Genomic DNA, 144,179 nt, shown 5'->3' with positions numbered 1-144,179 from the left:
TCAAAGGCTAAAGGCTAAACGGAATTGATTCCAAATTTTAAGAGACTGCTTTACAATTGGGTTGACCCACCTTTTGCCTCGGGACACTGGGAGAGGCGAGCACAACCCAGAAGAAAGTGCAGCAGGTTTACACGATTCAGACTCCATCTAGACTCAGAGTGGTCTAGGGGCAGTAGGATCAGTCTGCAGCCAGTACAGAAGGGCTCTGAAATTTGCAGCCCAATAGTATGTCTGAAAATTTGGTAGAGCTAAACCCTCCAATGTCTTAGGCTTCTGTAAATGTTTTCTACCAATCCGTGGTACCTTGCCATCCCAAATAAAATACATGAATGTTTTTTTTTCAGGGCTCTGAAAAAAAAAAAAAAAAAACATTCGCTCAGGTCCCGAAGTCGCTGAGAACGACCTTTGTTTTGGTTGGTTGTATAAGAAATAATTTGGCCATGTAGGTATGCTTTGAGAGACTCCCATATGGTAGAGCAGGACATACCTGGTGTTGAATTAGTTTCTAGGAATAAGGTGATTTCAGAAGAAATGAAATTGACAAACTCCTTATCTGAGAGTAAAATGGGGTTAAGACGCCATTGATAACACATAAGAGGTCGCTGGGGAAACTCTAGTTCAAGCATTAATGGTGAATGTTCAGAAATAACAATACTCTCGTAAGTACACCGCCGAAGGTTAGGCAGAAGTTTTTTGTCCAAAAATAAGTAATCAATCCGGGAGTATGTTTGATGAACATGAGAATAAAAAGGAAATAAACGGATGTAGGAAACGCCAGACCTCAAACATAGCATATTTCTGAAGAAAATATTGAATAAGTAGGGCACATTTAGATGGGCCTGTAGTTCTTCGTGAGGACTTGAAATGAAACTTGTGTCATCCCAAAACAAGAGGGGTAGAAAACAGTTTACCGGTTACTATAACGTATCGTCCCATTGGATCAGCAATAACCTCAGAAGCTACAAAGGGAGTAGATGTGTCAAACAAAATGGCAGCACCTCTTGATTTACTATCAAAGTTAGAGTGGAACACTTGACCAACCCAGTCCCTACGCATCCTAAAATGCTCACCAGTCCTCAAGTGAGTCTCTTGTAGAAATGCAACATTTGTATACAAACCCTTTAAGTGTGTCAACACCCTCTTACGCTTCACAGGGTTGTTAACCCCTTTGATGTTCCACGAAATGTACTTCATTGCATTATTTCGCCCACCCTGGTCATTCCCGTTATAAAACCCTGTCATTAGAGCATAGAGTGGAAAAGCAATGAGTGCGCAAAAACCCCAGAATAACTTGTCTCAGAGTAAACTCCAACTCCCCAAGACTAGTGTGTTATAACTAAACATAATTGTACCACAGGTGGGCTACTTACTATCCACAGTTCGCAAGCAACAGTTGCTGATCTATGAGCAAGTTCAAGACTTATTGATGCGACGTTGAATGTGAGCCATAGCCTCATCTGGAGACTCAAATGTGTAGTCTTTACCATCATGAGATAGCCATAACCGGGCCGGGAATCTCAGTCTATACTTCCCACCTGGATGGTCCCGTAGTAATCGTTTGGCCTGTCCGAAAGCTGAGCTCTGCCTGGAAACCGTGGGGGAGTAGTCCTGTTAGATGGAGAAGCTCTGTCCTTGAAAGCTCAGAGTGGTATTGCGGGCTCGTCGGAGAATCTCTATCTTCTCATGGAAAAAGTGCACTCGAAGAATTATGTCACGGGGCCTCTCACCATCCCGGGGATTTGGGCGCAGCGACCTGTGGGCACGATCAATCAGGGGCTTCTCATCTAAGGCAAGAACATCCTTCAGCAGCCCAGAAATGAAATCCGTGGCGCGAGGCATTTCCGCTGACTCTGGGACCGATACAAGTCTCAGGTTATTGCAGCAAGAGAATCCCTCTAAACTCACACAACTCTCCTGCACCTTTTTCAAATCCGCATCCAGGCGTTTCACGTCAGCCTCCAGGGATGTAGTTAAATCAGAGACATTGGTAGCGGAGGTCTCCAGTGCTGCAATCGTTGTAGTGTGCGATGCTGTTGTTGTTTTGAGTGATGTGATTGCTGGCACCGTCTCGTTCCGCAGGATGGTTAGATCTGCATTTAAAGTATCAGAAACCTCCTGTATTCAGGCCTCAATCGTAGCAACTACCTCCGTTTTCATTTCAACTATCTCAGAGCGTAGTAGTTTGATGGCCTCGAGAATGTTCATTTCAGCACCGCCAGGCCAAGCAGCACCCCCGGGTAAAGTGTGTGTCCCCGGGCCTTCAGACTCAGGAGAGGGCGGTGATGAGAGAAGGTCTTGTAAGCCGGGTTTTCTCAAAGTCATGCTTTTAGCCTTATGTTTCGTCGACATGCTGACATTCGAAAGCAAAGTAGTCTGGGTTTTTACGGAAAGGGATCACCAAACTAATATTTGAAAATAAATACGGTTCTGCTGCAAAATTCACATAAACTTTAAGAATACCTCTAGGGCACTGCATCTCAGCGCTAGCTGCGCCACCAGAGTCTCTGGGTTCGTGCCCAGGCTCTGTCGCAGCCGGCCGCGACCGGGAGGTCCGTGGGGCGACGCACAATTGGTCTAGCGTCGTCCGGGTTAGGGAGGGTTTGGCCGATAGGGATATCCTTGTTTCATCGCGCTCCAGCGACTCCTGTGGCGGGCCGGGCGCAGTGCACGCTAACCGGCCAGGTGCACGGTGTTTCCTCCGACACATTGGTGCGGCTGGCTTCCGGGTTGGAGGCGCGCTGTGTTAAGAAGCAGTGCGGCTTGGTTGGGTTGTGCTTCGGAGGACGCATGGCTTTCGACCTTCGTCTCTCCCGAGCCCGTACGGGAGTTGTAGCGATGAGACAAGATAGTAATTACTAGCGATTGGATACCACGAAAATTGGGGAGAAAAGGGGGTAAAAAAATATAAAATAATTTTTTTTAAACTTTGAGAATACCGCGTGAGGTAAACGGAAAACACGTCAGTCGCACATGGCGTCCCTCCAATCCCCCCGTTCTGTTCCTTTTGAACTCTGATCTGGATTACTGACTTCTGCCTGCCCTTGACCTGTCATTTTGCATGCCCCCTGTTCTAGTAATAAACTTTTATTACTTCGACACTGTCTGCATCTGGGTCTTCCCTAAAAAGTGATAGTATGAACTGGCCTTGACCGACCCAGCAGACTTGGACCAGCTCCACAATGCCATCTCCTCCCAAGGAGCCACCATTGGAAGGCACGAGGACTTGCTTCGTGGTCTGATGGAAGGGTTCCAGACCTTGGCCGAACGCCATGACCGAGCGTTGAACATATTGCTGGAGCAATTCCGTGGGTTGTCTGTTAGGCAACCTACCACGACTATAAACTCCGAGCCCCTCAGTAACGCGGATGTTAGCAGCGCCACCACCCCGGTTTCCCGGGAACCCTGCTTACCTCACCCGGAATGCTTCGATGGAGAGTCGGACACCTGTCGGGCGTTTCTCGCTCAGTGTTCCCTCATCATCGAGCTGCAGCCCTCCTCCTTCCCTTCGGACTGCTCTAAGATAGCGTACCTCATCATGCCAATGTCCGGGAGGGCTCTCGCCAGGGCTAACGCAGTATGGGAATAACAGTGTGCTTAAGTCTGGAGGAGTTTGTGGCAGAGGTAAAAAACATTTTCAATGCTCCATTGTCTGGGAGAGAGGCTGCCCGGAAGTTACTCCAGCTTCGGCAAGACTCCAGCAGTGTGGCAGACTATGCGGTGGATTTCCCGCACGATGGCCGTTGAGAGTGCCTGGAACCCGGAAGCGTGGTTTGACATGTTCCTGCACTGAGTTTCGGGGGGAAGTAAAGGACGAGCTTGCAGTCCGGGAACTACCGACAAATCTCAACTCGCTCATCGCCTTGACCATTCGGATCGATGGGCGACTACGGGAATGAAGGAAGGAGAGGAGATTTGATTTCACTCGCCCGCCCAAGGATTCCACCTCACCTCCGCGGCATCCCGATGGCTCCGTTGCTGAGAGAACCCGAGGCTACCCGAGTTCCCCCGAGAGTCTCCGAAGTCTGCCGATTCACCTCTATCTGAGCCAATGTAACTAGGCAGAGCTAGGCTGTCTCCAGTCGAACGGCTATACAGGCTTCACTCTAAGCGTTGCCTGTATTGCGGGACTACTGGTCATTTCATCTCCACCTGTCCACTAAAAGACCAGGCTCACCGGTAGGAGCAAGTACTCTGGTGGGCCATCCGGAGAACTTTTCCTCTCCCCTTATTCGCACCTCTTTTCATGCCATTTTGCTGTGAGGGAACCAATCGAAATCATTCTGGGTACTCATTGACTCTGGGGCCGATGAGAGCTTTATTGACGCTACCCTGGCGTCCGAGCTGGGCATCCCCATTCAGCCCCTCTCCATTCCCATGGATTCGAAGACCAAGGCTATGGAGACCTACATTGAGGAACTACATCTGCTTCCCCCGCCGGCGGAGGACAAAACCCTACGCCCGTGCATCGTCTACCGGGGCCTCACTCATCTCCTCGGCCTTCGAGCCGCTCCAGGGGGCCACCGTGTTCTCCAAGCTGAACCTAAGGAACGACTACCACCTGGTGCGGATACGGGAAGGGGACAAGTGGAAACTGCCTTCAACACGGCCAGTTGTCACTACGAGGATCTGGTCATGCCATTTGGCCTTACAAACGCACCAGCAGTGTTCCAGGCTCTGGTTAATGATGTTCTCTGCGAAATGTTGAACCGGTTCGTCTTCATCTACCTCAAAGACCAATAATAAGTGTCCCACGTCCGACAGTTTCTCCAACGCCTCCTGGAGAACCAGCTTTTTGTGAAAGCAGAGAAGTGCGAATTCCATCGCTCCACCATCTCCTTCGTGGGTTAAATCATCGCTGCAGGGAGTGTACAGATGGATTCCGGGAAGGTGAAAGCGGTGGTGGATTTGCCGCAGCCTACATCCAGGGTGCAGCTGTAACGTTTCCTGGGATTCTGAAACTTTTATCGCCGCTTTATCCGGGGTTATAGCACCCTGGCTCCCCCCCTGTCTGCACTCAACCTCTCCCAAGGTTCTGTTCACGTGGTCTCCAGCTGCTGACCCGGCATTCCGGGATCTCAAACACCGTTTCACCACAGCTCCCATCTTGGTTCATCCTGACCTGTCCCGCCAGTTCGTGGTGGACGCCGACGCTTCGGATGTCAGAGTGGAGGCTGTCCTGTCCTAGCGTTCTACCCTGGAACTCAAGTTACATCCCTGCGCATTCTTCTTCCATTTCCTCAACATCACGGAGAATAACTACAATGTAGGGAATCGTGAGCCTCTCGCGGTGAAGATGGCGTTGGAGGAGTGAAGGCACAGGCTGGAGGGGGCGGAACATCCATTTATTGTGTGGACCGACCACAAGAACCTGGAATATCTCTACACCGCCAAGCTTCTCAATTCCAGGCAAGCTAGGTGGGTCCTGCTTTTCACCCCGGTTCAACTTCTCCCTCTCATACCGACCGGGATCCAAGAATGTCAAGTCGGATGCGCCGCTATAGCCCCATGGCTACTACCCCGGAACCCGAGACCATCCTTCCCACCTTGTCCCTGGCGATGGCACTCAGCTGGGGAATAGGGAAGCAGGTCAGTGAGGCACAGCATTCCCACTACCCCAGAACCCGAGACCATCCTTCCCACCTTGTCCCTGGCGATGGCACTCAGCTGGGGAATAGGGAAGCAGGTCACTGAGGCACAGCATTCCCAGCCGAACTGCCTGGTCTCCGCCAACTCCACCACCTCGAGCCAGCAACTAGTGTGGGTCGAATACGCCCGCAACACCCTTGCTCTGCCACGGGTCTCTCGACCTTTGAGTGTTCCCTGGGTTATCAGCCCCCGCTCTTCCCGGAGCAAGAGGAAGAGGCCGGCATACCTTCAGCCCAGATGCTTGTCCGCAGCTGTTGCTGTACCTGGAAGAGAGCCCGGTCGGCCCTTCTCAAGACCACCTCCAGGTATCAACGACAAGTGGACTGCCACCCGACCCCGGCTTCCCGGTATTGTCTCGGGCAGAAGGTATGGCCTTCTACCCGGGATCTGCCCCTCCGGGTGGAGTCCCGCAAACTTTTCCCACGGTTTATCGGCCCTTTCCCCATCTCAAAGGTCATTAGACCCTCTGCTGTTTGTCTTCTGTTGCCCCGTACCCTCTGTATATATTCCACTTTTCATGTGTCTAGAATCAAACCCATATCTCAAAGCCCTTTGTCTCCTGTTTTTGGACTCCGATCTGGATTCCCGACATCTGCCTGCCCTTGACCTGTCATTTTGCCTGCCCCCTGTTCTACTGGAGCTGATAAGAGGCAATCCGTAATTTTGATTAAGACATTAATGAGCAAGCTAGGAAGGACATAGTCAATATAACTATTTGTTCAGCACTTTTGAAATGTACAGCAACAGAACTCAGAACATGGGCTGTTCTTACAGTATTCTCCCTGTACAGAACCGTAGGATAATTAAAAGGGTCATATAAGCAGACAATGAAAGCTCTTACAATATTCGATTATGACATTTCTCTAAAACAGGCTATAGGCTACATGTGCACCACCAAGTCAGAACAGTAGGCAAAATTATGCGGGGAAAAGGGACCAAATTATTAGCGTAAGGCACATGGGCTACTAACAGCTTACTACACAACATACACTTAGTATTACTTTCTTAGCTACAGTATGCATATCTCCCTGGCATATTACATAATTTATGCAGCAGCACACTATACATTTTTGGACTCACCTTGTTGTGCTCTGCTCACTTGAACAGGAAGGTGGCGCAACGGTCCCTCGTGGGCAAATTTTGTCATCAAACTTTGTCATCAAAGTCTGGCATTCTTTGGATTTCTGGTTCTTTCAAGACAACTGGGAACTCGTTAAAAAAACAAGGTCGAATCATGACATGGATTGACAGCATGGTCTTGTTGAATGTTTGTCCTTTTAAGCTTGGAAAAGAGATTCTCAAAACCAGACTTGGACCGCACACCCACTTCACTGAATAGCAGGCAACTGATTGCTTTGCAATGCTTGCAGTTAGCCACTGATTCCTTCCAAACCACTCATTGTTGAATTTGCGATTTCCAACTTGTTCTGTAATGTTTCTGTCCAACGGCTGATGAGCACCGATATGTTTTATCTGCAATTTCTCTTCATAATTTCTCTTCATATGACAAGGATTGAAAAGGATTTGCCAGTAGATTGTCGAATTGATTCATGATGATGACTGCTAGCTTGCTAGCTAGGATTTTTAAAGTATGATGTTGACATGATCAGTCCAATCAAAGCTATGGTAGATATAACATGATTTGACGTAATTTTATCTGAAGCCAATGACCTTGAGCCTTCTTGGACGGGCACTTCTAATGTACCCAAGTGGCTAGAATTTTCAAGCTCTACTCGTAGATTTTGCGGTGACGCAGTGTCTCCATGAGTGACAGAACACTGAGCCAATCACAACGTAACTAGAGAACATTACCAACCCCTACGCTCCGTATTTTCCGCGGGCTGCCCCAGCACCACAGAAAGCACTGAACTAGGCTGAAACACCTGCATTTTGGAGCTGCCTTACTCAAAAAAGCGAAAAAGAGACCATGTTTGTATGCAGCTTTATTAAGTTAAGATTTCTTTTTACACTGTTTGCAAATTGGTATGTGACACATATTAATGCCAAAATAACATGCAAGATAGGCAACAAAAAACAAAACAGGTGGGGCTCATAACAGGTGGCACACTGGGTCGCAAGTGCATATCATACTAATTTTCAGTGGTGTAAAAAGTACACAATTGTAATACTTGAGTTAAAGTAAAGACACCTTAACAGAAAATGACTCAAGTAAAAGTGAAAGTTACCCAGTAAAATACTAATTGAGTAAAAGCATCTGGTTTTAAATGTACTTAAGTACAGTGGTAGAAAAAGTACTACATTGTCATACATTTACAAAGTAAATGTAAATGCTATACATCAAATTCCTTATATTAAGCAAACTAGACGGCACTATTTTCGTATTATTTTAAATTACGGACAGAAAGGGGCACACTTCAATTTACAAACACAGTAGTTGTGTTTTGTGAGTCCGCCAGATCAGAGGCAGTAGAGTGACAGAGCGTTATATTAATAGGTGCCATAATTCTGTCCTGCTTGAACATTCTAAATGTAACGAGTACTTTGTGTGTCAGGGAAAATGTAAGGAGTAAAAAGTACTGTAACGGTCGTCCTCCTCCTCTTCGGATGAAGAGGAGGAGCAGGGATTGGACCAAAGCGCAGCGTGATGGTTTGACATAACGAAGTTTATTAAAGTCAAAACGAAAACCGAAAACACTTCAACAAACTACAAAATAACAAACGAACGTAGACAGACCTGAACAATGAGAACTTACATATAACACGAAGAACGCACGAACAGGTATAGACTACAACAAAACGAACGACAACGAAACAGTCCCGTATGGTGCAACATACACAGACACGGAAGACAACCACCCACAAACAAACAGTGTGAACAGCCTACCTTTATATGGTTCTCAATCAGAGGAAAAACGTCAAACACCTGTCCCTGATTGAGAACCATATAAGGCTAATTACAAACGACCTAAACATAGAAACACATAACATAGAATGCCCACCCCAACTCACGTCCTGACCAACTAAACACATACAAAAATAACAGAAAACAGATCAGGAATGTGACAGAACCCCCCCCCCCCCCCCCCCCCCTCAAGGTGCGAACTCCGGACGCACCACCAAAAGTCTAGGGGAGGGTCTGGGTGGGCATCTGTCCACGGTGGCGGCTCAGGCTCTGGACGTGGTCCCCATCCCACCATAATAAATCCCTGCTTTTTTAGCCTCCTCCCAATGACCACCCTCCAAATTAACCCCACTGGATTAAGGGGCAGCACCGGACTAAGGGGAAATACCGGAATGAGGGACAGCACCGGAATGAGGGGCAACACCAGAATGAGGGGCAACACCAGAATGAGGGGCAACACCAGAATGAGGGGCAACACCGGATTGAGGGGCAACACCGGATTGAGGGGCAGCTCCGGACTGAAGAACGGCAGCTCCGGACTGGATGGCGGATAGTGGCTGGCTGGCTCTGGCGGATCCTGGCTGGCTGGCTCTGGCGGATCCTGGCTGGCTGGCTCTGGCGGATCCTGGCTGGCTGGCTCTGGCGGATCCTGGCTGGCTGGCTCTGGCGGATCCTGGCTGGCTGGCTCTGGCGGATCCTGGCTGGCTGGCTCTGGCGGATCCTGGCTGGCTGGCTCTGGCGGATCCTGGCTGGATGATGACTCTGGCGGATCCTGGCTGGATGATGGCTCTGGCTGGTCATGGCTGGATGACGGCTCTGGCTGGTCATGGCTGGCTGGCTCTGGCGGATCCTGGCTGGATGACGGCTCTGGCTGGTCATGGCTGGATGACGGCTCTGGCTGGTCATGGCTGGATGACGGCTCTGGCTGGTCATGGCTCGCTGACGGCTCTGGCTGATCCTGTCTGGCGGAAGGCTCTGGCTGATCCTGTCTGGCTGAAGGCTCTGGCTGATCCTGTCTGGCTGAAGGCTCTGGCTGATCCTGTCTGGCGGAAGGCTCTGGCTGATCCTGTCTGGCGGAAGGCTTTGGCTGCTCCTGTCTGGCGGACGGCTCTAGCGGCTCCTGTCTGGCGGACGGCTCTAGTGGCTCCTGTCTGGCAGACGGCTCTGAAGGCTCATGGCAGACAGGCGGCTTTGCAGGCTCAGTACAGACGGGCGGCTTTGAAGGCTCAGTACAGACGGGCAGTTCATGCGGCGCTTGGCAGACGGACAGGTCAGACGGCGTTGGGCAGACAGGCAGTTCAGGCGCTGTTGGGCAGACGGGCAGTTCAGGCGCCGTTGGGCAGACGGGCAGTTCAGGCGCCGCTGGGCAGACGGCAGACTCTGGCCGGCTGAGACACACTGTAGGCCTGGTGCGTGGTGCCGGAACTGGAGGTACCGGGCTAAAGATACGCACCTTCAGGCTAGTGCGGGGAACAACAACAGGGCACACTGGACTCTCAAAGCGTACTATAGGCCTGGTGCGTGGTACCGGCACTGATGGTACCGGGCTGAGGGCACGCACATCAGGGCGAGTACGGGGAGAAGGATCAGTGCGTACGGGGCTCTGGTGACGCACATGAGGCTTGGTGCGTGGTGCCGGAACTGGAGGCACTGGGCTGGATACACGCACCACAGGGAGAGTGCGTGGAGGAGGAACAGGGCTCTGGAGACGCACTGGAAGCCTGGTGCGTGGTGTAGGCACTGGTGGTGCTGGGCTGGAGCGGGGAGGTGGCGCCGGAAATACCGGACCGTGCAGGCGTACTGGCTCCCTTGAGCACTGAGCCTGCCCAACCTTACCTGGTTGTATGCTCCCCGTCGCCCAACCAGTGCGGGGAGGTGGAATAACCCGCACCGGGCTATGTAGGCGAACTGGGGACACCATGCGTAAGGCTGGTGCCATGTAAGCCGGCCCGAGGAGACGTACTGGTGGCCAAATATGTAGGGCCGGCTTCATGACATCCGGCTCAATACTCAATCTAGCCCTGCCAGTGCGGGGAGGTGGAATAACCCGCACCGGGCTATGCACACGCACAGGAGACACCATGCGCTCTACTGCGTAACACGGTGTCTGCCCGTACTCTCGCTCTCCACGGTAAGTACAGGGAGTGGGCGCAGGTCTCCTACCTGACTTCGCCACTCTCCCTTTTAGCCACCCCCCCCCCCCCCCCCCAAGAAGTGTTTGGGGTTTACTCACAGGCTTCCTACCGCGTCGTCGTGCTGCCTCCATTCGCCGGTATCCCTCCTCGCACTGCGCCAGAGAATCCCAGGCGGGCTCCGGCACTCGCCCTGGGTCGATCGCCCACCTGTCGATCTCCTCCCACGCAGTGTAACCCAGATCCTTCTCCTGCTTCCGAGCTAGCTCCTCGAAACGCCGCCTCTCTGCTCTCGCTGCCTCCAGCTCAGCTTTGGGGCGGCGATATTCTCCTGCCTTAGCCCAGGGTCCTTCTCCATTCAATATTTCCTCCCAAGTCCACGAGTCCTGGTTTTTAGGTCGCTGCTGCTGGTCCCTCTCACGCTGCTTGCTCCATGGTAGGTGGGTGGTTCTGTAATGGTCGTCCTCCTCCTCTTCGGATGAAGAGGAGGAGTAGGGATTGGACCAAAGCGCAGCATGATGGTTTGACATAACGAAGTTTATTAAAGTCAAAACGAAAACCGAAAACACTTCAACAAACTACAAAATAACAAACGAACGTAGACAGACCTGAACAATGAGAACTTACATATAACACGAAGAACGCACGAACAGGTATAGACTACAACAAAACGAACGACAACGAAACAGTCCCGTATGGTGCAACATACACAGACACGGAAGACAACCACCCACAAACAAACAGTGTGAACAGCCTACCTTTATATGGTTCTCAATCAGAGGAAAAACGTCAAACACCTGTCTCTGATTGATAACCATATAAGGCTAATTACAAACGACCTAAACATAGAAACACATAACATAGAATGCCCACCCCAACTCACGTCCTGACCAACTAAACACATACAAAAATAACAGAAAACAGGTCAGGAACGTGACAAGTACAGTATTTCCTTTAGGAATGTAGTGGAGTAAAAGTAAAAGTTGTCAAAAATATAAATAGTAAAGTAAAGTACAGATACCCCAAAAAACTACTTAAGTAGTACTTAAAGGTATTTTTACTTGAGTACTTTACAACCCTGCTAATTTCAGTGTCTCGGATTTACATTTACTATCTTATGTCTAGTCTACGAGACCAGACTGATTGGGTATTGAAGGGGACTGCAGAGATTATTTCCTGTGGCTCAGTTGGTAGAGCACAGTACTTGCCACGCCAGGGTTGTGGGTTTGATTTCCATGGGGGACCAGTACAAAAATGAATGCACTCCCTACTGTAAATCGCTCTGGATAAGAGTGTCTGCTAAATTATGTAAATGTAGAACAAACTGGAGGGGGATAATGATGTTGAGGAATTTGCAGAGGTTTGCCTCTATTACTCATGCAAATGCCTGTAGACACAGACAGATAATCTGTTGTAGGCAAGCTTAATCACCAGGGTGTTCAGTGAAGGAGAATTACCTGAAAGTATCTTTGTAAGAGATACAACTCCTGTACTAGTGATATATTATGTCTAAACTGCAACACAAATGTACAGTATTTCAGGTATGACAACAAATTCGCCATCAATCAATCAATCAAATGTATTTATAATGCCCTTTTTTCATCAGCCAACGTCAGAAAGTGCTATACAGAAACCCAGCCTAAAACCCCAAACAGCAAGCAATAAAGATGTAGAAGCACGGTGGCTAGGAAAAACTCCCTAGAAAGGCAGGAACCTAGGAAGAAACCTTGAGAGGAACCAGGCTCTGAGGGGTGGGCAGTCCTCTTCTGGCTGTGCCAGGTGGAGATTTTAACAGTACATGGCCAAGATGTTAAAACGTTCATAGATGACCAGCAGTGTCAAATAATAATAATCACAGTGGTTGTAGCGGGTGCAACAGGTCAGCACCTCAGGAGTAAATGTCAGTTGGCTTTTCATAGACGATTGCTCAGAGTTAGAGACAGCAGGTGCGGTAGAGAGAGAGAGAGTCGAAAAGAGCAGGTCTAGGACAAGGTAGCACGTCCGATGAACAGGTCAGCCAGCGTTCCATAGCCGCAGGCAGAACAGTTGAAACTGGAGCAGCAGCACGACCAGGTAGACTGGGGACAGCAAGGAGTCATCCGGCCAGGTAGTCTTGAGGAATGGTCCTAGGGCTCAGGTCCTCCGAAGGAAGAGAGAAAAGAGAGAGAGAGAGTTAGAGGGAATATACTTAAATTCACACAGGACACCGAATAAGACAGGAGAAATACTCCAGATAACAGACTGATCCTAGCCCTCCGACACATAAACTATTGCAGCATAAATACTGTAGGCTGATACAGGAGAGGTCGGGAGACACTGTGGCCCCATCCGACGATACCCCCGGACAGGGCCAACCAGGTAGGATATAACCTGAGCCACTTTTCCAAAGCACAGCCCCTACACAACTAGAGGGATTTCTATAGGGTTAGAGGCAGAGAATCCCAGTGAAGAGAGGGGAACCGGCCAGGCAGAGACAGCAAGGGCGGTTCGTTGCTCCAGTGCCTTTCCGTTCAGCTTCACACCCCTGGGCCAGACTACACTCAATCATAGGACCTACTGAAGAGATGAGTCTTCAATAAAGACTTAAAGGTCTAGAGCGAATCTGCGTCTCTCACATGGATAGGCAGACCATTCCATGAAAATGGAGCTCTATAGGAGAAAGCCCTGCTTCCAGCTGTTTGCTTAAAAATTCTAAGGACAGTAAGGAGGTCTGTGTCTTGTGACTGTAGCGTACGTGTAGGTATGTTCGGCAGTACCAAATCGGAATGATAGGTAGGAGCAAGCCCATGTAATGCTTTGTAGGTTGGCAGTAAAACCAGCCCTAGCCTTAACAGGAAGCCAGTATAGAGAGGCTAGCACTGGAGTAATATGATAAAAATGTTTGGTTCTAGTTAAGATTCTAGCAGCTGTGTTTAGCACTAACTGAAGTTTATTTAGTGCTTTATCCGGGTAGCCGGAAGGTAGAGAATTGCAGCAGTCTAATCTAGAAGTGACAAAAGCATGGATACATTTTTCAGCATAATGTTTGGACAGAAAGTTTCAGATTTTTGCGATGCTACGTAGATGGAAAAAGCTGTCCTTGAAACAGTCTTGGTATGTGCTCTCAAAAGAGAGATCAGGGTCCAGAGTAACGCCGAGGTCCTTCACAGTTTTATTTGAGACAACTGTACAACCACCAAGATTAATTGTCAGATCCAACAGAAGATTTCTTTGTTTCTTGTGACCTAGAACTAGCATCTCTGTTTTGTCCGAGTCTAAAAGTAAAACATTTGCCACCATCCACTTCCTTATGTCTGAAACACAGGCCTCCAGGGAGGGCAATTTTGGGGCTTCACCATGTTTCATCAAAATGTACAGCTGTGTATCATCCGCATAGCAGTGAAAGTTAACATTATGTTTCCGAATGACATCACCAAGAGGTAAAATATATAGTGAAAACAATAGTGGTCCTAAAACGGAACCTTGAGGAACAAACCATCCACAAATCATCCACAGAGACAAACTGATATCTTTCCGACAGATAAGATCTAACCAGGCCAGAACTTGTCAGTGTAGACCAATTTGGGTTTCCAATCTCTCCAAAAGAATGTGGTGATCGATGGTATCAAAAGCAGCACTAAGGTCTAGGACCACGAGGACAGATGCAGAGCCTTGGTCTGACGCCATTAAAAGGTAATTTACCACCTTCACAAGTGTAGTGCTATGATGAGGTCTAAAACAAGACTGAAGCGTTTCATATACATTGTTTGTCTTCAGGAAGGCAGTGAGCTGCTGCGCAACAGCTTCTATTTTTGAGAGAGAGGAATGGGAAATTTGATATAGGCCAATAGTTTGTTTTATATTTTCTGGGTCAAGGTTTGGCTTTTTCAAGAGAGGCTTTATTACTGCCACTTTTAGTGAGTTTGGTACACATCCGGTGGATAGGGAGGCGTTTATTATGTTCAACATAGGAGGGCCAAACACAGGAAGCAGCTCTTTCAGTAGTTTAGTTGGAATAGGGTCCAGTATGCAGCTTGAAGGTCGAGAGGCCATGACTATTTTCATCAATGTGTCAAGAGATATAGTATTAAAAACTTGAATGTCTCCCTTGATCCTAGGTCCTGGCAGTGTTGTGCAGACTCAGGACAACTGAGCTTTGGAGAAATTTGCTTTCTAATGATCATGATCTTTTTGTCAAAGAAGTTCATAAATTTATCACTGCTGAAGTGAAAGCCATCCTCTCTATATCTCTCTCTTGGGGAATTCTGTTTTTTAGTTAGCTTTACAACAGCATCAACATTTTTGGGGGGATTGTTCTTATTCTCATCAATTAAGTTGGAAAAATAGGATAATCGAGCAGCAGAGGGCTCTTCGATACTGCACAGTACTTTCTTTCTAAGCTAATCGGAAGACTTCCAGTTTGGTGTAGCGCCGTTTCCGTTCCAATGTTCTGGAAGATTGCTTCAGGGCTCAGGTATTTTCTGTATACCAGGGAGCTAATTTCTTATGCCAAATTACTTTTGTTTTTAGGGATGCAACTGCATCTAGGGTATTTCGCAAGGTTAAATTTAGTTCCGTAGTTAGGTAGTTAACCAATTTTTGTACTCTGACGTCCTCGGGTAGGTGGAGGGACTCTGGAAGCGCATCTAGGAATCTTTGTGTTGTCCGAGAATTTATAGCATAGCTTTTGATGATCCGTGGTTGGGGTCTGAGCAGATCATTTGTTGCAATTGCAAACGTAATAAAATGGTGGTCCGATAGTCCAGGATTATGAGGAAAAACATTAAGATGCACAATATTTATTCCACTGGACAAAACTAGGTCCAGAGTATGACTGTGGCAGTGAGTAGGTCCGGAGACATGTTGGACAAAACCCACTGAGTCGATGATGGCTCCGAAAACCTTTCGGATCGGGTCTGTGGACTTTTACACGTGAATATTAAAGTCACCAAAAATTGGAATATTATCTGCCATGACTATAAGGTCCGATAGGAATTCAGGGAACTCAGTGAGGAACGCTGTATACGGCCCAGGAGGCCTGTAAACAGTAGCTATAAAAAGTGATTGAGTAGGCTGCTTAGATTTCATGACTAAAAGCTCAAAATACGAAAATGCAGTATTTTTTGTATATTGAAATTTGCTATCATAAATGTTAGGAACACCTCCACCTTTGCGGGATGCGTGGGGGATATGGTCACTAGTTTAACCTGTTTGGCGTGCAAGCCCGACGTCGGTACATTTATGACAACAGCCAGCTCAAAGTGCAGGGCGCGAAATTCAAAAGATTTTTTTTTTTAATATTTAACTTTCACACATTAACAAGTCCAATACAGCATATGAAAGGTACACATCTTGTGAATCCAGCCAACACGTCCGATTTTTAAAATGTTTTACAGGGAAGACAAAATATGTAAATCTATTAGCTAACCACGTTAGCAAAAGACACCACTTTTTTTACTATAACAGTTTATTACTCCATCAGTAGCTATCACAAATTCGACCAAATAAAGATATAAATAGCCACTAACCAAGAAACAACTTCATCAGATGACAGTCTGATAACATATTTATTGTATAGCATATGTTTTGTTCGAAACATTTGCATATTTCAGGTATAAATCATAGTTTACATTTCAGCTACAATCAGAAATTGCACCGAAAGCAGCCATAATATTTACAGACACCAACGTCAAATACCTAATTACTCATCATAAAACATTTCTGAAAAATACATAGTGTACAGCAATTGAAAGACAGACATCTTGTGATTCCAGACAATATTTCCGATTTATTAAATGTTTTACAGCGAAAACAAAATGTACCGTTATATTAGCGTAGCCACAATAGCCAGAAACACTTGGGCGCCGACGACCAGTTCACATGCACAACAGATATTAGAAATAGCATCATAAAATGTTTCTTACTTTTGGTGATCTTCCGTCAGAATGTTGGACAAGGTGTCCTTTGTCCAGAACAGTTGTTGTTTGGATCTGGAACGGCAAATTTCCCTCTTCATTTAGCATGGGCACTTGCCAAGTGGCACGGATCTCTCCAACGTCAACAAAGTCAGAAAACGGAACACGGCAAAACTCCCGAAAAAAATTCAATAATCTGATTAAACTATATTGAAAAAACATACTTTACGATGATATGGTCACATGTATCAAATAAAATCAGAACCGGAGATAGTAGTCGTCCATAACGGCAGCTAAACAGAAGGCAATCCCACTGTCCAACTGGCGCTGCCAAGAGTACCGGAAATGAGGGACACGTCATACAAAGAGCTTGTATTACAATTCAGAACAAGATGAACACAAACATTTCTTCTCTCACAGCCTCTTGACAACCAGTGGAAGGTCTATGAAGTGTACGTAGACTCTTACGTTTTATGCCCATGTATAGGCAGGAAGTTGAACAGAGCATCGATTTCAGACATTCCACTTCCTGGTCAGGAAATGTGCTGCAGAATGAGTTCTGTTTCACTCAGAGAAATAATTCAAACGCTTTTAGAAACTAGAGAGTGTTTTCTATCCAATAGTAATAATAATATGCATATTGTACGAGCAAGAATTGAGTACGAGGCCGTTTGAAATGGGCATCTTTTATCTGGCTACTCAATACTGCCCCTTGCAGCCATAAGAAGTTAACCAGGAGGAGAGGCCTCATTTAAAACAATAATTCATCAGGCTTAAGCCATGTTTCAGTCAGGCCAATCACATCAAGATTATGATCAGTGATTAGTTCATTGACTACAACTGCCTTGAAAGTGATTGATCTAACTTTAAGTAGCCATATTTTGAGATGTGAGATATCACAATCTCTTTTAATAATGACAGGAATGGAGGAGGTCTTTATTCCAGTAAGATTGCTAGAGCGAACACTGCCATGTTAAGTTTTGCCCAACCTAGATTGAGGCACAGACACGGTCTCAATGGGGATAGCTGAGCTGACTGTACTGACTGCGCTATCAGTCTTTAAAGTAACTGTCCAGTGAAAATCTTGCTTTGAAAAGTTAATATTCTGTTAACTCATGCCCAAATAATGTTGTTGACTCATGCTTATTCATATTCGTGGCCAAAGCATAAATTGGAGGAGGGAAAACACTTCAAATAACCCACCTCAAAAATCTCACAGTTAAAAAAATGCTTGCTATTGACTCAGAGGATAATGTTATCCTGCTGATGAGGATGAGCCAGGTAATCACTGGTCTACTTGCATTAATATTTTTTAATGACTGTATAGACGGGTTGGTACGCTACTGTGTGGAAGTGTTGTGCGCAAATTGTGAACGCTGCGTGTAACACATCCGGTGTCAGGATAAATAAAAAGCAAGGTCTGCTAACTTTCTTTAATTATGTTTAATTACCGCAAACAATGAATGGCAAATGCAATTTTCGTATATACGGGTTCGCTGTATCACCACGCAGGGTAAAAGCAGGGAACTGGCAGGACGTACGTAAACAGCTGTTCTTATACCGTGATGACGTAGTTCCAACGCGTCTGTTGGCCTATCACAGTAGAGGCTGGGCGCGGTTTAGACTTTGCCCCGCCTTTGCTGGCCCTCGGACTTGTCCAAGTCCCTTAGTGCTTTCCTTTGTCCACATCTGGTTGCTGGGTAGATTAGATCCGTCTTGTGTCTGTCGATTCTACACTGAAACAGTTCCTAATATGGTATTGTCCAGTAATCTACCCTCCGTGGTTGGCCTAGAGAGATGCACCCCTCCCCTCTCCAGATTGACTGTGTTGGTCATTCCTTACACACATCTGTATTGTTTGTGTGTGTGTAACAAAACAATATGCTAGCAGGCTATAGTGCATAAACCCTAACAATTTATTGGGCAAAACAGACGGGTCAGGTTGAATTGCTGACAACATGTAAAATATATTTAGTCTAATGTTTATTGAAAACATAAATACATTTGCAGAAAGAGCACTTGTTGTCTCTTAAATACATTGTTACAGATGTTAGTTAGCTACTGTAGCTTGTGAATTTTTGCCATATTAGCATAGATGTGACATCAGTCAAACATGGTATTAAGAACAAGATAAAACTAGCTGAAACGAGCCACTTACAACTCCCCACATGGCAGCTTCTTGTCATTGTTGTTAGCTATCTGGGCCCGGTTTCCCAAAAGCATCTTAAGGATAAGTTCATTGTTAGAACCTTCATAAGAGTATCTTTACATTTCCGAGCCATTTCTCAAAACCGTCTTTATTAACGTAGCAATTGAAATCGCTCGTAATCGCCTGCCTCAGACCACTCGCTATATGTGTCGTTAGATTACTGTTTGCCCTCACTTCACACACAGAAAAGGTCAGCTAAACATGGAATGAAGATGTTTATCTGTCTCTCTGTGAGCGCAGAAAACGTAATAGTTGAATATACGGAGAGTATTCAGACCCCTTGACTTTTTCCACAATTTGTTACGTTATAGCCTTATTCTGAAAATTGATTAAAATTAAAAAAAAATCTGATCAATCTACACACAATACCCCATAATGACTAAGAAAAAACCTTTGCTAATTTATTAAAAACAAAAAACGGAAAATCACATTTACATAAGTATTCAGACCCTTTACTCAGTACTTTGTTGAAGCGCCTTTGGCAGAAATTACAGCCTCAAGTCTTCTTGGGGATGACGCTACAAGCTTGGCACACCTATGTTTGGGGAGTTTCTCCCATTCTTCTCTGTAGATCCTCTCATGTTCTGTCAGGTTGGTTAGGGAGCGTCGCTGCAATCTCTGTCTGTCCAGAGATGCTTGATCGGGTTCAAGTCCGGGCTCTGGCTGGGCCACTCAAGGACATTCAGAGACTTGTCCCGAAGTCACTCCTGCATTGTCTTGGCTGTGTGCTTAAGGTCGTTGCCCTGTTGGAAGGTGAACCGCCGCCCCAGTCTGAGATCCTGAGCACTCTGGAGCAGGTTTTCATCAAGGATCGCTCTGTACTTTGCTCCGTTCTTCTTTCCCTCGATCCTGACTAATATCCCTGACCCTGTCGCTGAAAAACATCCCCACAGCATGATGCTGCCACCACCATGCTTCACCGTAGGAATGGTTCCAGGTTTCCTCCAGATGTGACACTTGGCATTCAGGCAAAATAGTTACATTTTGGTTTCATCAGACCAGAGAATTTTTATTTTTTTATTTCACCTTTATTTAACCAGGTAGGCCAGTTGAGAACAAGTTCTCATTTACAACTGCGACCTGGCCAAGATAAAACAAAGCAGTGTGACAAAAACAACAACACATAAAGTTAAACATAAAGAAACATACAGTCAATAACACAATAGAAAAATATATGTGCAGTGTGTGCAAATGTAGAAGAGTAGGGAGGTAAGGCAATAAATAGACCATAGAGGCGAGATAATAACAACTTAGCATTAACACTGCAGTGATATATATGCAGATGTGTCAGTGTGTGCGCTACTGGTGTTGAAGTCAGGTGCAGGAGAGCAGATAGTTGTGATCAGGCGCACTCTTTATTAGGGCAGAAGCACAACAAACGGACGCAACTGCGTCAAACCTCCAGCCGAAATGCAAAAAGAGAAATGCGCAAAATACAGTCACTAAACTAACGTAATAATCAAACCTTAAACAAGAATACCGAGGGGGGAAATAACCAGCCTGGCGCGTCACACTGAACATGAAACAAAAACAATTCCACACAAGGACATGGGGGGAACAGAGGAATATATATATACAATGTGATTAGGGAATGTAAACCAGGTGTGTGGGGAACAGGACAAAACAAATGGAAAAAGGAAAAATGGTGTGGCGATGGCTAGAAGGCCGGTGACGTCGACCGCCGAACGCCGCCCGAACAAGGAGAGGAGCCGACTTCGGTGGAAGTCGTGACAAGATGATGAGGTACAAGTAGAGATACTGGAGTGCAAAAGAGCAAGAAGATAAATAACAATATGAGGATGAGGTAGTTGGGTGTAATATTTACAGATTGGCTGTGTACAGGTACATAAGCTGCTCTGACAACTGATGCTTAAAGTCAGAGAGGGAGATATAAGTCTCCAGCTTCAGTGATTTGCTACGGGTGGATGTTGCTGTGGTGACCAGTGAGCTGAGATAAGGCGGGGCTTTACCTAGCAAAGACTTGTAGATGACCTGGAGCCAGCGGGTTAGGCGACGAATATGTAGCGAGGGCCAACCAACGAGAGCATACAGCTCACAGTGGTGGGTATTATATGGGGCTTTGGTGATAAAACAGATGGCACTGTGATAAACTACATCCAGTTTGCTAAGTAGAGTGTTGGAGGCTATTTTGTAAATGACATCGCCGAAGTCAAGGATCGGTAGGATAGTCAGTTTAACGAGGGTATGTTTGGCAGCATGAGTGAAGAAGACGATTCTAGATTTAATTTTGGATTGGAGATGACTGGAGATGCTTAATGTGAGTCTGAAAGGAGAGTTTACAGTCTAACCAGACACCTAGGTATTTGTAGTTGTCCACATATTCTGTCAGAACTGTCCAGAGTAGTGATGCTAGTCGGACGGACGGGTGCCAGCAGCAGCAATCGGTTGAAGAGCACGCATTTATTTTTACTAGCATTTAAAAGGAGTTGGAGGCTACAGAAGGAGTGTTGTATGGTATTGAAGCTCGTTTGTTAACACGGTGTCCAAAGAAGGGCCAGATGTATACAGAATGGTGTTGTCTGCGTAGAGATGGATCAGAGAATCACCCCCAAAGAGACTGCCAGAGGTCCGGACAACAGGCCCTCCAATTTGACACATTGAACTCTATCTGAGAAGTAGTTGGTGAACCAGGCGAGGCAGTCATTTGAGAAACCAAGGCTATTGAATCTGCCGATAAGAATGCAGTGATTGACAGAGTCGAAAGCTTTGGCCAGGTCGATGAAGACGGCTGTACAGTACTGTCTTTTATCGATGGCTGTTATGATATCGTTTAGGACCTTGAGCGTGGCTGAGGTGCACCCATGACCAGCTTGGAAACCAGATTGCATAGTGGAGAAGGTACGGTGGGATTTGAAATGGTCGGTGATCTGTTTGTTAACTTGACTTTCGAAGATTTTAGAAAGGCAGGGCAGGATGGATATAGGTCTATAACAGTTTGGGACTAGAGTGTCTCACACTTTGAAGAGGAGGATGACCGCGGCAGCTTTCCAATCTTTGGGGATCTCAGACGATACGAAAGAGGTTGAACAGGCTAGTAATAGTGGTTCCAACAATTTCGGTGGATAATTTTAGAACCAGAGGGTCCAGATTGTCTAGCCCAGCTGATTTGTAGGATCCAGATTTTGCAGCTCTTTCAGAACATCAGCTGTCTGGATTTGGGTGAAGGAGAAGCAGGGGGGGGGGGGGGCTTGGGCAAGTTGCTGCAGGGGGTGCAGAGCTGTTGGCCGGGTTAGGGGTAGCCAGGTGGAAAGCATGGCCAGCCGTAGAAAAATGCTTATTGAAATTATTGATTATGGTAGATTTATCGGTAGCCTCAGTGCAGTGGGCAGGTGGGAGGAGGTGCTCTTATTCTCCATGGACTTTACAGTGTCTCAAAACGTTTTGTAATAAGTGCTTCGGAATGCAAATTTCTGTTTGAAAAATCTAGCCTTAGCTTTCCGAAATGACTGTACATATTGGTTCCTGACTTCCCTGAAAAGTTGCATATCGCGGGGGCTATTCGATGCTAATGCAGAACGCCACAGGATGTTTTTGTGCTGGTAAAGGGCAGTCAAGTCGGGTGAACCAAGGGCTATATCAGTTCTTATTTAAGATGGTGAGGAAAGAACTTTTAAAGAGCAACCAGGCAACCTCTACTGACGGGATAAGGCCGTGCTTCTATGCCTGCATTGCTTGCTGTTTGGGGTTTTAGTCTGGGTTTCTGTACAGCACTTTGAGATATCAGCTGATGTACGAAGGGCTATATAAATACATTTGATTTGATTTGCTCGCTGAAGTGTTTTAGGGAGCGTTTGACAGTGATGAGGGGTGGTCGTTTGACCGCGGACCCATTATGGACGCAGGCAATGAGGCAGTGATCGCTGAGATCCTGGTTGAAGACAGCAGAGGTGTATTTACAGGGCAAGTTGGTCAGGATGATATCTAAGAGGGTGCCCATGGTTATGGATTTAGGGTTGTACCTGGTAGGTTCCTTGAACATTTATGTGAGATTGAGGGCAATCTAGCTTAGATTGTAGGATGGCCGGGGTGTTAAGCATATCCCAGTTTAGGTCACCTAACAGTATGAACTCTGAAGATAGATGGGGGGCAATTATTTCACATATGGTGTCCAGGGCACAGCTGGGGGTTGAGGGTGGTCTATAACAAGCGGCAACAGTGAGAGACATGTTTCTGGAAAGGTGGAAATAATCTTGTTTCTTATGGTTTTAGAGTCATTTATATGTCTTTTGGCAAACTCCAAGTGGGCTGTCAAAGTCCTTTTACTGAGGAGTGGCTTCCGTCCGGCCACTCTACCATAAAATCCTGATTGGTGGAGTGCTTCAAAGATGGTTGTCCTTTTGGAAAGTTCTCCCATCTCCACAGAGGTACTCTGGAGCTCTATCAGAGTGACAATAGCGTTCTTGGTCACCTCCCTGATCAAGGCCCTTCTCCCCCGATTGCTCAGTTTGGCCAGGCAGCCAACTCTAGGAAGAGTCTTGGTGGTTCCAAACTTCTTTCATTTAAGAATAATGGAGGCCACTGTGTTTTTGGGAACATTCAATGCTGAAGACATTTTTTGGTACTCTTAAAATTCCTTCGACCTCAAGGCTTGGTTTCTGCTTTGACATGCACTGTCAACTGTGGAACCTTATATTGACAGGTGTGTGCCGGTCCAAATCATGTCCAATCAATTTAATTTACCACAGGTGGACTCCAATCAAGTTGTAGAAGCATCTCAAGGATGGTCAATGGAAACAGGATGCACCTGAGCTCAATTTCGAGTCTCATAGCAAAGGTTCTGAATACTTATGTAAATAAGGTATTTCTATTTTATTAATTTTTTAATACATTTGCAAACATTTCTAAAGACTTGTTTTCACTTTGTCGTTATGTTGTATCGTTATGTTGTATTGTAAAATTGATGAGCGAAAAGTGAATTTAATACATTTTAGAATAAGGCTTTCTGAATGTGACAATGTTATAAACAAGCGAAGCAAGGCTAATAATTTAAAAAAGAAAACCGAGATAACCAAATTATATAATAGCTAGATTATTAGGCTAAATATCAACATCGCTTTCATGTATGTGCAATCGATAGACCTACCTATTTTTAGGTCATGTTGAAAAAGCAACTTTGATTTTATTCATATTTGCTCCCAGTTTACACAAACTGAAGAAATACAGAATTTACATAATCAAACATTGCATACAAAATAGCACAAGAAAACACTTAGAATACATAACACATGGCAAACATTCACGGAACAAAAATATCAACTCGAAAACATGTTGGTCCCATGGTTCATGAGCTGAAATAAAATATCCCAGACATTTTCCATAAGCACAAAAAGCTTATTTCTCTAAAATGTTGTGCATTAGTGAGCATCTCTCCGTTGCCAAGACAATACATCCACCAGACAGGTGTGGAAAATCAAGAAGTTGATTGTGCTGGGGACAATAAAAAGGCCACGCTAAGACGTGCAGTTTTGTCACACAAAAGTTTTGAAGGAGCATGCAATTGGCATGCTGACTGTATGAATGTACACCAGAGCTGTAGCCAGAGAATTTAATGTTTAGGGAATAAACATTCCCTAAACATAATTTTAGGGAATTTGGCAGTGTGTCCAACCGGCCTCACAACCGCAGATCATGTGTATGGCGTCATGTGAGTGAGCAGTTTGCTGATGTCAACGTTGTGAACACAATGTCCCACATCCAGCTTCTTCACTTGCAGAATTGTCTGAGACCAGCCACCCGGACAGCTGATGAAACTGTGGGTTTGCACAACCAAAGAATTTGCACAAACTGTCAGAAACTGTCTCGGGGAAGCTCATCTGCATGCTCGTGCTCATCACCATGGTCTTGACCTGACTGCAGTTCGGCATTGTAACCCACTTCAGTGGAGGAATGATCACCTTCGATGACCACTGGCAAGCTGGAGAAGTGTGCTCTTCCTGGACGAATCCCGGTTTCAACTGTACTAGGCAGATGGAAGACAGCATATAGGGTGTTGTGTGGGCGAGTGGTTTGCTGATCTCAACGTTGTGAACAGAGTGCCCCATGGTGGAGGAGGGGTTATAGTATGGGCAGGTATAAGCTACGGACCGAACAACGAACACAATTGCATGTTATCGATTGTAATTTGAATATACAGAGATCCCGTGATGAGATCCTGAAGTCCATTGTCACACCATTCATCCCCTGCCATCAATTCATGTTTCAGTATGATAATGCAAGTCCCCAATGTCGCAAGGATCTGTACACAATTCCTGGAAGCGGAAAATGTCCCAGTTATTCCATGGCCTGCATACTCACCAGATATGTCACCCATTGATCCTGTTTGGAATGCTGTGGATTGACATGTACGACAGCGTGTTCCAGTTCTCGCCAATATCCGGAAACTTCGCACAGCCATTGAAGACAAGTGGGACAACATTCCACAGGCGGCAATCAACAGCCTGATCAACTATGTGGAGGAGATGTCGTGCTGCATGAGGCAAATGGTGGTCTTACCAGACAGTGACTGTTTTTCTGATCCATGCCCCTACTTTTTTTAAAGGTATCTGTGACCAACAGATGCATTTCTGTATTCCCAGTCATGTGAAATCTATAGATTAGGGCCTACTGATTTTTTTAAAATTGCCTGATCTCCTTATATGAACTGTAACTCTGTTAAATCTTTGAAATTGTTGCATGTTTCATTTATATTTTTGTTCAGTGTATAATACACATACATAATAGGCTACAGAATTGTATTTCTGTTGTTGGGAAAATTGCATTGTGTAAAAAAAGGGGGACTTTGAATAGCCATAAATCATTTAAGGCTACAGCGAGCTCTTTGCATCTTCGAGATCCGTGTCCCGTCCACGGGATGGTTGAGCTAACGTAGGCTAATGCAATTAGCATGAGATTGTAAGTAACAAGACAATTTCCCAGGACATAGACATATCTGATATTGGCAGAAAGATTAACAAGAATTTAAACTAACTGCACTGTCCAATTTGCAGTAGCTATTACAGTGAAAGAATACCATGCTATTGTTTGAGGAGAGTAAACAATTTTGAACATAAAAAGTTATTAATAAACAAATTAGGCACATTTGGGCATTCTTGAGACAAAATTTTGAACAGAAATGCAATGGTTCAGTGGATCAGTCTAAAACTTTGCACATACACCAAAATCTAGATTGCACCTGGCCTGGAATAATACATTATGTCCTTTCTCTTGCATTTCAAAGATGATGGTACAAAGAAATACAAAAAAAAGTGTTTTCCTTTGTATTATATTTGACCAGATCTATTGTGTTATATTCTCCTACATTCCTTTCACATTTCCACAAACTTCAACGTGTTTCCTTTCAAATGGTACCAAGAATATGCATAATCTTGCTTCAAGGCCTGAGCTACAGGCAGTTATATTTGAGTATGTCATTTTAGGCGGAAATTAAAAGAAAGGGGCGGATCCTTTTAAACCTATTTTCTGGAATAATTTTCAGCACGGGACAGCAGCGCCTGTAACAACACAGTTAAGTTTCGCTTTGGAACGAGTTAACTGGATGGTGTTTTGGAAAACTGGTGTGACGTATGCCTAAATTCCATCGTTATGGGGAAACCAGACCCTGGTCATCCAGAATCACAACACACGGACTTCAGCCCCATTGAAGTGTACACATCATTTTCGTGATGTTGTCAGCTAACCCATTTACACACCCACACCATTCCAAAACAACATTTGTTTTTTAACATACTTAATTACCGTTTTTTGGAACGAAAACTCCGTCACTCATATTGTTATTATAGGTCATATTTCATAGAAATCTGGAAACATTGTACAGTTACTAAAATAAAGTGTAATGTGAAACTAGAAAATGTCAAATGATTATAACATGATTAATACACATGGGATATGGTGGAACGATAAGAATACTTTTTAGGTTAACACAAGTAGAATCTTATAATTTTATTCCAACTAGTTACCTTGTGTTTATATTGCCTTTTGTCTGACAAACTTCACTGAGTTGGTGGCAAAGATCTAATCCAAACTCAAGTTAGTGGCACCACCTGCTGGCCAGGATAGAAAAAGACAGGAGAGGGTTTACTAAAGGACAGGATCACTGCTGGAGGACATACAAAATATAGCTGATGCTTTCCATATTTTTATTACATGAGCAAGAAGACTTATCAAGGCATAACCCACAACTCTTGAGCATTTACATGGCCTCAGATAATACTCCCAAGTTTAGAATATTAACCTCATTTAGTAAAACTCAAAAGGATGGACGACGCCATAATAGTTCCTGTCTATCATAGATGTGAAGTCATGAATGAGTAGTACACAAGGAGAACATTTCCATGCTATTTTCAGGCCTTGGTTAGTCTCAACAGTCTTTGTATGTCAGGCTCGATGTTGATAGTCTCAAATTTTTTGCTATAACGTTTAAAGGGCTCTCCCTCTGGCCCAACCAGGAATTTCTCAAAATTCCAAGAAATGTCTGTCCTGCTGATGGGACTCCAGATGAGGAATTTAGGATCCTGGATGAGGGTGTGTGGATCATCATCAGGATAGGGAAGTTTGTCTTTCAAATAGGCAAAGACAGGGTGAGTGTTGGTTCCATTCACGTCACACTTTTCAAAGACAGTGAAGCCAGGCTGGTAGCCATCTCCTGGACGCACATACTTCAATGAGTTCAGGATCTCCCCATTTGAACAGTTCTCCTGTAAAACATGCAACATTCTCATCTGACATGAATCATTAAACCAATCACCCGATACCTGTAAATGAACAGAATATTTTACTAGATTAGCTTGTTTTCATTGATTTCACTGAACCACATAACCAAAGGTCGCATACTGACCTGGTAGCCAAACTGATTGCAGGGGAAGCCCAGGACCACTAGCCGGTGAGGGTACTTGCTCTGGAGCAAGTTGAGCTGGCTGTAGTCCCGGGTGGTTGTCCCTCAGAGCGATGCCACATTCTCAATGAGGACCACCCGCCCTCGAAACACATTGAAGTCTACTGAATCCCCCTCCAGGGTCGTGGCCTTCAGATCATAGAAGGTCTTCGCGATGAACGTCATGGTCCTGTTCTGTAGTTACTGGCAGTAGTGAGGACCAGTGTGTCCGTGTGTAATACCACCTCAGGTCACCTGACTTCAGACATGTGCCTGCCTTACCTGGGTGTCAAATATCTCTGCAGTAAAATGATACCCACCTGACATACAATACTGTTACACACAAAGGTAGATAGGCTCATATCTCAGCTTGTAAACTTGCACAGAACAGTATGAACGGGGTCATGTTAAATTACATCTATGGTTATTCGTTGCATGGTTTGTTAAAATAGCATCATTTTAAAAACAATATTACTTGCATACTAAATACGTAATAGTTTTTTATACAAATGACATGTTATACGTCTTCATATTGGCCAAATACACCTAGCGGTTTTACAGTCAGACTCTTGTCTGTGAATCTGATCTAGTAACAATGTATTCCACAGTATCTAAACATTTACCAGAGATGTAATGTACAGTAAAATTCTTTATGCCTGTATTTGGCTCCTGAGTGGCGCAACAGTCTAATTCACTGCATCTCAGTGCAAGAGGCATCACTACAGTCCCTGGTTTGAATCCAGGCTGTATCACATCCGGCTGTGATTGGGCGTCTCGTAGTGCAGCGCACAGTTGGCCCAGCATCGTCTGGGTTTGGCCGTCATTATAAATAAGCATTTGTTCTTAACTGACTTACCTAGTTAAATAAAAGGTAACTTATATATATATATATATATAAAGAAATGTATAGTTGTCATTATAAATGACTTATTTCCTGTGAGAATATTGAGAAGGGAACCATGTATTATGATATGGGCACAATATTCAGCTTTATGGTAATTATAGGACCCATATCAGTTTGTCACCTACTAAGTCATTACCTGCCTTTCTCTGCATATGATAAAAAAAATGTATGACTGTCCTATTTGATCTTCTGTTTCTATTTAAACTCACTGGACATCAGCTTCACTCAACTCCTCTCTAGTAAATCTCACAAATAGCCAACTACAAGATGACCATAATATTTTATCTTATAGCACAGCTAGTCAAAAACATCAAACCAGTCTGCTATCAGTGGCACCCTAACAGCCCTTTATAATAATGTATGTGCATGCACCATAGTGGCATTTGCTACAGCTTTTCAACCTGTAAAATTACCTAGAATTTGTCATGACAACTTGTAAATTCACAAAACATACAAGCTACTAAAAATAGATTTGAACATTATTTCTGTTTTAGATTTGAGTTTTCGGCTTCATGCATGTTTGAGTACGGGTTAGTCTTCCACAGGTAAATGAGCCCTTCTTGCTAGCCTGGATTCAATTTCTGCATGTGAATAATTGAACAATGCCCTCTGCCCACCCTATCTCCCGTATCCTGGTCTCATCTCCTAAAGCACCAATCAAGAACTTCAGATTCTCTTTAATAGTGGGACGGACCAAAGTGAAACTATTTAGCAAATTAATTTGTAAGCATAATTCTTTTTTTTAAGTAGACAGCAACGTTTGTGATATGAAGGGTAAAATTGTGGCAAAACTTAAGAGGCATCATGCCCATGGGGACACAGGGGCACGCGCACCCTCAGATTTGTCTCGTTTAAAAAAAATACCAATACTAACGCTACTAGCCACCAAACAATTTTATGACGTTGGCTTTAGCTAGCCCATATAGGTTCCCACTCTCCCAACCTCATAACTAGCTACCAAGAAGGCATTTCAGGCTATCAAGTTAGAGTAGCTAGCTTGTCTAACAATCTTAGCTGGCAAGTAGATTTTAGAAAAGCAAGCAATTACTAAATGTATTGAAGACACATTCCTTTCAATATTTTACCAAGATTTTAGTCTCTAAAAACAAATATGCACCAGTCAGGAGAATAGACAGCTCAAGAGGTATGCTTAGATATGCAGGAAGAAATGGATATAAAATTAAGCATAGTGATGGCTCTAGATGCAGGAAAAAGCTAAATTGAGCCTTCTTCTGGTCCACCTGCCAACCATCCTCATGTACTTTGTGCCTCTCAGATTTTTGGTGTGCATGACGCCCCTGGTGGCAACAAATAATACAGGGGTAAGCTTAAGTATACCGTGTCGATCCAAACAGGCGTGGAGCTGCAACTTTCAGTGTAGCGTTGCAGACAGCAGCCCATCTGCAGGCAAATCTTCTTATTACATGTTGACTACTCAACTCAGGGTGCCATCAGTTTGTGTGTTGCAAAGCCGGGTAATAAAACATGAAAGTCAAGTAACTATAAAACACATGAAGATTTAACAGTGAGTAAAACTATAAAATGCATCAATCTGAGCAAAAGCAAGGGCAATATTCAGTAAACACCGAACATACAGTTGAAGTCGGAAGTTTACATACACTTATGTTGGAGTCATTAAAACTTGTTTTTCAACCACTCCTCAAATTTCTTGTTAACAAATAGTTTTGGCAAGTCGGTTAGGACATCTACTTTGTGCATGACACGTAATTTTTCCAACAATTGTTTACAGATAGATTATTTCACAATTCCAGTGAGTCAGAAGTTTACATACAGTAAGTTAACTGTGCCTTTAAACAGCTTGAAAAATTCCAGAAAATTATGTCATGGCTTTAGAAGCTTCTGAAATGCTAATTGGCATCATTTGAGTCAATTGGAAGTGTACCTGTGGATGTATTTCAAGGCGTACCTTCAAACTCAGTGCCTCTTTGCTTGACATCATTGGAAAATCAAAAGAAATCGGCCAAGACCTCAGAAAAAAAATTGTAGACCTCCACAAGTCTGGTTCATCCTTGGGAGCAATTTCAAAATGCCTGGAGGTACCACGTTCATCTGTACAAACAATAGTACGCAAGTATAAACAACATGGGACCACGCAGCTGTCATACCGCTCAGGAAGGAGACACGTTCTGTCTCCTAGAGATGAACGTACTTTGGTACAAAAAGTGCAAATCAATCCCAGAACAGCAGCAAAGGACCTTTTGAAGATGCTGGAGGAACCTGGTACAAAAGTATCTATATCCACAGTAAAATGAGTCCTATATCGACATAACCTGAAAGGCCGCTCAGCAAGGAAGAAGCCACTGCTCCAAAACAGCCATAAAACAGACAGACTATGGTTTGCAACTGCACATGGGGACAATGATCGTACTTTTTGGAGAAATGTCCTCTGGTCTGATGAAACAAAAATAGAACTGTTTGGCCATAATGACCATCGTTATGTTTGGAGGAAAAGTGCTTGCAAGCCGAAGAACACCATCCCAACCGTGAAGCACGGGGTGGCAGCATCATGTTGTGGGGGTGCTTTTCTGCAGGAGGGACTGGTGTACTTCACAAAATAGATGGCATCATGAGGAGGGAAATGATGTGGATATATATATTTTTTTTACCCCCTTTTTTCTCCCCAATTTCGTGGTATCCAATCGTTAGTAGTTTTGTCTCATCGCTGCAACTCCCGTTCGGTCGAGAGCCATGCGTCCTCCGAAACACAACGAAGCCGCACTGCTTCTTAACACAGCGCGCATCCAACCCGGAAGCCAGCCGCACCAATGTGTCGGAGGAAACACCGTACACCTAGCGACCTGGTCAGCGTGCACTGTGCCCAGCCCGCCACAGGAGTCGCTAGTGCACGATTAGACAAGGATATCCCTGTCGGCCAAACCCTCCCTAAGCCGGCCGCCCCATGGGCCTCCCAGTCGCGGCCGGCTTCGACAGAGCCTGGGCTCGAACCCAGAGTCTCTGGTGGCACACCAGAGTGTGCCACCATGCATTGCCTTAGACCACCGCGCCACCCGACCCCAAGCATACTTCCAAAGTTGTGGCAAAATGGCTTAAGGACAACAAAGTCAAGGTATTGGAGTGGTCATCACAAAGCCCTGACCTCAATCCTATAGAAAATTTGTGGGCAGAACTGAAAAAGCATGTGCAAGCACAGAGGCCTACAGACCTGACTCAGTTACACCAGCTCTTTCAGGAAGAAGGGGCCGAAATTCACCCAAATGCTTGTGGAAGGCAATTTAAAGGCAATGCTACCAAATACTAATTGAGTGTATGTAAACTTCTGACCCACTGGGAATGTGATAAAATAAATAAAAGCTGAAATAAATCATTCGCTCTACTATTATTCTGACATTTCAAATTCCTAAAATAAAAAGTGTTGATCCTAACTAACCTAAGAAAGGGAATTTTTACTTGGATTAAATGTCAGGAATTGTGAAAAACTGAATTTAAATGTATTTGGCTAAGGTGTACGTAAACTTCCGACTTCAACTGTCCTCACACATTTAATAAGTTACTCATCATTTCAATGCCATTATGTCACAGGGCCAGAGGTATTGCAAAAACAACAAAATATTTTAGCCAAACACCCCCAGGTTGAGAGTTTTGCCTCATGCTAACATGCGCAGGCCTTCTGGGAGTTGTCCTGTTTGTCCTGCTCTCCCTCCAGATAAGTCATGTCTAGGTATTTATTAATTGAACCCTGGAAGGTATCCATCTCTTTCTTGTGAGCATGCAGGACCAGCTCTGTCAACCGGGTGAACGACTGGAAGATGTAAAGAAGATATTTTATCACAATTGCCTCACATGATCAACCAACAGAGTACATACAAGGTATTGACTCAATAAGGCCTATGACTCACCTCATTTATGTTGCAGTTGGTGCAGGCACTTGTCTCAAAGAATTCCATTCCATAGGTTTTTGCTAGCTGTAACACAAGAGTTCATTAAGGATGGAAAATGTCAAACTGTGTATGAAAGAAAACTATTATGACTGAGTAAAACAGCAAGATAAAGGCCAACCTGGTTCCCTTGTTCTTTAGGCACTTTCCTCTTCTGCTCCTCATCAGCCTTGTTCCCCACCAGGATCCTCTGCACCTTGTCAAGGGCAAACTGAAACACATTGAGACAGGGTTGTGAAAAAGACGACTGGGCACCTACAGTTCAATAAAAATATGTAAAAACTGGGTAACAAACAAAGAGAACCTGAGAAACAGAGGGGAGACAAAGAGACTGACCAAGTGAATGAAGGAGGGCAGTTTTATCAGTAGGTGTTAGCCTTACCTCATCCACATCGCTAGCCCACTTCACAATGTGCTGAAAGGAACGGGAACTAGTGATGTCATACACCAGGATAAAACCCTGACGGAGGGACCGTCATGACAGATTGTGAGCACATGACTAATGGTGAGCACGGAACCAAGCACTTGATGTTCTAAAATGGTTTTAACTCTGGTAATGTACTTCATTTCTGGACAGTGATTATTGGTGTGTAGAGAACCCACCTGTGCCCGTCTGTAGTACTGTTTGGTGATGGTCTGGTACCGTTCCTGGCCAGCAGTATCCCTAGTGTAGACAGACAAAGGCATAGAGGCAATCCCCAGTTTTACATGGTGATGTGACCACATACCAGAATATGTCTCAATCAAAGAGGTAAAGCATATCTTACACTTACAGAATGAAAACATAACATTTGTGATGGATGTGTCAGTAACTACTGCATTATGGTGAGTGAGTTGTTATCGCAAAGATCTGTTCACTCACCAGATCTGTACTCGCACTTTAATGCCATCTATTTTTAATGTTTTCATTTTGAAATCCACTCCTACAGAAGACAAAAATATATTGTTATGCATGGCAAACATGTTACTATTGATTGATTTAATTTCACTCGTGCTATCCTGTTTCTTTATTCTTTCCCCATTGCAGGACTGTAGTTTTACTGAAGGCTCAAATATTGTAGCCTATCCTACTGGTGGTTAAAACAAGATTTTCCTGAATAAGTAAGTGATAAAAAGAAACCAGTCCCCACATTTTCCTTCTCATGACTTACCAAATCAGCCTGTACTAGTCAATAAGTATCCCTGGTAACGTAGCATTCTTCCACTTGGCTAACAAAAATGTATTTTAGCCAGTTTGGAAGTAGACACTGATGGGGACTGGTTTGTTTAGATACCCACTTATCACAGTTAAATGTCCTTTCAATCCATCATCTTGCGCATGGAAATTAAATGTGTAATTTACTACGGTGTATTTCAGCTGGGCCAATGGACAGGGAAGACGATGCATGGAATATACCTCTCACAACAACCTTCATTTATGTCAGTGGTGTGTGATAGCTTCACAGTTGAAAAAGCAAAAAAAAACAGCAAATAATCAGACATAAAATGTCAGTTGCTTGCAACATTGCCATAACCACCATACCTGCCACAAACAGAGTAAACACAGAGCTGACACAAACACGTCGCACAAGGATATGATTCAGGCAAAAGACTGGCCATTATACGTTCTTGGTAAATCCAAACCGTGCGTCTAGTCATGACCGAACCATTCTGACTGTCTGTTGACCATGACTAAAAAATGCCATGATGTCATCTTCAATAGCGATGGAGGCAGCCTTCCCAATTAGCGCCCCCAACACTGACAGATGGGAGAGAGAGCACATTCAAATTTGACATGCTGTACATGCTTCACTACCTTTGCATGCGTGTATATCTCCCTGTGCCAGTGTTATAGGCTAATCATGTGTTCAACACATCTGACATTACATTCACTGCCAGTGAGGCCAGCCAAATCTTAATTGAGCTAATTTAGTGGGTAACACTGTATTTCAGGAACTGGGGTTGGGGGTTCAAGACTGAGCAATAATAAGGAATGAAGCAGAAGTAGAATCTAGGAGGGTGATTATCATGGGGAGACATCAGGTGCCTTGGTCAGATTCTGTTCTGTATGCTACTCTAACGGACCCATCCCCCTCACTAACACCAACCAAATACAATAGTTTTTTAGTAGATCAGCAGCAGCTAAGATTGCGTCACAGAGATTAAACACACCAGTAGAGCTGCAATGTAAGTCACAACCTTCCCCATTCCTTCTAATCTGTTTTGTTTAAGTTGAACAAACAGGAGGAAGAAAGTTACAGGGTTAGATAAACAACCTGAAGACATGTGCCTTAATGTGTGTGTATGTATATATATATATATATGTAGACTTTCCTGTAATCTGCTGCTTTTCTAACAGAACCCCTGCTCTGTTACCCAGTCAGTCATACTGCAGGATCACCACCATTTTCATAAATAAGAGGGTGCAATGACTGCCGATGACCCATGGGAAATAAATTAGACAGTAGGCAGAGTAGCCCTAAACCAAACAGAAGTCATTCTGGCCAATCAGTCCATTTTCTGCTGCATATCACATTTATCATTAGCCACATAAATAGGGGAAGGCTTCAGTATTGAGAACACCATTTCAATGTGAGTTACATTGTCTGTCTATACCTGTACTTTGTATGAAAACAAAAATTAAGTGGTGGAGTAATGGAGTTACACAATCAGAGGGAACACAGAAGATTAATTTCCCCCAACCCTGCCACTTCCTGTACAAGAAAGACCTCCCTTCCGAGTAAATACCACCATCAGGCTTGGAGAGGCTTTCTATGCAATTACAGATCCTGCTGTTCCATTGTGCTCTGCCAAAGAGAGGCGTACTTCCTTAAAGCATCCCCCATCCATAATAGGCTAAAAGGTCCTGTATGTGATCATTATTGCAGAAAACACTGTACCATGAGAGTTTTGTCCAGTTTTAGATCCTTAGTCCATTCTGAATGCTTAGGCGACTAAATATATGCCTACACCTGTTGGCTGAAAACTAGATATTCCTTTAAACCATGCGTTTTTCAATGGACAACATTTTTATTATGATAGATGGGAATATCTATTTAGAGGAATAATTAGTAATGTAACTGAGTCCTATCTTGAGCACTGTCCAGTGAGCTCACACTGGAGTTTCTAAACAAACATGTCCAGAGCCTGGGTCCAGGGGGAAATTATGTTGAACATGGAATGATGGAAACAGTCAACTGGTTCTAGTAGAGGCATGTTCTTTAGAAAACAGGTGTTTGTGAAAAATGTATCTTTTAGGTTTGCAGGCCTAACAAAGACAACATTAGATGTTTTATTTATTTAACTGGGCAAGTCAGTTAAGAACATATTCCTATTTGATACAGTTTGGCCTAAGGCATAGTAGAGTTTCAGAAATATGTCCTTCAATCAAGTTTTAGGTGACAGCATTTTAAATCAATTAGGAAAGGTCCAGTCAAGCGTTTCGTATATAATTGCTGTCAATCACTTATTGTGGGAGTCGCATATTCGCGGCAAACTTGCCTGAATCAGTCAACAGTCAAACTAACCAATTGCAATCAACAGCAGCTTACCAATTGTAGAGATATGCGATGAATGGCATTCATTGTCCGTGAACCTGCACAACAAACAGGTCTTTCCAACCCCGGAATCTCCTAAAAGCAGCAACCTGAGCAAAACGTCATACTGCTTTGCCATGGTGGACAAAAAAAAACGAGTTTCTTGTTCAGCGAAAACTTGCATGGGGGCTGCTCTATGATTTGTGAGAAATCTGACAGATGGGAGGAACGAACATGCTTTTAGTATGGCGGTTAGATCAAAAGGCTTGGAGAAGCGACGACAGCACCACAAAAATAGTGGTTACAAATTAGCCTTTGTAAAAATAAAAATGTGCCTTTGCCTATCTCCCCATGTGCCTATCAAATGAAAAATTGCCTATATACGTTTCATCTCTGTAAAGTTTTCAAACTAAAAAATGTAAGCGGTATCTTAAATGTAGTGTCAAAATGGTAACGTTAACATTTGGTAATACATCTTCAATTCATGTTGAACTGCGCAGACTGATTTCATTAATATTGATACGTTGCCATTATCTACCAGGAGATGTCAGTGTTTCTCGTAACAAATACTGGAACTCTTTCCTCCTGTTTTTTTTTGTAGTTCTTTAAAACTAGGTCTCCTCTGCCATTTCCCTAATTTTTAGCGAACTGTGAATGTGAACTTCGTTTTAACGTCAATAATCATAATTTGCGATATGGCCCTTATCTTTCAACAGCGTGAAAGAATCCTTAAAAATATATATATATATACTTACTGAGGCAGTTTTGAACAGACCCATACAGCTGTGTGCCTCCATCTGCTGAAACTACACTTCCCGAGTTACACACAGGTGTTCAGAGCACGCTAGATAGTACAGGTGCATTCTTCAGTCTTGTTTTCCGTAAACAAGCGCTGTGATATGGCCGTGTGGGAACACAAACGTTATAAAGTTGTTTCAATTTAACCGTTTAAGGATTTCTTACTGATATGAAACATAACGTCATTGTGCTTCCAAAACCGGACCTCAGGCGATGCGTGTTGATGTTAAAACCGAGCGCCAGGCTCTTAACAAAACTCCCCCGCACAAAAGACGCCTTCGTCCAATGACTTGTGTAATGTAATGAAACAGTGTCATGATCAAAGGCTAGGGTTTTGATGTATGCATACCCCGCAATAAGTTTATCTTGGTGTTGATAGACTAGTGCAGCAGATAGTGTTGTATATGGACATACCAGCCTACCATCCAGTGGCGACCCGCCATTCAGGGTAGGTGGGGCGGAGCCCAACCTGTTTTGTGCGCTACCTGTTTGTTTTGCATGTTATTTTGACATTATGTGTCACATAGCAATTTACAAACAATGTTAAAATAATCATTGAGTTAATAAAGCCACATACAAACATGGTCACTTTTTCTTCGCTTTCTTGAGTAAGGCAGCTCCAAAATGCAGGTGTTCCAGCCTAACTCAGTGCTTTCTGAGGTGGTGGGGAAGCCAGCGGAAAATACAGAGTGGCGGGGTTGGTAATGTTCTCTAGTTGCGCCGTGATTGTCTCAGTGTTCTGTCACTCATGGGGACACCACATCACCACAAAAATCTACAGGGGGAGCTCAAAAATTGAAGCCCCTTGTGTGCTATAATAGAGTTACATTAGAAGTGCCCATCAATGAAGGCTCAAGGTCATTGGCCACAGATACAATTACTTAAAATAACGTTATATCTACGGTAGCTTTGATCAGACTGATCATGTCAACATCATACTCTCAAAATCTTATCTAGAAAGCTAGACAAGCAGTCAGTATCATGAATCACGTTGACAATCTACTGGCAAATCCTTTTCAATTATTGTCATATGAAGAGAAATTATAGATAAAACGTACCGGTGCTCATCGACCATTGAACATTACACAACAAGTTGGAAATCATGAATTCAACAATTAGTGTTTTGGAAGGAATCAGTGGCTAACTGCAAGCGTTGCCAAGCAATCACTAGCCTGCTATTCAGTGGAGTGGGTGTGTGGTCCAAGTCTGAGTTTAAGATTCTCTTTTCTAATCTTAAAAGAATAAACATTCCACACTATGGGCCAGAAAAGTTTGAATACAGCGGCCATGCTGTCAATCCAGCATGACATCTGCCACGCTCAATAGAACTGGGAACTCTGAGAAAAAAAGAGTTCAGACTGGGAAAATAAAATTTGCCCACGAAGAACCGCCATGCCACCTTCCGGTTCAAGTAAGTGTAACAGTATAACTTTACGGCGTCCCCTCGCCCCGACACGGGCGCGAACCAGGGACCCTCTGCACACATCAACAACAGTCACCCACGAAGCAGCGTTACCCATCGCTCCACAAAAGCCGCGGCCCTTGCAGAGCAAGGGGCAACCCTACTTAATGTCTCAGAGCAAGTGACGTAACTGATTGAAATGCTACTAGCGCGTACCCGCTAACTAGCTAGCCATTTCACATCCGTTACACTCACCCCCCTTTCAACCTCCTCCTTTTCCGCAGCAACCAGTGATCCGGGTCAACAGCATCAATGTAACAGTATAACTTTACGTCGTCCCCTCGCCCCGACACGGGCGCGAATCAGGGAACCTCTGCACACATCAACAACAGTCACCCACGAAGCAGCGTTACCCATCGCTCCACAAAAGCCGCGGCCCTCGCAGAGCAAGGGGCAACCCTACTTAACGTCTCAGAGCAAGTGACGTAACTGATTGAAATGCTACTAGCGCGTACCCGCTAACTAGTTAGCCATTTCACATCCGTTACATAAGCACAGCACAAGGGGAGTCCAAAAATATATTGTATGCCGCCGCATACATTATGTAATATGCCAGGGAGATATGATTACTGTAGCTAAGAAAGTAATACTAAGTATGTTATGTATTAAGTTGTTAGTAGCCCATGTGCCTCACCCTAATAATTTGGTGCCTTTCCCCCTCATAGCTTAGCCTACTGTTCTGACTTTGTGGTGCAAATGTAGCCTATAGCCTGTTTTTAAAAAATGTAATCAATACATTTTGTAAGAGCTTTCATTGTCTGCTTATATGCCCCTTTATTTATCCTACAGTTCTGACTTTGTGTACAGGGAGAATACTATAAGAATGGCCCAAGTTCTGAATTCTGTTGCAGTACAAAATGCTATATTGACTACGTCAGTCCTAGCTCGCTCATTGTCTTACTCGAAGATTAAGACAGATTTTCTCTTATCTGCTCGCCATCCTCTTACATGCCATAGATTGTACATCTCAATTGTCAGAAATCACATTTGTTTAAGCAAGTCAGCCATGTTTTTTAAAAAGGCATTAAATGAGGCTGAATGAACTGTTTCGCTGCCAGACAAGGCTCCGCTGATAGCCAGGTGTAACGGTGGTAAGGATTCACTCCATGGTGCTGAAAATAAAGCTCTGCTGTTGGGACAGCTTTATATAGGCCCTAATAGTTTGTGAGCACTGTTTGTCAACATTCTAGTGCAATTCATGTATTGTTTAGTGTTGTGTAGTGCTTTGCTGGCATGCATTTTTATTTTGCCCCACCAAGATTTACATGCTATAATCGCCACTGCTACCATCATCTGATAATATTTTGACTCATTTTCCAAAAACTGTGAGCCATTAGTGTACTGAACAAAAGAGATGCTATCTCAATCATTTTGAACTTCTTTGAATTGCTAACATTTTTTCACCCTCAACCTTAGACAAACACCAGTCTTTGAGATCCTAGTGTTGATATGGACGCTTCACCTGTCATTCCTTTACTCTCCTAACTGAAACTCATTCATTTACTCCACCAGATATCAAGATGGCTCCTTTGAGATGCATGTACCTGCATGAAAAGTGGGTGGCAGGTGTGCAGGTAAGTGCTCAGTGCGCACCTCAAAGCATCCGTGTCAATTGGTCAGCCAACACCATGCCACTCAGTGCTTAGAACAAGTATGGTTTAAAATGTTGACACATATGACACTGCAGAGGTGTACATGTACCTTGCCCAGCACTGGCAGTCACAAAATACCAAGAAAACTCACCAAACAACAAGCACAAAATACAAAGAAAACTCAGTCAGGTATGCTTGGGCATACACTTTAAGCTGCCCTCTTCACCAGGTCTCCCTTCTACACACAGCACTAAAGGATAAAATACTTTTATTTATAATAGTCTCATAGCAAAGGTATGCCTCAACTTGCAAGACAATTGTTGGCAGTATGTACAACATATCTGTAATTTCCATGGAATCAATCAAATATCTATTTTGTACACACTAATTATCTCTGTAAAAAAGAAAAGAAAAAAAGAAACATTCCCAGTACCGGCAAATATTTCCAAATAAGTTTTTCTTTGTAGAATTGACATTTAAGAGTATAGTGTTATGCACTACACTGATATGGATTTATTTTCCTTTCATAAAAATAAAAGGTTACTACCTTTAACTGCATTGTGTAACATTCAGTATGGATTTTAAGAAACATTTTTTCTTCAAATCTCAATTTCCTTGAGAATAACAAAAATAAAAACAAAGTGTTGAACCTGTGAGATGAGAATATATTAAATGAGGCCAACATTGTTCATCTATCTATCTCCATTGACAAGTGGTCAAGCTTAATGACAAAAATGTACAATATGGGATACGAAATTCATTTCAATATAACGATCACTCTAAATTTAGGGATTTGATTACACAAATATTTCAAAGACGGAAAACATCAGCCATCTACACTGATTCAGGAGGGTTGCATTACATATATTTTTTCCAAATCAACTTCAAATTCTTTAGTGAAAAAGTACAACTATTAACAAGGTAAGCTATTCCTTAGGACAATTTCTCAAAGGTCTGCCCAAGTCTCAAAACTCTGAACAGGTTCATTGAGGTGACATAAAAAGAGAAATTGGGCTATTTGTTGTAAACTAGACTAAAGCTGTACACCTGGTCACCTCCATATCCAATTCTGAATCAGTAGAATTAGGTTATAAACGCATTAATTCCTTCAAACTGCAAAACCGCCTCACTTTGAGGGTGTTGAGAGTTGTTGCTGTGCCATGAAAGGTGTGACAATATGCTGGCGAGGGAAGAGAAAGGTTGAAGCATTGTATATATGATAGCAGCTCTATCACACAGTCTTCCCTCTGTCTCCTGGACTGGCATGAGAAGGCTGGAAAGAGACTGAACAGGAGGAGTGGGCTGGTAGATAAGAGAGTCTCTAGTGATAGCACTGTGGATGGGGTCTAGCTGGGCTCCACACGCAGCTTCTTTCTGTTGGGCGGCTCCTCTGGCTCTGATTCAGAGCTGGAGTCGGAGCCACCATCAAAGGCGGACACTGTGCTCCCCTTGGGGTTGGTGTACAAGCTGCTGTCAGAGGATGTATAGTTGGCCTGGAGCGTAGTGTTCCCCTTGGCTTTCTCCAGTGCACGGACTGCAATCACCCAGAGAAACACAAGTCAGAAAACAACAGGAGAAGTATCGGTCTCTCCCTTCACCATGAAATATTGTTCATTGGGATAATGCAAAAAGCCATCAGTAGCATATCCATAATGGCACATTTCGAATCAGGATTTACCAGTGTTTTACTCAAACGGTTCAGACTTTTCTGTTTCTATCTACGTGGGCCGGCACCTGCGTCTCACTGGGCCACGGCTCTGGCGTACCTGCTCTCACTTGGGGCCAAAGCCAGGTCACTGTTACTTTTCAGTTGTCATTAAATAATGGCTAACTGTTCCTACAAAGCAACTGTTTTGATTATGCAAAAGTTATTGATTCTGCTCTTCTTAAGTCTTCACTGCCAGCCCTAGCTATGGAAACACAATGTTCATAGTATAAGATAAGGATGAATAGACTAGTGTAACACTGGTGTTACAACTGAAAAGCAGCATAAGTATGGTTCTGATCCCATGACCCAACCACTCACCCTCCTGCTACTGCAGTTGTCCCTGGGCCTTGAGCCCACACTCACCCTGCTGCTCCAGCAGTGCATTCTGCTTCTTCAGGTCGTCAATGTCCTGCTGGTGTGTGTGGTTTTTCCGTCTCATGTACTGGATGTAGTCTGTGGCTTTGTCTAGGATCTGAGCTCGGGAGGCCTGTTTGACAGATTGCTGTCAGCAACAAATGACAAACTCAGCCATGAGGCAATGTTGCATTTGTCCTTATCACAGTATTACAGGTGAAACATGCACTGCTGGCCCAGGTATTCAAGACGGGCTAAATACCATTCACTTATTGGAACCAAGTAGAAATCCAAACTAATTCATAACTGAGCTAATCATTCACGAAAATGAAAACTAAACCATTCAAAATAATGGTTGAGGCTTATTTGATCATCATTGATACAGCAGTACATTTAGCATTAATACATTTGGACATTCATACAAATTAACTTCATATAGCATTCATCCTACAGTCAGTCAGAGCTGGAAAGTAGAAAATATCGATTACTAACTTTACTAACCTTCTCCCCTTGTAACGCAGGCACAGAGTCCCGTAAACTGCTGAAGCTGTCTTTAATGTGGTCCCTACGTTTGCGCTCCAGCGCATTGTGATGTGCTCGTTTGTCTGCCTGCAACGAGAGATCCACAGACAAAACAGCTTCAACCAAAATAGCAATAATAAGAGGCCAAGTAATAAGTGTTAAAAAAAGTGTTTCTTCATGCAATGATGAAACGTGTATTTGTGTTATTTTTGTGTGCCAACTAGCAAGCAATGTTCAGTTGACATGTTGAAACGTGTATTTGTGTTATTTTTGTGTGTGCCAACTAGCAAGCAATGTTCAGTTGACCATTTCAATCCCCATCCAAATCGAAACACAATTATTGAACACATTTCACATTGTGATTGCTAATGAGTTAATTGTAGTAATAGTTAGACAAAATATAGACCAATGCGTGATTTTTATGACATAAAAGTGTTGAATCAATACCGACTGTTGGTATGAAGTCTACAATACTGGTTGCTATGGACAATGTCTGTCTCATACATACCAAACTACCTCCTATGCACTCTGATCCTTATCACCACCGACCTCTAGCTTATATTTCTTTGTTATATTATTTTAGAAATCACTAATGTCTCATGTTCTAAGGAGGACAAAATGGTACCACCTGTTGGTTGCTTGGCAGCTACCTCTGCTCTCTAAACAGCCAACAAAACATATTATGACTCCATGTTCATCACCAAGCATTATAAGGGGTTCAGCAAGCAGCATTGAATTAATGCATAGAAGACATTATGGCATGAGTCAGTGTAATAGCACTGTTCTTATCCTGAGCTGATATCCATCATCCAGCTTCATCAAAATGTGTGAGGGCAACTCTCCTTTAGTTCTCTATGAAAACATATGTTTGTGTTGCTTTTAACAGCACCAAATGCAATGCACGATCTTATCACCTATTGATAAAGTATGAACAACCTGTCAAAAAGACTAAACAAATTAACTATGATGGTAAGGGCACAGTGTACATGATTTCCTCTCATGGGGTGCACAGTACAAACACAAAATGACATGACTTCTGAATGGCTTATCCTCTGCATAACATAATACTAGCTCATAACCATTTGGTTTGCTTCAAAGGACAATTCCCCTTGGTTTATGGGATGAGACTACCCTTTCATGCGTTAATATTTTCAGGGTTGATAACTCCCCATCAAACCTGAAAAATTGCACGAGCCTTGTAGATAACTGTCATTTTACATAATGTACAAGCGCAAAGTATAACTAGCTAACTAACTTTAGAAACATTACACTGCCCTTGTAACGTTACACTTCTCTACACCAGTGTCTCTCAACCCTTTTCGCTTACTGTACAACCAACTCAATTTTACTCTGCCTGGAGTACCTCATGTGCATTTTACCATTAAGCCTATGGTCTGATGAGTCTTCTCAAGTACCCCCTGTGGATAGGCCAAGTACCCCTGTTTGGGAACCACTGCTCTACACCGACTTACCTAATTAGCTACATTAGTTAGCTGACCTTGCAAGCGAGTTATAGGGGTAATATTTAACTACATAGCTTGCTGCAACGCTAGCTGTTTGTTGTTCTAGACAAGTTAGCGCCAGCTAGCAAGCGATGTTCAGTTCACCGCTTCAAATATAACAATCAAGCTCCGTGTTAGCTAGCTAGGTAGCTACATTGCTAAAACTGGTCAAATTCGCTAACAAGTAAACAAAGTTTATTTGATGACATTATGATAGATGCATATATTGAAATGATCATTTGTTGAGTAATCATGTATGCATGTATTTTGTTTCATTGGCAAGCTACTCAGCTGATTGGGTTTGCAGGCTACTGTGTGGAAAAATATTTCTGATCTGCCAGCTACTTCATCGAGCCAGCTAACATACCCCAGGGAACAACGAAAAGCACGCGTTTCCCTAATCAAAAATACAAACGCCATCACATTAACTTACGTCACTGTCGACATCGATATCTTCGTTGTCGCTCATTCTTCTGTGAAATGTATGAGAAAATTTAAATAGTTTAAAATTAACACAGGAGATAGCTAGCAACCAAAATGAAACGAAGAACGAAACGAATCCTACAGCAGGGACATGACGACCAACGGATTCTCTACACGTGATTCGCCTACACATGGACACAACAGTCTGTAAAGCGCATGTGCGACGACGAAAAGTTTTATGGGTAATGATGTCCTTGGTGTGACTCGTTTGATTCCTACCATTATGTGACCGTCTGTAATTGGACTATATTCCCCACAAAGCTTCTTTATTTGGACGAGCCCGTGCTACGGAAAAGTCTCAAAATACCCTTACAACTGTTCAAGGATCTGTTTTGATCATTTTGCCTTACACATTGAAATAGCTGATCCTAATTCAGCGACTTATACATATGTATAGAAAGAGATCCAGACAGACGTACAGAGACAGACAGACAGGCAGGCAGACTCTTTGACCAATACCTACTTTTCAAATATATATATATATAAATATATATATATATATATTATCAAACTACACACAGATGAGAACTCACAGTAATATCATCATTGCTGACTTTACTTGTTTATTGTTATTCAGAATTAGGCCTATGTATGTACAATCTATACATGTTAACTGTTTAAGCATTCAGGGTTATCATTCTTGTTTGCAAAGGCCGTGGATCACAAGACTATTAGGCATGCGGCGATCATAACCAGGCCTCTCCGTCTGTAGCCTGTGATTATGAGGCCAGATGGCAGCCCAGTTTCAGCATCCCTCCCCCACTTCTCACCCTGATCATACACTTCTCTCCATAGGACCTGTATAAACCTGCTGTTTCCCTACAAGCACCTGAATATTCCCATTGCTGCAATCTGAGGGTATGCTGAGTTCAAATGTAATAACAAAAAAAGCCTATCACAGATCGGGATAATATTTGATAATCAAGGAAATAACTCTGCAAAACTGGCTTTTGTATATGTACTGTAAAACAAAAACACACAGAAAACAGGCTATAATTCATAAATGAGATTATGTTTGGTGTTCACCTAATCAATCAGATAAGTAAACATACATTTTACCAACCATCTGACATTCTGCAATTATGTGATCCTCTGACGGTTGATGGATGATCTTACAGTCGATGATACAAACACTCGACGGTGCTTCTTGTATAAGTTATGTTTGACACCAATTCTTTAGCAGTAAAGAGAATGACACTGGCAAATAATAAATATCCAAAGGAGGCACTACTAGAGACAGAGGGCCAGACTAAATCCAACTAGGCAACTTGCATCCTGTTGACTTAATTAGTGTCCATTAAACAACCAGCACTTTCACTTTCTGTACTTCTGCAGCTCTTTCTAATGTCATATTCATCACCAGCCACACCATATGCTACCCTAAACCCTCACAGCCGTTTCCATGACACAATGGCCAACATACAACCATTGGCATATTTCCCCCTCTCCTCCAAAGAATCTTCAGATATTTCTTGATCAAGATACTGTATTTATGTAGGGCAGCCCCCGAAGTGACTCTTCTTATCAACTGTATGCAACAATTTCCTCTGTGTTGTCTTAGGAATTCAGCATTCTCTGTCTTGATCTCCAACCCCCATTGTCACAGATCTGAGAAGCAAAGGTTCTGTTGTCTTTACAGGTCTGTAGGTCTGATATCTGATTAGAGGTTAACTTTACAGTAATACTATTGGTCAACAACTCAGATTATGAATCCAAACAACTCAGATGTTATAAATGGTCTTAGATTCTTTGTCTCTTTCTCTTATGTTGCGCTGGTGAAATACATTACCTACACTCTTTCTCTCTCTCTCGCCAATGAGCTATGGGCCATGGCACAAACATGGGTTTTTTGTCTCTCTTTTTCTCTCTGACCATGCTTTTAATAATGCCTTTTAATGCTTGTTAATGCTTTGCAACTTAAGCTTATGCCTTGTATAATGTTAAACGGAGTCAGATAAAGATAAACATTTGAATAGGCTAATTGCTTAGTCTTATTACGAGTTGCATGTGAGGTATATATAATACAGCATATATAATAAATATGTTAAATATTACCCACTACACATATAAAGAGTAAATGAGTTATTTCTCAAATAGCTACAACTTTCCAAAGAACTGCAAAGCATACGTTTACCCACACATAGCTCACTTGATGTGGTAAAACACTATCCAACAGTGTACATATTAGGGGACTGCCTGTGGACACAGGTCTCATGAACTGCCTGCCTACTTCAGTAAATGCCGGTTTCCTGAGGTGCTGTGTGCACCCAGTGAGCCTAAGCTCCACAACCACTACAGCGAAAGGGATCACTAGACATTTTTGTAACACTGGAATGTCAGCAAGTAAGAAAAGCACAGGTTCTGTTTGAAAATAGGTTTTTTTCTTCTTCAAGCTCTTTCATGGCGTGCAAAGCATAGTATCACATAAATAAATGTTTCCAGTGAAATGTTTAATCAGAATGCATATGTGGTATTTGTAACACACAACAGGTGTGGACTAACAGTGAAATGCTTACTTCCCAACAATGCAGAGAAAGCAAATAGAGAAATAATAGAAAAGTAAAACACATAATAATAGATACACAATGAGGAACGATAACTTGGTTATATACAAGAGGTTCCAATACCGAGTCGTTGTGCAAGGGTACGAGGTAATTAAGGTAGATATATACATATAACTAGGAATAAAGTGACAGATGGTAAACAGTAGCTGCACCCTGTGTGATGAGTCAAAAACGTAAGTGCAAAAAGGGTCAATGCAGATAGTCCAGGTAGCTCTGGATAACTAACTGTTTAGCAGTCTTATGGCTCGGGGGTAGAAGCTGTTCAGGGTCCTGTTGGTTCCAAACATGGTGCATCGGTACTGCTTTCTGTGCGGTAACAGAGAAAACAGTCTATGACTTTGGTGGCTTGAGTCTTTGAGCATTTTTAGGGCCTTCCTCTGACACCGCCTGGTATAGAGGTCCTGGATGGCAGGGAGCTCGGCCCCAGGGATGTATTGGGCCATTCGCTCTACCCTCTAGCAACTTGCGGTTGGATGCTAAGCAGCTGCCATACCAAGCGGTGATGCAGCCAGTCAAGATGCGTTCAATGCTGCAGCTGTAGAACTATTTGAGGATCATGCCATGCCAAATATTTTCAGCCACCTGAGGGGGAAGAGGCGTTGTTGTGCCCTCTTCACTATTGTGTTGGTGTGTTTGAACAATGATAGACCCTTAGTGATGTGGAAACAGAGAAACTTGAAGCTCTCGAGCCGCTTCACTATAGTCGTCGATGTGAATGGGGGCGTGCTCGGCCCTCTGTTTCCTGTAGTCCTCGATCAGCTCTTTTGTCTTGTTGACATTGAGGGAGAGGTTGTTGTCCTGGCACCAGACTGCCAGGTCTCTGACCTCCCCCTTATAGACTGTCTCATTGTCGTCTGTGATCAGGCCTACCACCGTTGTATCTTCTGCAAATTAGTGATGGTGTTGGAGTCGTGGCGGCCATGCAGTCGTGTGTGAACAGGGAGTACAGGAGGGAACTAAGCAGACCACCATAGCCCCTGGGAGAGGTTGACAATGTCAGTGAAGACACTTGCAAGCTGGTCAGTACATGCTCTGAGTACATTTCTTTGAACTAATCCATAACACACTGTTTACAAAATCAACAACTCAGCCTTATTTGACATCTCTGGCCCAGTTGTGTGAGTAGTGACTGGAAGGTCCCAAGTTGCCAAGGATGGCATAAAGTGAGGAGGGGCTCCCCTGAAAGGACTGGCACCTTTGGCAGGCAAAGGCATTGAACTTTCAGCCTGGTTGTGTAATATTAATTGATACTTGCTACGTGTGCATGAATGCCAAGTAGAAAAAATCCTCCTAAAGTGCTTTGGCAACAATTACACTCTGTCCACACAATCTGACCCATTGATGCTAAACAGGGCTTTCCCACGGTACTCAAGTCTAATAGAAATACAGCCAAACAAGGGACAGGGCTGGCATCTCATATTAGCAGGTGTGGTTGAGCATTTACTGGAACTTATTGGTACAGTATTGTGATCAGCTTATCTTCAGCTCTACTGAATGTTAGCTCTAGAGCCCTGAAACATTTTATAAGAGTGTTGACATCATCATTAACCGAGGATATCTAACAAGCTGTTTTTAGGTGATGATTGGGTAATAACCAATTAACGTCAATTCTGCTAAGAAAGTTGAATTGGGAAGAGATACATGCATTCCTTTGTCTCATTTACATCCCCTGTCATATACAAACATATTCAGGTGGATATGTCCAGGATGTAAGAGGGCAAAGAGTACAGAAATGTGATGATTGTTATGAATTTGAAGATGTAGCCTGTTGCGCAGGAGTTAGCCCCCCTAACATGTGACCATAATGCCATGTGACAGGGGGTTCTAGATAGAGAGCTATGGTGTTAGATAGAAGAATGTGAGGAGGGATGGGTAAAGTGTGTGTGCTAGAGAGGGGTGAGAGAGGGGGCGTAAGAGAGAGAGAGAAGAGAGAGAAAGCACTCAGCGGACCAGAGACTTGAACATCACAAGACGGCACACAATGAAGGTAAGAAAATACTTTTTAAATAATCACAGTGCCTTGAGGTGTCATGAAAATTCATTACTACTTGCATTATAATCTGGAATTGTTATCTACTTTATTTATCTTTTTATCAATTGTACTTTAATAACAATGTAATAACTAGTTGAACTACAGTGCCACTTCAGGACTCATACGTTTAAAACACAGACATGACCTGCATGAAAGTAATCTAATTTACACATAAAGCAGATCTAGATTTAGTTTATCTCATTAAATGCAAATAAATACTAATGACTAAGGGCAAGAATAAAGGGTCAGATAATAAAACCAAATTAAGCCTTGAGACAATTGAGACATGGATTATGCATGTGTGCTATTCAGAGGGTTAATGGGCAAGACAACAGATTTAAGTGCCGGTTTATGTCAAGAACTGCAACACTGCTGGGTTTTTTACGCTCAACAGTTTCCCATGTGTATCAAGAACGGTCCACCACCCAAAGGATATTCAGCCAACTTGACACAACTGTGGGAAGCATTGTAGACAACATGGCCCAGTATCCATGTGGAACGCTTTTGAACCTTGTAGAGTCCATGCCACGACGAATTGAGGCTGTTCTGAGGGCAAAAGGGGGGGGGGGGGGTGCAACTCAATATTAGGAAGGTGTTTCTAATGTTTGGTATACTTAGTATATTTCTGCACTCTGTTTTGTAAGAATATCCTTTTGGGTCCTGATATTTTCATTAGAGACGTGTTCTGAGACACTTCTAAGACATGCCTATATTCGCCCTACTGAAGGCCTCTTTGAATGCGTGTAGGATTGGGCACCCCACTGCACTCTATTCTTTGAGGCACTGTGCCTGTTTGTTGCGGTCTGAATAGCACGGGTTGATGAATAGCCCTTCAGTGAGTGCCTAGGGAACCGCATTAGGATAGCAAACCATGTAGAAAAACAAATCGTACTTATCCAATTAATTGTGCTAAAATGTATATGTTTGCTCCTTAGTCACATATTCTAGGAAAGGGAGATATTCTTTGAACAATCATTTGTCCCTCATCCGTTCAGCTTCTCTAGCAGCTGAAAGTCACAAGGAGAATATCTTAGAGCTCTCTGAGCAACACCAAAGGCTAATACTCAAATCAAATCACATTTTACTTGTCACATGCACCGAATACAACAGTAAAATGCTTACTTACAAGCCCTTAGCCAACAATGCAGTTTTAAGAAAAATAGCATTAAGAAAGTATTTACTAACCATTGTACGGTCAGAACTGAGTGACGATGGTATACATTTATAGAGTAGTGTATTAACTCTCTGGACTGGTGTGTCATCATCAGCATAGCTACGGAGTCAATCAACACTGCAGGATAGATTTGAATCATCTTCTGAGGTGAAATGTTGCCTGGTAGCAAAATACATTCATAGATTGCATTGTTCAAGTCTCATCAAATATATTAATTGTGTGGTGTCATTGAGTAACGTAGCTAGTACCAAACTGTCTTATTGTAAAAATAGTAATACTCATCATGGAAGTCTAGAGTAGACACCATTCAAAGTGGACAGGAGGAGTTGTAACTCTCCCGTTGGTCAAGTCCAAGAGACAACACAGAAACATTTCCTCTCCATTGACATAGATATGTTTCTTCATTTTTTTATGTTCGGTGTCTCATTAAATATAAAGTAAACGAACAGCTTTGGGATGAATGGTACCATGAACCAGACAGAGGGACAGTACAGAGATGGCTATGAGACAGCTTGGAATGGCGGCAACACCTACAACATCACACCTCATAATGTCACCACTGGCTTCCAGTCCCCCTTCTCCCCGGTTATGGACATGGCCATCAATGGCATCACCATCATCATCCTCTTCATAACCATGGTGTCCCTGGGCTGCACCATGGAGATTTCCAAGATCAAGGCCCATATCCTGAAGCCCAAAGGGGTGGCCATCGCAGTGGTGGCCCAGTTTGGTATCATGCCTCTCACTGCCTTCAGCCTGGCCAAAATCTTCCAGCTGGGTGCCATCGAGGCTGTGACCGTGCTGATCTGTGGCTGCTGTCCGGGGGGAAACCTCTCCAACATCTTCGCCCTGGCCCTGAAGGGTGACATGAACCTAAGGTGAACTCATTGACATTTTGATCTGACGTTTTCTTTTTTTTTTTAGAAAAATTATTAGGCAGGACATTTTGGACAAAAATGTTGGACAAAAACATTTATACAATTGTTTCACAATACAGAAAAATGCAAAGGTTAGAATAATTTTGCACATGTCATGAATGCTAAACTAAAGATAACACATGTTCTATTGTTAAGATTTGGCAAGGATATCACAAAAACTCTGAAAATTGAATGTAAATTATAAAAGTTTCAATCTCACTTTCTCTTTATATCCTACAGCATTGTAATGACCACATGTTCTACTGTTTTGGCCCTGGGTATGATGCCTCTGCTGCTCTTCCTATATTGCCATGGCTTCAATAATTTGGAAAACGCTGTGCCTTACACTGGCATCACCATAGCTCTCATCATGACCCTAGTGCCCTGTGCCATTGGCATAGCCATCAACCACCGGGTACCACAGTACTCTCAGATCATCATCAAGGTGAGGTTGACTCCAGATCTTGTATTTTTGGTCAACAAAGTGACACATCTTAAGGTATATAAAATTGTGTTTCTAATCCTAGTTCATTCATATAGCATTTTCTATTTACGAAAGGACATTAATTAACATCCTCTGTAAAAGCATGTTTGATTTGACAGAGCTTTTACTCCACAGGTTGGTCTAAGCATCTTACTAATTGCCTCTGTGGCCATTGGTGTCATGTCAGGCATCTCCATTGGGGGAACAGTGTGGGTTGTTCTCTCACCCCAACTCATGGCAGCGGCTGCACTGATGCCCCTGACAGGCTACCTGCTGGGATACATCATGTCCACCATCTTCAAAGTCAATCATCAGTAAGTGCACTGCTGTATTCATCAGTTCAAGGATAGACTGGGCCAAGCTATCAATAATAATATACAGTTGAGCAAACCATGTAACAAATATTTTCTCAGATGCAGGAGGACTATTTCTATGGAGACAGGCTGTCAGAACATCCAGCTGTGTTCCACCATCTTGAAAGTGGCCTTTCCCCCAGAGGTTATTGGCCCCCTGTATCTGTTCCCGCTGATCTACATCATATTCCAGGGAGGCGAGGCGCTGCTTTTCATCATCCTCTTCAGATGTTACCAAAGCTTCAAGCCACCAGCTGAGGGTAAGTGTCACAGCTGTCTGGGTAACACTAGGGTAGCGTGGCTCAGAGAATGTACTGTCCCCTTACCTCTGCTGTTAGTGTGCCAGACTGTTTGAGAAAATATAGGCAATCTTTCTTCTAAAGAAATCTATTTTTCTCTCCCATAGCAAAGCCTGTATACATGACAGTGGCCGGTAAAATAGAGGAAGTAAAGGTTCTATAGGTCCCATATGGGAGAGGCCCATAGAGATGGAGCGGTCACAGGAGGACAGAGGACCAAACTGAACAGGCCCAAACTGAACAGGCCCAGGACAGGAGCCAAGACCACAGCATTGGAAAGGCAACAGAAGGGAGAGGGACACCTCAGACAATCAGGCTGTGTTGAGAACAGAAGATGGTAGTCTAATATGGTCATCGCTTAGTCACTTCAGTGACATCAAATGTATGGCTTTTTAGGGGAACATAACTGGCTGGCGATGTGCAGCACAATTTTACCAATGCAACTGTATACTGTAGTTGGAATGCAGTGTCTAAGCCACTAGATATTAACTGGAGGAAAGAAAGAGTAACTGTATTTATATTGACAAGCTTTTATTTCTAGAGAGAATAATATGAATTTAAATAGTTGATCTACTGCCAATGTTTAGAATTTTGACAATAGATTATGCCCAGGTATTTTATACTTAGTGTGTAAATATAGAAAATGTATAATGTAGATTAAGGTTAACCAAATACACAATGGGGTCATTTCTGTAGAGGACATAGAAGCAGCATAAAGCTGTAGGGTCTCCATCTTTGTTGCAGTTTTATGAAAACAAAAATTGTGATGTTTAATATCAAACAAGCCTCTAAAATGTCAGAAAATAAATTTTCAAGAAGTGGGTTCTAGAAGACAAGAGTATAAATAAAGTGCATTAAAATGCCACCTAATTCTTGAAAGAACATCCACAAAACATAGATATCAAACAGTTCAGTGAAAGAGGTTGAACTGTTTAAGAATGGAATTGGTTGACAAGGACAAAACCTTGCACAGCTCAAATGACATTTATTCAAAATTATAACAGGGTATTTACAGAGTAAAATTAACAAACCTTTTTTCAAATATTAAAATACTATCTTTACACCAATTGCATTGTGTAGTCCCAAAGCAAATGAAACCATTTGAAAAGACATGACACTAAGCTTCTGTACATAACAATAATTACCTCTTTTGAACTATTTATGGTTAACCCAATTAACTTCAGTCTTCCACATATTATGTCCTTATGACTCCACCAAGGTGGCAATGTTAAAAGACACGTCTTAATATGCTTTTTCAAGAATTGTGGAAGCATCCAAGCAACCATGGCTGATCAACAGCATTCTGGACATGAATATACTAAATTCTCAATTTAGTTTACCCATCTTAACAAATCATTTTAAACAACCCACAAATAAATATAAAGTATAACATTGTCAGGTCTCCAAGAAACACCAACTATTTCTCCAATTTGTTACGTCACTGAGCTGTGAAGAGCGAAAATTGACATTCATTTTTTAATCCTTTTTTAGGAAGGAAACTCAATACAAATGCTTTTTGTGCATAGAAGTGGAGCTCTAAGGCCATCTGGGAAAAGGTATACTGACATGAATAAGAGGATATGAACGCTAAGCCCAATGTCAATAAGCTGAGAGGTGTGCCTCAACCTAGGGAACACTGGCCTTCAGCAAAATCATCTTTTAAGTGCATGAAAAAAAAACATTGCGCTCAAAACGATGATCAGAATGGATACATTAAGAACCCCATCCAGAATATTATCACAAGTTACTCTTACTTACCTTATAGCGCATAAATGGTCAAATCTGTGTATGTGAGAATGACCAGTTCAAACTAAGTTGCAGTGGTCTTCATGCATCATTCCTAACATGCTGCTGTGCATGTTCTGCAGTGATCATGTAAAAACAGGTCAACATGGTACAAATTGGTGATGGGTGCAATGATTAGCTCATAAAATGTGTTTAACCACTGAAAAAAACATATGTAATGCTGTAAAGAGAATTTTCAAATGTCATATTGAGCTTTCCAAAAGGCCTTCCAACATACAGGGTGCTCATTATTTTACAGTTACGTCCCTGCGCTAAGCCAATGGTTAAAAGAACAAGTGTCAGACACTTAGAAAATGGCTAAGCATTATGTACATGTGAAACCCCTCTGAGCCCTCCTCTGGATGGGGGAGAAGTAACATTCTGCTGAGCATGACACGGCCTCACTTAGTGCCCCTGGAGGAGGTGGGTGGGTAGTCTGTTGTGTTGGCAGCTGCTGCAGTGGGGAGCTTCATACAGGCCTCCGACTCAACACAGCCTATCAACAGCAATCCTGGAGGTCTCTAATGTACGCCCAAGTGGCTACAGCATGATTCAGGCCTCCTTTAACAAAGGCATATCTGCAGGAACAAAGAGACATCATCAATACGCCGTATGCAAATATGGGCATTATCAACCAATACATGTGTGAAGAGGCCTGTTTGGAGAGACATGTTGATAGGGGGCCTACCGTCAGAGTAGTCCATCTCAGAGTCCAGGAGGGGCAGGCTTTGCTGCTCGCTGCCTGTGGAGTCCCTCCGCTGTGAAGGTGAAGGTGCTGCAGCAGCAGCCTGCTCCGGGCCCCAGCAGGAGGATGAAGGGGAAGAAGTGAAGGATGGTGGTACCGGGTGAACCAATGCCATCTCTGAGAGCTGGGAGAGGGTGGAGGGCCCGGCCTGGGCAATGAGCGGCTCGGTCGTCCCTGCAGCCTGCTGGCCCTCTGACAGCACTATTTGGACCCGGGACTCAGAGCTGAGACTCAGACCCCCTCCGCCACACACCGCCTCCTCATAGGAGGGCAGGGCCACCTGCACCCCCTCCACCATGATGGACACAGGCTGGCCTGACACCCCCTGCTCACGGCTGTGAGGGGAACCAGAGAGGAGTGAAACAGTGTGTTAGAAACTCATTACTTTAGAGACTTATGAGCTAGTTTTATGAGACATGCACACCCCTGGAGTACACAAATAGCTAGGATAAGTCTACCATAGCTGATGCTGAATAAGCATGTCTGTAGTTTCAGGCCACTCACCGGCTGTGGTTGAAGGACTTGAGTTTTGGCTGCACCAGGACAAACAGGACCACCAGCAGCAGGATGAGGGCTACAGAGCTGGCAGTGGAGGCCACGATGGACAGGGTGGGTATGCCCAATGGCAGGGCAGGGTCTCTGTCTGGAAGAGGGGAATCAGGCAATCAGCCCAAGTGCAAACAGTGTCCCAGACCTGCCAACCTTGAAGAATATTTAGCAGTACCAATTCAGCACGGTGGTGCCACCCCCGGCCCCCACGACAGCGCACATGCGACACCCACACTGCTCAAATCATATGCAATGCACTTGTTTTTTGCCTAATAATGATGTTGACAGAAGACTGCCTAAGTAGGAATGTGAGGCTTTAGATTGGTATGGTACTTGGTAATTGGCTGCTCTTCGATAGCTAACTAGAAGAGATATGCTTAAATGTATACATCAGGGCTCTCCCTAAGATTTTATATCAAACATAGCCAACACAGAAGTCTTGTTTGATCCTAAATTAAATTGATGTTGTCTCAATGAAATGTTTCTAGGTTACATTTTAGTGAAAATGTAAACTGACTCAATTTTTGGAGGGGAGAAAAATCTGAACAATTCCAACTACTGGATGCAATGCAGTAGTCTAGTTTACTGTAGGTTATTTGGAATATGAAACAACTGAACTAGTCCTCCTGAGCGGTGAAGCAGTCTAAGGCACTGCATCTCAGTTCTAGAGGCGTCGCTACAGACACCCTGGTTCAAATCCAGGCTGTATCACAACCGGCCGTGATTGGGAGTCCCATAGGACGGCACACAATTGGCCCAGCGGCGTCGGGGTTTGGCCAGTGTAGGTTGTCATTGTAAATCATTTGTTGTTAACCGACTTGCCTAGTTAAATAAAGGTACAAAATAAATAAAAGATTGCCTACATAGAGCAGATCTACCACTTCTTAGACTTGTTTCAATGAGTAAAAAAATACACTGTTCAAAAAAATAAAGGGAACATTTAAACAACACAATGTAACTCCAAGTCAATCACACTTCTGTGAAATCAAACTGTCCACTTAGGAAGCAACACTGATTGACAATAAATTTCACATGCTGTTGTGCAAATGGAATAGACAACAGGTGGAAATTATAGGCAATTAGCAAGACACCCCCAATAAAGGAGTGGTTCTGCAGGTGGTGACCACAGACCACTTCTCAGTTCCTATGCTTCCTGGCTGATGTTTTGGTCACTTTTGAATGCTGGCGGTGCTTTCACTCTAGTGGTAGCATGAGACGGAGTCTACAACCCACACAAGTGGCTCAGGTAGTGCAGCTCATCCAGGATGGCACATCAATGCAAGCTGTGGCAAGAAGGTTTGCTGTGTCTGTCAGCGTAGTGTCCAGAGCATGGAGGCGCTACCAGGAGACAGGCCAGTACATCAGGACACGTGGAGGAGGCCAACAACCCAGCAGCAGGACCGCTACCTCCGCCTTTGTGCAAGGAGGAGCACTGCCAGAGCCCTGCAAAATGACCTCCAGCAGGCCACAAATGTGCATGTGTCTGCTCAAACGGTCAGAAACAGACTCCATGAGGGTGGTATGAGGGCCCGACGTCCACAGGTGGGGGTTGTGCTTACAGCCCAACACCGTGCAGGACGTTTGGCATTTGCCAGAGATTGGCAAATTCGCCACTGGCGCCCTGTGCACTTCACAGATGAAAGCAGGTTCACACTGAGCACATGTGACAGTCTGGAGACGCCGTGGAGAACGTTCTGCTGCCTGCAACATCCTCCAGCATGACCGGTTTGGCGGTGGGTCAGTCATGGTGTGGGGTGGCATTTCTTTGGGGGGCCGCACAGCCCTCCATGGGCTCGCCAGAGGTAGCCTGACTGCCATTAGGTACCGAGATGAGATCCTCAGACCCCTTGTGAGACCATATGCTGGTGCGGTTGGCCCTGGGTTCCTCAAAAATGCAAGACAATGCTAGACCTCATGTGGCTGGTGTGTCAGCAGATCCTGCAAGAGGAAGGCATTGATGCTATGGACTGGCCCGCCCGTTCCCAAAACTTGAATCCAATTGAGCACATCTGGGACATCATGTCTCACTCCATCCACCAACGCCACGTTGCACCACAGACTGTCCAGGAGTTGGCGGATGCTTTAGTCCAGGTCTGGGAGGAGATCCCTCAGGAGACCATCCACCACCTCATCAGGAGCATGCCCAGGCGTTGTAGGGAGGTCATACAGGCACGTGGAGGCCACACACACTACTGAGCCTCATTTTGACTTGTTTTAAGGACATTACATCAAAGTTGGATCAGCCTGTAGTGTAGTTTTCCACTTTAATTTTGAGTTCGACTCCAAATCCAGACCTCCATGGGTTGATAAATTTGATTTCCATTGATAATTTGTGTGATTTTGTTGTCAGCACATTCAACTATGTAAAGAAAAAAGTATTTAATAAGAATATTTCATTCATTCAGATCTAGGATGTGTTATTTTAGTGTTCCCTTTATTTTTTTGAGCAGTGTATATACAAAAAATAATAAACAAATGAGCTTGTCCCCCCCCCCCCCCATCAGATTTCCATCCCTGACCTAATCCATCAAGTTTGACTACTAGGCTACCATTCATTCAACATGCCTTGTCATTCATGAACAGACTTAACACATCATTTGCAGCCTACTGTTGACATACAACTATATCAAGAGGACAGATCAAGAAGTGATTAATTATCATAGGCCTACTAATGTTTAACAGTCTAACATAACATTTTGTGAAGGACATTAGCAGAATATCTCTCTGCCATGTCTGCTTCCATCCAAGCAGCGACACACACTGAACTACCGCAACATTCGTTTCCTTGCTCGTCAATGCCTACTACCGCAACGTGCCTATTTTAAGATAGTTTATCGTACCATCATACTTTGACCTCAAATTGCGTGCAAGGTACGCAAAATGTGTGCAGGTTGGCAGTCGCGCTTGAGGCATGAAAAAAGTAATAATGTTACAGTGAAATTTCATCTTGCAGGTTGATACAACAAAAAACAAATAGTTCAAGCTACCTAACACTGAACTCTGAAGAGTAAGACCAACCTTGATCCAGGAGACAGCTAATCTGCATGGGACCGTCCCACTCCCCGTCCTGACAGGTCAGGTATTTGTAGTCTCCCTTCAGGATGTAGCCTTCATCACAGAAGTACTCGATCACAGTGCGATGGTTCAGTCTATGGCAGGGGGACGGGTGGCAGGTGTAGCCCCCATCCTCTGGCTCAAATGGAGGCAGACACACTGTTGACAAGAAACAAGAGAACCATCATCAGTGAGCGCACAAAACTCATTTTAGACTTCCAAATATGTTAGTGTGTGTGGAATGAATTCAGAGTATTTAGTAAAGCCATTAGTACCATCACTGTGTATGCAGCGGGGTGGGTCTGAGGACCAGAGGCCCAGGGGGGTGCAGGTGAGGATGTTGGGCCCATCCTCCAGGAAGCCTGGGTCACAGCTGTACTGGAGCACCGTGCCGACAGGAAAGGAACCCCCGTTGGTCTCTGTCAGGTTGGCTGACCCATGTTGGACAATGAACGGCCTTGCACATCCTTGGTTGACACAGCTAATCTGCATGGGGCCGTCCCACTCCCCACCCTGACAGGTAAGATATTTGTACTTGTAGTCTCCCTTCAGGATGTAGCCTTCATCACAGAAGTACTCTATCACAGTGCCCTGGCCTAGCCGATGGCAGGGAGACGGGTGGCAGGTGTACCCTCCATTCTCAGGCTCAAACGGAGGCCGGCACACTGCTGGTCAGAAACAACACAATAATGTTGTAAAGTTATAATCCTACATTATCCACATTTTGGTATCAACTATGTTGTTCAACTGGAGAGAAATAATCCTGTTCACAATGAGCCATACTGGTGGCCACATTGTAGAGAGCCACTCACCGTCACTCCGTTTGCAGCGGGGTGGGTCTGAGGTCCAGAGGCCCAGGGGGTTGCATGTGATGATGCTGGGCCCATCAGCCAGGTAGCCTGGGTCACAGCTGTACTGGAGCACCGTGCCCACAGGAAAGGAACCCCTGTTGGTCTCTGTCAGGTTGACCCAGCTGTTCTGCACAGTGAATGGCCTCACACATCCTGAGGGACAACAGGTCATGATTGATGCTAGTGCATTCTGATGTTCTTTTCCCTGCTATATTTTGGTTTTAAAACACTGTTGTTAAGGGCCTTTCTATGAGTGGGTTTTATGAGGTTCATATAATATCAATGAGTTACAAAGGCAGTGGGAGGTGAGTGGGACTTCTAGCAACAGCTTCACGCACTCCATCCAGCATCTTTTACTCATCAACTATGAGAGGGAGAGGATGTGTGGACTTGACACGTTAATATTGAGTGTAGCTCATGTGTTGGCCAGCTGTTTGCTCAAATAAACCCAATTCCGATGTTATAATTTACCACATTGGGCAATATACATCCTGCATTATTAGACTGAAAGAGAGAAGCGGAAATGTAGCAGCATAACAGTAATGTATGGAACGGAGATGTGTGGGGGGGCTTTTGCTGATGAGAGATCTCTTACCTGACCCTTGTCCCGTGGATAGCACAGTCAGAAAGAGCAACAGTGAAAGTGACCGCTTGTCAGCTGAGGTGAGCAGCTCAAGGGCTTTTGACATTGACTCTAACATTCCATTGCACATCTTTTACTTCCACTGCAGAGGGATTCAGCTTAACCTAGGGATAGAAGACCAGAATTAATTGAGTGAAAACTGAATGGAGTTGTCCCCCACCCCCCAAATAATCAACCCTGTCCAAGTTCTAATTATTATTTACTAGCAACTGCAAAGTCACATTTGACTGAGTCTAATGCATATATCTCAAGATCAATCAAGAAAGAGCAGATGCTTTGTTTGGGGACCATGCAATCACGGACCCTTGGGAGGTCCCTATCCCCATTGAAGTTGACATTTAAATGGTTAAGGTTGTAGTTTAGGGAAGGGATTTTCCAAGTATCCCGGATAGCACTGACCCTTTATTTGGGTCCAATGAGAACTAAGTGGCGCAGTGGTCTAAGGCACTGCATCTCAGTGCTAGAGGCATCACAACAGACCCTGGTTCGATCCTTGGCTGTATCACAACCGGCTGTAATCGGGGGTCCCATAGGGCGGCACACAATTGGCCCAGCATCGTTCAGGTTAGGGGAGGGTTTGGACGGGGTAGGCCAAATAATAATTTGTTCTTAACTGACTTACCTAGTTAAATAAAGGCTAAACAAAAAAAGATCTGACTGTAGTTAAGTTACAGCCAAAGACACTCATACTAGCATCCTATTTGATAACTACCTAGCTAGCTAATTAACTAGTTAATGTAACTACAGTCTGGGTAGGTCCTCCAAAACCAAGTAACTTTTTGGGCAAACTGACCAAATTCATAGAAATCTGAGTTATAGATCTGTCATACTCATCGAAACAAGTCTAAGAAGCAGTAGATCTGCTCTATGTGGCAATTTTTAAAATATTTGTCTTACCCTTATTTAACTAGCAAGTCAGTTAAGAACAAATTCTTATTTACAATGACGGCCTACACCGGCCAAACCCAGATGACGCCAATTGTGCCCCGCCCTATGGGACTCCCAATCAAGGCCAGTTGTGATACAGCCTGGAATCGAACCAGGGTGTCTATAGTGACTGAAATGCAGTGCCTTACACCGCTGCGCCACTCGGGAGCACATTTCTATGCTTCCCCTTTCTTATGTTCAATTTTTTCATATTTTACTTTCAGTTATGTACATATGCTTCAAACAGCTGAAAATACAATATTTTTGGTTATTGAAAAGACGGTACAATTATTCTCTACACTCAGTGGTTTGTTTTGTCACATTTAGGCGAACTATTAGAATTCATGCGATTTCTGCTTATTGCACCTTTATACTAGCCAGATAGCAGAGAGGAAAACTATTAGCTATATTACCAAAAGTATGTGGCATTGGTCCCCCATTTGCTGTTATAACAGCCTCCACTCTTCTGGAAAGGCTTTCCACTAGATGTTGTAAATTTGCTGCGGGTACATGCTTCCATTCAGCCGCCAGAGCATTATTGAGGTTTGGCGATTAGGCCTGGCTCGCAGTTGGCGTTCCAATTAATCCCAAAGGCGTTAGATGGAGTTGAGTTCAGGGCTCTGTGCAGGCCAGTTAAGTTCTTCCACACGATCTTGACAACAATTTCGGTATGGAACTCACTTTGTGCACTGGGCAGTCATGCTGAAACAGGAAAGGGCCTTCCTCAAACTGTTGCCACAAAGTTGGAAGCACAGAATTGTCTAGAATGTCATTGTTAAAGAGATTTCCAGTCACTGGAACTAAGGGGCCTAGCCCGAACCATGAAAAACAACCCCAGACCATTATTCCTCCTCCACCAAACTTTTCAGTTGGCACTATGCATTCAGGCAGGTAGCGTTCTTTTGGCATCTGCCAAACCCAGATTCCTCCGTTGCACTGCCAGATGGTGAAGCGTGAATCATCACACCAGAGAACACGTTTCCACAGAGTCCAATGGCGGCGAGCTTTACACCACTCCAGCCGACGCTTAGCATTGTGATTTTAGGCTGTTGTGCGGCTGCTTGGCAATGGAAATCCATTTCATGAAGCTCCAGACAGTTCTTGTGCTGACTGACTTTGCTTCCAGAGGCTGTTTGGAACTCAGTAGAAAGTGTTGCAACCAAGGGCATACGATTTTTACGCGCTATGCGCTTCAGCAATTGTTGGTCCCGTTCTGTGAGCTTGTGTGGTCTACCACTTCACGGCTGGGCCGTTGTTACTCCTAGACGTTTCCACTTCACAATAACAGCGCTTACAGTTGAACGGGCAGCTCTAGCAGGGCAGAAATTTATGAACTGACTTGTTGGAAAAGTAGCATACTATGACGGTGCCGCGTTGAAAGTCACTGAGTTCTTCAGTAAGGCCCTTCTACTGCCAATATTAGTCTGTGGAAATTGCATTGCTGTGTGCTCGATTTTATACACCTGTCAGCAACGGGTGTTAAAAATGAAATAACCGAATCCACTAATTTGATGGTTGTCCACATACTTTGGTGTGTGTGTGTGTATATATATATATATATATATATATATATATATATATATATATATATATAAAAGAGAGAAAGAGAGAAAGAGAGAGAGAGAGAACATAGACGTTACCTACTACCTACACACCACAATATCTGGCTAGCAGCGGCAGATGAATGTTACGTAGAGAACACCAGCTGGTTAACATTAGATTGCTACTGTAGTTAACGTTCTTTCTCACACTAGACGCCGTCAGCATAACAACGCTAGCGAACTGTGAATCATGTAACGCTAGCTACAATAGCTATGTTAACAACAATAAACCATTATTGTTACCTTTGCTTGTAGTTAGCAACGTCAGCTATACCTAGCCGTACCTAGCCAGCTAATCTCTTCGTTTACCCACACAACAACACGGACAGTCAGGTCCTCCTCCACCCTATTCTACTGTACTCGCTCACTGTGGTCGATACATTTGCCTAATCAGGTTCTGTAAACCGGCAACTGTCCCTCACTAAAAGCATCAACTATGCGCGGTCAGGGGAGACTGCAAATCGCCCCCCCGCTAGACTAGCTTCGCAACTGCTTTGCTGCTAGGCTGAGCCATATAAATAATGAATTAATTGTATCTGCTGAGCTGCCTCAATTTGGTCTCTTCCATCGAAGTCTGTTATTGTGAAAAGAAAATGAACCAATAAAGATACAACTTTTGTATAGTTACCACATCCGGGTCTTTTGCGTCCTTAGATACCAGTCCAAAATAAAAAAAAACAGTACCACGCCTGCCTCATCAGCTGCTATCAGGTAGACTTAATATGTATAATTTAATGTACAATACAATAGGAAATGTTATTTATTTTCCTCAAATGTCTTGCAAAATTGTCTGACGGTATTCTAATCTTGGGTTACGTTACCAGAGCGTCAAGGGCAAGGCATCGATGGATATTATGAGAGGCAGTTTAGATTAAATCTCCCGCCCGGCATCCAGCGAGAGTTCTCGGCCTGGCGGCAGCCATGTGTCAGCTGTGTCACTGCCTGAAGTCGGGAGAGTTTGTCACCCCAGCCCAACGTCCCTGGTGGTCCTGAGCGATGATGTCCCCAACAATAAGCAGGTAGCTATCGTATCTACATGCACAAGTTGCACTGTGGAGAATATTGCATGTTTATTCCCCCCAGTTGTATAATTGCATTGTGATACGTAACGCGGCACCGTTATGCTTTAGGACCATGCGGACGCCTCAGAGCAGGTGGGTAGGCTGTTTTCCAGTTTCAGCCAGCTGGATTTAGGACCGCACTGACACCACAGAGGGGTGCAGACAGGCTTTGTGAAGGCAAAGCTTCTGAAAGTCTGGCGTATAGTACCAGCACGGGAGAGATGAATAGAGGCAGCTGCTGCTGTCTGTGTTGCGCTTTTTCTTCGAGTTGTAAAAACAAGCAGAGCAGAAACGGACTACTCTTTAGTTGACTGGTCTAGATGGCAAGGTAAGTGCTGCTTGACATATTTTTTTTTCAGTGTTGAGTTAGTAGTGTAACTGACATGTTACGTTAGCCAATGTCTCATCTCTTCTCGACTGATGAATGAACTACTAGCTACCATAGCCAGTTCAACTCTAGATAGCCTCTAGCTACCAGTGGCTGTCAGTGCCGTTTAAGATAAGGGAGGATGATTTTTAATGAGCATGGCCTTATTTCTATTACAGCATATTGGATGACTGCCATTAATATTCCATTCATCCAGGTCAATGTAACAGGGACTACAGGTTTAGGCTATTACATGATACATTCCCTATACCCATCATGGGGTTGCTACAACCTAGCCTATGAATGAACATTTACAACATAGGTCGTGAGAAAAATACGAGCTGACAGACAGTGACACATTGAATACTGCCTTGCACACTTACCTGTAGCTAGCTGATATAGGGTGTAATTATTAGTCCAACAGTTGCAATTGAGAGTTTCTATTGGACAAATTCAGGTATGTTTTGTTCCCTTTGCTTCCGTTTTTAAGATTTTTTCTTCAACAGAATCGGCAGAATTAATACACCCCTGATCACTTGTAAACAAAGTTCACTTTCATAGCACTAACGTTGTATTCCTTCTCGCGCTCTCTTTCTATCACCTTTTCCCTTCGAATGTGGACTTCAATGAACAACATGTCAGCTGTATGTGACCCTGGCGGAAAAAAACTTATCAAGCCAAACCAAATTGTTGTCACCATATTAGGTAAAGTAACGTCATAGTGTAATAAATACCATTTAAAATAACACAAGCATATTGCTATTACATTGTTATAACTAACTTCTTTCTAAGCAGGGTTTCTCACACACCCAAAGACAGATGGCTGGCACAGACCTTTCATAAACACTGATAAGGAAAGGCCTTGATCAAAAGAGTGCTTGGGTCCGCATTTCACGAGATAATAAGACACACACACACATACCCAAGGACGGAGGGCTGACTACGCACACACAAAATCTCCTGTTTAGCTGAACATTTGATAACAAAGAACTTTTGCTATAAGACTCAGAAGGATGACGCCCAGCTCATCAGGACCAATCTGAGAAGACAACAACCTGTCCAGAACCAACCAAAGGACCAGAACTTCCAGACTCAACCTACTTTCTGTGTTGTATAAAATGTCTATGCATTCTGTTATCTGGGCTTTTTCTGGAGATTCTCTATGAGCCGAAGGAACGAGACCGTATACGCTTGTACCAGATATCTTTACTCATAATTAAACTGTCGCTTGTCATACAATTTATCACCTTGTCTGAATCAATCCTCAATCAAACCGGCTCGCCCTTCTCCATATCCAATTATCAACAGAATGGTAAGCAGAGGATGGTTGTCTAGAGACCCGGTCCAGAGTGGTTGATTTGGGTGGGAGAGGGCGAGTTGGTGAAAGGACGGTTCACGGAGGACAGGTGAAATTCTTTGGGGGGAGAGAGATTAAAGTAGATGTCACACGTCAAGATTTGATGGATGACCCTATGTGAGCCTATGTGACCGCTATGTGAACCTAAGGGGCTGCCTGTCAGGACATTCTGATGGTTAGGTGGGGGTCTTTGGGTAAGGGTCCAGTTGTCAGGTCAACCGGTAATGATTTATGACCCCAGCCTGATTTATGACCCTATGTAATGATTTATGACCCCCCTGATGGTTAGGTGGGGGTCTTTGGGTAAGGGTCCAGTTGTCAGGTCAACCGGTAATGATTTATGACCCCAGCCTGATTTATGACCCTATGTAATGATTTATGACCCTATGTCCTGTTGTAGCAGGCATGCCCATATTTGGGCTTCCGGTCAGGACATCCTGGCCGTGGTGGGGGTCTTTGGGGTAAGTGTCAAGTTGTCAATGTCGTAAATCAGAAAAAGATCATGATTTATGACCCTATGTAGTGATTGATGCCCCAATGGTTTGTAGAAAGGGGGCATGCCCATATTTGGGCTTCCGGTCAGGACATCCTGATGGTTAGGGGGGGCTTTTTGGGGTAAGTAAGTGACCAGGTGTCATGTCAAACTGTTCCTGGATGTCTAGTGTTGGGGGTTGTTAATGAACATTTCAAAGAGGCTGGCTTTGCAGAAGCCTTATAAAGCCCCAAAACAATGCATGTTTAAGATTGTACAAGATAAACCCCCTGAATATTAAACAAAAATGACACATATGTCAATTTATGGTATGTTATGCTCGGCTTGTCATGAACCCAGTGAACAAAGCATTGAGGAAGTTCTGTGTGAAGCTCCAGAATGTTTTAAAGGATTTTTGGGTACGAGTGAGGGCCATATGTCTTACATATTCCAGCCGGAGGATTCTACGGTAAAGATCTTCAACGCCAGTGGCCCCAAACCCGTTTATCAGGCAAAACCTGGGAGTTTTTCTCCTGCTCTGGGCATGAGAGAATGGCTAAACATCAGGCTGGCTCTTTGTAAAATTGAACAGGTCCTGAGTGGCACAGCTGTGCCAGGCTATGCGTTGGAAGAACAGGTCTTCAGACGCAGTGATCTCAAGGCTCTAAGAATTGCTTCAATGGACTATAACCCGGACAACAAAGTGACAATTTTAGCCTGTGAAGTTTATGATGCGGGTAATGCTACAAAGTCTGTCAATTCTCCAGTAGCATCCAGAGCATGCAAAGATGTCAACTTTTTTATTCCTGTGTTTAGTTTTAAATGGGTGGATTATCCAATTTTCATAACACTTATGAATAAGCTGGACATTCTCTTCAAAAATCGCGAACAGTTAAGGCGCTGGCCTCGGCTTTTCTTGAGACATAGCCAGGACCAAAAGGCCCGACGTAGGATGTACCCCTGGAGTGAAAACTTACCAAGTGTTGATGAGCCTGGCAAGAGATCCCGGCATTTTGATGACCAACTGGACACTGACAATGGGGGGTGGTTGCATCAGATCCCTGGATCTGTAAGAAAGGCTTCGTAAAATACCTTAAGAATGTAACGCTATAAAATGTATGTACTAAATATTTTGAATGAAATAAATGGTTTTAAAAGCAGAATCTCACCACGTTATGAACTCTCGCGTTTGTTCACTCTTAGCGCAGTCTGTCCCTGAGAAAAAAAACTTGCGCAATGTGCGCGCGTATGGGCGTGCGTATGATGTAGTGGCTGTGTGTGTGTGTGTGTGTGTTTCAAAAACAGAAAAAGGGGGCTAGGTGTTTGTTAAAAAAATACCCTTGCATCTGCGCTCAAGGCTCTCTATGCATGGGGGGTCGTTTGAAACCAAGGTTTACACTATCTGGCAAAACAGATGCCTACCCCCTCAACAATAATATTGGGTCTTAAGCCTCCTAAACACAAAGTCCTTTCAAAAACTATTTTTTAGGTGGGCTAAAAAGTCATTCAGCCCAGCCCTGTCGAGACCTCCCCACCCCAGCATCTAGATGCTAGCCCCCGGAGATTTTTGAATATCAAAAGATACCTAATGTTTAGACACCACCCAATACCCTATGTTTGAACCAAATACCTTAGGAGTCAAAGATTCCTTTGGGAGGATTTTTAGCGCGAAAAAAAAACGTCAACCCGGTGCTATGTGAAATCATACCGTACTTTCTCTAGTTAGGGGTGGGGGCAAACTCTATTGACAACCGCTACGATGGCTATTCAATGTACAACAGGGGTCTTCTGTAACAAGCAATACGTGTTAAATATGGGCCACAGTCAATCATGACAGCCTCTTTATGAAAGGCCTTTACTTATGACTTAAACAGAATAATTTTATACGCAGCTTATTCATTGATGCTGTGGGATAAATCAGGTGTTTCTAGGTGGGCTTAAACAATCTACAGTGAAACAAAAGTGTACATTTTACACACATGTTTATTGACTTTTAAAAAGACCACAGTAACATGACAGATATAGTGGAGATGCTCCAAAAATCGGCTATTGGATATTCAATGTACAACAGGGGTCTTCTGTAACAAGCAATACGTGTTAAATATGGGCCACAGTCAATCATGACAGCCTCTTTATGAAAGGCCTTTACTTATGACTTAAACAGAATAATTTTATACGCAGCTTATTCATTGATGCTGTGGGATAAATCAGGTGTTTCTAGGGGGGCTTAAACAATCTACAGTGAAACAAAAGTGTACATTTTACACACATGTTTATTGACTTTTAAAAAGACCACAGTAACATGACAGATATAGTGGAGATGCTCCAAAAATCGGCTATTGGATATTCAATGTACAACAGGGGTCTTCTGTAACAAGCAATACGTGTTAAATATGGGCCACAGTCAATCATGACAGCCTCTTTATGAAAGGCCTTTACTTATGACTTAAACAGAATAATTTTATACGCAGCTTATTCATTGATGCTGTGGGATAAATCAGGTGTTTCTAGGTGGGCTTAAACAATCTACAGTGAAACAAAAGTGTACATTTTACACACATGTTTATTGACTTTTAAAAAGACCACAGTAACATGACAGATATAGTGGAGATGCTCCAAAAATCGGCTATTGGATATTCAATGTACAACAGGGGTCTTCTGTAACAAGCAATACGTGTTAAATATGGGCCACAGTCAATCATGACAGCCTCTTTATGAAAGGCCTTTACTTATGACTTAAACAGAATAATTTTATACGCAGCTTATTCATTGATGCTGTGGGATAAATCAGGTGTTTCTAGGGGGGCTTAAACAATCTACAGTGAAACAAAAGTGTACATTTTACACACATGTTTATTGACTTTTAAAAAGACCACAGTAACATGACAGATATAGTGGAGATGCTCCAAAAATCGGCTATTGGATATTCAATGTACAACAGGGGTCTTCTGTAACAAGCAATACGTGTTAAATATGGGCCACAGTCAATCATGACAGCCTCTTTAGGAAAGGCCTTTACTTAGGACTTAAACAGAATATTTTTATACACAGCTTATTCCTTAATGCTGTGGGATAAATCAGGTGTTTCTAGGTGGGCTTAAACAAATCTACAGTGAAACAAAAGTGTACATTTTACACACATGTTTATTGACTTTTAAAAAGACCACAGTAACATGACAGATATAGTGGAGATGCTCCAAAAATCGGCTATTGGATATTCAATGTACAACAGGGGTCTTCTGTAACAAGCAATACGTGTTAAATATGGGCCACAGTCAATCATGACAGCCTCTTTATGAAAGGCCTTTACTTATGACTTAAACAGAATAATTTTATATGCAGCTTATTCATTGATGCTGTGGGATAAATCAGGTGTTTCTAGGGGGGCTTAAACAATCTACAGTGAAACAAAAGTGTACATTTTACACACATGTTTATTGACTTTTAAAAAGACCACAGTAACATGACAGATATAGTGGAGATGCTCCAAAAATCGGCTATTGGATATTCAATGTACAACAGGGGTCTTCTGTAACAAGCAATACGTGTTAAATATGGGCCACAGTCAATCATGACAGCCTCTTTAGGAAAGGCCTTTACTTAGGACTTAAACAGAATATTTTTATACACAGCTTATTCCTTAATGCTGTGGGATAAATCAGGTGTTTCTAGGTGGGCTTAAACAAATCTACAGTGAAACAAAAGTGTACATTTTACACACAGGTTTATTAACTTTTAAAAAGACCACAGGAACATGACCGATATAGTGGAGATGCATGCTACACAAATCTGCTAGTGGATATTCAATGTACAACAATAGTCTTAGGTAACATGCAATACGTGTTAAATATGGGCCACAGTCAATCATGACAGCCTCTTTATGAAAGGCCTTTACTTATGACTTAAACAGATTCATTTTCTACCCATCTTATTCATTAAAGCTGGGTGCATACCCCAGGATTTACATGACGGACGGATTATCTACCCATGGAGGGAAAACTTACGGAGCTTTGAGGGAGTGTGCAAGCGTCTTAGCGATCGGATAATGGTCAGGGGCTAACCAGGACCTATATCTGTAAGAAAGGCATAGTAAAATACATTAATTATGAACGGCTATAAATTGTATGTACTAAATATTTTGAATTAAATAAATGGTTTTAAAATTGTATCTCACCTTCTAACGATAGGAATAAGTCCTTAACTTCTATCACCAAGCATGCCCCCGGAGAAAAAAACTTGCAGAAAAAGCCATGTGCGCGCGTGTGTGCGTGCGTGTGCTGGAGTGTATGCGTATGTGTGTGTTTCAAAACAAAGAAAACGGGGCGGGGTGTGTGTTCAGAAATGGCCAGGCGTCTGCGCTCAAGGCTCTCTCTCTCTCTCTCTCTCTTTACAATATACGTCAAAACAGAGGCCGACCCCCAAACAAAAAAGTGTGTCTTTGTCTTACGGCCACTTACGAATCATTAACAACATGTCAAAACATAATTTATGTTTTAGGGTCTAAAACAGATGCTGTAGGCCGGTTTTAAAAAGTCAATCAGCCCAGCGATGTCGAGACCTCCCCACCCCAGCATCTAGATGCCAGCCCCCCGGAGATTTTAGAATATCAAAAGGTGCCTAATGTTTAGCCACACCAATCCCTTTGTTTGAACCAAATAACTTAGGAGTTAAATATAGCTGGGGTCTAGTCCTAAAAAAAAAAAAAACGTCACCCCCCCAGGCTATGTAAACTCATTCCGTACTATCACGACTTTTGAGCCAAGGCCGCAAACTTCTCAACGAGTCTAGTGAAACAGATAGTTTCCTACTGTTAGCCTCGTTTTAGCGCAGTTACACACATGCAGGACAGCAGAATTGTTATCGGACTGACCCGTTAAAAAGATAATCTGGGAAACCCTCCTAATGGACCTTTCTATAGGTTAGTTCGTGAAATAAATATATATATATGCTGTATATTAGATTTAGGATGCGGGGACTTGTTTGAACATTGTGACTGTTATAGTAATATTAAACAGGAGTTATAGGGGTTTTAACCGCTGACAACAATGATTATTTTATTTAAGTCAAATGTACATATTCATGTAATTTAAAACGTTCGCAGGATATGCAACATTAAGCCATCTGCATCCCGGGGATAAAGGATATGGATCCGCCTTCATTAGAAAGGAATTCCGAAGAGCAACGGATGGACACAGACTTTTACGAGATATCTATATGTAAACTGTATATATTTTTTATGCTAAAATGTACACCCGAAATCGAAAATCATACAACCCTGGAGGACATGATCGAAACGGAAGGGGGGTACCCCCGGAACATGAAGAGTAAAACATTGAATTCGGACGATTTCCCCGCTTCAAAGGACATTTCGGAGGTCTCTGATTTGCGGTTGTTTGTAATGGGCAGAAAACAGGTTAAGGAAAACTCCGAGACTGAAACAACATTCAGTCATGCTATTCTAAAACAGGAAGACAACGATTTTTACAGATATTCAGAAACAGAAGGACAATAATTATCATTATAATTTGTTTTTTAAATATATTTTTTAGGCCATATGTTAAATGGACGTATTCTTATAAGTTAAAATGTATCTATTTCGTATAAATACAGGTTAACATTATCTAACGTTTGTATGATACCCAGAGGCTACAGGGCATAATGGATTGGGAACCGACAGAGTTAGACGGGGATTCTCAGAAGCAAACTGCGTCAGGTCCTTTACGTGGCCCATTCACTAATACACTATTTTCGGCGTAAGTCCCCCCCCACCCGACTACGGAAGAGCAGATGAAACAGAGACAATTCTGCGGGCTTGTACTGAAGGCCTTAACCTAACTCCAAACACAAGCCAGCACCCCAGGACAGATAAAACGATAGACGGTGAATCTTTCCTTCCTCATGGAACTTTTTTGAAGGGGTGTTGAATATTAGAGGTTATGTTTGTATATATATATATATATATATATATATATATATATATATATATATATATATATGATCTAAGAATGATTGGTATTAATTCTAGGCATTTACAGGTATGTTTTTAAAAATGAAGGCTATTTATACAATGAAACATTGTTTTTATTCATACTGTTTGTAAACAATAGCTGCTGCCCCCTTAGGGTCTACTTGAACCGCTTATTAAATCAGACCTCTCAGACCAGAAAGTATGATTAGAAACCAGGGCAAAATATATTCAATCTGTGATTAGAAACGATAATTAGAAGCTATGACAAAACTATGATCAAACGATGATAATAAACTATGAACAACTATGAAGACAGGGCTGTATGTGTGTGAATGATGAGCTATTATTTAAGTGTGTAATATTACTCTCTCTCTCTCTGTCAGGCTATGAAAAAGACAAAAGATAGGACATTGACTCCTGAGTGTTGATAGGTCTTAGATTTTTATAGACAGGGTATCTGTAAAACACAATGTGACAACTATTGAAGATGCAAAAAGGGGTTTTCAGAAATATATTTGGTTGACAGATTTGTATTATTATAAAAAGTAATATAAAAATGATTAGAATCTTTAGTATTAGTATGTTACATGCGAGACATACCCAGAAATGTCAGCGTAGACAACTTACAAGAATGTGTTTACCAGGCCGTGATGAAAACATTTTAAAGGAGCTTTAATTCAAACATGCAAAGATATATATTTGAGACAATTACCAACGTTAAAAACATTTGTTACAATATCACAAATAATGTTTCTCGGACTAACACACTGTAGAGTTTCCTATTTACTAAAGAACAATCACTAAGACAAAACACAAAAAGTTGTAATACAATCAGTATACATGGCATTATATATTGAAAACAGGTACATTTTGAAAGATTATGCTGTTGATGTGATTTTTAAAAATTCATTTCTCAATTTAGGATAATACAGTTTATTTTATACTTTACTTAAATTGGATTATTTATCGTGCCTCATACCAGGCTAATACACTACCAAGCCCTGCAAACAGCTAAGGACTTAACCCAGAACAGTTGTGGGTCTTTTTTTTCTGGAACAATAAATGATCACGAATACCAATAGGCGTGATTTGATCCTCAAACCTATCAAGACATCCTATAATGCACAGACATATGCAAAAGCATAAAACTCTGACAAGAAAACAATGAAAATCTTAACTCTCTTAAAATCTTAACTCCATCACATCATGATGTAACAGTGTCATGTTTTGTCTTTGATCTTCATGTCTTGTCCCTGTGCTTCCCTCTGCTGGTCTTATTAGGTTCTTTCCCTCTTTCTATTCCTCTCTCTCCTCCTCCCTCTCTCCCTCCCCCGCTCTCTCTCTCTATCGTTCCGTTCCTGCTCCCAGCTGTTTCTCTTTCTCCTAACGACCTCATTTACTCTTTCACACCTGTCCCCTATTTTGCCCTCTGATTTGAGTCCCTATTTCTCCCTCTGTTTTCTGCTTCTGTCTTTGTCGGATTCTTGTTTGATGTTTGCTGTTCTGTGTCCTGGTTCCACCCTGTCGTGTTTTTGCCTTCATCAGATGCTGCGTGTGAGCAGGTGTCATCTAAGATATATCCTGGAGTACCGCTTTGTTTAAGACTGGAATAAAGACTCTGTTTTTGTTAAGTCGCTTTTGGGTCCTCATTCATCAGCATAACAAACAGGGCTGAGTGGCGATTCAAAGTACAACAGGAGGCTTCTGTAAACTGCAATACGTGTTAAATATGCTCTACATACAGCCAAGACTGAGTGGTTTCACAAACTCTCTTTAAAGGTTTTGTAAGAAAGTAGTAACAGGCCTCATTCAACAGTCTAGAGATTAACCTAGAGACACCAAAAACATCAACGTTTAGAGCAGCTTGGAGATTATTCCCCCATGTAAGGGGGGCAAAGAGTTGATTTACCTAACCCTGTACAAACCAAAGGAATATCCAGAGTTAGCAAACCCTAACACTGGGTATGATAACTCTGACTCGTATGTCTAATGATTATTGTAGATGTTTACACCTGAGGGAGGTCACGTAGGTCAAATGTATAAAGGGAAAGAGAGCAACAATTTGACCTACGTGACCTCCCTCAGGTGTAAACATCTACAATAATCATTAGACATACGAGTCAGAGTTATCATACCCAGTGTTAGGGTTTGCTAACTCTGGATATTCCTTTGGTTTGTACAGGGTTAGGTAAATCAACTCTTTGCCCCCCTTACATGGGGGAATAATCTCCAAGCTGCTCTAAACGTTGATGTTTTTGGTGTCTCTAGGTTAATCTCTAGACTGTTGAATGAGGCCTGTTACTACTTTCTTACAAAACCTTTAAAGAGAGTTTGTGAAACCACTCAGTCTTGGCTGTATGTAGAGCATATTTAACACGTATTGCAGTTTACAGAAGCCTCCTGTTGTACTTTGAATCGCCACTCAGCCCTGTTTGTTATGCTGATGAATGAGGACCCAAAAGCGACTTAACAAAAACAGAGTCTTTATTCCAGTCTTAAACAAAGCGGTACTCCAGGATATATCTTAGATGACACCTGCTCACACGCAGCATCTGATGAAGGCAAAAACACGACAGGGTGGAACCAGGACACAGAACAGCAAACATCAAACAAGAATCCGACAAAGACAGAAGCAGAAAACAGAGGGAGAAATAGGGACTCAAATCAGAGGGCAAAATAGGGGACAGGTGTGAAAGAGTAAATGAGGTCGTTAGGAGAAAGAGAAACAGCTGGGAGCAGGAACGGAACGATAGAGAGAGAGAGCGGGGGAGGGAGAGAGGGAGGAGGAGAGAGAGGAATAGAAAGAGGGAAAGAACCTAATAAGACCAGCAGAGGGAAGCACAGGGACAAGACATGAAGATCAAAGACAAAACATGACACTGTTACATCATGATGTGATGGAGTTAAGATTTTAAGAGAGTTAAGATTTTCATTGTTTTCTTGTCAGAGTTTTATGCTTTTGCATATGTCTGTGCATTATAGGATGTCTTGATAGGTTTGAGGATCAAATCACGCCTATTGGTATTCGTGATCATTTATTGTTCCAGAAAAAAAAGACCCACAACTGTTCTGGGTTAAGTCCTTAGCTGTTTGCAGGGCTTGGTAGTGTATTAGCCTGGTATGAGGCACGATAAATAATCCAATTTAAGTAAAGTATAAAATAAACTGTATTATCCTAAATTGAGAAATGAATTTTTAAAAATCACATCAACAGCATAATCTTTCAAAATGTACCTGTTTTCAATATATAATGCCATGTATACTGATTGTATTACAACTTTTTGTGTTTTGTCTTAGTGATTGTTCTTTAGTAAATAGGAAACTCTACAGTGTGTTAGTCCGAGAAACATTATTTGTGATATTGTAACAAATGTTTTTAACGTTGGTAATTGTCTCAAATATATATCTTTGCATGTTTGAATTAAAGCTCCTTTAAAATGTTTTCATCACGGCCTGGTAAACACATTCTTGTAAGTTGTCTACGCTGACATTTCTGGGTATGTCTCGCATGTAACATACTAATACTAAAGATTCTAATCATTTTTATATTACTTTTTATAATAATACAAATCTGTCAACCAAATATATTTCTGAAAACCCCTTTTTGCATCTTCAATAGTTGTCACATTGTCACGATCGTGTGGCGGATTAATGGACCAAAATGCAGCAGTTGGAAAATATGCCATCTTCTTTTATTAAACACGAACGAAGATGAACACGACACAAAAACACTTTACAAACTAACAAAATAACAAAACGACCGTGAAGCTACAAACGTTGTGCACAAACATACAGGCTACTAACGTTCTTACATAGACAATTACCCACAACCAATGAGAGCCTATGGCTACCCTAAATAAGGCTCCCAATCAGAGACAACCGAAATCAGCTGTCTCTAATTGGGAACTCATTCAGGTAACCATAGACTCTCCTAGATAACTAACCACCATAGACAATGCTAAACATCTACACTCAACACAAAACCATATACTACACCCATTAACCCCTTTACCAAATAAACACCCAAAACAACAAAACATAAACATTCCCCATGTCACACCCTGACCTAACTAAAATAATAAAGAAAACAAAGAATAATAAGGCCAGGGCGTGACATAACCCCCCCCTTGAGGCGCGAACTCCGGGCGCACCATACACAGTCTAGGGGAGGGTCTGGGTGGGCTTCCATCCACGGTGGCGGCTCCGGCTCTGGTTGCGGTCCCCACGTCACCACAGTACCTAAACACCTCCTAGGCTTCCTCCAAACGACCCCCCTCCACCTTAACCCCATTGCATTCAGGGGCAGTTCCGGACTAAGGGGCAGTACCAGGGTAAGAGGCAGTACCAGGGTCAGGGGCAGTACTAGGGTCAGGGGCAGTACCAGGGTAAGGGGCAGCACCAGGGTAAGGGGCAGCACCAGGGTAAGGGGCAGCACCAGGGTAAGGGGCAGCACCAGGGTAAGGGGCAGCTCCGGACTGAAGAATGGCAGCTCCGGACTGAGGGACTGCAGCTCCGGACTGAGGGACTGCAGCTCCGGACTGAGGGATGGCCCATGGCTGGCTGACGGATCTGGCTGCTCATGGCTAGCTGACGGATCTGGCTGCTCATGGCTAGCTGACGGATCTGGCTGCTCATGGCTAGCTGACGGATCTGGCTGCTCATGGCTAGCTGACGGATCTGGCTGCTCATGGCTAGCTGACGGATCTGGCTGCTCATGGCTAGCTGACGGATCTGGCTGCTCATGGCTGGCTGACGGATCTGGCTGCTCATGGCTGGCTGACGGATCTGGCTGCTCATGGCTAGCTGACGGATCTGGCTGCTCATGGCTAGCTGACGGATCTGGCTGCTCATGGCTGGCTGACTGATCTGGCTGCTCCTGTCTGGTTGGCGGCTCTGGCAGATCCTGTCTGGTTGGCGGCTCTGGCAGATCCTGTCTGGTTGGCGGCTCTGGCAGATCCTGTCTGACGGACGGCTCTAGCGGCTCCTGTCTGGCTGGCGGCTCTAGCGGCTCCTGTCTGGCGGACGGCTCAGTGGGCTCATGGCAGACGGGCGGCTTTGCAGGCTCATGGCAGACGGGCGGCTTTGCAGGCTCATTGCAGACGGATGGCTCAGATGGCGCTGGGGAGACGGATGGCTCAGATGGCGCTGGGGAGACGGATGGCTCAGATGGCGCTGGGGAGACGAGCAGTTCAGTCATCGCTGTGCAGACGGCAGACTCCTGCCGGCTGAGGCGCACTGTAGGCCTGGTGCGTGGTGCCGGGACTGGTGGCACCGGGCTGGGGACACGCATCTCAGGGCTAGTGCGGGGAGCAGGAACAGGGCATACTGGACCCTGGGGACGCACATTAGGCCTAGTGCGTGGGGCCGGAACTGGTGGTACCGGACTGGGGACACGCATCTCAGGGCTAATGCGGGGAGCAGCAACAGGATGCACAGGACTCTGGAGACGCACAAAAGGCTTAGTGCGTGGTGCCGGAATTGGTGATACCGGGCTGGAGACACGCACCATAGGACGAGTGCGTGGAGGAGGAACAGGGCTCTGGAGACACACTGGAAGCCTGTTACGTGGTGTAGGCACTGGTGGCACTGAACTGGGGCGGGGAGGTGGCGCCGGAAATACCGGACCGTGCAGGCGTATTGGCTCCCTTGAGCATTGAGCCTGACCAACCTTACCTGGTTGAATGCTCCCCGTTGCCCGACCAGTGCGGGGAGGTGGAATAACCCGCACCGGGCTATGTAGGCGAACCGGGGACACCATGCGTAAGGCTGGTGCCATGTAAACCGGCCCGAGGAGACGCACTGGTGGCCAGATATGTAGGGCCGGCTTCATGACATCCGGCTCAATACTCAATCTAGCCCTGCCAGTGCGGGGAGGTGGAATAACCCGCACCGGGCTATGCACACGTACAGGAGACACCGTGCGTTCTACTGCGTAACACGGTGTCTGCCCGTACTCTCGCTCTCCACGGTAATTACAGGGAGTAGGCGCAGGTTTCCTACCTGACTTCGCCACTCTCCCTTTAAGCCCCCCCCAAAGAAATTTTTTGGGTTTTCCCACAGGCTTCCTACCGCTTCGTCGTGCTGCCTCCATTCGCCGGTATCCCTCCTCGCACTGCGCCAGAGAATCCCAGGCGGGCTCCGGCACTCTCCCTGGGTTGATCGCCCACCTGTCGATCTCCTCCCACGTAGTGTAGCCCAGATCCTTTGTAGGTTCCTTTTCCTGTCTCCGAGCTAGCTCCTCATATCGCCGCCTCTCTGCTTTCGCTGCCTCCAGCTCAGCTTTGGGGCGGTTATATTCTCCTGGTACCTCCCGGTCTAAAATTTCCTCCCATGTCCATGAATCCTTGTATTTCTCCTGTTGCCGCTGGTCATGCCGCTTGGTCCTATGGTGGGTAATTCTGTCACGATCGTGTGGCGGATTAATGGACCAAAATGCAGCAGTTGGAAAATATGCCATCTTCTTTTATTAAACACGAACGAAGATGAACACGACACAAAAACACTTTACAAACTAACAAAATAACAAAACGACCGTGAAGCTACAAACGTTGTGCACAAACATACAGGCTACTAACGTTCTTACATAGACAATTACCCACAACCAATGAGAGCCTATGGCTACCCTAAATAAGGCTCCCAATCAGAGACAACCGAAATCAGCTGTCTCTAATTGGGAACTCATTCAGGTAACCATAGACTCTCCTAGATAACTAACCACCATAGACAATGCTAAACATCTACACTCAACACAAAACCATATACTACACCCATTAACCCCTTTACCAAATAAACACCCAAAACAACAAAACATAAACATTCCCCATGTCACACCCTGACCTAACTAAAATAATAAAGAAAACAAAGAATAATAAGGCCAGGGCGTGACACACATTGTGTTTTACAGATACCCTGTCTATAAAAATCTAAGACCTATCAACACTCAGGAGTCAATGTCCTATCTTTTGTCTTTTTCATAGCCTGACAGAGAGAGAGAGAGTAATATTACACACTTAAATAATAGCTCATCATTCACACACATACAGCCCTGTCTTCATAGTTGTTCATAGTTTATTATCATCGTTTGATCATAGTTTTGTCATAGCTTCTAATTATCGTTTCTAATCACAGATTGAATATATTTTGCCCTGGTTTCTAATCATACTTTCTGGTCTGAGAGGTCTGATTTAATAAGCGGTTCAAGTAGACCCTAAGGGGGCAGCAGCTATTGTTTACAAACAGTATGAATAAAAACAATGTTTCATTGTATAAATAGCCTTCATTTTTAAAAACATACCTGTAAATGCCTAGAATTAATACCAATCATTCTTAGATAATATATATATATATATATATATATATATATATATATATATATATATATATATATATATATACAAACATAACCTCTAATATTCAACACCCCTTCAAAAAAGTTCCATGAGGAAGGAAAGATTCACCGTCTATCGTTTTATCTGTCCTGGGGTGCTGGCTTGTGTTTGGAGTTAGGTTAAGGCCTTCAGTACAAGCCCGCAGAATTGTCTCTGTTTCATCTGCTCTTCCGTAGTCGGGTGGGGGGGGACTTACGCCGAAAATAGTGTATTAGTGAATGGGCCACGTAAAGGACCTGACGCAGTTTGCTTCTGAGAATCCCCGTCTAACTCTGTCGGTTCCCAATCCATTATGCCCTGTAGCCTCTGGGTATCATACAAACGTTAGATAATGTTAACCTGTATTTATACGAAATAGATACATTTTAACTTATAAGAATACGTCCATTTAACATATGGCCTAAAAAATATATTTAAAAAACAAATTATAATGATAATTATTGTCCTTCTGTTTCTGAATATCTGTAAAAATCGTTGTCTTCCTGTTTTAGAATAGCATGACTGAATGTTGTTTCAGTCTCGGAGTTTTCCTTAACCTGTTTTCTGCCCATTACAAACAACCGCAAATCAGAGACCTCCGAAATGTCCTTTGAAGCGGGGAAATCGTCCGAATTCAATGTTTTACTCTTCATGTTCCGGGGGTACCCCCCTTCCGTTTCGATCATGTCCTCCAGGGTTGTATGATTTTCGATTTCGGGTGTACATTTTAGCATAAAAAATATATACAGTTTACATATAGATATCTCGTAAAAGTCTGTGTCCATCCGTTGCTCTTCGGAATTCCTTTCTAATGAAGGCGGATCCATATCCTTTATCCCCGGGATGCAGATGGCTTAATGTTGCATATCCTGCGAACGTTTTAAATTACATGAATATGTACATTTGACTTAAATAAAATAATCATTGTTGTCAGCGGTTAAAACCCCTATAACTCCTGTTTAATATTACTATAACAGTCACAATGTTCAAACAAGTCCCCGCATCCTAAATCTAATATACAGCATATATATATATTTATATATATATATATATATATATTTATTTCACGAACTAACCTATAGAAAGGTCCATTAGGAGGGTTTCCCAGATTATCTTTTTAACGGGTCAGTCCGATAACAATTCTGCTGTCCTGCATGTGTGTAACTGCGCTAAAACGAGGCTAACAGTAGGAAACTATCTGTTTCACTAGACTCGTTGAGAAGTTTGCGGCCTTGGCTCAAAAGTCGTGATAGTACGGAATGAGTTTACATAGCCTGGGGGGGTGACGTTTTTTTTTTTTTTAGGACTAGACCCCAGCTATATTTAACTCCTAAGTTATTTGGTTCAAACAAAGGGATTGGTGTGGCTAAACATTAGGTACCTTTTGATATTCTAAAATCTCCGGGGGGCTGGCATCTAGATGCTGGGGTGGGGAGGTCTCGACATCGCTGGGCTGATTGACTTTTTAAAACCCTACAGCATCTGTTTTAGACCCTAAAACATAAATTATGTTTTGACATGTTGTTAATGATTCGTAAGTGGCCGTAAGACAAAGACACACTTTTTTGTTTGGGGGTCGGCCTCTGTTTTGACGTATATTGTAAAGAGAGAGAGAGAGAGAGCCTTGAGCGCAGACGCCTGGCCATTTCTGAACACACACCCCGCCCCGTTTTCTTTGTTTTGAAACACACACATACGCATACACTCCAGCACACGCACGCACACACGCGCGCACATGGCTTTTTCTGCAAGTTTTTTTTCTCCGGGGGCATGCTTGGTGATAGAAGTTAAGGACTTATTCCTATCGTTAGAAGGTGAGATACAATTTTAAAACCATTTATTTAATTCAAAATATTTAGTACATACAATTTATAGCCGTTCATAATTAATGTATTTTACTATGCCTTTCTTACAGATATAGGTCCTGGTTAGCCCCTGACCATTATCCGATCGCTAAGACGCTTGCACACTCCCTCAAAGCTCCGTAAGTTTTCCCTCCATGGGTAGATAATCCGTCCGTCATGTAAATCCTGGGGTATGCACCCAGCTTTAATGAATAAGATGGGTAGAAAATGAATCTGTTTAAGTCATAAGTAAAGGCCTTTCATAAAGAGGCTGTCATGATTGACTGTGGCCCATATTTAACACGTATTGCATGTTACCTAAGACTATTGTTGTACATTGAATATCCACTAGCAGATTTGTGTAGCATGCATCTCCACTATATCGGTCATGTTCCTGTGGTCTTTTTAAAAGTTAATAAACCTGTGTGTAAAATGTACACTTTTGTTTCACTGTAGATTTGTTTAAGCCCACCTAGAAACACCTGATTTATCCCACAGCATTAAGGAATAAGCTGTGTATAAAAATATTCTGTTTAAGTCCTAAGTAAAGGCCTTTCCTAAAGAGGCTGTCATGATTGACTGTGGCCCATATTTAACACGTATTGCTTGTTACAGAAGACCCCTGTTGTACATTGAATATCCAATAGCCGATTTTTGGAGCATCTCCACTATATCTGTCATGTTACTGTGGTCTTTTTAAAAGTCAATAAACATGTGTGTAAAATGTACACTTTTGTTTCACTGTAGATTGTTTAAGCCCCCCTAGAAACACCTGATTTATCCCACAGCATCAATGAATAAGCTGCGTATAAAATTATTCTGTTTAAGTCATAAGTAAAGGCCTTTCATAAAGAGGCTGTCATGATTGACTGTGGCCCATATTTAACACGTATTGCTTGTTACAGAAGACCCCTGTTGTACATTGAATATCCAATAGCCGATTTTTGGAGCATCTCCACTATATCTGTCATGTTACTGTGGTCTTTTTAAAAGTCAATAAACATGTGTGTAAAATGTACACTTTTGTTTCACTGTAGATTTGTTTAAGCCCACCTAGAAACACCTGATTTATCCCACAGCATTAAGGAATAAGCTGTGTATAAAAATATTCTGTTTAAGTCCTAAGTAAAGGCCTTTCCTAAAGAGGCTGTCATGATTGACTGTGGCCCATATTTAACACGTATTGCTTGTTACAGAAGACCCCTGTTGTACATTGAATATCCAATAGCCGATTTTTGGAGCATCTCCACTATATCTGTCATGTTACTGTGGTCTTTTTAAAAGTCAATAAACATGTGTGTAAAATGTACACTTTTGTTTCACTGTAGATTGTTTAAGCCCCCCTAGAAACACCTGATTTATCCCACAGCATCAATGAATAAGCTGCGTATAAAATTATTCTGTTTAAGTCATAAGTAAAGGCCTTTCATAAAGAGGCTGTCATGATTGACTGTGGCCCATATTTAACACGTATTGCTTGTTACAGAAGACCCCTGTTGTACATTGAATATCCAATAGCCGATTTTTGGAGCATCTCCACTATATCTGTCATGTTACTGTGGTCTTTTTAAAAGTCAATAAACATGTGTGTAAAATGTACACTTTTGTTTCACTGTAGATTGTTTAAGCCCACCTAGAAACACCTGATTTATCCCACAGCATCAATGAATAAGCTGCGTATAAAATTATTCTGTTTAAGTCATAAGTAAAGGCCTTTCATAAAGAGGCTGTCATGATTGACTGTGGCCCATATTTAACACGTATTGCTTGTTACAGAAGACCCCTGTTGTACATTGAATATCCAATAGCCGATTTTTGGAGCATCTCCACTATATCTGTCATGTTACTGTGGTCTTTTTAAAAGTCAATAAACATGTGTGTAAAATGTACACTTTTGTTTCACTGTAGATTGTTTAAGCCCCCCTAGAAACACCTGATTTATCCCACAGCATCAATGAATAAGCTGCGTATAAAATTATTCTGTTTAAGTCATAAGTAAAGGCCTTTCATAAAGAGGCTGTCATGATTGACTGTGGCCCATATTTAACACGTATTGCTTGTTACAGAAGACCCCTGTTGTACATTGAATAGCCATCGTAGCGGTTGTCAATAGAGTTTGCCCCCACCCCTAACTAGAGAAAGTACGGTATGATTTCACATAGCACCGGGTTGACGTTTTTTTTTCGCGCTAAAAGTCCTCCCAAAGGAATCTTTGACTCCTAAGGTATTTGGTTCAAACATAGGGTATTGGGTGGTGTCTAAACATTAGGTATCTTTTGATATTCAAAAATCTCCGGGGGCTAGCATCTAGATGCTGGGGTGGGGAGGTCTCGACAGGGCTGGGCTGAATGACTTTTTAGCCCACCTAAAAAATAGTTTTTGAAAGGACTTTGTGTTTAGGAGGCTTAAGACCCAATATTATTGTTGAGGGGGTAGGCATCTGTTTTGCCAGATAGTGTAAACCTTGGTTTCAAACGACCCCCCATGCATAGAGAGCCTTGAGCGCAGATGCAAGGGTATTTTTTTAACAAACACCTAGCCCCCTTTTTCTGTTTTTGAAACACACACACACACACACACAGCCACTACATCATACGCACGCCCATACGCGCGCACATTGCGCAAGTTTTTTTTCTCAGGGACAGACTGCGCTAAGAGTGAACAAACGCGAGAGTTCATAACGTGGTGAGATTCTGCTTTTAAAACCATTTATTTCATTCAAAATATTTAGTACATACATTTTATAGCGTTACATTCTTAAGGTATTTTACGAAGCCTTTCTTACAGATCCAGGGATCTGATGCAACCACCCCCCATTGTCAGTGTCCAGTTGGTCATCAAAATGCCGGGATCTCTTGCCAGGCTCATCAACACTTGGTAAGTTTTCACTCCAGGGGTACATCCTACGTCGGGCCTTTTGGTCCTGGCTATGTCTCAAGAAAAGCCGAGGCCAGCGCCTTAACTGTTCGCGATTTTTGAAGAGAATGTCCAGCTTATTCATAAGTGTTATGAAAATTGGATAATCCACCCATTTAAAACTAAACACAGGAATAAAAAAGTTGACATCTTTGCATGCTCTGGATGCTACTGGAGAATTGACAGACTTTGTAGCATTACCCGCATCATAAACTTCACAGGCTAAAATTGTCACTTTGTTGTCCGGGTTATAGTCCATTGAAGCAATTCTTAGAGCCTTGAGATCACTGCGTCTGAAGACCTGTTCTTCCAACGCATAGCCTGGCACAGCTGTGCCACTCAGGACCTGTTCAATTTTACAAAGAGCCAGCCTGATGTTTAGCCATTCTCTCATGCCCAGAGCAGGAGAAAAACTCCCAGGTTTTGCCTGATAAACGGGTTTGGGGCCACTGGCATTGAAGATCTTTACCGTAGAATCCTCCGGCTGGAATATGTAAGACATATGGCCCTCACTCGTACCCAAAAATCCTTTAAAACATTCTGGAGCTTCACACAGAACTTCCTCAATGCTTTGTTCACTGGGTTCATGACAAGCCGAGCATAACATACCATAAATTGACATATGTGTCATTTTTGTTTAATATTCAGGGGGTTTATCTTGTACAATCTTAAACATGCATTGTTTTGGGGCTTTATAAGGCTTCTGCAAAGCCAGCCTCTTTGAAATGTTCATTAACAACCCCCAACACTAGACATCCAGGAACAGTTTGACATGACACCTGGTCACTTACTTACCCCAAAAAGCCCCCCCTAACCATCAGGATGTCCTGACCGGAAGCCCAAATATGGGCATGCCCCCTTTCTACAAACCATTGGGGCATCAATCACTACATAGGGTCATAAATCATGATCTTTTTCTGATTTACGACATTGACAACTTGACACTTACCCCAAAGACCCCCACCCCGGCCAGGATGTCCTGACCGGAAGCCCAAATATGGGCATGCCTGCTACAACAGGACATAGGGTCATAAATCATTACATAGGGTCATAAATCAGGCTGGGGTCATAAATCATTACCGGTTGACCTGACAACTGGACCCTTACCCAAAGACCCCCACCTAACCATCAGGGGGGTCATAAATCATTACATAGGGTCATAAATCAGGCTGGGGTCATAAATCATTACCGGTTGACCTGACAACTGGACCCTTACCCAAAGACCCCCACCTAACCATCAGAATGTCCTGACAGGCAGCCCCTTAGGTTCACATAGCGGTCACATAGGCTCACATAGGGTCATCCATCAAATCTTGACGTGTGACATCTACTTTAATCTCTCTGGGGGGAGGACAGCAGTTCTGCTCAGCTCGGGAAACTGATCTCCTGGTCGACCATAAATAAGGTAAGCAAGACCTGTTAAATCAAACTTTGCATATTGTCGTATAGTATATCCAAATTTCGATCAGTAGTACCAAGTCTGGGTAAGAATTCTTGTTTAAATGTATGTGTATAGATGACATGTGAAGGACAGTGAAGTAAACATATGTGGCCATAATTTTGTTCCGATAGTCCGGCGGCGACCGGTCCGGCTGAGTCCGGTAAGGGATAAAATTGTGTTAGGGTTCCGATAGTCTGGCGGCGACCGGTCCGGCTGAGTCCGGTAAGGAACGATATTCCGATAGTCCGGCGGCGACCGGTCCGGCAGAGTCCGGTAAGGAATAGTTAGGGGTAATTAAGGAAGTCGTAGTCCTAAGTCCGGCGGCGACCGGTCCGATTAGATTCGGTAGGGAAATCTATTCCGATAGTCCGGCGGCGACCGGTCCGGCAGAGTCCGGTAAGGAATAGAATAATGTAATCATATTTAAAAAAAACAGTGTCCTATTCTATAGTCCGCCAGCGATCGGTCCCTTTGATGGGTAGGAATAGCAGTAATGTGTAATGCGTAAATGTGACTGTTGTCATGTGTGTCATCTACTATTTGGGTGTGAATCATATTTTGTGAGGAAAATACAGGACTGTCTGTGTGAAAGTTGCATGTTGCATGGTTAATGTTTAAATGTGTTGATAGGTGTGAATATTAAGTAAAGAGTGAAATGTTTTAACATATTTGAGAGAATAGAAAGAGCGGACATTGGTTGGTTGCACGTTCCATAACGCTGTTAAAAACTACACACATTTACGAAATTCCGAATATACGAGGGAGGAGCTCTGAGATAAGACAGAGTACGTGTCTCCAAGAATTCATCTCGGGTTTTATACTCAGAGACGGGCTAAGTATACAAAGATAATGGATAGATTACACACACATAGTACTTAATTTATAAGACAGAGAGGGTCTCGTGTAACGCGCCAATCAAACCCTTAAGGCTAAGATAGCTAAGGTATGTGCAGGTTCGAAGTTGATATGGGTTGAAGCCCTGCCTCTGGCGTTGATGGGATATCTGGCCCCTTATTTGTGATATTCCTTCACACACTCATAACTCTTAGAGCTGTACAGAGAATGGACAGAAGATGGCAGTATTGCAGCACTCAACGGTCTCCCAGCAAAACGGAGAGCCTGTTTGAATGCTGGTGACAGAAAAACTTAGAACCAATTCGGAGTAGAGAGAATACATTTAATAACTTATTTAGCTTAAATTTACAGACTAATGATATTATTGTTATGGATTGGCTGACATGCGATATAAATTTAGCGAAGTATATGGTAAGTTTACACTTTGGAATGGAAAGAGTTGAGAAGTTGATTTTACTTATACGATAGTTTTGCTGCTAAACTTAGTTGGAGTAACTCGATGTTTTGCCTAGAGGCATGAATAAGACAGTCATTTTTGGTATTATATTGGCTAGTTGCTGCGTTCTGAATACAGGTTGAGCGCTAGTAAACGCATATCTTTATTTGAACTATACTAATCTATTTGATAAAAGTACTAAACCTGTATATTTAACATTTGATAATGATTTACCGGGTGTGGCCGTATTAAATTATGCTAGAGAAAATTGGTTGTGTCATTTAGAGGGAAAATGTGTACATTATAGCTTTGAGATACTTTTCAAAAGTTGCTGAAAGTTATTGGTTTTGATTTAGGTAACACCAGAGAATTCGAACAATAAGTAAACGTATTCTAAACGTGATCTGTTTTCATTATGGGGGACAAAGAACGACTCGCAACCTGGTATGGCTGGCATGAGAGTTTTTAAAGGGACAGTGTACGTTTATCACAGTTGTATGGTTAGTACATGAAACATCGGGGAAATTTAAAACGAATGATTTAAGGGTATTATCATAATTATTAGGTTTTGTTTTTGTGGTAAACGTTTTGGGTTAAGGGGTTTTCCGTGTTCCGAGAGACAAGATAATATTAGGTGTTTTACTTTCTGAGTTTTATTTAGACAAGGGACTTTGTTAAGATAAAGGGTTCTTTTGGTATGTCTAGATATGGAACACGAATGTAGGTGTAACCTTTTTGACCTCTTTTCGTTGCATTTTCCTGTCAATCACGGGGGGATCAATCACGGGGGGATGTAGTGAGAATAATGAAATTGTGGTCATTTGGGAATACTAGTTTTGAGGTAAATTGATATAATAGAGTTTATAACTCTTGACCATAATTGTAGTTTTAACCATAGAGGAGTCAGGATTCTGTTTTTAAACATTGGCTATGACGGTTTTGAATGGGCTGTTATTGAATTGGTTTGAACAGGAGATATTTTAAGCCTATAGGGCATGGAAATAAAAGTGATAGAGAGCTTATTAGTAAAGAAAGGAATTTATATGGTTAGCATTTGTTTTGGCCATAAGAAGATAGAGATAGGTTTATTAAGGTTATGGTAAGGACTTTAGAGATTGACACTATAAGACATGTTGTTAATTTTAAATCCATGATTTTAGATAAAGTCAAAACAGTGAGACACTTAGTTAATGTTTGGGACCAAGCTACAGACAGATAAGGGAAAGGGCAGACAGAGTGGCCCTCCCCGCACTGCTGAGACCTTGAAGGTTTGAGAGCAGAGAAGGGAGTTTTGGAAGGGGCGCCAGGACAGAGATAACAGAATGGGTAGATAACAGTTACTGAATGGAGACAAAAGGGAGAATTGGACATGTGGAAAATAAAAGGGGCGCTCCTACATAATAATGTAGAACATGAGAATATTTTACTAAGTCATTATTTAGAATAGGTAAGGTTGATACCTGGGCAGAGCCAGGTATCAAACGGGGGAGGGGTACATTGTGGTCTAGGATAGGATGGGGCCTATTGGATAATAAACTAATTTAAAATTAAAAATTCTAGCTAAAAAATAGACATAGAAGTTAAATATATAATCGGATAGAACAAATGACAAACTGTTTGTTAACCAAACCTGTATGTCCAAGATTTTATGCATTGCAGGTGAATTAAAGGAGAAGGTGATTCACCCGACCTGGGGGCATATCGCACTTGGAGGGTGAGACACACTGACACTGCCGAATGATCACAGAGTTAAGGAGAAGAACCGTTACTAATAGAGTTCGGGGATCAACTCCTTAATGAAGAATTTCCTTTTCCCGTCATTCCATCCCTGTGTTTGTTCATAGAAGTGAAAGTGTGTCTGGCTTCTTGCTGATTATGTTTTCTCTGGGAGAGGGTGGGGCTTTACAGGATTGCTTGTAGTCCTGAGCTGTCTGATTAGGATACGATGGGGATGTTACCATCACAGTACTGCCAGAACCACCACCAGTTCCAACAGACCAGGTTCAGCCGGCCTCCTCCACCACTTCAAGACCAAGTCCCACGCCATCACCTGAACTCTACAATCTGGTATAGAAGTCCGTCCCCAGAAGACACCATGGGGGTTAAGGCATATGGGGGATATTACAGCTGTAACACTGGTACAGGTAGAGGTATGGACTATGGGAGGTTCCCTACTGCTGCCTGCATCACCAATGTCACTATTAACTAGAGGTGTTGCTGATGTATGGTGGATGTGTGGACCTGCCAGGCGGTTGACCCCATTTTGAAAGGAGATTATCAGGGAACATGTGTTTTGGCCAGTCTGATAAACACCATTGCCTATTATTGAGGTTACAGTTAACCAACTTTTGGGAGCTGCACATGACAGAGGCTTGGGACCAACCCAGGAGTCGGCAGAAACGTGACGCTCCTTGGTCCAAGAGTACAGATAACATCCACACCAACCTGTTGGGGGTCCCAATAGGGTTCCCCCACGAATTCCAGACATTAAACAGGAATGATGGCCTGTGGCATCTGATGCCCATCATTGGCCCAGCTATTGTTGATGCTAAGCATAATGCCTGGATAAATTATATCTAGTATAATCAACAATGATTTGTTAACTACACCCACACTGCACTTACGGGGGTGGCTGAACAATTGGATGCCACCTCGTAGACAAAATAGACTAGCACTAGACATGATTCTGGCCAACCAGGGGGGTGTTTATACAATGTTTGGAGAACAATGTTGCACGTTTATCCCTAACAATACTAGTCCGGATGGGAGCATTTCAAAAGCTCTGAGTGGGTTGGCAAGGTTATCGGTGGAGATGGGGGGTCTTGCAGGTGTGGAGGAGAGTGGACTGTTCCCTTGGCTGGGTGGTTGGTTTGGTAAGTACACTACAGTGATGAATACTGGATTTCTGACCCTAAGTTGTTGTTTTTAATATGCTCATGTTCCGTAATGCCTGTATCATATCTTGTTTGAAGAAGTCTGTTACAGATGTGGAAAGGGCCTATGGTATGATGCCGCTGCTTGATGCTCCAGTTGGAGAGGCTGATACGAAATCAAGCTTTCGCAGGAGAGTGGGCCTGACAGAGGGGGACCCTTGGTTCGCTGTAGTTGATGTTGTCGAATGAATAAAAAGTGATGTTTGTCCTCCCTGTTGTGAAGGTTTTAAGTTCCCGGGTGGCGACGAGCCCACCTGGTACAGAGTGTATAGAGGGATGGACCTGAGGGTTTAACATGATCTAGCTTTTTATGTCACGTCTCTTTTGAGACGTGAAGAGAGGGAATCAAAACTTTTTCCATCTGAAAAAGTTCCCTGTCTCTGCTTGTCTTAGCTTTTGTCACGTCTCTTTTGAGACGTGAAGAGAGGGAATTAAAACTTTCTCTCTGAGAAAGTTTCCCTGGTTGTTTACTTTTGCTTTTCTTACTCTTACCCATGTTTATGTCACGTCTCTTTTGAGACGTGAAGAGAGGGGATTAAAACTTTCTCTCTGAGAAAGTTTCCCTGGTTGTTTACTTTTGCTTTTCTTACTCTTACCCATGTTTATGTCACGTCTCTTGTGAGACGTGAAGAGAGGGCATATGAAACTTTCTCTTCAAGAAAGTTTCTGCATATACTACTCCTGCTTGATCCCATGTTTATGTCACGTCTCTTGTGAGACGTGAAGAGAGGGAATCAAAACTTTATCTTCTGATAAAGTTTACTCTAATTTTGCCATTTATAGCTTTTGTCCTAGCTTTTGTCACGTCCCTTATGAGACGTGAAGAGGGGGATTTGTAATAAATACCATTTAAAATAACACAAGCATATTGCTATTACATTGTTATAACTAACTTCTTTCTAAGCAGGGTTTCTCACACACCCAAAGACAGATGGCTGGCACAGACCTTTCATAAACACTGATAAGGAAAGGCCTTGATCAAAAGAGTGCTTGGGTCCGCATTTCACGAGATAATAAGACACACACACACATACCCAAGGACGGAGGGCTGACTACGCACACACAAAATCTCCTGTTTAGCTGAACATTTGATAACAAAGAACTTTTGCTATAAGACTCAGAAGGATGACGCCCAGCTCATCAGGACCAATCTGAGAAGACAACAACCTGTCCAGAACCAACCAAAGGACCAGAACTTCCAGACTCAACCTACTTTCTGTGTTGTATAAAATGTCTATGCATTCTGTTATCTGGGCTTTTTCTGGAGATTCTCTATGAGCCGAAGGAACGAGACCGTATACGCTTGTACCAGATATCTTTACTCATAATTAAACTGTCGCTTGTCATACAATTTATCACCTTGTCTGAATCGATCCTTGACCGGCTCGCCCTTCTCCATATCCAATTATCAACAATAGTCAACATAGTTAATAGAACTAACGTGTTAGTAAACCTGTTACAATCATGCAGTAACGTTACAGTGTACAACTGTTCAACTATTGTCTTTCTCCCTCTTTGTCTTTGAGTCAACTACTCACCACATTTTATGCACTGCAGTGCTAGCTAGCTTTATCAATCAATCAGAGACAGAGAGAGAGATGCGCCAACATCGGCCCGATGTCTAGTTTAACACCGATGTCAAGAGAGAGATGTCGGCATCGGCCCGATGTCTAGTTCAATGCCGATGTCCAAAACCGATGTCAAAGCTGACGTGCATACCTATATGACATAATGATGCCACAAAAAATACAGAGTTACACTGAACAAAAGCCGAAAAATACTAAGCGCACACTTTCAACAATTAAACAAGTTCAAGTTGAGCACTCATTTGAAAGAGTAAGAACATTTCAGCGAGACAACTCAAAGGCGAAATCCATTAACGCCAAGATAATGGAATTCATTGCCCTTGACAATCAACCGTTCTCTGTCGTGGATGATGTTGGCTTTCCTCAACTGGTTCGAGCACCGGTACACACTACCAAGTAGGCGCTATTTTTGTCTAGATGTTTCCCTACCGGAGTTACGCATTATTGTTGAAACACATCCATGAGCTACTTGCTATGGACGTCACTGCTATTAGCGTCACGATTGACATTTGGACCAGCGATGTCAGCCCCATGAGCATGCTGAGTCTGACAGCACAGTGGGTCGGCGAGGATTTAGTTCTCGACGAGGAAAGCCGTATTGCATGCTCACGAATGTGCTGGTTCTCATACCGCTGCTGCCATTTCAATGGCATTTGAGAACATGTTTGAAACTTGGAAACATGAACACACTCCTAGTGCCATTCGAACAACTGACTGGAGAAATAAGCTCATCAACTGTGTCTGCAGCAGACGTGATGCCCTCTGTCATGGCATTGAAACGCCTGCTCAACAAAACTGCCGACAGACCGTGGGGTTAAAACTTGCAAAAGTACTCTACTAGAGGCTGTGAACAAACGATTCGGTGGCACTCTCTCTGAGCCTCTTTACTGTGTCGCCACCATGCTCAATGCTAGGTCCAAGGACCGCTACTTCGATGCAGACAAGAAACAGGGTTTAGGTGAAATGTTAGACACAGCTGGACAAGATGGACACGGACACAGTGACAGTGTGCACTGAGGAAGAGAGGCCACGGACAGACAGAGCTGAAACTTCACTGCTTGACCTGTATGATGAAATCCTGGTTGAGAATGAAAGGACTGAACAAATGAACAACACAACAGCACAGCAAGTAAGTGAAAGAAATGGGTTTTGATTATGTTTTACTTGTAATGGGGACATATGTAAATGCCAGCAAAAGTACTTTTTGGTCTGTGTGTGTGTGTGACCTTTATTTAACTAGGTAAGTCAGTTTTAAGAACAAATTCTTATTTACAATGACGGCCAAACCCAGACGACGCTGGGCCAATTGTGCGCCGCCCTTTAGGACTCCCAATCACGGCCGAATGTGATACAGCCTGGATTCAAACCAGGGACTGTAGTGACGCCTCTTGCATTGAGATGCAGTGCCTTAGGGATGCACGGTACCGTGTGTGCGTTAACTATTTAACTGTACTAGAATGCTTTAAAGGCCTCTAAAATTTTAAATATTGCTTATTTGTACCGTTTTTTTGTCAAGGAAAATATTGGATATCGGTATTGGCCAAAAATGTGATATCGGTGCATCCCTATTGGAAATGTTGATACTGGAGACTTATAAGAAGAAACTGTGTAACTTCGCATTTATAGCGGTTAAGAAATTAATTGGAAGGTTGGTTATCCTCCCACAATTTATGCATCACTAGATTTGATTTGTTACAAGATTAAGTGCATACTGTGCAACTTTCATAAGGTCTGGCTGGATGCCTTATATGGAATACAGTACAACAAAAGGCGTCTGTATTGAAAACATGCCCATGTCAGGGGAGATGCCTATTTAGGCAATCCCTAGCTGCTGTGCTTCTCAGTCCTGGCCCTGGGGGTCTGCCGTATTTTTGATTGACACTCTGGCGTTGGCCTAACACACCCGAAACCAATAATGAATGTTTCACTAAGATGCTACAGCTGAGTGGGGTGTACTGGGTTGGGTCGCTGCAGGGCCATAGACCCCTAGGGACAGGACGGGGTGACCCATCTATATTGTGTGCAAGTAAAAAGAGCTCTACAGTACTATTAGGCCTATGATAGGAATTATATGGAGGCTGTACTGTTTCTGTGTGTTAATGTGTGCAGTGCATTTTATAAGGTATTCAGACCCCTTGACTTTTTCCACATTTTGATACGTTACAGCCTTATTCTAAAATGGATAAAATATTTTTCCTCATCAATCTTCACCCGATACCCCATAATGACAAAGCGAAAAAATAGTTTTTTAAACATTTTTGCAAATGTACTAAAAATAAAAAAACAGATACCTTATTTACATAACGAGCTTCAATGCCATACAACACTCCTTCCGTGGCCTCCAACTGCTCTTAAACGCTAGTAAAACCAAATGCATGCTTTTCAACCGTTCGCTGCCTGCACCCGCACGCCCGACTAGCATCACCACCCTGGACGGTTCCGACCTAGAATATGTGGACATCTATAAGTACCTAGGTGTCTGGCTAGACTGCAAACTCTCCTTCCAGACTCATATCAAACATCTCCAATCCAAAATCAAATCTAGAGTCGGCTTTCTATTCCGGAACAAAGCCTCCTTCACTCACGCCGCCAAACTTACCCTAGTAAAACTGACTATCCTACCGATCCTCGACTTCGGAGATGTCATCTACAAAATAGCTTCCAATACTCTACTCAGCAAACTGGATGCAGTTTATCACAGTGCCATCCGTTTTGTTACTAAAGCACCTTATACGACCCACCACTGCGACCTGTATGCCCTAGTCGGCTGGCCCTCGCTACATGTTCGTCGTCAGACCCACTGGCTCCAGGTCATCTACAAGGCTATGCTAGGCAAAGTGCCGCATTATCTCAGTTCACTGGTCACGATGGCTACACCCACCCGTAGCACGCGCTCCAGCAGGTGTATCTCACTGATCATCCCTAAAGCCAAAACCTCATTTGGACGCCTTTCCTTCCAGTTCTCTGCTGCCTGCGACTGGAACGAATTGCAAAAATCTCTGAAGTTGGAGACTTTTATCTCCCTCAACAACTTTAAAAATCTGCTATCCGAGCAGCTAACCGATCGCTGCAGCTGTACATAGTCCATCTGTAAACTACCCACCCAATTTACCTACCTCACCCCCATACTGCTTTTATTTATTTACTTTTCTGCTCTTTTGCACACCAGTATCTCTTCTTGCACATGATCGTCTGATGATTTATCACTCCAGTGTTAATCTGCTAAATTGTAATTATTCGATTTATTGCCTACCTCATGCCTTTTGCACACATTGTATATAGATTCTCTTTTTTCTACCATGTTATTGACTTGTCTATTGTTTACTCCATGTGTAACTCTGTGTTGTTGTCTGTTCACACTGCTATGCTTTATCTTGGCCAGGTCGCAGTTGCAAATGAGAACTTGTTCTCAACTAGCCTACCTGGTTAAATAAAGGTGAAAAAAATAAATAAAAATAAAAATAAGTATTTAGACCCTTTGCTATGAGACTCAAAATTGAGCTCAGGTGCATCCCGTTTCTATTGATCATCCTTGAGATGTTTCTACAACTTGTGGTAAATTCAATTGATTGAACATGATTTGGAAAGGCACACACCTGTCTATATAAGGTTCCACAGTTGACAGTGCATGTCAGAGCAAAAACCAAGCCATGAGGTGGAAAGAACTGTCCGTAGACCTCTGAGACAGGATTGTGTCGAGGCACAGATCTGGGGAAGGGTACCAAAACACTTCTACAGCATTGAAGGTCCCCGAGAACAAAGTGGCCTACCTCATTCTTAAATGGAAAAAGTTTGGAACTACCAAGGCTCTTCCTAGAAATGGTCGCACAGCCAAACTGAGCAATTTGGGGAGAAGGGTCTTGGTCATGGAGGTGACCAAGAACCCGACGGTCACTCTGACAGAGCTCCAGAGTTCCTTTGTGGAGATTGGAAAACCTTCCAGAAGGACAACCATCTCTGCAGAACTCCACCAATCAGGCCTTTATGATAGGGTGGCCAGACGGAAGCCACTCCTCAAATAAATGCACATGACAGTCCGCTTGGAGTTTGCCAAAATGCACCTAAAGGACTCTCAGACCATGAGAAACCAAGATTGAACTATTTGACCTGAATGCCAAGCATCACGTCTGGAGGAAACCTGGCACCATCCCTATGGTGAAGCTTGGTGGTGGCAGCATGGTGCAGCAACGCTCCCCATCCAACCTGACAGATCTTGAGAGGATCTGCAGAGAAGGGGAGAAACTCCCCAAATACATGTGTGCCAAGCTTGTAGTGTCATACCCAAGAAGACTCGAGGCTGTAATCGCTGCCAAAGGTGTGTCAACAAAGTACTGAGTAAAGGGTCTTAATACCTATGTAAATGTGATATTTCAGTTGTAATTAAAACATTTTTGTAATATTGTTTTTTAAAAACCAGTTTTTGCTTTGTCATTATGTGGTATTTTGTGTAGATTGATGAGGGGAAAAAACTATTTAATCAATTTTTGAATATGGCTGTAACGTAACAATGTGGAAAAAGTTAAGGGGTCTGAATACTTTTCGAATGCACTCTATATCACTGTGAAATTGGAATAAGTGATAAAGAATAGTGAAAAAACAGATTGTGTTTGTTCATCTCTATGTATGAATTTCCAGTTCACTCGATTGGAGATGTATCTGATGAGGAAAACGAAGATCCAGAAGGACATTAAGAAATGTAAAGTACTTGACAAAATCCTGGCTTCAAGGATCTCAAATGGAAAAGGGAAGGAGTTCCATCAACTATGGAAGGAACTATTGGTAAGCACAAGGATACGCAGAGTATACAGAATTTAATGCAGCACCATATCACCATAAAATTCAGAGTGTGTAAATGTACTTGGCGAATGAAGGCGATTCTGATGTGAGAATGTGTATATGCTGAAGGATATTTTCGACCAATTTTTGTGCAACAGCTAAAACCCAACATATATTCAGAATGTGCAGATGAAGCAGAAAATATAAGGATGTTTTTGGTCCTGGCTCCTTCCAGTAGTAAGTGAAATAGTATAATTTCAGAATACTGATCAGTGTGGATACTGTCTACAATGCACATTGACTGGAGCTTTGAGGACAATGTTAGTCATACTACTCACATGCCAAATTACAATTCCATGATAAACTAAAGAACTTGGAAAATGGTGATATAAATCATCAGCTTTCTTTTGCATGGGATATGGCACAGCAAATTGATAACCTTACTTAGATTCAGTCGTCGTGCACCAGCGACTCCCGTGGCGGGCCGGGCGCAGTGCGCGCTAACCAAGGTCGCCAGGTGCATGGTGTTTCCTCCGACACATTGGTGCGGCTGGCTTCCGGGTTGGATGCGCGCTGTGTTAAGAAGCAGTGTGGCTGGTTGAGTTGTGTTTCGGAGGACGCATGGCTTTCGACCTTCGTCTCTCTCGAGCCTATATGGGAGTTGTAGCGATGAGACATAGTAACTACTAACAATTAGAAACAACAAAATTGGGTAGAAAAAAAGGGGTTAAAAATTAATTTTAAAAATATGGTAATTTGTTATTCATATGCAGGCTATGTTTTAATAATACATTTTCATTCACCCTAGTTCCTGGATCCAGTGAAGAAGTGGACTTTGTTTCTGTGTTTGTGACTCAAGAGCCTGACAAAGAGACACAACACAAGTGGAGGAAAGTGAATTTGTTTAAATATGCTGGAACACAATTATAGATGGTAACACTTTACATAATTCCTTTGCTCATGTTCCCCGGGCGCTGAAGACGTGGATGTCGATTAAGGCAGCCCCCGCACCTCTCTGATTCAGAGGGGCTGGGTTAAATGCAGAAGACACATTTCAGTTGAAGGCATTCAGTTGTACAACTGACTAGGTATCTCCCTTTCCTATGTAGGCCAATTTACACTAACTACTCCTGTAACAATGTTAGTCTTACAATGCAGTTGTATTATTCTACACTAGATGGCAATATAACCCTAGGAAACAATGTAACTGCTTTGTACTTTCACTGTATTCAGTTTTTTCTTGGTTCTTTGATTTCTGAAAACACCACATAGGCAACCGGTTTCCCATTAAACTGTCCATGAACAACTTTCCCATATTCTTTTGAATTTGCTGTTTGGTGGATGACATGTCACTTAAAGTCATAGTTAGAGAGTCATGGACATTGTCCAGTGGGCTCTTTTTCAAATTGCATGTATTTCAGTGGTCTAGAAAAAAACATGCATCAGGTTTAATTGATATATGCAAATTCTGAATTATTGCTTAGATTGTTGACAATGTATCTCCTAAACATCTCAGGATGATACTAGACAGCTCGCTAATGGTTCTTAAACACTGAGTTTAGGCTCCTGTATGCCATGTTTACCTGCTGGAATCCAAACAATGCATGAACTCAACTCCCACACAGCAGCAGACTTGGCTGAAGTGGGTCACGAAGAGAGGGCAGATGAGTCACAAGGCAGCCAGTCCAATTCCCAGGGACAAAAAGAGACAAGACTTTGTGAAGAAAAACATTGAGGTATGTCAAAGTTCATGTTGGTCCAAGTGCAGTGTCAGTCTCATGTTACGTGTGTTCTCCCCCCCCCCCCACTGGGAAAAATACATATTTATTTGACTCAGACATAGGGGCCTGATTGAAAATAACTACGATCTGATGAAGGATTGTTTTCACTACTATGTGAAACATGACAGTCGCGAGGGGTGCAGGAGGCCCGGTGCAGATGACACAGGAGGAGCAGGATCGCCTGGATGACCTCCTCAAATCGAATTTTATTGGTCACATACACATGGTTAGCAGATGTTAATGCGAGTGTAGCGAAATGCTTGTGCTTCTAGTTCCGACTGCAGTAATATCTAACAAGTAATCTAACAAATTCACAACAACTACCTTATACACACAAATACACACAAATGTAAAGGGATGAATAGAATATCTACATATAAATATATGGATGAGCGATGGCGTGTGGCATAGGCAAGATGCAGTAGATGGTATAGAATACAGTGTGCTCCCTCTGCTGTTTCCTGTAGTCCACGATCATTTCCTTTGTTTTGTTGATGTTGAGTGAGAGGTTATTTTCCTGACAACACACTCCGAGGGCACTCACCTCCTCCCTGTAGGCCGTCTCGTCGTTGTTGGTAATCAGGCCTACCAATGTAGTGTTGTCTGCAGTCTTGATGATTGAGTTGGAAGCGCGCATGGCCACGCAGTCATGGGTGAACAGGAGAGGGCTGAGAACGCACCCTTGTGTTGAGGCTCAGCGGTGTGGAGAAGTTGTTTCCTACCTTCACCACCTGGGGGCGGCCTGTCAAAGTCCAGGATGTAGTTGCACAGGGCGGGTCGAGTCCCAGGGTCTCGATCTTAATGACGAGTTTGGAAGGTACTATGGTGTTAAATGCTGAGCTGTAGTCAATGAACAGCATTCTTGCATAGGTATTCCTCTTGTCCAGATGGGATAGGGCAGTGTGATGGGGATTGCATCATCAGTGGACCTATTGGGGCGGTAAGCAAATTGGAGTGGGTCTAGGGTATCAGGTAGGGTGGAGGTGATATGATCCTTGACTAGTCTCTCAAAGCACTTCTTGATGACAGAAGTGAGTGCAATGTGGCGATAGTCATTTAGTTCTGTTACCTTAGCTTTCTTGGGAACAGGAACAATGGTGGCCATCTTGAAGCATGTGGGGACAACAGACTGGGATAGGGATTGGTTGAATATGTCTGTAAACACACCAGCCAGCTGGTCTGCGCATGCTCTGAGGACGCGGCTAAGGATCGCGTCTGGGCCGGCAGCCTTGCGAGGGTTAACACGTTTAAATGTTTTACTCACGTTGGCCACGGAGAAGGAGAGCCCACAGGCTTTGGTAGCGAGCTGTGTCAGTGGCACTGTATTGTTCTCAAAGCGAGCAAAGAAGTTGTTTAATTTGTCTGGGAGCAAGACGTCGATGTCCGCAAGGGGGCTGGTTTTCTTTTTGTAATCCTTGATTGACTGTAGACCCTGCCGCATATGTCTCGTGTTTGAGCCGTTGAATTGCGACTACTTTGTCTCTATACTGACTCTTTGCTTGTTTGATTGCCTTGCGGAGGGAATAGCTGCACTCTTTGTATTCGGTTATGTTTCCAGTCGCCTTGCCATGATTTAAAAGTGGTGGTTTGCGCGTTCAGTTTTGCACGAATGCTGCCATCAATCCACGGTTTCTGGTTAGGAAAGGTTATAATAGTCACAGTGGGTACAACATCTCTGATGCACTTGCTAATAAACTCGCTCACGGAGTCAGCGTATACATCAATGTTGTTGTCTGAGGCTATCCGGAACGTATCCCAGTCCACGTGATCGAAGCAATCTTGAAGCGTGGAATCCGATTGGTCAGACCAGCATTGTATTGACCTGAGCACCGGCGTTTCCTGTTTTAGTTTCTGTCTAAATGCTGGGAGCAACAAAATGGATTCATGGTCAGATTTGCCGAAGGCAGGGCGCGGGAGGGCTTTGTATGCATCGCGGAAGTTCGAGTAGCAATGATCCAGAATTCTGCCAGCTCGTGTCGCGGATTCGATATGCTGATAGAATTTAGGGAGTATTGATCTTAGGTTAGCTTTGTTAAAATCCCCAGCTACAATAAATGCAGCCTCAGGATGTATGGTTTCCAGTTTACATAGAGTCCAGTGAATTTCTTTCAGGGCCGACGAGGTATCTGCTTGGGGGGCGGATATACACGGCTGTGACTATAATCGAAGAGAATTCTCTTGGACGATAATGTGGTTGGCATTTGATTGTAAGGAATTCTAGGTCAGGTAAACAAAAGGACTTGAGTTCCTGTATGTTGTTGTGATTATACCATGAGTCGTTAATCATAAGGCATACACCCCCACCCTTCTTCTTACCAGAGAGATGTTTGTTTCTGTCGACCCGATGCGTGAAGAAACCGGGTGGCTGTACCAACTCTGACCACATATCCCAAGTGAGCCATGTTTCCGTGAAACAGAGAATGTTACAATCTCTGTATCTCTGGAAAGCAACTCATGCCCTAATTTCGTCTACCTTGTTATCTAGAGATTGGACATTGGTGAGTAATATGCTAGGAAGCGGTTGATGGTGTGCTCGCCTTCTGAATCTGACCAGTAGGCCGCTCCGTCTGCCTCTCCTGTGGCGACCGCGTTGTTTTGGGTCGGCCTCTGGGATAAGATTGCATGTCCAGGGTGGAGGTCTGAACAAACCATCCACTTCGGGAAAGACGTATTCCTGGTCGTAATGTTGGTAAGTTGACATCGCTTTTATATCCAATAGTTCTTCCCGGCTGTATGTAATAACACTTGAGACTTTCTAGGCTAACAATGTAAGAAATAGTACATAAAAAAAACAAATAACTGCATCGTTTTCTAAGGACCTGAAGCGAGGCGACCATCTGTCGGCAACCAGCTGATTCTCCTCAGAGACATGGAGGAAGAGGAAGGGGACAATGCTGTGAAGGCATGCTGTGAGGTAGGCCAACATACAGCCCTGATGGGGAGCATGTGCTGGAGGATGACTCATGTTTTCAACTGTCTGAATGTGGCAAACAGAGTTCGTCTAGAGAGCACCGTTTGTCTCTCTCTCACAGCACTTGTTCTACACACAAACATTTCACTCATTATGTTTAGGGTAGTAGTAGCCAGTAAACACTTTTATCATGGTGGGAATAGTTTTGTAATATAATGACCAACATCTTTCAAGCACTGTGTTACTCACATAGCTGTTATGATTGTTGCTATAGCCATTGCTCTTGAGTACACAGAGAAACTGTTTAACACTTAAATTGCGTGTATGTGTTTATGAAAGTCACGGGTAACATTAGAATATGAGAAAAATTGTATTTCAAAGAACACTAGCAGTTTCATTGGTTTGTTACTGTAGGCGGTCTGCTGCTGCATGCTCTCGTGAGGAGCACAAAAGAACTGCGGTTATTCTTAGAAAAAGTGATATTAATAATTTTTTTACATTTCAAAGATAAGTGTTTTGGAAACCTCAATCTCTTTCTGATACTATCCTAAACACAAATATAAATGCAACATGCAACAATTTCAACTATTTTACTGAGTTACATGCTGACCAGACCGGACACGTCGCATGCGCAAGCGTCACAAAATAAAATTTGAAATCCATGTTATCCAATCATTGCACCCACATTGCTCGCGCGCGCCAACAAGCGTCTGCGATGCCAAGGGCTAAAATAGAACTCCTTTCTATTTCTGATGCAGATCGCGCTGCAAGTCCTGCCTCTCCCAACTCATCATTGGTTTATAGAAGCAGGTACCCACGTGTCTTCTCCTCATTGGTTATACCCACGTAGGTGATTGAAAGACAAATGTTTTGCCGGTTGTCGTGGTAATATTATGAATGTGTAGATGCCAATCACGATATAAGTTCAAAGATGAAAAAGCCCGGAAGGAGGAGAGATGACTAGAAACGATTCGGTTAGCCGTTTATGTGTGGATTAATTGTCGGAGTAGAGGACCTTGTGCATTTCAGGTAAAATAACAACTCAATGTTTATATCCCAAGACAAATTAGCTAGCAACAGCAAGCTAGCTAAATAGGACAAATTAGCTAGCAAGCTAACTAGCTAAATTGCCATACATGGTTAATGCTTTTCGACCTGTCCCCAAATTAATGTCATTGGTTTCGAGTTTGTTTTGATATTTTAACCAGCGTGTCGTGATCACATTTGGTGTAGGGGGACAAAATAAATTTATGCACGATAGGGCACGATGGCGCACGTGCGCAGCCGGTTTGGGTTCCGTGTTACAGTTCATATAAGGAAATCTCTCTATTGAAATATATTAATTAGGCCCAAATCTATGGATTTCACATCACTGGGAGCACAGATATGCATCTGTTGGTCCATGGGAAGTTAAGCCCGGGAATGTTTTTGAATTTTGCTTAAATTCATCAAAAAAGTTAGTTTATAACAGTGAACCTTTTTTGTGGCATACACATAAGGCAATTCTAGGTCTTGTGGCATATTTCGGTTAAACTATCCCCAATTCAATGGAATTGCATCCCTCTGCATGCACATATGCATTCTTCCATCACATGTGCAGTACACTCTTCCATCACATGTACAGCTGATTCTCAAGATCTTGCACACTAATGATATGCTATTGAGCCCACACTACTACACTGTCTGAGCCAAGGACTACATGCTTTCTGGTAAGTTTTGATTACAATACTGGGTGGGGTGAAAATATTTTATATGACATACATTATTTTTTGTAAACTAGTAAATAGTAGCCTACAGCAAAGGGTGTTTAAATTATTTCTAACTTGTTAACAATTTCTGCTAGTTAGTTTTTGATACCATGTGGGTTTTATCTTGCTTGAGCCAGCTAACTGAGGGTTAATTTACCTGTTTCTATACATGTTTCATTTTAAAACATTTATCTTACAAAGGAGATGTTTAATCTAACTGCTAAACTATTTATCTGTTCATGGAATTGTATTTGTTTGTTTTTTACTCATTGCTGTGTACATTTGCAAATACTGTGCCAAATCATATGTGAAGAATGCAACAAAGATGCAGAATCATCTGGCCAAGTGCATAAAGTTTCCTCAGCGCTCACAACAAGTCCCTCTACTTCAATTCGAGGTGAAAATGGTGAATCTGACACCTTATCGATAGCAACAGCTCATGGTCCTCCTGGAATCAGAGAAGGTTTTTTTGACTCGATGGAGGAATGTAGTCAGAGAAATGCTGATGAATGTCTTGCTCGAGCTGTGTATGCAACTGGCTCACCTCTGATGCTCATAGGCAATGTGTATTGGAAGAGATTTCTGAATGTTCTTTGCCCAGCATACAACCCTCCAACCAGACATGCTTTATCTACTCATTTGCTGGATGCAGAGTTCAACAGAGTTCAAGTGAAGGTCAAGCAAATCATAGAGAAAGCAGACTGTTTTGCAATCATCTCTGATGGGTGGTCGAATGTTCGTGGACAAAGAATAATTAACTACATCATCTCCACCCCTCGACCAGTATTCTACAAGGGCACAGATACAAGGGACAACAGACACACCGGTCTCTACATTGCAGATGAGCTGAAGGCAGGCATCAATGACCTTGGACCACAAAAGGTATTTGCACTGGTGACAGACAATGCTGCAAACAAGAAGGCTTCTTTGTCTAAAGTGGAGGAGTCCTAGCCACACATCACACCCATTGGCTGTGCTGCTCATGCATTGAATCTGCTCCTCAAGGACATCATGTCACTGAAAACAATGGATACACTCTACAAGAAAATGCCAAGGAAATGGTTAAGTATGTGAACGGTCATCAAGTTATAGAAGTAATCTACCTCACCAAGCAAAGTGAGAAGAATAAGATCACCACATTGAAGCTGCCCAGCAACACCCATTGGGCTGTTGTTGTCAACATGTTTGACAGTCTCCTGGAGGGGAAGGAGTCTCTCCAAGAAATGGCCATATCACAGTCTGCCGATATGGACAGCCCCATCAAGAGGATCATCCTGGATGATGTATTTTGGGAGAGAGTTGGGCATCTCCGGCGCGGCCCACGCTTGGATTGCGTCCTACCTGACAGGTCGCTCCTACCAGGTGGCGTGGCGAGAATCTGTCTCCTCACCACGCGCTCTCACCACTGGTGTCCCCCAGGGCTCTGTTCTAGGCCCTCTCCTATTCTCGCTATACACCAAGTCACTTGGCTCTGTCATAACCTCACATGGTCTCTCCTATCATTGCTATGCAGACGACACACAATTAATCTTCTCCTTTCCCCCTTCTGATGACCAGGTGGCGAATCGCATCTCTGCATGTCTGGCAGACATATCAGTGTGGATGACGGATCACCACCTCAAGCTGAACCTCGGCAAGACGGAGCTGCTCTTCCTCCCGGGGAAGGACTGTCCGTTCCATGATCTCGCCATCACGGTTGACAACTCCATTGTGTCCTCCTCCCAGAGCGCTAAGAACCTTGGCGTGATCCTGGACAACACCCTGTCGTTCTCCACCAACATCAAGGCGGTGGCCCGTTCCTGTAGGTTCATGCTCTACAACATCCGCAGAGTACGACCCTGCCTCACACAGGAAGCGGCGCAGGTCCTAATCCAGGCACTTGTCATCTCCCGTCTGGATTACTGCAACTCGCTGTTGGCTGGGCTCCCTGCCTGTGCCATTAAACCCCTACAACTCATCCAGAACGCCGCAGCCCGTCTGGTGTTCAACCTTCCCAAGTTCTCTCACGTCACCCCGCTCCGCTCTCTCCACTGGCTTCCAGTTGAAGCTCGCATCCGCTACAAGACCATGGTGCTTGCCTACGGAGCTGTGAGGGGAACGGCACCTCAGTACCTTCAGGCTCTGATCAGGCCCTACACCCAAACAAGGGCACTGCGTTCATCCACCTCTGGCCTGCTCGCCTCCCTACCACTGAGGAAGTACAGTTCCCGCTCAGCCCAGTCAAAACTGTTCGCTGCTCTGGCACCCCAATGGTGGAACAAACTCCCTCACGACGCCAGGACAGCGGAGTCAATCACCACCTTCCGGAGACACCTGAAACCCCACCTCTTCAAGGAATACCTAGGATAAAGCAATCCTTCTGCCCCCCCCCCTTAAAAGATCTAGATGCACTATTGTAAAGTGGCTGTTCCACTGGATGTCATAAGGTGAATGCACCAATTTGTAAGTCGCTCTGGATAAGAGCGTCTGCTAAATGACTTAAATGTAAATGTAAAACTCCTGAAACCTATAGCAGTAGCCATTGCACGGATTGAGGGAGACAGTCCCATCCTGTCTGATGTTCAGACTGCTTGCAGATGTAAGAGAAGAAATCCGAACTGCCCTGCCCACTGTTGCTCCAAGCAGAGGAAACTGCAGTTCTGAAATACATCAAAAAGCGTGAAGACTTCTGCCTGAAGCCTGTAAACACTGCAGTGTACATGTTGGACCCCAAGTATGCTGGCAAGAGCATCCTGTCTGGTGTAGAGATCAACAAGGCCTATGGTGTCATCACTACCGTGTCTCGCCACCTTGGCCTGGATGAGGGCAAGGTTCTTGGCAGTCTGGCGAAGTACACTTCCAAGCAAGGGCTTTGGGATGGAGATGGAATATGGCAGTCGTGTCAACATATCTCATCAGCCACCTGGTGGAAGGGACTTTGCGGATCTGAGTCTCTTTCCCCTGTTGCCTCCATCATCCTCCAAATCCCACCAACATCAGCCGCCTCAGAGCGCAACTGATCCTTGTTTGGGAACACACACAACAGGCTGAACACACGCAACAGGCTGACCAATACAAGGGTTGAAAAATTGGTGGCCATCTGGGCAAATTTGAGGCTTTTTGAGCCTGACAACGAGCCATCCTCAACAAGGTTGGAAAGTGACGGTGAAGATGAGGCCTCAGAGTCTGATGTTCAAGAGGTGGACATTGAGGAGGTCCAGGGAGAAGACATGTAAGCCTGAGAGGAAGACAACCAAATCTTTAGTTTCTAGACTATAATTTTACAGATGTATGTTAAATGTTTTTGGGAGATGCGATGGATCATTGGGGATCATTCAATGTTCCCTTTTGTTCCGTGAAATCTTCCTAGGTAAAGAGTCAACTCATTTAATTAAACTTCAGTTCGTAACTAAATTGTTAGAAAAAAATTATATTGGAAGGATTTAATCATTTGCATTTATATCTACTTATGATAAGGTAAAAGGTTTATGTTTCTGTACCATATGATATGGTAAATCTATCCAATGCAAAAAGCATCTACATTTAAATGGTATTAATATTAATTTTCGTATTTCCGTTAATTCCCACGGAAAGTTTCCACCTCCTGAATATTCCCCAAAATGTGCAACCCTAGGTGTGACCAACTTTTGTCTCATGCAGCGTGACACATCTCCTTCACATAGAGTTGATCAGGCAGTTTATTGTGGCCTGTGGAATATTGTCCCAATGTTCAATGGCTGTGCGAAGTTGCTGGAAATTGGCGGGAACTGTAACACACTATCATACACAACGATCCAGAGCATCCCAAACAGGCTCAATGGATGACATGTTTGGTGAGTATGCAGGCCATGGAAGAACTGGGACATTTTCAGCTTCGAGGAATTGTGTACAGATCCTTGTGACATGGGGCCGTTCATTATCATGCTAAAACATGAGGTGAGGGCGGCAGATAAATGGCACGACAATGGGCCTCAGGATCTCGTCAAGTTATGCATTCTCAGTATTCAAATTCCCTTCCATAAAATGCAATTGTGTTCATTCTTCATAGCTTATACCTGCCCATACCATAACCCCACAATCACCATGGGGCATTCTATTCGCAATGTTGACATCGGCAAACTTCTTCCCCACAGGACACCATATATGTGGTCTACGGTTGTGAGGCCGGTTGGACGTACTGCCAAATTCTCTAAAACGTTGGAGGCAGCTTATGGTAGAGAAATGAACAATCAGTTCTCTGGCAACAGCTCTTGTGGACATTCCTGCAGTCCGCATGTCAATTGCACGCTCCCTAAAAACTTGAGACATCTGTGGCATTATGTTGTGTGACAAAACTGCACATTTTAAAGTGGCCTTTTATTGTCCCCATCACAAGGTGCACCTGTGTAATGATCATGCTGTTTAATCAGCTTCTTGAAATGCCACACCCGTCAAGTGGATGGATTATATTGGCAAAGGAGAAAAGCTCACTAACAGGGATGTAAAGAAGTTTGTGCACGAAATTTGAGCGAAATATGCTTCTTGTGCGTATGGAACATTTATGGGATTTTTTTTCCAGCTCGTGAAACATGGGACCAACACTACGTGTTGTGTTTTATATTTTTGTTGTGTGCGTGTGTGTGTGTGTGTGTGTGTGTGTGTGTGTGTGTGTGTGTGTGTGTGTGTGTGTGTGTGTGTGTGTGTGTGTGTGTGTGTGTGTGTGTGCACTTCAGGACCCTGGATAGCTCTGTTTCGTCGTGTCTCATCCTAGATAAATTCTAGATCAATTCTGTTGTGCTCCTGTACATCCAGTACCTGACTGATTTGTCTGTTTGTGCTTCTATAAATTAGACTCTGTCCTCTTTTTACATTCACATTCTATCATTCTACTGTATTAATATTAGATCGGTCTACTGTATTAATACATTTATCACTAAATAATCACACACCAAAAAATGGTACCTGGGCATATAACTAATACACTATAATATTATTCAGATGGGTCATTTCAGTTCTTGGTTTGTGCTGTACTTGGTAGTCGAAGCTTTATGGCTCTACTGTTTAGCATGAGGTTGTAAGGAACAAGAACATTTCCCAGAACATAGACACACAGTTGAAGTCGGAAGTTTACATACACCTTAGCAAAATAAATTTAAACTCAGTTTTTCCACAACATGATGCTCCCCCCCTAACCCTAACTCCCCCCCGTGCTTCACGGTTGGGATGGTCTTTTTCGGCTTCGGCCCTTTTTCCTCCAAAACATAAAGATGGTCATTATGGCCAAACAGTTCTATTTCAGTTTCATCAGACCAGAGGACATTTCTCCTAAAAGCATGATCTTTGTCCCCAGTCTTTTTTATGACGGTTTTGGAGCAGTGGCTTCTTCCTTGCTGAGCGGCCTTTCAGGTTATGTCGATATAGGACGCGTTTTATTGTGCCTATAGATACTCTAGCATCTTCACAAGGTCCTTTGCTGCTGTTCTGATATTGATTTGCACATTTCGCACCAAAGTACGTTCATCTCTGGGAGACAGAATGCGCCTCCTCCCTGAGCGGTATGACGGCTGCGTGGTCCATGGTGTTTATAATTGCGTACTATTGTTTGTACAGATGAACATGGTACCTTCAGGAGTTTGGAAATTGTTCCCAAGGATGAACCAGACTTGTGGAGGTCTACATTTTTTTTCTGAGGTCTTGGCTGATTTCTTTTGATTCTCCCATGATGTCAAGCAAAGAGGCAATGAGTTTGAAGGTAGGCCTTGAAATACATCCACAGGTACACCTCCAATTGACTCAAATGATGTCAATTAGCCTATCAGAAGCTTCTAAAGCTATGACATCATTTTCTGGAATTTTCCAAGCTGTTTAAAGGCACAGTCAACTTAGTGTTTGCAAACTTCTGACCCACTGGAATTGTGATACAGTGATATAAGTGAACTGTGATACAGTGATATAAGTGAAATAATCTGTTTGTAAATAATTGTTGGAAGAATTACTTGTCATGCACAAAGTAGATGTCCTAACCAACTTGCCAAAACTATAGTTTGTTAACAAGAAATTTGTGGAGTGGTTGAAAAACAAGTTTTAATGACTCCAACCTAAGTGTATGTAAACTTTCGACTTCAACTGTATCTGATATTGCCCACCCAACTACGTCATTCCCATATTGTTTTTTTTCTTCTCCTTTTACCCCATTATCTCTACTTGCACATCTATCACTCCAGTGTTTAATTGCGAAATTGTAATTATTTCGCAACTATGGCCTATTTATTGCCTTATCTCCCTAATCTTTTGCACTAACTGTATATAGATTTTTCTATTGTGTTATTGACTGTACGTTTGTTAATCCCATGTGTAACTCTGTGTTGTTTGTGTCGCACTGCTTTGCTTTATCTTGGCCAGGTCCCTGTTGTAAATGAGAACTTGTTCTCAACTGGCCTGCCTGGTTAAATAAAGGTGAAATAAAAATAAGTTGTCAGAAAGCTTAAATTCTTGTTAATCTAACTCCACTGTCTAATTTACAGTAGCTATGACAGTGAAAGAATACTATGCTATTGTTTTAGGTATGTGCACAGTTTTGAACATGAAAAGTTATTAATAAACAAATTAGGCACATTTGGGCAGTCTTGATACCAAATTTTGAACAGAAATACAATGGTTCATTGGATCAGTCTAAAACTTTGCACATACACTGCTGCCATCTAGTGGTCAAAATCTAAATTGCAACGGGGCTGGAATAATACATTATGGCCTTTCTCTTGCATTTCAAAGACGATGGTACAAAAAAAAAGTTTTTTTCTTTGTATTATCTTTTACCAGATCTAATGTGTTTATATTCTCCGACATTCCTTTCACATTTCCACAAGCTTCAACGTGTTTCCTTTCCAATGGTACCAATAATATGCATATCTTTGCTTCAGGGCCTGAGCTACAGGCAGTTAGATTTGGGTATGTCATTTTAGGCAAAAACAAAAATTTAAAGGGCCGATCCTTAAGAGGTTTTAAGACTTTTATAACAAGGTTAACACAGTGGGGCATCAACTACAGACTTTTATAAAAGCTCTGTTTGTTGAGCCTCAGGGAGACCCACTTTCCTTCCTTCCTTAAAATTTAGATTTTCTGCTGGTAGTTTGCACCCTAACTTTAGAGTTCTTAAATTTAGTCATATTTTCCACAACACCCACCAATTTAAATGCAACATAATTGTATTTAAATTGTCCTAAAAATAATCATATTTGTCTGAGCATCAGCAAGTTGTGGGCTAGTTTAAGTTGCTGCTAGACTGAGCTCGAGAATTGCCCAATAAATATTTTTTCACTTTTCAGATGTTGCATGCACAAATCCATCTGACTCTTAACTATCGCTAATGCAGTACAACAAAGTATATGAAAATATTAAAACAATCTGTGTTTGAGGCAAAGGACAATGGCAACGATTTCACGTAATAAAACTACCACAATGGAACAGGAACATTGTGTCCCCTGATTCACATGAGGATTCCAGTATCTCCTTGTGTGTTGTTTGAACTTAATGTTCTGGGGTTGCATGATCACTTTTCTGCTCATTAAAACCATATGTGATTTTTGGAAGTCAACTCCCAACTGTTTGTTCATTATTTCAACATTGACTGTCTCATTTATCTTAGATTTGAATTTCAATGAGAGAATAAGGCTAATTTATTCAGCTTCTACACGAGGAAAGCTGATGTTGCAGTCTTCATTCCCCATTTTTTACTGTTCCTTTCTGGATGTTACCCCACTACCACTTTTCTTCAGGTTACATACTCCATCTAAGGTAGATTAGACTGAGTGCTTGTTGAGGAGCCTAGCTAAGACTTGGCAAGGCATATCTGACTCCTTTGGCTCTGCTCATTTACTGGATTTTTACAGAAGAGGAATCAAGACCACAAGACAGTAATGTTCAAAATCAGTATTGATACACCTTCGGTAAAGACCATTTTTGAGTTCATTGAAGTTCATTTAAGTTCATTGAATTTGGACCAGATTAACTTTTGTCCTCACTTTAGTAACTGCTCCGAGACATGAGATCACTCAGAATTATCTCAGAACCTTATCGCTAAATTCACCAGGACAGATGGCATGTTCATCAGTTGTGTCATCTGTAGAGGCCATGTAGCCAGTGGTGGAAAAAGTACCTAACTGTCATACTTGAGTAAAAGTAAAGATACCTTAATAGAAAATGACTCAAGTAAAAGTCACCCAGAAAATTATACTTGAGTAAAAGTCTAAATGTATTTGGTTTGAAATATACTTAAGTAAAAGTTTAAATAATTTCTAATTCCTTACTTTAAAAAAATGTATTTGTGGAAAGCTAGGGGCACCTTTGAAGTCATAAAACGTTTTGGGATGAAATTCAAGCATTTAGGGTATCATTTAATTATGTTTCTCATTGGCTCACAGCTTGAAAAAAGAATGGCCATGGAATCCCAATGTTTCATCCCAATGTTCATGTTTCATTACGTCCTGAGTATTTATTGTGTGGAGTAGAATCTTTGCCTGTTTGATTTGATCTTTTTTTTTCTTCCATGCTCCCACCAAAGGCCTATATTTTCTCAACCATTCAAAGAATATTAGTCACAGAATGTGACCCTGGAGAACATTCAAAGTTTGATGTTGAGAGGTAAAAGTAGTAAACTCAGCAAATAAAGAAACGTCCCTTTTTCAGGACCATGTCTTTCAAAGATAATTCGTAAAAATCCAAATAACTTCACAGATCTTCATTGTAAGGGGTTTAAACACTGTTTCCCATGCTTGTTCAATGAACCATAAACAATTAATGAACTTACACCTGTGGAACGGTCGTTATGACACTAACAGCTTACAGACTGTAGGCAATTAAGGTCACAGTTATGAAAACATAGGACACTAAAGAGGCCTTTCTACTGACTCTGAAAAACACCAAAAGAAAGATGCCCAGGGTCCATCCTCATCTGCGTGAATGTGCATTAGGCATGCTGCAAGGAGGCATGAGGACTGCAGATGTGGCCAGGGCAAGACAGGACGGACAGCTGATCGTCCTCGCAGTGGCAGACCATGTGTAACAACACCTAAACAGGATCGGTATATCTGAACATCACACCTGCGGGACCGGTACAGCATGGCAACAACAACTGCCCGAGTTACACCAGGAACGCACAATCCCTCCATCAGTGCTCAGAATGTCCACAATAGGCTGAGAAAGGCTGGACTGAGGGCTTGTAGGCCTGTTGTAAGTCAGGTCCTCACCAGACATCACTGGCAACAACGTCGCCTATGGTCACAAACCCACCGTCGCTGGACCAGACAGGACTGGCAAAAAGTGCTCTTCACTGACAAGTCACGGTTTGGTGGTCGGATTCGCGTTTATTGTCGAAGAAGTGAGCGTTACAACGAGGCCTGTACTCTGGAGGGAAATCGATTTGGAGGTGGAGGGTCCGTCATGGTCTGGGGCGGTGTGTCACAGCATCATCGGACTGAGCTTGTTGTCATTGCAGGCAATCTCAACGCTGTGCGTTACAGGGAAGACATTCTCCTCCCTCATGTGGTACCCTTCCTGCAGGCTCATCCTGACATGACCCTCCAGTATGACAATGCCACCACGCACAGAATGAGCAGTATGGCTGATTTCCTGCAAGACAGGAATGTTAGTGTACTGCCATGGCCAGCGAAGAGCCCGGATCTCAATCCCATTGAGCACGTCTGGGACCTGTTGGATCGAAGGGTGACGGCTAGGGCCATTCCCCCCAGAAATGTCCGGGGACTTGCAGGTGCCTTGGTGGAAGAGTGGGGTAACATCTCACAGCAAGAACTGGCAAATCTGGTGCAGTCCATGAGGAGAAAATGCACTGCAGTACTTAATGCAGCTGGTGGCCATACCAGACTGTGTCTTTTGATTTTGACCCCCACTTTGTTCAGGGACACCTTATTCAATTTCTTTTAGTCACATGTCTGTGGAACTTGTTCAGTTTATGTCTCAGTTGTTGAATCTTGGTATGTTCATACAAATATTTACATATGTTAAGTTTGCTGAAAATAAACGCAGTTGACAGTGAGAGGACATTTCTTTTTTTGCTGAGTTTATATGCGGTGCTATGTTGCAAGTGTGTGCCCGTAAATGAGGTTTTAGCAGTTTGATTGCCATGTCTTAGGGGGCAGGAATTGAAGGTATTGTCAAAAAAGGTCAACAATATGTCAAGTCGTGCTGCACTTCTGGCAGAAAGAAATGCATTTTTCTTTCCCTCGCTTAAAGGTACAGTGCAGTTAAAAACATAATTTCCTTGTGTTCTATATATATTTCCACACTGAAGCTGGAATAATACTGTGAAAATGATGATGATGCCCTTTTAGTTTAAGAGCTGTTTTTAAAAGGCTGCCTGATGTGTCAGCCTGTTTTGGTGGGATGGAGTTTTGGCCTGCCTGTTGATATCACCAGGCGGTAAATTAGTTAGTAGGCCATTAAGAAAGAGTTCCAAACCTCTCTGCCAATAACATCTATTTTTCATTTTTCCACTCCCAGACAGTCATGGCAAAATTCTTGCTTGAGAAATTGCTCTTTGCTAAGAAGATATTTTTGTTTATTTTTGACAATTTTAATTGAAAACAATCAAAATAAATTTTCCTAATTGTTACCCGGAAATTATTTGATATTGAGATTAAAACGGCTGCATTGCACCTTTGAATCTTGTTTCACAGTTATGGCATACATATTAAAGCAGGACTACAGTGTCAATACATCACTATCTACACCAATTGTTCATTCTGCCTCAGTGGTGGTAAATCCAAGGGTGGTCGTAAAATAAATATGATTTGTTTTGTGGTTGCCTTTCTTCTCGGCAGTAGCTTGCACCAGTCTGACTCCTAATTGAAACAGTTTGGATGCACTGCTCTCCTGCCGTATACATACCGCCAAGTTACTGGAAAAAGTTATTATTTTGGAAAGTTACATGCCAAGAGTGTGCAAAGCTGTCATCAAGGCAAAGGGTGGCTACTTTGAATGATATAAAATCAAAAATATATTTTGATTTGTTTAACACTTTTTTGGTTAATACATGATTCCAAATGGGTTATTTAATTTTGATGTTTTGATGTCTTCACTATTATTCTACAGTTTAGAAAATAGTAAAAATAAAGAAACTCTTGAATGAGTAGGTGTGTCCAAACTTTTGACTGATACTGTATGTCTTGCTCACACTGTACCCAAATTAAGCATAATGTGTCTTTGAATAACACATGTTAGTTAACCTGCAAATAATTGTTGGAACAATTTCATTTCAGATCGATGACCTGTTACATTTGACATGGAAGAGGTCATTTTTAATATCCTTCCCAATGAAAGCTGATCAGTCACCTGATCAGTCATTGCTTAAATCTGGGATTTGAGATTGGTTTAATTCTTCTTCCATCTCATGTGCAGCCAAATCTAAGGTTTGAATTTCCAGAGGAAATAAATGCATCCAACTTCAGCAACCCCAGAATTCCTGGTTATTTGTCTTAGCAGGATGTTGGTTGGCTGGGTGGGTTCACTCTCGTGTCCTGGCTGCTGCAGCAACAGAGACTTAACCCCCCATCATGCCCAGAGCCTAATGACAGCAAGGCTGCTCCACAAATGACACAACCTTATCACTTTAATGGGAGGCATCAGGGCATAATGTTACAGTATACAATACGCAAATTGTGTGTAATAGTGTCTACTTAATCTAAACATACCGATTTGATCTTTTTTACTATTTTGGAGTCCAGTGTTTCAGACTAAGGCAAAAAAAAATATTTTTGTTCATGAGACTTTCTACCAGACTGAAATAGCTGGTCTTGTCTACTTCCTGGTTGGTATTCAGACATGCAGCCTTTGATTTAGTGGTGGCCCTAGCCCAGGTTGAGTTAGTTAAGGCAGACATTTGGCTTTGAAGTTCTCTTTTTATACCTCCAGTCTAATGTAAAACACTGGTATGCTGGGCTTGGTCGATATTGTACTGCTTTAAATGAAAGCTGCATGGATTCCTGAAAGATCCATGTTGTTAAATGGCTCATAAACCAGAATAAGTCTGGTATTTGCTGATTTTAATAATCAATTGTCTCCTGTCTCAGGTGGAGTGTTTATAGTATGTAAGAAAGGCTCTGAAATCTTTCTCCTTCAATTATTTGCTCTTTGTTTTGGGAAGTGAACCTAACTGTGCTCTGTGCTATATGGTTAACCTCACCTTGTTGCGACTAGGTTTGGCTACCAAAACGTTGTGGACATTGTCATGACTCTCCTGGTCAAGGATCAAAGGCCTCAGATCAGATTGTCAAATGGCTGACAGCTAGACCACTGTCTCTCCCAGAGGATAGAAGAGGGGGGGCTGGGACGGTTTTATGACACCTCACACCAGTCGTAAATCTTATGCAGCAGAGAACCCTCTCCTGCTCTTCAGTATCAACCAAAGGAATGCCTTTGTCTAGAGAGACTGTTGCCTGCTCAAAAAGCCTAACGTCCAAAAAGTGAATATTGGAACAATATTTCTAAGAATATACAGGAATGCTCAGTGGGGATCTAAAGAATAATCATGTCATATTGTTTTTCATTTTGTGATGTCATTAACTTCTTATGGCTGCAGGGGCAGTATTGAGTAGCTTGGATGAAAGGTGCCCAGAGTAAACGGCTTGCTCCTCAGTCCCAGTTACTAATATATGCATATTATTATTAGTATTGGATAGAAAACACTTTGAAGTTTCTAAAACTGTTTGAATTATGTCTGTGAGTATAACAGAACTCATATGGAAGGCAAATAGTCCGTTCCCAAGGATCTCAGGCCCAGATCGTAGAATATACATATAATTTACAGATTAGGATAGAAAACACTCCAAATTTTCCAAAACTGTCAAAATATTGTCTGTGGGTATAACATAACTGATTTTGCAGGCGAAAACCTGAGGTAATCCAACCCGGAAGTGCATTTTTTTTTTTTTTATCCCTGTTTCATTGCCTACCCCTCTTCCATTTAAAGGGGTATCAACCAGATTCCTTTTCCAATGGCTTCCTCAGGCTGTGACCAGGCTTTAGACATAGTTTCAGGCTTTTATTTTGAAAAATGAGCGTTATTTTTCAAAACGAGTCAGGTGTCCTTTGATTAGTTCCTGCGCGTGAGAGGGGTAGCTCGACATTTTCTTTCTCTCTTTTATTGAATAGGTTACCGTCTGGTTGAAATATTACCGATTGTGTATGTTAAAAACAACCTGAGGATTGATTATAAAAAATGTTTGACATGTTTCTACGAACATTACGGATACTTTTTGGAATTTTCGTCTGCCTTTCAGGAACAGAACGAGGCTGTGGTTTTCTGAACATAACGCACAAACCAAATGGCGTTTTTTGGTTATAAAACTAATATTTATCGAACAAAAATAACATTTATTGTGTAACTGGGAGTCTCGTGAGTGCAAACATCCGAAGATTGTCAAAGGTAAGCGATTAATTTGATTGCTTTTCTGACTTTCGTGACCATGCTAATTTGGGGCTAGCTGTTCTTACTGTTTTGTCTAGTGATTGATAAACTCACAAACGCTTGGATTGCTTTCACTGTAAAGCATATTTTCAAAATCTGACACGATAGGTGCATTAACAACAAGCTAAACTGTGTTTTGGTATATTTCACTTGTGATTTCATGATTATAAATATTTTTTGTATTATTTTTGAATTTGACGCTCTGCAGTTTAGTGGTTGTTGTTCATAAATGATCCCGGTAACGGGATCCGTGCGTCAAGAAGTTAAAGTCATCGCCTATTAAATTCCCTGTACTATATGGATCTTTTTGCACTTCCTACGCCTTCCTCTAGATGTCAACAGTCAGTAGAACGTGGAATGAAGCTTATGTTGTGTTGTGGGACCGGATGGGAGGTGTTTGAGTCAGTGGTCTGGCAGAGTGCCAGTTCTTGGTCACGCACTTTCCTCATGATATCGCCATGCGTTCCATTACTTATAGAGACTGAAAAGAATGCTCCGGTAGGAACGTTATTGGATATAGATGATAACAACATCCTGAAGATTGATTCTCTGCTAAGTTTGACCAGTTTATTCGACTTGTAATCTAACTTTTTGAAGTTTTCGTCCGAACGTTTGCATGCATCTGCGCGAGCGTTTGGACACGTGTACTACACATGCTAGCAAAATTAGCTAATTGGACATAAGTAATGGACATTATCGAACAAAACAACGATTTATTGTGGAACTAGGATTCCTGGCACTGCATTCTGATGAAGATAATCAAAGGTAAGGGAATATTTATGATGTAATTTCTGTTGACTCCAACATGGCGGCTAATTTGGCTATTGTTCTGAGCGCCGTCTCAGATGATATCATGGTTTGTTTTTTCCGTAAAGTTTTTTTGAAATCTGACACAGCGGTTGCATTAAGGAGAGGTATATCTATTATTCCATGTGTATAACTTGTATTATCATCTACATTTATGATGAATATTTCTGTTGAAATGATGTGGCTATGCAAAATCACTTGATTTTTTTGGAACTAGTGAATGTAACGTGCCAATGTAAACTCAGATTATTTTATATAAATATGAACTTTATCAAACAAAACATGTATTGTGTAACATGAAGTCCTATGATTGTCATATGATAATCAAAGGTTAGTAATTAATTTTATCTCTATTTCTGCTTTTTGTGACTGCTATCTTTCGCTGGAAAAATGGCTGTGCTTATTGTGGTTTGGTGGTGACCTAACATAATCGTTTGTAGTGCTTTCGGTGAAAAGCATATTTGAAATCGGACACTTTGGTGGGATTAACAACAAGATTACCTTTAAAATGATATAAGACACATGTATGTCTGAGGAATTTTAATTATGAGATTTCTGTTGTTTGAATTTGGCGCCCTGCACTTTCACTGGCTGTTGTCATATCATTCCGGTAACGGGATTGCAGCCATAAGAAGTTAAAAACTGTATAACGGAAATACTGTAACTTGAAGAACTTTCAACCTGACACAGTGTTACATTCTTTAAGTTGTGTAGGAAATATAAAGAACAATTAAACTATTTTTGTTAAGATAGGAATGTGATTTAGTTTCCTAAAGAGATCATAGTTTTCATGTCCTTTGCACATTAACTAAGCCACGCTCCGAATGAGGTCAGAAGAGCGTGTTAGTGTGATGGAACCGCCCTTTTCGACCAGTGAGCTTAAAAAGACTCGCTAAGAATGAACATATCAGAGCAGCAGACGTGAAGTGTGAGCTAAATGTTACAAATGGTTCAAACTCCCAGACCAGAAGGTTTGCAGCTGTGGCTATACGTTGAAATGGTTGGTGACCCTGAAACACAACAGGAGGTGAAGAAGAGAATCTCACTAGACCAGAACATTTGACAGTCTGCAGCTGTGTGTGTAAAGTGATCTAGAACTTTGACTATCCACCCGAGGAGTAAAAGAGGCGAGAAGCCCACCTCAGACAATCACTGGTACAGCTGATTAGCTGTCTTACGTCAGATATCGAGAAAAGCGAATCTAACAACTATCCTACTACGCTCATCACCATTGGAGACCGGACTACTAACAAGGACATTGTGACCTCTGGTGGACAACCAGAGCCTTACACCCATCGAGCCATTCCCCATAAAAGTATTGATTGGTTTCAACAGAGACGACCAACAAAAACATCTACACCTAAATACATTGCATTTCTTACCCAAACAGGTGGCGGCTCGTATGCAAGGTATATGGTTACTGTGAGCATAGTTAACAAATGTATGATAAATGACCCTTTCTCTCTATTTTCCACACCCCTTTTCCCATCTCTGTGTAATAAGCCGTCATATCTTTTCAGTTCAATAGGGACTTTTGTCTCATGTAAGCGTGTATGTGTATTCTGTGTTGTTAGCTAGTTAGTAAATAGATAATTACATCAATTGGTGTAGAACTGAATAATCAGACAAGGCTGGGGTTCATGCGGAACAAAAGAAGGTCATGACTATTCAGAATGAGAACTGATATGAGGTAAAGATTAATAAGTGACTGTTATCAATATATAACTTATCTTTAGAGTTTAATTCGGGAGATGGTAAACTTCTGCCCTGGTTTCCCAAATTCCAAATGAGTTAATTGTTACATGATTCATTTAATCGGGTAACAATTAAACATAGTGGATTGAATAAATAACAGTCATCAGATTAAATAAAGTCACGTCACAACAACATGGTTGTCTAGTTTTCTAAGACTGAGAGATCCTGGTTAATATAAACTGTTGGTGTCTATCATTACTGTACATGTTCCAACCCCTTACAGTGTATTTCTGTCGTAATGCATGTTAAATCTAGAGGTGGGGACTGTTATGAGGGTCAGCTGTTGGGTGGTGCAGCTTTTACAGATCCTTATTACACATGCTATTTCTGCAGGAGGTGGCTGGGAGAAAATATAGCGGTCAACATGGCAGCAGATGCAATGGGATTTGACTAGGGAGCAGAATTCTCAGTGACGGTTGTGATCACATCTGATATTTCACACAAGAATATCAAGACCTTGTTTACATTTGCCTAGTAACTCTAGCGTTGTTATTGTTGTCTGCTGGCTGGCTATTTCTGATGTGTGAGGCTATGAGGTCACTGGGCTCTGATGAAACCCATGGTTTCACTGCACTAACTGGTGAGTCAGTGACCAACACAGAAACGCCCTGCTGACCACCACATGAGCAGTGTCTACTGTACTGTGCAAACTCGGCTTATTTGATACTCTTAGCAGATGTGGCAACGTGTATATCTTCCCATCCCATCGGCCCAAGGAGTTACAAATCACATTGAGACTTTGGAGCTAGTGTCATCTCTCAAACAATCCCAAATACGGCTCTGTCCTAAAAGGACCTAAATCGTTGTATGATAAGGCATATGGTTCCACATTTTCAGCACTATTGTTTGATTTTCTTTCCCAAGACCCAATGTGTGCCTTGGCGTCAATAGGACTAGAGTAATTGACATGACAAAAAAGGGCCAGTGTAATTTATAACAGAACAATATCAGTTCCTCTAATCCTTTGCCAATAGGATGATAAGCAGATAATTCTTTGCCTAAAATTAGAAGAAAATCTCCCTCCTTTTATATATAAAAAAACCCCAGCAACAATACAAAAGGCATATTCTGTTTCTGGGAAATTGCTTTAGCTTTAAAGTCCAACTCGTAGTAAATCGCACATTTTTAACTTGATCTGACGCAGTTCAGCACCAAGCCATTTAGATTAGCACGACCAAGGCCAGAGTTGACAAGGCGGTCAACTTCTATGGTCTATCAGGGACTCAATATCAACCTTAAATTGAGGATAAAGTATAAAACAGGGTGGTAAAGAGAGCCTTTGAAGCAGTGAGATGTCATCTGGTGGCACTTTTAAAGGGTCAATCAGAAGTTCAAACGATCCCTGCCACAGATTCAGTAAAAAGCTGAGAGATGGGGCTGGAGAAATGTAACCATTCTAAAATTCATAAACAACTATGGATGCAACCTGGACTGAGTCCATGATATACAAATTATAGTTTTAACCATGTTTTGAGGCTTTACAGTGGTTGTTTACATTTACTTTGTTTACAAACATTGGAGTCAAACAAGCTTATCTTTGGGGTTCTGATGGGGTACAACAGTTCAACTAAGCTCATGAGGCATTTATAAGTCATATTCTTCAAGAATCAATGGGCACATATAATTCATTTATATGTCCAAAAATGGATGTAGCAACTGCTGATTGCCCCTTTTTTTAATGTTTCTTGCCTGAGTAAAGAGACGACTTCACACCCTTCCCTAGCCTGGAATTCCCATGGATCAGGTTTATAAGCAATTTTCCCATTGGTGCTGTCCACAGGAGCACTGGTGTTTACTTCTTTGGTTAACGTTTCTTTATTATTATTTTTTATCCATTCCAATGTTAAGAGTTTGATATAGGCCTAGACTAGCGACACAATGACAAATGGATTTAAGAATCAAATGCACAGTAAGCCATTTACACTATGCGTTCTGATTGCTTGCTTTAGGCAGTTTTTTATGGGAATCCATTCCCTAGTTACTTTCATTGCCTGACACAGTTGTAATAATATTATATATAATATAGTGCCTTCAAAAAGTTTTTCCACCTTTTTACTTTTTCCACACTTTTTTTGTGTTACAGCCTGAATTTAAAATTGATTAAATTGATATTTTGTGTCACTGGCCTACACACAATCTTCCATAATGTCAAAATTAGGATCAAAATTGGTTAATGCATGTAGATGGGTAAAAAAAATCTATTTAATCCATTTTGAATTCCGGATGTAACACAACAAAGTGTGGGATAAGTCAAGGCGTATGAAAACTTTCTGATAGCACTTTAGCTGTTCGTCCACCAGTAGGACAAGAAATTATCACATCCCTCTGTAGTCACTACTACCACAGACACTGCTCCCTGTTCAGCGATATGTGTCCAATCAATAAATGTTATTGTAGAAGAGATTGTTAACAGCTGAAAATGTAGGTCAAATATTGCGCTCGACCACATTTGTGTCATTTAGTGTTTTGGGGGAAATAAAATCTTGGGTCAGTAGGTCTTGCTCCAGATGCGTTGGAGAAGTATAAAAGAATAGAACATGTTACTCAACTTATTAATGAGTCATTTTTGGCTAAAGTTATAGCTACTTCATATTGTTGAGGGGTGTAAAAGGGGGGATGTCATTGGTTAGTGTTCTCCAGAGTTTCTCTAACCTTTAGCAGAAGTGTTGGGTTGTGATGTGTTTTAGTTGGTGAAAGAATAGCATGATCAGAGGAATTATATTACCCCTGATGTTAGTGTAGTTCCTGCTTTGCCGAGAAATGTTTAGAAAATTGTACCCATACATTCCTCCAAACTTAACATATAGTCTAATTGTATTTTATGCCTGTTATGTGAGACATAAGACATGCAAGACATAATTTTGGACTAATATTGTATTCAGTGTTATTTTTGGGTAATAAAACCATGCGGTTTTGATCTGCACATCAATGATTGCTCCAGACCACCCTCAGATCCCAAGAAGGAACGAAGAAGTCCAGATGACCCATGAGTACATCTTCTAATAACTCAGGAATGTCCAGCAATCAGTGTGGCGTCTGCAGATGATCCAGCACGCTGTTGTAAAAGACATGGAAGGAAAAGGGTCAACTTTGACACAAGTTAAATATGTTCATATATAATCTGACATTGTTCTCCTGTCATGAGGTCTTTTTTAAGTGTATATGTTTTTTTCTGTCAGTCAGGTCTCTGGTAAGTAGAGGGAGAGGGAGCGAGACCAGTGTGGGCTGTAGTGTATGTCTTTGTAGGTTGATTAGTGTGGGGGTAATTTTTTTTTGCTGTTGGGTTGACCTCCATGTCCAGGGTTCACTGCAGGTTGTAACGGCGGTCCTCCTCCTCTTCTACCGAAAAGGAGGAGTAGTGATCGAACCAAGGCGCAGTGGAGTTTAACGACATAATTTATTTAACAAAACACGAAAATGACTAAACTAACAAAACAACAAACGGTGTAGACAGACCTATACGACGAACTCACATAAAACAAGAAGAACGCACGAATAGGACAATTAGACTACACAAACCGAACAAACCGTAACAGTCCCGTATGGTGCAAACAATTACACAGACACGGAAGACAATCACCCACAACGAACACTGTGACAACGCCTACCTAAATATGACTCTTAATTAGAGGAACGCCAAACACCTGCCTCTAATTAAGAGCCATACCAGGCAACCCAAAACCAACACAGAAACAGAAAACATAGAATGCCCACCCAACCTCACGTCCTGACCAACTAACACACATAACAAACTAACATAAATAGGTCAGGAACGTGACATAACCCCCCCCATAAGGTGCGAACTCTGGGCGCACCAGCACAAAGTCTAGGGGAGGGTCTGGGTGGGCATCTGACCACGGTGGTGGCTCAGGCTCCGGGCGAGGTCCCCACCCCACCATAATCAATCCTAACCTCCCTCTCCCCCTAAAAATGTCCACCCTCAATTTACCCCCACAAAATCCTTTTAGTAACATCAATGACATGGACAACACCGGGACAGAGAGATAAATCAACACAGAGGGATAGCACCAGACAGAGGGATAGATCAGAAAATAGAGGTAGATCAAGATAGAGAATGAGATCTTGATAGAGGGGCAACTCCGGACTGAAAGGCAGCTCCGGACAGAGAGACAGCTCTGGACTGAGGGGCAGTTCTGGGTATATAGCCGTTTCAGGCTGAAGGGCAGCTCCTGGCTGACTGACGAATCTGGACGCTCATGGCAGGCTGACGGCTCTCGACGCTCATGGCAGGCTGACGGCTCTCGACGCTCATGGCAGGCTGACGGCTCTCGACGCTCATGGCAGGCTGACGGCTCTCGACGCTCATGGCTGGCTGACGGCTCTCGACGCTCATGGCTGGCTGACGGCTCTCGACGCTCATGGCTGGCTGACGGCTCTCGACGCTCATGGCTGGCTGACGGCTCTCGACGCTCATGGATCGCTGGCGGCTCTGGCAGATCCTGTCTGGTTGGCGGCTCTGGCAGATCCTGTCTGGTTGGCGGCTCTGGCAGATCCTGTCTGACGGACGGCTCTAGCGGCTCCTGTCTGGCGGGCGGCTCTAGCGGCTCCTGTCTGGCGGACGGCTCTAGCGGCTCATAGCAGACGGGCGGCTTTGCAGGCTCATGGCAGACGGGCGGCTTTGCAGGCTCATTGCAGACGGATGGCTCAGACGGCGCTGGGGAGACGGATGGCTCAGATGGCGCTGGGGAGACGGATGGCTCAGATGGCGCTGGGGAGACGGATGGCTCAGATGGCGCTGGGGAGACGGATGGCTCAGATGGCGCTGGGGAGACGGATGGCTCAGATGGCGCTGGGGAGACGGATGGCTCAGATGGCGCTGGGGAGACGGATGGCTCTGGCCGGATAAGGCGCACTGTAGACCTGGTGCGTGGTGCCGGAACTGGAGGCACCGGGCTAAGGACACGCACCTTCATACTAGTGCGGGGAGCAGGGACAGGGCACACTGTACTCTCAAAGCCCACTCTATACCTGGTGCGTGGTACCGGCACTGGTGACACCGGGCTGAGGACAAGCACATCAGGATTAGTAGGGGGAGAAGAAACAGTGTGTACAGGGCTCTGGAGACGCACAGGAGGCTTAGTGCGTGGTGCCGGAACTGGAGGCACCGAACTGGATACACGCACTACAAGGAGAGTGCGTGGAGGAGGAACAGGGCTCAGGAGACGCACTGGTAGCCTAGTGCGTAGTGTAGGCACTGTAGGTACTAGGCTGGGGCGGGGAGGTGGCGCCGGAAATACCGGACCGTGGAGGCGTACTGGCTCTCTTGAGCATTGAGCCTGCCCAACCTTACCTGGTTGAATGCTCCCGGTCGCCCGACCAGTGCGGGGAGGTGGAATAACCCGCACAGGGCTATGTAGGCGAACCGGGGAAACCATGCGTAAGGCAGGTGCCATGTATGCCGGCCCGAGGAGACGCACTGGAGACCAGACGCGTTGAGCCGGCCTCATGACACCTGGCTCAATGCCCAATCTAGCCCTACCAGTGCAGGGAGGTGGAATAACCCGCACTGGGCTATGCACTCGTACAGGAGACACCGTGCGCTCTACTGCGTAACACAGCGCCTGCCCGTACTCCCGCTCTCCACGGTAAGCCTGGGAAGTGGGCGCAGGTCTCCTACCTGCCCTTGGCCCACTACCTCTTAGCCCCCCCCCAATACATTTTTGGGTGTTACTCACGGGCTTTTTGGGCTTCCGTGCAAGACTCTTTCCCTCATAACTCCGGTTCCTCTCTCCGGTAGCCTCTGCTCTCCTCAGTGCCTCCAGCTGTTCCCATGGGAGGCGATCCCTACCAGCCAGGATCTCCTCCCATGTGTAGCAACCTTTCCAGTCCAATATATCGTCCCAAGTCCATTCCTCCTTCTTTTCCTGTCCCTTACTCCGTGTCCTCCGCTGCTTGGTTCTGGAGATTTGGTGGGTGATTCTGTAACGGCGGTCCTCCTCCTCTTCTACCGAAAAGGAGGAGTAGTGATGAACCAAGGCGCAGTGGAGTTTAACGACATAATTTATTTAACAAAACACGAAAATGACTAAACTAACAAAACAACAAACGGTGTAGACAGACCTATACGACGAACTCACATAAAACAAGAAGAACGCACGAATAGGACAATTAGACTACACAAACCGAACAAACCGTAACAGTCCAGTATGGTGCAAACAATTACACAGACACGGAAGACAATCACCCACAACGAACACTGTGACAACGCCTACCTAAATATGACTCTTAATTAGAGGAACGCCAAACACCTGCCTCTAATTAAGAGCCATACCAGGCAACCCAAAACCAACACAGAAACAGAAAACATAGAATGCCCACCCAACCTCACGTCCTGACCAACTAACACACATAACAGACTAACATAAATAGGTCAGGAACGTGACACAGGTGGTGCTCTGACAGGGCCACAGCTGCATTTCACACCTCTGTCTGCGAGGCGGGGAGAAGGATTACGGGTCATGGGTGGCTGGGCAAAGCGTCAGTCTGACTGAGAGGCTCTCAGCCGGTGCTTCCGCACGGCATGGCGGACCCCAGAGCTCTCGCAGTGCAGCGCTTGTGGCAAGGCATTGGGAAAGGCCTTGGCAGATAGCCAGACTCCACGTGGCACACCCCAAATACGAAGCTCTGCTGTAGCCCAGCCTGAGAGGGGAGCATGCTGTTCTCAAAACACCTGCTCTGAGTGAGTCAGACAATGGCTAGCTCCTGTTTTCATTGGTACGTTCAGCTTCCGCTGGTCAATGAAGAGCCCTGTCGGAAGTTCACCTTCAAGAATGCAAAATCTACATGGTTTAATTAATTTAGTAGATATGCAAAACAATGAATAACCTTTTCCAAGCTAGACCGAGTTAAGCATGTTTAGCGCTTGGGTGAGAGTTTAAGCCCCTGCAAGAGCATTAGTCCTATGCCAATGTGTTTTTAAGGTGCATTTTTTTGTGTGCAAAATCAGTGACCAGAATGCCTTGTTTGCCTCCTCTTCAGTCTGTTGACAAGGGAATGATGCACTTCCTTTGGCTCCTGTTACCTGAATCTAGACTCCCGTAGTCAAGAATAAATCTATCATCAATATGCTTGCAAGCTGCTGCCATGTACTGACTGTGTCAGGATAAATATCTGTCTCCTATGAGCATACACACCATGCTGCTTGATGGTAAGTGCAAATGTGACTTAATTAGTTTCCTTGTTGTTGCAGTTGGTGGGCTATATTTGCAGTGGTGTCTGTATCAATAGGATCCAGCTGTTGATATGGTGAGCAGCAGGACAGATGGGACCCACATTGGAGCAGACACTACTCAGTGCTCAGTATCAGTCTCTATGTCTATTCTTCACCCCTGACAAATAAAAGATATGCATGATGGCACATGTCACTGGTTTAGGTGCCGGGTCAAAAAATAAAATAAAAAAATAAAATGCCTACAGCTCAGTTATGTCCAAAGCCAATATCAGTTTTTGTGAGATTCACACATTTGTTTTGGCTCTTCATTTTTACCACTCTTACCATTTTTATGACTGATTGTATTTCAATTTTGTCTTGAGACAGTATTTGACCTAGATAATCCCCTTGTACTTGTTTTTCGTCAACAGACATCTAGGCCTATTGCTGCAATCCTGAATAACCAAAAGTGACAGAATAAAATGCTTTTGGACAGAATCTGTCAACATCCCCTTAAAGTAAGTTGTGTTGGAACTGAAAATATGAATTAAAACCTGAATTCAAATTTTCATGAATCATATACATGTATTTGATTTCATAAACAAAATGGAATCTCTTGGTTGGGTTAGGCATATCTAAATTAGCCAAATGCCAATGTCTTACCATTGTCTTTCCTGATATGATATTGAATGGATAAAATATTTGCAAATAAAATCTAGGCCTGAGTTTGTGTCACAAGATATAAACTCAGCAAAAAAATAAACGTCCTCTCACTGTCAACTGCGTTTATTTTCAGCAAACTTAACATATGTAAATATTTGTATGAACATAACAAGATTCAACAACTGAGACATAAACTGAACAGGTTCCACAGACATGTGACTAACAGAAATGAAATAATGTGTCCCTGAACAAAGGGGGTCAAAATCAAAAGTAACAGTCAGTATCTGGTGGGCCACCAGCTGCATTAAGTACTGCAGTGCATCTCCTCCTCATGGACTGCACCAGATTTGCCAGTTCTTGCTATGAGATGTTACCCCACTCTTCCACCAAGGCACATGCAAGTTCCCAGACATTTCTGGAGGGGAATGGCCCTAGCCCTCACCCTCCGATCCAACAGGTCCCAGACGTGCTCAATCGGATTGAGATCCGGGCTCTGACATTCCTGTCTTTCAGGAAATCACGCACAGAATGAGCAGTATGGCTGGTGGCATTGTCATGCTGGAGGGTCATGTCAGGATGAGCCTGCAGGAAGGGTACCACATGAGGGAGGATAATGTCTTCCCTGTAACGCACAGAGTTGAGATTGCCTGCAATGACAACAAGCTCAGTCCGATGATGCTGTGACACACCGCCCCAGACCTTGACGGACCCTCCACCTCCAAATCGATCCCGCTCCAGAGTACAGGCCACGGCGTAATGCTCATTCCTTCGACAATAAACGCGAATCCGACCATCAACCCTGGTGAGACAAAACCGCGACTTGTCAGTGAAGAGCACTTTTTGCCAGTCCTGTCTGGTCCAGCAACGGTGGGTTTGTTCCCATAGGCAAAGTTGTTGCCGGTGATGTCTGGTGAGGACCTGCCTTACAACAGGCCTACAAGCCCTCAGTCCAGCCTCTATCAGCCTATTACGTACAGTCTGAGCACTGATGGCGGTTTTGTGTGTTCCTGGCGTAACTCGGGCAGTTGTTGTTGCCATCCTGTACCTGTCCCTCCGGTGTGATGTTCGGATGTACCGATACTGTGCAGGTGTTGTTACAAGTGGTCTGCCACTGCGAGGACAATCAGCTGTCCGTCCTGTAGCACTGTCTTACGCGTCTCACATTGCAATTTATTGCCCTGGCCACATCTGCAGTCCTCATGCCTCCTTGCAGCATGCTTAAGGAACATTCATGCAGATAAGCAGGGACCCTGGGCATCTTTCTTTTTGGTGTTTTTCAGAGTCAGTAGAAAGGCCTCTTTAGTGTCCTAAGTTTTCATAACTCTGACCTTAATTGCCTACCGTCTGTAAGCTGTTAGTGTCATAACGACCGTTCCACAGGTGTATGTTCATTAATTGTTTATGGTTCATTGAACAAGCATGGGAAACAGTGTTTAACCCTTTACAATGAAGATCTGTAAAGTTATTTGGATTTTTACGAATTATCTTTGAAAGACAGGGTCCTGAAAAGGGGACATTGTTTTGTTGTTGCTGAGTTTATTTTTACATTACATTTTAGTAATTTAGCTCGATACCCCATTAAGAGGTAGGATTTCAGACGTTTTCAGAAGATAAGAAGGGACTCAGCTGCCCTGACGTTAGGGGGAAGCTCGTTCCACTATTGTCATATTAAGGTTCTCTTTTTGATACTATATTGTGTTTGACATACACTACCGTTCAAAAGTTTGGGGCCACTTAGAAATGTCCTTGTTTTTTAAAGAAAAGTCCCCCCAAAATTCTCCATTAAAATAATATAAAATTGATGACAAATACAGTATAGACATTGTTAATGTCGTAAATTACTATTGTAGCTGGAAACGGCAGATTTTTTAATGGAATATCTACATAGGCGTACAGAGACCCATTATCAGCAACCATCACTTCTGTGTTCCAATTGCATGTTGTGTTAGCTAATCCAAGTTTTTCATTTTAAAATGCTAATTGATCATTAGAAAACCCTTTTGCAATTATGTTAGCACAGCTTAAAGCTGTTGTCCGATTAAAGAAGCAATAAAACTGGCCTTCTTTAGACTAGTTGAGTATCTGGAGCATCAGCATTTGTGGGTCCGATTACAGGCTCAAAATGGCCAGAAACAAAGCACTTTCTTCTGAAACTCGTCAGTCTATTCTTGTTCTGAGAAATTAAGGCTATTTCATGTAAGAAATTGCCAAGAAACTGAAGATCTCATACAACGCTGTGTACTACTCCCTTCACAGAACAGCGCAAACTGGCTCTAACCAGAATAGATAGAGGACAACTGAGCAAGAGGACAAGTACATTAGAGTGTCTAGTTTGAGAAACAGACTGGCAGCTTCATTAAATAGTACACACAAAACACCAGTCTCAACGTCAACAGTGAAGAGGCTACTCCGGGATGCGGGCCTTCTAGGCAGAGTTGCAAAGTAAAAGCCATATCTCAGACTGGCCAATAAAAATAAAAGATTAAGATGTGCAAAAGAACACACACACTGGACAGAGGAAGATTGGAAAAAAGTGTTATGGACAGACGAATCTAAGTTTGAGGTGTTTAGCTCATAAAGAAGAACATTTGTGAGACGCAGAAAAAAATGAAAAATGCTGGAGGAGTGCTTGACGCCATCTGTCAAGCACGGTGGAGGCAATGTGATGGTCTGGGGGATGCTTTGGTGGTGGTAAAGTGGGAGATTTGTACAGGGTAAAAGGGATCTTGAAGAAGGAAGGCTATCACTCCATTTTGCAACTCCATGCCATACCCTGTGGATGTCGCTTAATTGAAGCCAATTTCCTCCTATAACAGGACAATGACCCAAAGCACAGCTCCAAACTATGCAAGAACTATTTAGGGAAGAGCAGTCAGCTGGTATTCTGTCTATAATGGAGTGGCCAGCACAGTCGCCGGATCTCAACCCTATTGAGCGGTTGTGGGACATGCTTGACCGTATGGTACGTAAGAAGTGCCCATCAACCCAATCCAACTTGTGGGAGGTGCTTCAGGAAGCATGGGGTGAAATCTCTTCAGATTACCTCAACAAATTGACAACTAGAATGCCAAAGGTATGCAAGGCAGTAATTGCTGCAAATTGAGAATTCTTTGATGAAGCAAAGTTTGAAGGACACAATTATTATTTCAATGAAAAATCATTATTTATAACCTTGTCAACGCCTTGACTATATTTCCTATTCATTTTGCAACTCATTTTATGTATGTTTTCATGGAAAACAAGGACATTTCTTAGTGACTCAACTTTTGAACACCAGTGTATTTTTTTGATTAAAGAAAATAAGTGCAAGAATATATTGGCCCCTATATCTGACCCAGATAGGTTGTGTGATGATTGTAGATCTTCAACAGCATGTCAAGTGGCTGCACAGTGGAAAGCCAATTACCAGCATTTGGCTGATGTTCATATAACCTTAAACAGGGCCTCCAGTGCTGTGTTGGAAGTGATTGATTCAGACCCATTATTATTAGGTTACAGCTAGCTCACATTCCAAAATGATTACAGTCAGATACTAATAAAGAGGCAGACTATAATGTAAAAACAATAGCTGCAGTCTATTAAGGTTAATGAACACGATTTATTTGTCTTCTAATAAATTAATTAACACAAGATTCAGTTATGGGGTTCTGAAAAATACTGTATATCAATGCCATGTCAAAGTGTATCAGCTTCTCATTGTCCTGAGTTCAACAATTCATGGTATTATTATTATTTTTTTATTATTATTTTTTTACCCCCTTTTTCGCCCCAATTTCGTGGTATCCAATTGTTAGTAATTACTATCTTGCCTCATCGCTACAACTCCCGTACGGGCTCGGGAGAGACGAAGGTCGAAAGCCATGCGTCCTCCGAAACACAACCCAACCAAGCCACACTGCTTCTTAACACAGCACGCATCCAACCCTGGAGCCAGCCGCACCAATGTGTCGGAAGAAACACCGTGCACCTGGCAACCTTGGTTAGCTGCGCCCGGCCCGCCACAGGAGTCGCTGGTGCGCGATGGGACAAGGATATCCCTACCGGCCAAACCCGCCCTCAACCGGACGACGCTAGGCCAATTGTGCGTAGCCCTACGGACCTCCAATTCATGGTATTATGACAAAATCTTGGACATTAGTCACCAAATGTACTCTGTCACAGCAACGGCTTGTCCCAATGTAAAATGTTTATAGACTGTCACATAGCTGTGGTGTTTTCTATAGATGTACTAATAACATAGATGGAGTCATTTATTATAGTCAGATGGGTTGTTAGAATTAGCCCTCTGGTGCATAGGGTCCTCAAATTGGTACTATGATGGGATACTAATGAGCATGTGCAATGTGGAGTCTCCATCTCCCTCTGCTATAATTATGGGTGGGTAAAGTATTCATTTTTCTTTAAGATCTGGACTATAGCATTGTGTTGATAGCTCTAACCTAAATTACAGTACATTCAATAGAAATAGCACAGGATATCGTTGTAGCCTCTGTAGCTATTATAAGTGATACAATTTATACAAAATAAGACATACTCAATTATATCAAAAATAAGTAAAAGGTATTTCAAACCTAAATGTGTCTCTCATCTAGTCTGCTGACGATCGTTGTGATTTCTTGAAAGTAGCTCAGAATAAGCTTTCCAAATTAAATGGTCTGTCTTTTTCCAATGATTTTAGCTTTTTTAGAAACATGTAGTTAGCGGTGTGAGTAAGGTAGTAAAACTAGACTTAAGTGTATATTTTGCCTTGTTTGGTCGGCATGTTTCTCACTCAAGTGCACGAGAGAAACCTGATCCCACAGTGGTCCAGGATCCAGGATCTGGTGGTCCATGTGAGTGAGTCTGAAGGCACTCTAATAACAACCACTAAAAAGAGACGTCACATGGAGGTTTTCATCATTTCCCTCAGGCTCAGGGAGACTACAGGGCATTTATAGGTGAAGCCACACAGACACTCCCCATGCCATGTGTTAAGACAGGGCTTTTTTTTGGTTAATTCTAAATGGAAAATGAATAGAATAATCTCATAGTGCTTGATGATTTGTTGACAAATGTAGATATCAATAGAGTTGTAATTGACACTTATCGTGTTACCTTTACTACTTATGGAAGTAAATACAAGGCCTTTATAACAGACTTATTGTGTTACCTTTACTACTTATAGAAGTAAATACAAGGCCTTTATAACAGACTTGCATTCAATGAATTTATGTGATGCTTCATTACTGAGCCTTCCCCATCTTGACCTCAAGTCATATAGAATCATAAATATGTCATAACATGTTAATTGAATTATTTATTCAGTTTTCTTGGAACAGACTTCTCTCATAACCTACTATTTCCCAATGAATGACTCTCACTTAACATGTCTATTTTATATGAAATAGCCCTCAATTTGACATTATTAGATCATGCATAGTCTTACATGTCATTCAACCTGACTAGAGGAGGTGGAGACTCTAACCACATAGCGCTGGTTAGACACACTAAATCAACCCTGTGGCTCTTAGAACCAACAATTATTTTACTTATCTAGGCCTATGTCTTAAATGCAGTTGTCTAAAGTACTTTAAAGTACCACTTAAGTAGTCTTTTTTGGGTATCTGTACTTTACTATTTATATTTTTGATAACTCATAATTTTACTTCACTACTTTCCTAAAGAAAATAATGTAATTTTTACTCCATACACTTTCCCTGACACACAAAAATACTCTTTACATTTTTTATGCTTTAGCAGGACAGAAAATTGTCCAATTCACGCACTTATCAAGAGAACAACCCTGGTCATCCCTACTGCCTATGATCTGGCAGACTCAATAAACACACATGCTGCATTTATAAATGATGTCTGAGTGTAGGAGTGTGCCCCTGGCTATCCGTAAAAATAAAAAATAAAGAATATCACGCTGGTTTGCCTAATGTAAAGAATTAGAAATTATTAATACTTTTACTTTTGATACTTAAATATATTTTAGCAATTAGATTTACTTTTGATACTAAAGTATATTTAAAACCCAATACTTTTAAACTTTTACTCGAGTAGTATTTTACTGGGTGACTTTCACATTCACTTGTGTCATTTTCTTTTAAGGTATCTTTACTTTTACTCAAGTATGACAATTGGGTACTTTTCCACCACTGCTTAAATGTGAACTCATATCTTTTTTGGGGTTAGATGGTGACCTTATCACAGGTCATCTATTGGTCACTCAAAACAAGCAAGAAAGAAAGACCACTCCAAGATGCCATTTGGAACCTAAGTACAAGTGTCTTTTCTGAAATATTTTCCACCACGTGACAGTGCGAACCCATTGATGTGACTCACCTTAATGACCATTTACAGTAAGTGTCTATAGTGTAAACCTATATGAACGACATATGTGACCTATAGATATCGGGGGTAGACATCTGCGTTTCCATGGAGTCTTGACCTCATCATGATTCCTGTTCAGAGTTTCTCTCCTCTGTAACCCACTCCTATGGTCTACCCATGAAACAGATCCCATGGTCAAGATGACAAGCTCTCGAGGCCTTCTCATTTATCAGCCCTGGATAGTCTTCCAGGCATGATTCACCCATATCCTCCTGACCCATTTTCCACATTTGCTTTGGATGCAGCATACTGCACTGTATGTGTCCCCAGCTTACAAGTGCATGCCATAAATATGAGATTTATGTTGGATCCCATGAGGAGTGGAGTGGGGTTATTCAGATTTCTCATCTCTTTTGACAACGGTTTGGTTTCAACTCTCCATTTTTTTGCCATAACTATAAAAAGTAGTACAGAAATCTACCATTTGGGTTTCATTGTATTGTATTGATGGTGCAATGTAATTACAGTGAAATTCAACAGACAAGACTAATTTGACTTTAGGAGGATGAAAGCATTTTTACACAATGTAGTTATTCGTTTAAGAAGTGGATGTCTTGATGGCTGTTTCCTGTGTGACAGATTCTGCCTCATGGGAGTCCCTTCTGCTTTTATGGTCAAGCAAATGTCTCCTTCCACATGTGTGATGAGTGAGTGGTGTGTTCCCCATGAGAACGTGTACTGTCTGTTGTGTCTATCAGGGTCTGGAGGCTGGCTGGGACAGCGAATGCTGCCAGGAGAGAAGGTCTTGCAGGATAAAAGGGAGAAGAGAGGGCAGGAGAGGCGCCTCCAAGTGATCCAGCTGCAGCTGGAGTTGCTGGGCCAGAGCCCAGAGATGACTGAGTTCAAAGCAGCCACACACACACACACGCATATACAGTCATTGATACAAACACTCAAAGTGAACGTAGACTACAATGACACAATGCATATGTAGCGTGGTTCGTTCTGCGTTGTGTAATTTAATGAGGACACTGCCACAACTGGAGGTCTGCTTGTTGGATTTTTATTTGGCCTGCGCACGAAGAGACAACGCACAATATGTTAGCCCTTGGGGCAGTCACAGCTCTCAGGCACCTCGCTAGCTGAAGGTCAGGCAAAGAGAGAACCAAAAATAAATAACAGGTGCTACGTGCACACATTCAGTGCACAACAGCACACAATACAAGTAAAATGATATACAACATAATTCGGACAAATTAAAAGACATACCTGCGCACGAAGAGACAACGCACAATGTTAGCCCTTGGCGCAGTCACAGCTCTCAGGCACCTGCACGAGCACATGGAAACCCTAGTTATCGAGTCCGGTAAAACTAACATAAATCTTTATATTGTCCACATTGTAACAAAAATTATGGTTGAATAACAGCACATTGTGTAACATTACCACGGTTTTATATTGAACAATTGCGGAGTCAAGGACAACATACCTTGCTAACTGAAGGTCAGGCAAGAGATAACAATAGGAGGGTACGGAAATGCAGATAACCCACGATGGACCAAACCAAAATATACAAAACTTTTACAATCCAGTATATTTATAATATAGATATGAAAAAGTGTTTGTACACAAAAAAAATAACATTAGCTATGCAGCTGCAATTAAATAAAAAAACACTGAATTATTTTTACCACGGTTTTATCCCCTCTTGACCTGGCCTATTTGAACTGGTCCTTGTGTGCATTTTGGTGCATAATCTAGGGAAACAACATCACACTGCTACACACACAGTCTGTATGGAAAATGAAAAGGGCCTTATCACTGCTGGCAAAAATGTCACAGGGTAATTAACCTTAGATCAGGTTAAGCATTTCATAATAAGCAAGTTGTTATTTTGTTGTTGCACTGTGCCTAGAATTAAGTCCAAAGACACATTTAACAATGGCTTTATATCTGAATGCTATATATACAGTTGATGTCGGAAGTTTACATACACTTAGGTTGGAGTCATTAAAACTCATTTTTCAACCACTCCACAAATTTCTTGTTAACAAACTATAGTTTTGGCAAGTCGGTTAGGACATCTACTTTGTGCATGACACAAGTAATATTTCCAACAATTTTTTTCAGACAGATTATTTCACTTATAATTCACTATATCACAATTCCAGTGGGTCAGAAGTGTACATACACTAAGTTCACTGTGCCTTTAACCAGCTTGGAACGTTCCAGAAAATGATGTCATAGCTTTAGAAGCTTCTGATAGGCTAATTGACATCATTTGAGTCAATTGGAGGTTTACCTGTGGATGTATTTCAAGGCCTACCTTCAAACTCAGTGCCTCTTTGCTTGACATCATGGGAAAATCAAAAGAAATCAGCCAAGACCTCAGAAAAAAAATTGTATACCTCCACAAGTCTGGTTCATCCTTGGGAGCAATTTCTAAACGCCTGAAGGTACCACGTTAATCTGTACAAACAATAGTACGCAAGTATAAACACCATGGGACCACGCAGACGTCATACCGCTCAGGAAGGAGACGCGTTCTGTCTCCTAGAGATGAACGTACCTTGGTGCGAAAAGTGCAAATCAATCCCAGGACAACAGCAAAGGACCCTGTGAAGATGCTGGAGGAAACAGGTACAAAAGTATCTATATCCACAGTAAAACAAGTACTATATTGACATAACCTGAAAGGCCACTCAGCAAGGAAGAAGCCACTGCTCCAAATCCGCCAGAAAAAAATCCAGACTACGGTTTGCAACTGCATATGGGGACAAAGATCATACTTTTTGGAGAAATGTTCTCTGGTCTGATTAAACAAAAATAGAACTGTTTGGCCATAATGACCATCATTATGTTTGGAGGAAAAAGGGGGAGGCTCGCAAGCCAAAGAACACCATCCCAACCGGGAAGCACGGGGGTGGCAGCATCATGTTGTGGGGGTGCTTTGCTGCAGGAGTGACTGGTGCACTTCACAAAATAGATGGCATCATGAGGCAGGAAAATGATGTTGATATATTGAAACAACATCTCAAGACATAAGTCAGGGTGTTAAAGCTTGGTTGCAAATGGGTTTTCCAAATGGACATTGACCCCAAGCATACTTCCAAAGTTGTGGCAAAATGGCTTAAGGACAACAAAGTCAAGGTATTGGAGTGGCCATCACAAAGTCCTGACCTCAATCCTATAGAAAATGTGTGGACAGAACTGAAAAAATGTGTGCGAGCAAGGAAACCTACAAACCTGACTCAGTTACACCAGCTCTGTCAGGAGGAAAGGGCCAAAATTCACCCAACTTATTGTGGGAAGCTTGTGGAAGGATACCTGACACATTTGACCCAAGTTAAACAATTTAAAGGCAATGCTACCAAATACTAATTGAGTGTATGTAAACTTCTGACCCACTGGGAATGTGATGAAAGAAATAAAAGCTGAAATAAATCATTCTCTATTATTATTCTGACATTTCACATTCTTAAAATAAAGTGGTGATTCTAACTGACCCAAGACAAGGCATTTTTACTAGGATTAAATGTCAGGAATTGTGAAAAACTGAGTTTAAATGTATTTGGCTAAGGTGTATGTAAACTTCCGACTACAACTGTATATATATTTTTTCTCTCCACAATTTCGTGATATCCAATTGTTAGTTACAGTCTTGTCCCATTTCTGCAACTCCCGTACGGACTCGGGAGTGGTGAAGGTCAAGAGACATGCGTCCTCCGAAACACAACCCTACCAAGCCACAATGCTCCCGAGTGGCGCAGCGGTGTAAGGCACTGCATCGCAGTGCTGGAGGCCTAACTACAGACCCTGGTTTGATCCCGGGCTGTGATCGGGAGTCCTATAGGGAGGCGCACAGTTGGCCCAGCGTTGTCCGGGTTAGGGGAGGGTTTGGCCGGGGTAGGCCGTCATTGTAAATATGAATTTGTACTTAACTGAGTTGCCCAGCTAAAAAAATGTAAATGCTTCTTAACCCGGAAGCCAGCTGAACCAATGTGTCGGAGGAAACACTGTACAACTGGCGACCGTGTCAGCGTGCATGCGCCCGGCCTGCCACAGGAGTCGCTAGAGCATGATGGGACAAGGCTATCCCAGCCGGCCAAACCCTCCCCTAAGCTGGACGTCATTTCATGGGTCTCCCGGTCGCGGCCGGCTGCAAGACATTCTGGCTATATCACTTGTAAGGTCTTTAACGCCCTTATTTTAGAATGCTGAACACATTTTACCCTTCATTTGGGAACTCGTTAATTCCATTGATTGTCTGTGCCCAATGATTCTTTTTAGTGTTTAATGGCTCACTGCCATTGTTCCCTGAAATTCTATTTCCCAATGTTCCTTGGAAACAGTTGAGCATGGTTTCTGCCTGGGACTCTGTGTAGAGTTTCAACCATACAATTGCTGCACATTGCAAAAGCTCTGGTTTCTCAGGGAAAACCCCCATTAACAAAGGAATTTACCTGGGACAAAGGGTGATGGATTTCTTCTCCATCCACTGACATTTGTGATTTTAATTTAGTGTGTAGCAAAAGAGAGCATCAGCCGTGGATTCAGTCATTTTGCCATATCGTTGTTCAAAGGTGCGGCTCTTTACAACCCCACACAATGGCTTTCTGTGGTACCTGCCTCATCCCCATCTGGTAGTATGGATTTTTACACAACAGATGTCGCTTTTAGAGTCTATGAAATATGCCTGGATCCCATTTAGGCCTGACAATTTACCAACTGGTTGTAGACTTTGCCATGGTGAACCACAACTCAACTTATGTATGTTTAATTCAAGTATCAGTAGCCACTATTACACAAAACAGTTACGTTAACCACACTCTAACTTCAAGGGGAATTGGCTATATTATGAGATGCAACATCTGTTTTTAGACTCATTAGTGAGAAACAAATAATATTTGTTGTTAGCTAATTAAGGCCAAATCCTCTGGAGGATACCCTCATTATGAAAACCACCACCAACAAAACGACATGATTCTGTTGCTAGACTACATTTAAGTGTTCTACCTCTTTAGATGTAGCCCTATACTCTAATCACAACCCACTCATTTAGGTGTTGTAAGAGTAGGGTTCTAGGGTTTGATAGTATTGGTCAGAAATAGAAGCAAGTATATAGGGAGACTCTAGGTTCACATCATTGACTTGGTGAGTTTGATTGGTCCAAACTCAGCTGACTGCTTCATGATTGTTGTTCCTTCTGACTGCATGATGTTCATGCAGCCTGGTTACAGCCCTTTTGGTACCAGCCAAGTGTGTCTGTCCTATGGGCTATTATTTTGCCGTCCATTCTGCATAGTTATTGCCCTGCAGGTTAATATGCCAGGAACAAGCCTGTAAGGGAGGTGACACAAACTTCATCTGGGGGACTAGGGATTCTCTTAATACTGGAATAAATATGACACCTAATTCTGTCTATGCTGCAATAAACTGGAAAATATCTTCCTTTCACATCAACAGATCCAAATAGCAGTAGTGATTTCTCTCCAAAGGCTTTGTAGAGGAAGAGATGTATGCTCTCTCAGATGTTGTTTAGTCAGAGTCTCTGGAATTCACCACTTTTTTGGAGAGGAGGAATATTTTAAAAGGTTTGGTGAACTGAAATGTTGATGTAAGTCACAGATTAATGACCAGAGACCTCCTGTGGCCTGTCACATTTGATTGATTTCAATGTGGTTTAGGCTAAAGTGAGTTCTGGTGATTCAGTATGATCTGTATGGATCATGGAAACACACATTCACCCGTTTTTCCCCACTGCAGTTCTACACTCAGTGTACAAAACATTATGAACATCTTCTCTTCCACTATATAGACTGACCAGGTGAATCCAGGTGAAAGCTATGATTCCTTATTGATGTCACTTGTTATATCCACTTCAATCAGTGTAGATGAAGGGGAGGAGACAGGTTAAAGACAGGTGTTTAAGCCTTGAGACAATTGAGACAGGGATTGTGTATGTGTGCCATTCAGAGGGTGAATGGGCAAGACAAAAGATTTAAGAGCCTTTGAATGGGGTATAGTAGTAGGTGCCATGCCCACCAGTTTGTCAAGAACTGCAACGCTGCTGGGTTTTTCACGCTCAACAATTTCCCGTGTGTGTCAAGAATGGTCCACCACCCAAAGGACATCCAGCCAACTTGACACAACTATGGGAAGCATTGGAGTCAACATGGGCCAGCATTCCTGTGGAACGCTTTCGACACCTTGTAGAGTCCATGCCCTGACAAATTGAAGGTCTTCTTAATGTTTTGTACACTCAGTTTAATATTTTTCTTCCCTGAATTTTTCTGGAATCAGATCTTAGGCTATGTCACGTTCCTGACCTTGTTTTCCTTTTGTATAGTTGTGTTTAGTGGGTCAGGACGTGAGCTGGGTGGGCAGTCTGTGTTGTTTGTTCTATGTTAAGTGTCAGTGTTAATTGACCTTGTATGGCTCTCAATCAGAGGCAGGTGGTTTACGTTTACCTCTGATTAAGAACCATATATAGGTAGATTGTTTCACATTTTTTGTTGTGGGTGGTTGTCTTCCGTGTCTGTATGTCTACCACACGGGACTGTTTCATTTGTCGTTTCGTATATGTAGTCTGTTCCTGTTCGTGCGTTCTTCGTAGTTTGTAAGTTCTCAAGTCAGGTATGTCTACATTGTTTATTTGTTTTGTAGTCTGTTAAAGTGTTTCGTGTTTCGTCTTACTTTAATAAATTTCAGTATGTCATATAACAACGCTGCGCTTTGGTCCAATCCCTACTCCTCCTCTTCGGACGAAGAGGAGGAGAACAACCGTTACAGAACCACCCACAATACAAGGATCAAGCAGCGTGAGAGGAACCAGCAGCAGCGGCCAATAAACCAGGACTCGTGGACTTGGGAGGAAATATTGAACGGAGAAGGACCCTGGGCTAAGGTGGGAGAGAATCGCCGCTCTCGGGAGGCGATGGAGTCAGCGAAAGCCCAGGATCGGTGGTATGAGGAGGCAGCAAGGAGACGTGGCTGGAAACCCGAAAATAAACCCCAAAAATGTATTGGGGGGGGGGGGGGGGGGGGGGGGGGGGCGGCTAAAAGGGAGTGTGGAGAAGTCAGGTAGGAGACCTGCGCCTACTCCCTGTACTTACCGTGGAGAGCGAAAGTACGGGCAGACACCGTGTTACGCAGTAGAGCGCATGGTGTCTCCTGTACGTGTGCATAGCCCGGTGCGGTACATACCAGCTCCTCATCTCGGCCGGGCCAGATTGAGCATTGAGCCAAGTGCCATGAAGCCGGCTCTACACATCTGGCCACCAGTGCGTCTCCTCGGGCCGGCTTACATGGCACCAGCCTTATGCATGGTGTCCCCGGTTCGCCTACATAGCCCGGTGCGGGTTATTCCACCTCCCCGCACTGGTCTGGCGACGGGGAGCATACAACCAGGTAAGGTTGGGCAGGCTCAGTGCTCAAGGGAGCCAGTACGCCTGCACGGTCCGGTATTTCCGGCGCCACCTCCCCGCCCCAGCCCAGTACCACCAGTGCCTACACCACGCACCAGGCTTCCAGTGCGTCTCCAGAGCCCTGTTCCTCCTCCACGCACTAGCCCTATGGTGCGTGTCTCCAGCCCAGTACCACCAGTTCCGGCACCACGCATCAAGCCTCCTGTGCGTCTCCCGAGGCCTGTACGCACTGTTCCTTCTCCCCGTACTCGCCCGGATGTGCGTGCCCTTAGCCCGGGACCTCCAGTTCCGGCACCACGCACCAGGCCTATAGTACGCCTTGAGAGTCCAGTGTGCCCTGTTGTTGTTCCCCGCACTAGCCTGAAGGTGCGTGTCTTTAGCCCGGTACCTCCAGTTCTGGCACCACGCACCAGGCCTACAGTGCGTCTCAGCCGGCCAGAGTCTGCCGTCTGCCCAGTGGCGCCTGAACTGCCCGTCTGCCCAGCGGCGCCTGAACTGCCCGTCTGCCCAGCGGCGCCTGAACTGCCCGTCTGCCCAGCCGCGCCTGAACTGCCCGTCTGCCCAGCGGCGCCTGAACTGCCCGTCTGCCCAATGGCGCCTGAACTGCCCGTCTGCCCAACGGCGTCTGAACTGTCCGTCTGCCATGAGCCTTCAAAGCCGCCCGTCTGTACTGAGCCTGCAAAGCCGCCCGTCTGCCATGAGCCTTCAGAGCCGTCCGCCAGACAGGAGCCGCTAGAGCCGTCCGCCAGACAGGAGCCGCTAGAGCCGTCCGCCAGACAGGATCAGCCAGAGCCGTCCGCCAGCCATGAGCAGCCAGATCCGTCCGCCAGCCATGAGCAGCCAGAGCCTTCCGCCAGACAGGATCAGCCAGAGCCGTCCGTCAGCCAGCATCAGCCAGAGCCGTCCGTCAGCCATGACCAGCCAGAGCAGTCCGCCAGCCATGACCAGCCAGAGCCGTCAGCCAGCCATGACCAGCCAGAGCCGTCAGCCAGCCATGACCAGCCAGAGCTGTCATCCAGCCATGACCAGCCAGAGCCGTCATCCAGCCATGACCAGCCAGAGCCGTCAGCCAGCCATGACCAGCCAGAGCCGTCAGCCAGCCATGACCAGCCAGAGCCTTGGGGGGGGGGGGGGGGGGGGGGGTACGGACGAAGAGGAGGAGAACAACCGTTACAGGCTAGCTTTAATGAAGCGTCCCTATTCCAAATCTCTTGACCCTCCACTCCTCTCTCTCATCCAAAATCCATATTTGTCAGTGATGTTTCTCCCACCTCTTGTTCCCCATCTTGCTGGAACGCCTCTGTCATGTTGATATACACTCCCCTTCTTATGTATTTGGACAGTGAAGCTAAAATGTTTAATTTGGTTCTATACTCCAGCATTTTAGGTTTCAGATTGTACTGCCGCCTTATATGAAACATTCTGTCAGCCTTTATTTGAGGATATTTCCACACATATTTTTTCCCCATTTAGAAATGAAAGCACTTTATTTATCTAGTCCTCTCATTTGAATAATTCATAAGTATTCACTTATAGTGTATTAAAGTAGTCAAAAGTATAGTAGTTGGTCCCATATTCCTAGCACGCAATGACTTCATCAAGCTTGTGACTCTAAAAACTTGTTTGGGGTTTGTTTTGGTCGCAACTTCGGTTGAAGGATCTACAGTACAATCACGCCTGACAAGGCCAATGAAAGTCATGCCTCGTTGGAAGCCCCGCCTTCCACAGGTGATAAACACGAGGCTCGGATTCATTCCTTCAATTATTCCGCTCTGCACCTCGGTGTGAACAGGAAGGAATCACGCTACTAAAACCAACAATTGGAAAGCGAGACTGTCTTGTATTGTGCCAACTAAACTGTCCCATAGTGTTAGAGTTTGCTCACCCCCTGGACGTTGTGTGCTGAAGTTTGTACTTGTTCTCATAAGTTTCCAAATCACAAACAATGAGTTATTTGTCAATTTGTTAGTGCAATGAGTAAGATAGCTAAGAAAGTGAGAGACGACGATGGAATCAACAAGATGGCGTGACATGGTTGCCCTTTTTTTCTAGCTCTTAGCCAACTTTGTAGTATATATATTTTATATATACTACTTTATATATACAACTTTGTAGTATATATATTTTATATATACTATATATATATATATTTTATATATACTACATATATATTTTTTATGTAAATATATTTTTTCAATATTTATTTGGTGTGTTATTTTTCACCATCATATACATATAATAATAATATAATAAGATTCCGGACTCAGTTTGCTCGTTCTGATATTTCTTTATTCCTTTACTAAAATCTTGGGGAATTTTGTGGATTGTTTTGTACTGTTAGGTATTACTGCATTGTTGGAGCTAGAAACATAAGCATTTCGCTGCACCTGCGATAACATCTGCAAAATATATATACGTTTAGGGCAGCCATGACCTCGAAGTGAATCTTCAAATCAACTGTATGCAAGAATGTTCTCTGTTTTCTTAGAAATTCAGCATTCTCTATGTTGATCTCATCAACCCGCATTGTCTCATCTCTGAGAAGCAGAGGTTACATCATGTAGGTCTGATCTGATTGGAGGTTAAGTTTACGGTAATACTATTGGTCAACAACTCAGATTTCGAATTCAAACAACTCCGATGCTTATAATGGGATCTTAGATTAATTGTTCTTTCTCTTATTTGTTCCTGACTTGCTGTGGTGAGATACCTACACTCTTTCTCACCCTCACCCAAGCGCTATGGGCCATGGCACAAGCCATGATTTCTTTGTCTCTCTCTTTCTTTCTCTGATCATGCTTAGAATAATGATTTGTAATGCTTTGCAAATTAAGATTTATGCCTTGTATGTGAATCCATTCATTTTGCAAAGTGATCAAATACAGTTGAAGTCAGAAGTTTACATACACCTTAGCCAAATACATTTAAACTCAGTTTTTCACAATTCCTGACATTTAATCAGAGTAAAAATTCCCTGTCGTAGGTCCTTCTGCCCCTGAACAAGGCAGTTAACCAACTGTTCCTAGGCTGTCATTGTAAATAAGAATTTGTTCTTAACTGACTTGCCTAGTTAAATAAAGGTAAAAATAAAATACCGGACCTGTGTCCGGTACAAGATTTAGACACGTACATTGAACGGACCCGGGATATCCGGTTATGCGACCAGCTTTTTGTCTGTTTTGCTAATCCAGCTCGCAGCAGGGTGCTCGCTAAGCAGCCTCTCCCACTGGATTGTGGAGGCTCTCTCTCTGGCATATAGCAGCAAGGGGTTACCTAGCGGTGTACATGCCCACTCCACCAGGGTTCTGGTGGCATATTGGGCATTGTTTAAAGGGTCGACTATAGGAGATATTTGTGCTGTGGCAGGCTGGGCATCACCGCACACTTTGTGAGGTTTTATCAGTTAGATGTCACTGCTCCCAGTGTACCCCACAGCGTGCTTCATACTAGGATAGGGAAAAGTCACTAAGCAATGCGCTGGGTGAGCAATACCCAGACTGCCGCATCGGTTCTGAGTGGTCTGCCTTGGGCCGTTTCATTTATCCAGTGGGGGACGGCTTGGGGCGTGATTATATTTCCCCATAGTATGTTGTACCAAAGTTGACTGAGTGAAAGGGAACGTAACGTTTTGACTGTAACTACTGTTCCTAACAGCTGTTTGGCCCCGAACCGTCCGTTCCTGGGCTCTTGAATCCAAGCCTCACGCTTATCTCCTGTGGAAGGCGGGGCTTCCAGCGAGGTGTGGATTTCATTGGCCTTGTCAGGCGTAATTCTAGATCCTTCAACCGAAGTCGCAAGAGTGCGATTCCCCATGTTGCACCTCGTCTCCCCCCTTCAGAGAACAGTAGTTATGGTCATAAGGAACTGAATCATGTACAATGTCTTGCACCATTTTGGAGTCACTTTTATTGTAAGTAAGAATAGAAGATGTTTCTGAACACTTCTACCTTCATAATGGATAAAGACGAATGAACACACCCTCAAATGAAAGGTGACATTCTGTACTGTCGCCTTAAATGAACGATTTGATCGATTTGATGTGTTCCATTGTGTGATGATCCTCCCTGTGTTTCCAAGTAACAAAAAACATAAAAAGGCTTCTTGTAAAGATGTGACAACTCCACTCTTTAGCTTAGTCTGCAGCAGGCCAATCTAAAAGTGGAGTTATTACAGTACCGTCCTCTGCAGAGTTTTTCCGCACCCTTATCTGGCTCTGTCTCAATATCAACAGTATGAGGAAGCACAATCCCAGAATTTACAGTAAGACAGGATGGATCCAAAAGGGGAATCCTTATTTTATCACTAATACATTAATCATCTCATTAACCATTGTCTATCTGATTTTATAAATAAAAACCCTAAGGTCATGCATTCACACACTGTAAGTATTGTTCTTGTATATTATTTTTTCACAC

At 43.1% G+C, this 144,179-nt stretch overlaps 5 protein-coding genes and 5 long non-coding RNA genes across 18 annotated transcripts; 4 read left to right on the top strand and 6 right to left on the bottom strand.

The window, feature by feature from the left end:
• Positions 1-26,879: 26,879 nt before the first annotated feature.
• Positions 26,880-29,519, bottom strand: gpx2 (glutathione peroxidase 2). Its single transcript, XM_055863104.1, has 2 exons — positions 27,599-29,519; positions 26,880-27,458 (listed from the first exon to the last, which is right to left on the bottom strand). Exons 1-2 carry the CDS (start codon positions 27,818-27,820, stop codon positions 27,105-27,107), a joined length of 576 nt encoding a protein of 191 aa, XP_055719079.1. The 5' UTR covers positions 27,821-29,519; the 3' UTR covers positions 26,880-27,104.
• A 90-nt stretch (positions 29,520-29,609) lies between these two features.
• On the bottom strand, positions 29,610-39,966 carry LOC129811638 (ras-related protein Rab-15-like). 2 transcript variants are annotated; one of them, XM_055863097.1, is made up of 7 exons: positions 35,986-39,966; positions 33,318-33,378; positions 33,059-33,119; positions 32,838-32,915; positions 32,577-32,666; positions 32,417-32,482; positions 29,610-32,319 (listed from the first exon to the last, which is right to left on the bottom strand). In XM_055863097.1, the coding sequence occupies exons 1-7, from the start codon at positions 36,152-36,154 to the stop codon at positions 32,170-32,172; spliced, it is 675 nt and encodes a 224-aa protein (XP_055719072.1). In that variant the 5' UTR covers positions 36,155-39,966; the 3' UTR covers positions 29,610-32,169. The 2 variants fall into 2 exon arrangements, with proteins under 2 accessions (XP_055719072.1, XP_055719073.1); XM_055863098.1 differs by lacking the exon at positions 32,838-32,915.
• Positions 39,967-40,073: 107 nt separating this feature from the next.
• Positions 40,074-44,522, bottom strand: LOC129811639 (protein max-like). Of its 4 annotated transcripts, none has more exons than XM_055863101.1 (4): positions 44,342-44,522; positions 42,377-42,493; positions 41,894-42,017; positions 40,074-41,356 (listed from the first exon to the last, which is right to left on the bottom strand). In XM_055863101.1, the coding sequence occupies exons 1-4, from the start codon at positions 44,375-44,377 to the stop codon at positions 41,169-41,171; spliced, it is 465 nt and encodes a 154-aa protein (XP_055719076.1). In that variant the 5' UTR covers positions 44,378-44,522; the 3' UTR covers positions 40,074-41,168. The 4 variants fall into 4 exon arrangements, with proteins under 4 accessions (XP_055719076.1, XP_055719078.1, XP_055719074.1 ...); XM_055863103.1 differs by having other exon boundaries at positions 42,386-42,493; XM_055863099.1 differs by having other exon boundaries at positions 41,894-42,032; positions 44,342-44,521.
• Positions 44,523-48,784: 4,262 nt separating this feature from the next.
• LOC129811637 (hepatic sodium/bile acid cotransporter-like) lies at positions 48,785-53,281 on the top strand. Its single transcript, XM_055863096.1, has 6 exons — positions 48,785-48,942; positions 50,600-51,039; positions 51,319-51,523; positions 51,698-51,876; positions 51,976-52,175; positions 52,322-53,281. Exons 2-6 carry the CDS (start codon positions 50,618-50,620, stop codon positions 52,375-52,377), a joined length of 1,062 nt encoding a protein of 353 aa, XP_055719071.1. The 5' UTR covers positions 48,785-48,942; positions 50,600-50,617; the 3' UTR covers positions 52,378-53,281.
• Positions 53,180-62,933, bottom strand: LOC129811636 (sushi domain-containing protein 6-like). 5 transcript variants are annotated; one of them, XM_055863094.1, is made up of 8 exons: positions 62,613-62,913; positions 59,794-59,945; positions 59,160-59,351; positions 58,623-59,015; positions 58,312-58,506; positions 55,249-55,387; positions 54,688-55,079; positions 53,180-54,577 (listed from the first exon to the last, which is right to left on the bottom strand). In XM_055863094.1, exons 2-8 carry the CDS (start codon positions 59,909-59,911, stop codon positions 54,552-54,554), a joined length of 1,455 nt encoding a protein of 484 aa, XP_055719069.1. In that variant the 5' UTR covers positions 59,912-59,945; positions 62,613-62,913; the 3' UTR covers positions 53,180-54,551. The 5 variants fall into 5 exon arrangements, with proteins under 5 accessions (XP_055719069.1, XP_055719070.1, XP_055719065.1 ...); XM_055863095.1 differs by having other exon boundaries at positions 58,623-59,012; XM_055863090.1 differs by having other exon boundaries at positions 53,180-55,079; positions 62,613-62,933.
• An 8-nt stretch (positions 62,934-62,941) lies between these two features.
• LOC129811641 (uncharacterized) lies at positions 62,942-65,040 on the top strand. The gene is made up of 4 exons (XR_008752913.1): positions 62,942-63,080; positions 63,194-63,388; positions 63,500-63,758; positions 64,440-65,040. It is a non-coding gene; the product is annotated as an uncharacterized LOC129811641 (long non-coding RNA).
• A 2,551-nt stretch (positions 65,041-67,591) lies between these two features.
• LOC129811642 (uncharacterized) lies at positions 67,592-70,137 on the bottom strand. Its single transcript, XR_008752914.1, has 2 exons — positions 69,801-70,137; positions 67,592-69,699 (listed from the first exon to the last, which is right to left on the bottom strand). It is a non-coding gene; the product is annotated as an uncharacterized LOC129811642 (long non-coding RNA).
• A 117-nt stretch (positions 70,138-70,254) lies between these two features.
• LOC129811635 (uncharacterized) lies at positions 70,255-71,907 on the top strand. The gene is made up of 2 exons (XR_008752912.1): positions 70,255-70,544; positions 70,728-71,907. It is a non-coding gene; the product is annotated as an uncharacterized LOC129811635 (long non-coding RNA).
• A 6,735-nt stretch (positions 71,908-78,642) lies between these two features.
• On the bottom strand, positions 78,643-80,126 carry LOC129811633 (uncharacterized). The gene is made up of 2 exons (XR_008752910.1): positions 80,038-80,126; positions 78,643-79,830 (listed from the first exon to the last, which is right to left on the bottom strand). It is a non-coding gene; the product is annotated as an uncharacterized LOC129811633 (long non-coding RNA).
• Positions 80,127-80,253: 127 nt separating this feature from the next.
• On the top strand, positions 80,254-82,694 carry LOC129811634 (uncharacterized). The gene is made up of 2 exons (XR_008752911.1): positions 80,254-80,775; positions 80,877-82,694. It is a non-coding gene; the product is annotated as an uncharacterized LOC129811634 (long non-coding RNA).
• Positions 82,695-144,179: the final 61,485 nt, after the last annotated feature.

This window comes from Salvelinus fontinalis, chromosome 15 (assembly GCF_029448725.1).
Source record: "Salvelinus fontinalis isolate EN_2023a chromosome 15, ASM2944872v1, whole genome shotgun sequence".
NCBI lineage: Eukaryota > Metazoa > Chordata > Actinopteri > Salmoniformes > Salmonidae > Salvelinus > Salvelinus fontinalis.
Note: the sequence above shows the minus strand (reverse complement) of the source record. Positions and strands in the feature narration are given on the sequence as shown.

What these genes read in the sequence shown, in the direction of transcription:
- LOC129811639 (XM_055863099.1), bottom strand. Translation starts at nt 44,377, where the DNA reads ATGAGCGACAACGAAGATATCGATGTCGACAGTGAC. An exon ending in ATATCGATGTCGACAGTGAC is followed by an intron (nt 42,494 to 44,341) that starts GTAAGTTAATGT and finishes CTCTCGTTGCAG; the next exon opens with GCAGACAAACGAGCACATCA. An exon ending in AAGGGGAGAAGGTTAGTAAA is followed by an intron (nt 42,033 to 42,376) that starts GTTAGTAATCGA and finishes TGTTGCTGACAG; the next exon opens with CAATCTGTCAAACAGGCCTC.
- LOC129811636 (XM_055863090.1), bottom strand. Translation starts at nt 59,911, where the DNA reads ATGTGCAATGGAATGTTAGAGTCAATGTCAAAAGCCCTTGAGCTGCTC. An exon ending in CCGCTGCATACACAGTGATG is followed by an intron (nt 58,507 to 58,622) that starts GTACTAATGGCT and finishes TCTTGTCAACAG; the next exon opens with TGTGTCTGCCTCCATTTGAG. An exon ending in AAGTCCTTCAACCACAGCCG is followed by an intron (nt 55,080 to 55,248) that starts GTGAGTGGCCTG and finishes TTCCCCTCACAG; the next exon opens with CCGTGAGCAGGGGGTGTCAG.
- LOC129811637 (XM_055863096.1), top strand. Translation starts at nt 50,618, where the DNA reads ATGAATGGTACCATGAACCAGACAGAGGGACAGTACAGAGATGGCTAT. An exon ending in ATCTTCAAAGTCAATCATCA is followed by an intron (nt 51,877 to 51,975) that starts GTAAGTGCACTG and finishes ATATTTTCTCAG; the next exon opens with ATGCAGGAGGACTATTTCTA. An exon ending in CTTCAAGCCACCAGCTGAGG is followed by an intron (nt 52,176 to 52,321) that starts GTAAGTGTCACA and finishes TCTCTCCCATAG; the next exon opens with CAAAGCCTGTATACATGACA.
- LOC129811638 (XM_055863097.1), bottom strand. Translation starts at nt 36,154, where the DNA reads ATGCAAGTTTTCGCTGAACAAGAAACTCGTTTTTTTTTGTCCACCATG. An exon ending in AGTACTACAGACGGGCACAG is followed by an intron (nt 32,916 to 33,058) that starts GTGGGTTCTCTA and finishes TCCCTCCGTCAG; the next exon opens with GGTTTTATCCTGGTGTATGA. An exon ending in CCAACTGCAACATAAATGAG is followed by an intron (nt 32,320 to 32,416) that starts GTGAGTCATAGG and finishes TACATCTTCCAG; the next exon opens with TCGTTCACCCGGTTGACAGA.